General features: G+C 41.5%; 1 protein-coding gene across 1 annotated transcript; it reads right to left on the bottom strand.

The window, feature by feature from the left end:
• Nucleotides 1-44,260: 44,260 nt before the first annotated feature.
• REPS2 (RALBP1 associated Eps domain containing 2) lies at nucleotides 44,261-139,660 on the bottom strand. The gene is made up of 18 exons (XM_054271712.1): nucleotides 139,448-139,660; nucleotides 105,879-106,002; nucleotides 103,454-103,602; nucleotides 101,831-101,954; nucleotides 98,939-99,036; nucleotides 97,126-97,264; nucleotides 95,579-95,642; nucleotides 93,149-93,291; nucleotides 89,995-90,089; nucleotides 86,732-86,801; nucleotides 84,787-84,852; nucleotides 80,441-80,483; nucleotides 77,378-77,514; nucleotides 66,297-66,361; nucleotides 54,846-54,929; nucleotides 52,166-52,311; nucleotides 49,958-50,063; nucleotides 44,261-49,366 (listed from the first exon to the last, which is right to left on the bottom strand). Exons 1-18 carry the CDS (start codon nucleotides 139,658-139,660, stop codon nucleotides 49,298-49,300), a joined length of 1,935 nt encoding a protein of 644 aa, XP_054127687.1. The 3' UTR covers nucleotides 44,261-49,297.
• Nucleotides 139,661-144,179: the final 4,519 nt, after the last annotated feature.

Here is a 144,179-nt window from a genome sequence, read left to right as displayed (position 1 = left end):
CTAATCATGCAAATGTTCTGCTGTGGGACAGGATTTTAAGTGTTGCTTCTTAGACGTTGGAAAGGCTTGCCAAGCCCTATGAAAACTTAGGTATTGAACTTTAAAGGTGACCTTTAAAGGTGCCTTCCAAACAAATTGTTCTGTGAAAATCTTGAGAGCCTACCCCAGTTATGATATGTTAATTAATGGCCATAAAGCAGCTTGCACCAGACTGTCAGACAGGTATGTCCAAGAGCATCCTGGGGCAGCCTGTTCTTTACCACACTACCATGATCACCTCCTTGTACTCCTCTTTCCCATGGGTGGCTCAGTCAAGAAAATTGGCTGACAAGGGTTACTTTGCTCTCTCTCATGCAATCAAACCCATAAGTCCCCTTCTCCTTTGGCAACTTTGGCCATAAATGTTAAAGTGCCTGTACCATGTCAGGGACAGAGTGAATAATCAATGATAGAAATGGAAAAAAGCTTACAGAATGCACTAGACTTTCATTTTGCTATTTTCCTAATTACAAAATTATTTACATTATTTGATATATTCTTTCATGGTTGTATCTTGCATCCATTTTAGAAGTTTTGAATGAGTGAGAGTTGTAGTAGCTGATTCATGATAACCACTGATATATAACAACATTAGTGCCAGAAAAGATGACACTTTAATTGCAAAGTTACCAGTTCTCCACAGAAAATGAAGTCTTTTTTCTAAAGTGGATTTGTAAATTCAATGCATGGTTACATTTCATTCTCTGCCTTTGAGCACAGTAGTTAGTCATAAAAGCAGATCAGAAGGTGGGGAATAGAAAACATGGCTTTGCAACAGCTCAACTCCTTTTTCCCTTTCTTCTTGTTTTTCAGCAAAAGGGATAGATATTTTTCACAAGCAGAAAGCTGTTGTGGCTTTTTTTTTAACAGAAAGGCCTTCTTGCTTCTCTCAGCAAAACTGGAGCATTCTTGTCTGTAAAAATGTCACATCTTCACCTGCGGCAAGTTCATGGAAATTTACAAAGATTTACAACAAGAAGCAAAGTTTTAATTTTCATGAATATGCCCCAGGTGAAAATGTGACATTTTTACAGAGAGGAATGTACCATTCTCCTCAGCAAAAGAGTATTTTCCTAAAGAAATAGCAGTTCAATTTTAAAAGCTGCCTTTCATTACATTTTTTTAGACCTACAGAGGAGAGTTTAATGCACTCATAAACTCCTCTCCTTTTCCCATTTTGCTGCAAACTGGATCTTCTCAGTTAGAGAGACAGTATTATTTTTATTGTCATTATATTTGGGATTGTTAATCATGGCTCAAGATGCTGTCATGCCAGGCACTGTGCAAAGAGAGAACATAAGGCTGGTTCTTGCTCCAGAGAGCCGAGCCCCCGTGGCAAGAGGCAGCAGCGCGGGGGAGCCGATGGAAACGAGGAACGGATTATTGGGAGAAAAGCTTTAAAAGTTGGTGTTGCACAGCCACTTTGCCTCGTGCTGGGAGAACAGAGTCACCACCTATCCAATCACAAGAGCTTTGAATTGGAGCTGAGGATTAAGGACAGACTTTGAAGGATCTTGCTCGTCTTCAGCAGTCAGAAAAAGGTGAGGAGCAATGCCACCAATGGGAAACTCCCCATTTGTCCTGCTGTCACTCGGATAACAAGTTGTTTATATATGAGGACAGGACTTATATAAAACACCAGAACAGAGCACCAAAAAGCAGAGAAGGATTTAGGGGTAATTGTACCATGAGAAAGCAACAATGTTCTGCTGCTGCAGAAGCTGAAAGCATTGTACTGGGGTACACCACTTATGAACTATCTGACATACCTCGTGGCAATTTAGTGCTGCCAAGGCCCCGCCTAGGGTATTTCATTCAGTTCTAAGCACATCTTAATTTTTTCTTAAGAGCATGAAAAAGAAATACATCCCAAGTACAGTTCTTCAAAGTAGCAAAATCACTCAGAGATCTAGAAAATACAATTTATGAAGTAAGACTGAAGGAAATTATGTTGTTTAGTCTAGAAAAGACAAGACTCAAGGGAGATACTAAGCATCTTTAAATACATCCAAGTTATCAGCAAATATGGGTGAATAATTTTGATGAGAGGATGGGAAATAATGGACACTGATAATTGCAAAAAATATTCAGGATGAACATAAAAAAATTTCCAATAATAAGGATGATTAAGCACTAGATAGATTGGCTGGGGAAACTGTAACATGTCTATCATTTTTTGTTTGTTTTTGAATAAGAGCTTAGGCAAACATCTGTTGTGAACAGCTTAGGTACAAGCTGATCCTGCTGTTGGGCAGAGAAGGAATCAGATCTGTGGTAAGCCATCAAGGAGCTCTGAACCACACCAATGCCCAGCTGGAACTGCATTTGCCTGAGGGGTACAAAAACCCCCAACCAGACTGAGTGCAGACACATGTGAGAAACTCTGAAATGTGCTGGGCAGGACCATCTCTCACAACCCTTTCAAAATTAGTTAGAAAATTTATGGCATGTGGAGTGTAATATTTCCTGTGGCATGTCTTAGAGATAGGGGTCTCCGATGTGCGTGTGTGCTTGAGTACTCTGAAGTTTTATGCAGCTTTTTGAGAAGGTGATGGACACTGGCCCTCTGGAAGCCAAAGAAAAAGCTCTCAGTCTTTTCAAAAGCTTGCTCCTCAGTCATTCTGTCCTCCACTAATTCAAGGGCACCTCTGCTCCACAGTCTTTTCCAGACCAATTTGGGCAAGACTTAATCAGCATTCATAAAAAGAGATGATTGCTCTTAGAGAGTGTAGAGAAACGGGAAGCAGGAAACGTGGTTACATTGATGAGAAGTACAACGAGTGAGGCTTGAGTACAGCACTGAATCAAACCACAAAAGTGCACCAAAAAAAGCTTCTGGAGACATGCAGAAAAGCCAGCAACTTGTGCTCTCCCAAAATTCGTTCTGTGGTTTGGAGACCACACACATCAGAGGGAGTTGCAATGACAGGGGTGGGAAGCAGAGAGACTCACACTACAGCAAATGAAACCCTAGAAGGGATTCATAGGAAATGCCTCAGTCCTACCCACCTAAAATCCCTTTCAAGTGGAGCAGGAGGGAGAGACTATGGCAGCCACAGCATCCTGCTGCTCCCGCAGTGGTAGGTGCTGCTGCACAGCTTTGAAACAGCCATGTTGGGTTCTGAAGGCATGAGCATGTGAAAAAGATTACACAGCCACTCTGCAGCTCTATTCTGTGATATGTAGCTTGTCCTGAAAACAGGGAAGCTGTTCCATTGTTATTGGGGTAGAAGCAAACACGTGAACAAGTACAGGATGAAAAACATATCATATGATGTAGTCATTAAACTTTCTGACAACTCTTCTGCTCCTTACTGTATGGTGGAATATTTAGGAATACTTGGGTCTACAGTGTTTGCTTGTTTCTCTTTGAACATTATCACTTGATACATGAAGACTTTACTCCTTGTGATCCACCACAGGGAAGGGATGGTAGGACACAGGTTGTTGCACAGAAACCACTTTGGTTCTTGCCCTTCCATCCTGCTGCTATCTGCAGCTGCAGCTTTGTAGTCAGTTAAAAGGAATAGTTCATTGACATCACAATTGTGCAGGAACATGTACTCACCCATCCTGGCATCACAGATGCATGTGTGCCTTCCCACCTCTGCTGCTAATACCATGGGATTTACCCAAGACCAGCCATGGAGAGTGAAAACAATGATCTCCCATTGCCTCCATGAGGAAGTAAAACATCTGGAGATCTTGCATTCAGTACCTCAGCCCCCCATCTGCAATGCAACTCCTTACCAAGTGTTTCTGCCCAAAGAAACAAATCATAAGGGTGAGTGATACAGACAAAAACCACAGTAATAAAAACTCCTAACCCATCTCAGACCTGTCCCACATCAGGGAGATGCTGCATGTGGAAGCTTTCCCTGAAGTGTTGTCTTTCTGCCTAGCACCAGTGCAGCTCTGATGACAGACAGGGCAACCACAGAAACATTAGGAGAGTTTCAGAAAGTGCACCCACACAGGGACCAAGTTTGCAGCAAACAAGGTGGGTGGTGGGGGTGTGAAGCTGCACTGGGTATGCTGCCAAGTGTATTAGAATCAGGTGGAAGATTTATCTCTACCTACATCTGAAACTGTCGGAGTTTTCTTCAGAAATTTACAAGGAAAATGTAGCTCTCTACTGCTGAGGAAAATTAATAATTTCTACAAGATGTGTGCTTTGTGCTTGAGTTTCCTCCTTTCACATAAAGGACAATAGTTTTGTCCTTTTATAGAAAATAGTCTCTGATTTTCCTTTTTTTTTTATTTGTTTGTTTGTTTGTTTGTTTCTAGGGGGGTGGTGAAGCCATGCAAACCAGAAGTGACCAGAAAGGTGTTTGCCCAGTGGAAAGGAGAGGTCCCTATAGGAAATATTTTTCCTGCCAGGTGGTCTCCTGCTTCTCAGCTTTGTGAAATGGCTGAGAGACCTGGGTGGATCTACCAAAGGTACACATATGCACATGGGAGAGGGGGGTGAGTGGAAAGGAGACAACAGATAACAAATTACTTTGGAGATTAATTTTGACAGGAAAATGCTCTGGAAGTCAGGTCGCCTGTGGAAACGGATTCATTTCATCTTGAAGCACAAATGTGGTTGCTAGCCTAATCCCCACAAAGCCACAGAGAATTTCCACTAAAGAGTTCATTAGACTTTGACAAACTATATGCACTGAGCTGTGTGTGCTTGCTGGGCTTTCCTGAGACAGTGCAAAGTGTTTAATACACTGCCAAACATTTTAGAAGGGGAGGTATATTTTCTCATGTATTTCCATGTAAAACCTTTTTGAAATATTTACTCAATTCAACTCTGAAGCTGCCATGTAGCTCCCAGGAACAGCTCTGACCCTGGTAACAGATGGGAAATCAAGCAGCTCAGCTCTGAAGTCTTCCAAAGCTGCTCTCAAGTTTGGTGTTGATGTTTTATGCAGGAATTTCCCAGTTCAGTGCCTATGTGGAGGGGAAAAAGAGGAAAAAAAAAAAAAAAGGATGTTTCTATTCACCAGCTCAGCCCTCACAAAGTACCATTGTGTTTCCTTCCCAGGGAAGTGCCTAGGGAATTAAGACATTATTTCCTTAAGGACTACCTGCTTCAGTTGTTTCCAGTGATCAATTTTCCTGTCCTTTTAGGCAGTCTAATTCACTTTATGCAGTCAATGGTAAAAAACAGCAATCAAATTAGATCATATTATCAGCATAAGATAAAATAGTAGTGGTTTTATTTTTTAAAGCATTTTTATCTCAATAGCACAATTTGGAGCAAGTCCAAACACTCAGAAATTCTGTAGTTTTGCTTTTAAGAGCCCAGCAGGGGGTTTTCACAGAAAACCCTCCAGTATATGAAAGAATTTTTGAATAGCCAAGCCCATTTACTACAAGATTTAATGTGGGTTTTTTGCAGTGTGATTTGAAGTCTGTGTTTCTGGTTGCTACTTCCTATCTGGTTGCTACTTCCATTATGTTTTCATTTCAAAATGCAGGAAAGTTTTCCTTTTAAAAAAAGTTATTACACTAAATTGCAAAACAAGCAAGCCCTTAATAGGATTATTACTCTGGCTGTAATGTCTTGAAGTTTGTGGGAAGAGAAACATCTTTTGTTAGAGCTACTGACAGGCCTTGGAAAAACAGACAAGTCATTTTTTCATGCCTGAAGCTGCTATAGTCCAACCCGATTCTGTTTGTCCTCAGAGAGAATTATAAACTCTTATTTTGATGGAAAATTTATTGTCACAAGCACAGCCGTGAACTCCTGTGCACTTCCATTAGTGAGCTGTGCTCTTAAAAGCTAATGAATCTTCCATTTTTAGGCTCTGATACAGCCCAGCAGGCTTGTTTCAGTTGGTGAGGTATCCTCAGCCACTGACATGTCAACCTGAAGCTGAAGGAGGACCATGGTGATGAGGAGAAGGAGCTTTTGCAGTGATTGAGCACCAGGAAAAAGCCATGTTGGCCCACACCATGCAGGACCATGCTCCTCCCTTGGTTTCCCTCAACTTCTGAGCGTGCTATGAGGGTTGGATCCAGCCCAGAGACACGGACATCTCAGAAATGCAGTCCTGCTCAAGTCATAAAACCAGACATTCAGGTGATGGAGATATCGTGACAACACCCCACTGAAGACAAGGCTTTGCAATCTCTGCCCAGAACAACCACAGATGACAGATTCCCATCCATGAAGTGGTCCAGCTCCACAAGGCATGAAAGGATTCCCAGCTTGGATGTGTAGGAAAGGATCCTTCACAGGCCCTGCTGCTCTCAGGAGCACAGTGCCCTCCTAGGCCTATCCCATGGGACTCTAATTGGAAGTGAGTCCAGTACAGACTGCTATCTGCAATGTAAAACAGTTCTCAGGTCTCAGACCTGCTGCTCACACCAAGCACCAAGGCCCTTTACATTGGCCCTGCCACTGCACCCCGCAGGAGAGCACTGCTCAGGATGTGGCCCCAGCAGTCTTCAGGTGATTTTGGCTGGTTCATCCCTGTTGTTGAGATATGTAGGGATGGTGTAGTCTGCCTTAGAGACAATGGGAATTAATGCCTTTTGATAATCTTCAGGCATTGCAGAAGGATGGCAACAACCATCACAGGCTTGCCTCAGCCTCTAGAATTAACTCTCTCCAGCTGTCCCCAGGAAGGGCCTGGAAGGATATAATCATTCAAAACCTTTTTTTTACTCTGAAAAATATTGATGAGTATTTGTGTTTTCAGCTAACAAAACTAAATTAATCTACTCAATAGCTTACCTTGAACTCCTTAGCCACAGAGATAAAAAAAAAATTAGCTAATAATTTCTTTTGCCTTCATGAGGCTCTAGCTGTGTATTTTTTCCCTGTCTTTGCACACAGCTGAGAAAGAGCTGGGCTACCCACTCACTTTCATGGCTGAGAAAATTGCCAAAGAGGTAACTTACCCTGCAGTAGTTTGTAAGAAAAAGAAAATTGCCCCCAGCTTCATCCCTTGTTGCTGTACAAGGAGCATCCTTCAGAAGCCATCCAGCACTCATGACCTAGTCTGCAGCCCCCCAAACATTGTGCTGAGAGTGCATGGGTTATTTGGGTCAAGAGGGAAAGGGAGAGGTCTCACCCAACTCTCCCAGCCAGGGAGCTGTTGGGTTCCTCCCACCACTTCCTGGCATGGGCTTGTTTTGCATCTTGTGAGAGTTTAGGAGGCAGCTGAGGAGTTTTCAGCACCATTTCCTGCAGTGCCAATGGCCCAAGAGCAGCATAGCTGACAAGGGCAATAGCCAGATCTGCCATGCCAGGGGCCAGCTTGGCCATTTGTCAGGATAATAATCAAAGCAGCTAATTTGCATATAAATTACTTAGGATTTTAATCAGAGATTAATAAAGAAAGTTATGGTAATTACCTATATCCTTATATCCATATTATCACAGCAGTAGTTCTTCACACAGCACAGTGGCCAGCATCACTTGCTCTTGGGGCTTCAGAGAAATATGGCTGGAAAAGAAAAACCCACTGCTGCACTGTGGAATGAATGAATGAGCCCCACACAGGGCTCTTGCTCCAGCAGTGACTGGACCCCACTAGAGCTTGGGCTCCTCCTTTCCCAGGGGACAGGGAGCTCTGCAGCTGGCATCTCTGCCGTGTCCCTGGCAGACAGGAAGCCACTGCTGCCTGGCAGCAGGGCTCAGGCCTGAATCCTCACCTCCTCCTCCTCTTCCCCCTTATTCTCCTCACCAGCAGCCACCCTGCTTCAGCACAGCTCCAGCAGCCTTGGGCCGTCCAGACTCCCTGAATTGCCACACATGGACCCTGCAGCACAAGGTGACCTTGCCAAAAAGCCACGCATCAAGAAAAAACCCCAATGCATCAGTCTTCACTGGCAGAGGATCACCTGCCTCCAGCATGCCTGTGACAGCTGGAAAGACACTGGCACAGGGTGTGCACAGACCAGTGCCCACCAGGGAGGGTGAAAGAGGGGAAAATATCTCTCTCCCATAAACACTGCACACCAAAATAACACAAAAGCTCAGGAAGATTTTTACTCCTCCATATTAGCCCTAAATCACAGATTTGTCTGTTAGTTGGCCCTGTTGATTCCCCTCTTACACACTCTGAGCTTTTGTCTTCATGCATGCATAGGCTGCAGTTCAGTTAAAAAAAATGGAGATTGGATTTCAAGTTCTCACAATAATCTCAACCATTTAGCTTTATAAATGATTAGCTGCTATAGTTAGTCATATAAAAATAGAGGATTTTAAGTCAAAACTGCCTAGAAACTGCTGTTGCTTGCAAGAGAAAGGAAGAGTGATCTCTCTCATTAAAGAAATGCAGGACCAAAATTATTCCCTGAGCACAGGTCTGTTCAGCACAGCCACATCTGTAGCCCAGCAGAGTAAGGTCAAAGAGAACCTGTAATACAATAAAATAGTTGCTCACTTGTCCTTATTTAAGGATTCACATCCTAGACACTGCTAAATAAATAACTTCTCTTGCAGGAAGGTACTGGAACACATCATCAATGTGAAGGACTTGGGTGATTTTCCAAGAAACATGAAATGATCTGGGCTTTAAGTTTCATTTTCCTCAGCAATGCTAGGCAAGAGCAGGCACAGCAAGACTATTTTAGCTTACTTTTTGTTAGTGGTTTGCAAACGGAAACTCAACAGCTTAACAGTTTAACACAGCTGGGGATATTCAGCTTCAATGACTAAATATGCCTGAAATATGTTGTAGCTGACTTGGAGGATTTTATATTTATTCTGCCCAAAGACTTGCTGTAACACTATTTGGCACTGCAGGTAATTGGCTCTGCTCAGTCTCTGCATTCAACAAAGGAAGGCTCCAGATTTTCCTGTCCATGGGTGAAGGAGACAGTGTTTTTAGTGGTTTTTCAGTCCATCCTGGTGGCAGCTTTCAAGATTTCTTTTCTAAGGAGTTATCCAGAAAGGACTGATTGCCACTCGGAGATGGGCTGGGCACAAGCCAATGGGTGGTGAGCAGCTGGTGCATCAGGGTTTAATTTCTCTCTTTTTTCTTTATTTTTTCCCATTAGTATCTTTTATTATTATTTTCTTTCCATCCCACTGGGAATGAAAAGAAAAAGAAGTCAAATAAGTCTATAGCAACTTCTGGGAAGGCCTTCTATCCAGGTACAGATTCACAGGGATGAGCAGAGTTTTGGACAGAAAAGGAGAAAAGAGATTTGCAATTTCTGTCTCCTATTAGTAGGTCCTATGCCTCTCTGGCTACACAATTTTTCTCCCCTCCTCACTTCTCCTGATCTGCTGAAATTGGACCTGTCCTCATTAGAAAACACCTGTCACCAGCATGGCCTTTTACTTCTGAGATGTTTTTGTATAAGCATACACCTCCCCACCTCCTCCCAACCTCCTCATCCTCCTGGGGCACTGGAGGGCTGATGCCCCTTCCCCATCAGCACCCGTTGGCCCAAACTGAGCAGGTGGTGGGTCCTGGCTCCAGTGCAGGTGAGGATCATTCCTAGTTCATGTTAATCTACTGAGGGAAAATCTCATTTTTCTTTCTCATTTCAATGTGCTCAAGGTACTGTACAAGGAACTTCCCAAAACCTTCCTCCAGATTATACTTATCGTCCTAGTGGCGTGCTTGGTGAAGAGGGTGGAAATACATGGATGAGATGAGTGAAAAGGAGCAAGCAGGACCTCTGGAGGAGCTGACAGAGAAGCTGCTGCCTGGTACTGTTGTGCATAAGGACCCAAACTTGTGTCTCTTTCTCACCACTGAAGACACAATTCAGTGAAAACACCCCTACTCTCTGCTTTGTGAAGAACCTTCAAGGTTATAAAATGCCCCCAAAAACCAGTGTGGAGGGGGCTTTAGGAGGTCCCGTGCTCAGAGCAACTCCTGTTAGAAGAAGTTTCTCGGGGTTATGCCCAGCTCAGTTTTGAGTGTATCCCAGAATGGAGAAACCACAATGCCTCTGGGCAGTCTGTTCCAGGGTGGTGGTCTAGTCCAGCAGAAGCAGGTGTCACCATTTCCCAGAAGATTCAATATGTGCCCACCCTGGGCCTGACACCAGTGGAAGGCCTGAGAGAAGGAAAGACTCCAGCTCCCCTGGGACTCTTTTACATGCCCTGGAATCAAGAGTTGTTACTTTATGATTTTTTTTTAACAGGGGAATGGGGCTATTAGGATCCTTGTGTCCAGAGAGGGGAGAGAGCAGCCCCTGCTTTCTCAAGCAATGAAAACACCATGGGCACTGTGAGCTTTAACCTCTAGTCATTCCTCTCCATGACTGCCATCCAGGGATGCCATCTGGTGTGATGAGAGTGCTCTGTACACACACCATGGTCTGTCTCATCCTCAGCTCCAGGATGAGCCATGCAAGCTCCTCTTTGGTTATTGGGAGGAACATGACTCTCTTGAGAGTGGGTCCTGAGGAAGGGGCAGCAGAACAGTCTGCAGCAAGCTCCTGGGCTGTCCCTCTGAACACAGCATGGCCCCCAATGGCATCTTGTGTGGCCTACAGTTCTCTTGTCCATGTCCATCGTGGAGAGGAGGGACACACCAGAAAATTTCCTGCATCCTGACTGTAAAAATAGAGTCAAAGTAGGACATTTCCTCTGCTACTTCAGGGCTCATTCTTTGTTACTGAAGCACATCATGTAACAGTTTGCAATTAAAACCATCAACAGCATGGAGGGCCATACCACAATAGCTTTGTAGTCAATTATTTGATTTATAATTAAACATGCTGAATTTCAGCTTACTGACTAGAAAGTAGGACAAGTACTTTGTGTTTGCCTGGTTCTAAAAAAATAAAAAGCCAGGAATCCAGGCTGCAGTTTCAGTAGTATGGATAATTTCTCTCCTCCAGTGTGGGCTGTCTAGACGATTGAGTAGGTAGGGACAAAATGAGTTTTGGAATGCAAATTTTAGGTATTACCATAACAACAATTAGAAGCCCCAAGATAAACAAACAGCTAGAGGCTATGAAAGCCCATTAGCCATGTGGGAAAGCAGGCTGGGTAAGACAGAGGGCCCCTGGGCCAGGTTGGGTGCTCCCTCCTTGGGGTCTGGTCCCCCTGGGTTTGGCAGTGCTGCTGTCAGCTGCCACAGTCACCAGTTTTGAGTCAGCACTCCAAATCAACCCCAAGCACAGCAATTTGCAGCTGCTTTTTCACTCACACACCCACAACATGACATCCATCCCTTCATTCCCTCTATACGTCTCCCTCAGATGGCAGGGAAGATTTGGAGGTGGTTTTCATGTCAGGGTCCTGCAAAGGACACGGAGGAGTCTTTTGTGTTAGTCAGCTCTAAATTAAAAGACAGAATAAAGAAAAGGCCAGAAATGTGACTGTTCTCAGTCTGACTGATGCACTGAACTTTGTTAAAACATCCAAATCCTTGCACTTCTGAGGCCAATCAAACACATATTGGGCTGGACCATCTCTGCTAGGCAAATCAGAACCTGACACCTGTGGCCAAGTTTTGCAGTTCTTCATCTGGCTTCCATTTTTTATGCACACAGAGTGATTTCTGGTCTGTTCCATGGGCATCCTGTACACAATATGCAGTGTGCTTGGGCTAATACCAGGGTTTACTCAGCTGAAGGACAGAGCACTGCACTGGATTTAGCCAATTCAAACTCATTTCTCTCTGAGAAGTGGTAAGCATATCTTAAAGGCTGTTACGCTTTTCTAATCACTTCATACAATTAGTCTTGAGGACCATTTTTAGAAAATTTTCGCAAAATGTGCCCTCTCCACTAGTCTCTTGTATGCATTTGATTTTGTTTTTCTCTTCCACAGCTTTGTAAGAGGCCACTAGAAACTTGCAGGCTCTTTGCCTCCACTGGACATGCCACAAAGCTTACAACAACTGCCAGCTCCCTGCTCCTCTGGGATTTCATGCTCATGTAATGAGAATGAATGCTGAGCCACAGCTCATTGTTCAAGATCTCAAACATCTGTTTGTGGGATAGAGATTCTGTGTATCCATACAAATTATTCTAAAAATGACTTTCATATGAGCATATTGTGACTTTTGCCCAAGACTTGGATGCTTTTCCCACCCGCTGCATCATTGGAGTAGCAGAAAGACTTCAAACTGTGAGTGGTCAAATGTTCATTTATCTGATATGTTTTCATTCCTGGAGAGAAGACCTAGCTTCCTGTGCAGAAAAAACTATCATTACCTTTCCCATACTCTGACTTTTGAACATCTTTATTACCTATCCTGGAAAAATATTTACTTTTAGGATCATGACGTGGCAGTGAAGTAAGGCCTGAATAGTGGATATCTGCCTGTTCCACCTCTTGACAGTGGAAAAGGGGCTTTACTTGCTGATGTGTACATTGGGACATTTGTATGTCTACTTGCTAGACTGCTTTTCTACAGTGATGGTGAACTGTTCTCTGTAAACAAGACAATCAAGCCATCAGAAGAACTACTTGCATGTGACATTTTAGGAAAGTGGAGCAGTAATGTTTTCCTGTTTCAGGGATTCTTTCAGGAGTGATTTTTTCGGCTTGATCAGTAACAAGTATGCCTTAGTGCAGAAGTGGTTCCTCTCATAAGCCTAGCCTAAGCACAGTTTCCAAACTTGGGTTGTGCTGGTATCACAGTGATTGCACATGCAGCAGAGGCAGATTCCTGTCCTGAGAAGGTTGCAGTAACTGGCCTGGTGCCTTGCAAGAGTTCAGAGGAGCTCAGAGGTGTTCAGCTGATGGGCCAGGTTGCAAGACTGGAAAACCAGTGACATTTAATAAATGCCAAACATGTAATATTCTTTTTGTGTGTCAGGTGCAATTAGCACAACACTAAAAATACTCAGCAACATTCCAATTGTCACATAGAGAAGCAATGATGCAGAGTAGAAGTTACTGGATTTCAATGCAAAAAAAAAAAAAAAGAAATTTCCACTTATAAAAACACATATTTTGCTTGATGCATTCCTCTTGCTCAAGTGCCATTCCTGAGCAGACAGTCAGCAGTGTATTTTTTCCCCTATTTTCATCTTCAGTAGACAGGAACACATGTTTTGTAACCACGAAGATCAAATGGTAGAGTACTAAATAAGGGTTATGTCCAGTATTACTTCAACAGTGACAATTGTTAAAAATAAAATTAAGACTGTTGTACCATATTTTCCTTGCTTTGTCATCCAGCCATTTTTCCCAAATTAACTTTTCAACTGCAGAGGGCAGGGGTTTAAGTATGAAGGAACCAACTGGGATTTTTGTATGACTAAATGTTATCCCCTGGAGTCTGGGAAAGTTTGCATCAGCTGCTGCCAAGTCCTGCCTGCCTCCCAGTGAGCACAAGGCCATGGCCTCTTGCTGGGGAGGGGGAGCTGTTCCTCTGAGCCCACTAAATGGGGCATGAGGTGACTCAGAGTGACATGGAAAAATCTTCTTCCTTTCAAATCATGGCTCAGGCATAACGCTGTACCAAGTGTAGTTATTTACCTCTCCACAGTGTAGAACAGGAGCATCCTTTTTCTTTCAGCCAAATATCCAGAACACCAGCAGAGAACAGGAGCCCCTGGCTGGGTTTCAGCCTCTGGAAGGAGCCTGTTGGCACACCTGAGCTCCTGGGAAGGTTGGCATGCTCAGACTGGCATTTCAACCAGGCAGTTAAACTTCTGCCTGCCGCCACAGTGTCACACCAGGGACAGCATGGTGGGGACCATCCATCCAAGCAGCAGCCATGTGGATCTTACAGATTAACATCTAATATGACAAAAAAGTCAAAATGAGCTTGGGGTTCAGCTCCCAGCAGCACAATCCTTCCACAGTGCATCCTCCAGTGCTTCATCCAGCCAAGATTAAACTTTATGATCAGTGGTGTGGGACCCTGTTGGCGCAACAGAGCAGGGGTGCCCACAGGTGCTGACTGTGGCCAGTGGTTCTGGATGCCTCTGGCCACCACCTTTGTGCTGTTCTTTACCTTCCCCACAAAGCACTGTGCTTCTCTCTCACTGGCTTTAGGCTGTTTTCTTTGATAAAAGTATTTTCTGCTCCTCTTCCTCTTTAACGTCCCAGCCCTCCAGTGAAACACTTACTCTCATCACACTTGCCATTTCACCAGCTGTAACCTGCACCTGTGACTGCTGGCAAATACGGAATGTTCTGGATTTGCCCATTCACTTCCCTGTGGTCTGTAATTTCTCATGCAGGGACTCCAGTTGCCACCTTCATGGCCTCCCACAAATATCTCTGTAGAAGAGGTGATTATAGACAACCTCTGTCTGGGACACTCCAAGAAGGCAGCAAGTGGTAGTTGATTCCTACCCAAAGCTAGCTGTGTATTTTATTTTGTAATTGTGTCTAGCATACATGAATCCCTTCCCATAGCCAGGTGTCTGAGTCTTACTCAGCATGACCTGGCTCTCTCCCAAAAAGCCAGTGTTCTAATTTCAAATCTGAGGAGTGATTTGTTTTTGAAAGGGTGCAAAAAGCCCAAGAAGTTCTCAGCAGTAATTGGCGCTGAAAGATTACTGTCTTTTTTCCATGAGGTTTGCTTGATCTCATTACTGGAACTTCATTTCTAGTAGCAATGCTGCCAAACATTGATTAGAACACTAAGAGGTATTAGAAAAATGCAGCAAGTGTCAAAATCCAGACTGTGTCTCCAAGCCTCACACCTTGCTTTTTCATTATGTTCATTCACTTGCAAAATCCATTTGCTTATTTTTGGAGAGTGAGAGAGTCATTAGGGAGAATTAAAGAGGATCTGCTCAAACTGAGGAGGAAAAGCTCAAACATCTGCACAGGAGGGAGGGGCACTTCTGCAGGTTGGCTTAAGGCTGCATGATTAGGACTGTACATACTCCTGGGAGAACAGAAATTGTCTGGAATACAGGTCTGCAGTCCAGAACCACCTTCATCCTGGAAACGCTGGTTCCTGCCATGAGCTGGGGTAATTACACCCACAGACTCATGAGCACAGCAAAAGTGGGGAAGAATTTGTGGAAAGGAGAAAGCTGCTTATATTTCGTTATCACTCAGTGGAGGTAGTGAGGGATTTAGCCTGATTACACGAGCTGCACCTAATCTTTCATTCCCCAGCACCTGCCTCTTGCAGGGACTCTCATCAGATAATGAGGAGTGACACACGGTGTGAAGTGCCAGCCCTATCTAATCGACGCTGTCATCGCCACTGTCACAAGGAAGCACTACGGGAGATAAATTTAAGCCCGACTGCTGTTTAGAATTTGGATGTTGTTTGTTGCTATTTTAATGCAACCACTCTTCAACTCAGTTCTCTAACAGAGGCAGAAGGAGAACTGCTGAGTTACTGATCATGAGAAACAATTCCAGCTAATTAGTGTTTCTGACCCATATTGCAAAAACATGGTTGTTTTTTCCCCCCTGGGTGATTCTAAAATGCAACTACAGACTTGAGTCTGATGTACAGGACTCACTGTAATTGCTGGATTTAGAATCTCAGTATCTGCTTTAGGGGTACACTTTGGGAAAACATTTTAAGTATTTTATATGCAGTTTCCCCAAACCACTTTTGACTTCTCAAAGGTCAGATGTAAACTTCATTTTGTGGCACTGTCTTAAGCCCACATCAACAACTATACATAACAAACAAAATGCATGAGTTGGCAATTTTTTCCTGTGAGGACTGACGCTTTGGTTTGATTCTTCCAAGAGATTATCATAAATGACTGTGGGAAAATGATGAAAAAATGTAGAGTCCTTTTATAATTCTTGCACTGAGAAATACAATAAAAGAAAAATAATTCCTCTTTTGTCTCTATTTTATTGAATAATCCTTGATGTTAGAGCTGTGATTGTATCTCTAAGCCCTTTTCTTAACAATTGCTAATTATAACATGCCAGCAACATTTCTTAGATAGTAATTTCTGACCTGGTCATGCAGAAATTTTCACTCATGTTTAAAATCCTGTACTGTGAACAGCCTCTTGGCTTCTGAACTGTTTCCTGTTCAGAAAAGTAGAGCCTGTGTTTGAAGTTCTACGGGAGGACTGGAAGCTGTGCCCTCTCAAATGGTCTCATTCAGCTCACTAGCTGTGCAGAAACCTCCTCACTGCCTGACATTTGCAGAGGTCCACCCACACAAAAACAAATGCCAAAATTTTTGCCTCAGTCTTGGCAATTTAAGATAAAAAGTTCAAAAATATTTTCACATTTATTTTTCCTGAGCCAATGAAAGGAGCGTTTGACCGTCTCCAGTGCTAACATCCATTTCCATTTTGGAGCATGCAGTGTTTGCTTGGCTGGCAGTGAGAGCAATCATTGTCTGAAGGACTGAGAAATGAAATCCTGGTTAGCAGAACTCCGTGGGCTCTCTCCAGACCCCAGTATCCTCCCACACACAGGACACAGTGTCACAGTGGCTGTCCAGAAGCCTCTGGTGTGTGTGTTGCAGTGGGATTAATCTGTGAGCCATGTGGCTACCCATGGGGTGCCCACAACTGGAGGGATGTTATATACATTTCTACCCTCTTTGGAATATTCTGACTTGCAAGGAAAGGCACCTTCCTTGGTAGGTGGTGCAAGGTAAGTGAGGTTCTTACCCTGTGATAATTGTTACACCAAAGAGTAGCAAAAAAGTGCCACAGGCTTTCCCATGGGATCCTCTCAAGGTTCCTGGTAGACCCCAAATCTGAATTTTAGCTTTTCTTGTCAGCAAATGAAGCACAAGCTGACCACAGGGGCTGTGGACCAAATGGGCTGGTCTGCTCCAAGACCAACAACCACGTGGCTTCTGCAGCTGCAAGTCTGAAAATCCAAAGGCATTTGGACTTCTGGAGTATTGAACTCTGTTGGCTGACTACAGAGGGGTTAAATACATTTTTGCTATCCCCACTCTCACCAGCAGCCACTGGACTATGATTCTGCATGGTGAAACCCTGTTGCTGAGCAGCAAGTTTAACTGAGGAAATATTTCAAGAGTTATTATCATATTTTGTTTCAGAAGAGGAAAACACAGAATGATTTGTGTTTTCTGGTTGTGTGTTTTCTGTTACTGCATAATATTTTTAAAGAAATATTCGTATATAGTAATTTTGTGTATATCTATTGCTACAGAAATTTTGCATGAAAATCATCAAGCTCTGCTCCCACTCACCCCAATCAGTGGCTTCACTGACTGAAGACTAAATACTGATCACTAGGTTCACTGATCTTGATCTAGGTCAAGATCAAGATGTGGATTTTGGTGTATTTCTTCAAAGAAATCAATTAAAATCACATTTAAATGAACAGACCCTCTAAGGCCCAGAAAAAACCAAGTTGTCAGCAGACTTAAATTCCCCATGCAAGGATCCCTGCCCCCATAGGAAAATCCTAAAGGTTCCAGAATCCAAAAATACTTCTGAAAATCCAGCTTTATAAGGTAGGCTTGCTCTTCTCCCTTGTGGCTGTGGTATGCTGTTAATTACTCAGAAACAATTATAATGTCATAAAGGATCCTTCTGCATGCAGCAGAGAGGTGGATGACACCACATACACTGGCACTGCTCTTCTCCCACCATCTGGGAGTGATGGTTCACCATCATCTGGTGAACCTTATGCAAATGATCCCAGTGACAAATGAGGGAGGAGAGAAAAATAATAGATCCAGATTAATATTAAATTAAATAAACCCATTTCCAAAGTTCAGCACAATTTAGCTCTTGGTCTCTCAGTCAACTTTATTCAAGACCTTCTTAAAGTCCCAGAACCTTCTTTGGTACTTGTTTCATATATTTTTACTGCAAGAGAACCTGAACTATAGCCATAGATAGGATTACTGAACTACAACATGACTGAATATCCTGTCATATCCTGTATATCCTGACATACTCTTAAGGTTTAGAAAATCCAGGTTTCTCTGCATTCCCTGGCTTCAGACTTACCTACACTGTTTTTGTCCTTCTTAGCTGTTTTCCAGAATGACTTGACAAATCATGAATATCTGGGTTTTTTTTTATTTCAGCCAAGAAGTTCCAGTTGATCTCCATTTGTTGATTAGCAGGAAATTAATGCTAGTTTAACAAAGGTGATGATATGAAAATGTCCATGAAAAATCACTCTGTACTTTTCTGAATATATCCTCCAAATCTGACTTGGCAATTAGGTCCACACAAAGAAATGTATTTGTGATGCTGTGTGAATTGTGAGCTATGCGTTGATCCATGTTTTTGTCTCTTTGCATTTGGGAAAAAGGTGGTCTTTAGTAAATCATTTACTCCTCACAGAGGAAGAAAAGTCATTTCAGGTGGAACTCATGTTTCTTTGTAAATGCAAAGCTCACCAGCTGAGGAAGACAGCCTGGCTAGGTCTAGGACAGGGACTTATCAAGAACTCTCCTCAAATACCCACAGAGCAAAGAGATCCTCCCAGCTGGCACTGGTTAGGAACCCACAAGCTGAACTCTGTGTGCAAGATCCCTTCACAAGGCTTCTTAGCAGCAGCAGCAGCAGCAGTGCTGGTTACAGCTGGTCTTCCTCCACTCAGAGCCCATCCTCCTTTTTTTTTGTTTCCTGTTTTTCCAAACAAGAGAGTTGAGTGGGCAAAGAATATGAGCACTTGCTTTGGAAAGGAGGAGATGTCTGGGGTTGCCTTCTAGCTATGGGGTGGAAAGAGTAACTTTTTTGAAAATCACCCCAAAAATACTGGATCTGCATTCATTTAATCCTCAGACAGCATGAGGGAATCAAATTCATCCCTGCCTTGAAATGGACCATGCAAGGGAGAATAGCTTCTTCTCATCACAGAGAATTTGACATTTATTTGGTGAGAAGAAAGAGGATCCAGGCACCACTTCAAAAAAATTATCTGTAAATTTCATAAAAAATCTCCATGGTGAGGGGGTTATTTTTACCTCTCTTCCTTGCCTAATTAATATTTACTGATTACATGTGAAGTGGGACAGCTTCAAGCTCGAGAGATCTTTTCTTGGAAGTACTTTCTCACTGAGTGATTGACTGAAGCCTACGTCTCTGAGAGAGGCAGGGACAAGACCTCCATCAGTTTTCCCGGTAGCAACAGGGAATCTGAGACTGGAAACCAAAGGGATGGGTGTCAGTCAGTCTCAACTCCCTAGAGAAGATCTCTGTGTGCTGAGCCTGCTCTGCTGTGTCTCTGCAGTGCTGTGGGTCAAGGAGCTCCTGCTGGTGCACCTCACTGCTAAGTCACAGCTTTGGGCAGTGCTGTTGCCTTCTCACACAGCCTGGCAATGGGATTTGGACTTTAAAAGATGAAGGCATCCCTCTCAATGCTCAGAGGTACTCCCTGAGCTGAGCTGAGCTGCACAGCTCTGTCAGTGTCACTCATCCCATCAGCTGTCCCTTGGCCACTGGCGCAGGATGTACACCAGCTTGGCCAATGGCCTCTCCAGTGCCCAGCTTTGCTTCACTTGAATGTTCACCACAGGATCAGCAGGATGGCTCTGCAGGCCACATCCACATCACCTTGATGTCTGCAGGCTGAAGCTGCCATGGGAAGTAGGGAGGTTGCTTAAACCTCCAGCTCCTGTTTTAAAAATGCACTTGTGGAGATAGACTGCTGGCCAGGAGCCAGGCAAGCTTCTAGGAAATTGCTCTCTTCTCAGTGAAGAAGGAAAAAAGACACAGAAGCTTTGCAGTCCCAAGATGCAATGTCCCACCACGGGTCTCATTTTATTTTGAAGGCTTTGGTCTTCCTTAAATAAATGTCCCCACAGTGTAAATGGGCTCACAGCCTAAATTGTTCTAGATGTGGAAAAAGGATCCCAAGGAAAATGTAGATAAATGCACAAGGTACCAACCAGTGCAAATGCTGTTTTGCATATTTACTAATTCAATAGTAACAACTGGACCAACTACATGCTGTCAGATTATTCAGCAATACTGTAATTTTAAAACCCTTGTCTAATCTTGTTTAGCATAGTGGCTTTTGAGATGTGCATCTGAGGTGCTGGCCCTCCTTACAGATGTGGCAGAAAATGCTACAGCAAGCACTTCAAAATCCAAAAAAAGGATATTCATGTAAGTCAGTGGGATCCACTGTGACCTCCTGCAATGGTTTGGCTGCACACATTCTCCTCAGTGCTTTGGCACTTGGTTTGTGTGCAGGGATGACAGTTTGCCAGGGATGGCCTGTGCCCACTAAGTACCTGTTTCCTGCATTAACTGGAGCCAAGTGATCCTCTCACACTGCTGGCTTCAGTCTTTATTCATCTTTAAGCAGATTAATTACATCTGTGCAATCTCATTTGGATATCCAGCCACTAAGCTCTGCACATACAACAATGAAGCCACCATGAAGTCACTTTGAGTCCAGCTGGAGTAACCATGTATGCTAAACTGGACATGTGAAGAAATTCTTGCAGGGTTGAGGAGCTAAAGAAATGTGGCCTGATTTGCCAAGGAGTCAGCTGAGTGCTCAGATCTCCTGATGAATTCAAAGGCTCTGTAGGTTCTCAGCACTTCAGAAAATCAGTTTGCACCAGATTTTTATAACAGAATGATGCCATGCTGCACTTAAAAATAAACATTTCCCCCTCCTGCCCCCTCTCTGTGTCCCATTTTGACTTACTTTTTTTCATTTGACTTTCTCCATAACTTTCTCAGTATGAGTACAGGAAAAAAAAAGCTAATTTTTAATTAGAAATTTAATCTTTCAACCTATAATGTAAGCAAGGCTTTAAAACCAAGGAAAAAAAATTGTTGCATAGCCTGTTATCCTTAGTTAGAAAATAAATATGCAAACTATATCACCATATTCTTCATAAATATCTTTCAGCTGTTCTTTTTAGTAAAGAAAAAGATGACTTCTCATGTATTACTCTGAGTTTAAAGTAGCTCAAATGTTTGGTCTACCAACTTTGACAATGTCCCTTTAAGTTTTCTGATTTTTGTGGAAGATCTAGCCCTGGGGTTTTTTGGCTTAGACACAGTACTTGTCAAAACCCTTCAGACTCTCTTACTGAAGTGGCTGATGCTGTTCTGGAGGGTTTTTTCTTAATATTATTCCTTTTTTTTCCCCTCAGTATGACCTTATTTCCAGTTCCAATTTCATGAGAAAATATGATTGTGTCAGAATTTTCCTTTGGAGAGAATTTTCATTTTATGGATCTGACAGATTTTCAATTTCATGCTTTGATTTGAGGTTTCTGTGATTCTTTTCCTCTTTAATTTTAATCTGACAGTCTGTGAGGCTAGGGGGATCTATTCTCAAATGGTTAAAGCAAAAGGTTTTGCATCAAGAGATCTGGATTCTATTTCTGGTCTAATCTCCAAACTTGCTATGTAATTTCAGCAACATGAATATATGAGTTTGTACTTTTGTGTGTCTGTGTGTATTTTGCTGGGTCCTGTCCTATAAATACATAAATAGGCATTTAAATAGACATCAATGGGCATAAAAGGCAGTAATGGCTACCCACCCTCTTTCAATTAATGCCTTTGAGTATTTTAAGCTTCTTGGCTGTGAAAGGAAAAAAGGAATAATGCATGTGAGCATTATGGTATCAGTTAGGGTGCTCTTCAGCAGTTGAATTTTGACATTGATTTGACAAAACTTTTCATGTCTGTGCATTCATACAATATCTTAAACACCATTTTATTTCAGCAAACAGGTAGGGGAGGCTGCAGGCTGCAGAGCTGAGGTGGTTGCTAGAACAAGTTTAGGCTTCCTGGTCAGTGACTGAGAGGCTCCAGCCACTGACAAATAGGTGCCTTGAGAGAGACAAATATTGCCAGAGTTTCCTATTCATCTGATGGAGAGAAATTCAGGTGCTTCTGTTCCACAGAGCATACCTCCCTGGGAGACCTTCAAAGGCATCTACTTGTCAATAGGGAAATTAGGTGGTTACTTTAAAAAGACTATTTCATTAGGTGCCAAAAATGTAGATGCAAATTATGTGCTTATGTTGGCTAGATCCCTGTCACAGAGATGTGAATATTTGGCTTCAAGAGTCCTTCATCTGTTTCTCATCTGATGGTCATTAATACTTTTATATTTCTGTACTCATAGGTGAGGAATTCCTCATTTATAGAGGTTATCTCAACATTAAAAAAGAAAAAAAGAGGCCAGTCCAAAATGGACAAAAGATCAAACTGTTGAGCACTGAAAATGCTGCTCCATGAAAATTGACAGTATTCCCATCCAGGCTTAGAAACTCTGTGCCGTTCTTGCAGGCTGTGTCTTGTGTTTGTAATCAAGACCAATGCTTTCCTCTTCTAGCTGTCAAACACAACTGGGAAGGGAATGTGGAAACCCACAACTTTGCTTCCACAGTTCAACTATTTTTTCGTTCATGAATTAGATGGCAACTATGGAACTGTTTACAATTTGGTTATTACATGAAATGTGATCTGTGTAATTTGTCATAGAATTCATATCTATTCTCTCTCAGACTAAAAACTATTTCCAAGACCATAAAAGAGGTTTCAGTCTTTCAGTCTCACTGGTAAGGCCACCAGCCTTGCCAGTGAGAGTCTGCAGGTGATGACAATCAGATGAGTTTTCACATTATTTTCATTTTACAGGGTTTTTCTGGCAAAAAAACCAAACCAAACCAAACCAAACCAAACCAAACCAAACCAAAAGAAAACAAAAAAACCCCACAAAAACAAAACCAAAAGGAAACAAACAAAAAACCCCACAACAAACAAACATAAATATAAAAACATAAAAAAATTAATCTGCTTGAATATTGGTGGAAAGCACAAAAAGATCCGATACTATAAAAGAGAACTGATATTGTCTTCAAATATCAGTATTTTATCAACTACTGCTCATTCAGATGTGATCTGTGTCACACAGAGCTTATCAGAGCTGATGAATGATCTGATTCCTTTTCATTCATATTATTTTCAAGGGGAATAATAAGCATGTAAGAAGAAAGGTGTCTCTTCTATCTCTGGCTATATACCCACAAGTTTGGGCCATGGAAGAGACTGGTTCAAATGCTGTCAGGACCTGAAATCCTGAAAGGATTTCATTCTTCATCATGTGGAGGGAGTGTAAGTTCTTTTTGACACGTTTACACAGTGTCTGCTACAAGTAGCTGGAGCATAAATGCACAGGGTGCACCATGAGAGTAATATTCTTCAGTGAAAGGCACTGCATCTAGGAAGCAATATAAGCTGAGGGGGAAATACACTTCAGAGGAAATATAAATTCACAGAAAAATGCTATGTTTTAACTAAGATCACATGCATTATTTCAATAATAGTATATTTTTTAAAGCAGATATTAAAAATGGCTGTGACACTGATAACCTGTTGCTAATATTGGTGTCTCTGTCTCCTGGGGAGGGAGCAGATCCAGCAGCACCCTCAGCTCTTGGCAGACCCACAGGGTTATGGCAGAAGGAGCACAGTGGCATTAGCATGGCCCTAGGGGGGACTTTCTTAATCCTCCATTAAGGTGAGGAAGTTTACCTTCAGCTGGGAGGGGTTTGCTCTCTTGCTTTTGCTGAATTTGGTGAAGGATAAGGGTACAAATACAGGTAGTCATTGAGAGCACATGTATCTCATGTTTTTACAGTAACTTACTGCACTGTAATTTCCTGAATAGTATGCTGTGTATGGTAACCTACTTAATTATGCTACTTTATTTTTCTTGAAATATAATCTCTTTTTGGTTTTGGTTGGTTTAGCAGAAGTGCGGGGAGGTAGTGAGCAGGGATGGGTTTACAGTGGGAGAGAGTTATATATGTCCAGCATTTTTAGGAGTTTATTTCATATTGAAAGCTTTTTCTCAGCCAGCTATTCTCACTTCTCACTGAACTGTGTTCAAAAGACCAGGTAAGTTGTGTTTCAAGGAACCCCCTCAGAAACACTGATGCTGCCCAGCCTTGACATGCCCCAGGTGTTTGAAGGCCTGGCTGCTCAGTGTTGGAGCAGCACAGCTTCCTGCAAGGGACACCCTTCCCCTCCCACAGGCACAACCTATTTATTCCCATCTGGTACAGGAAACACGTAGAGAGCCTTCTTTCCTCCTGGCAATACAATTGCAATTTATTGGTCTCTAGTAAAACCATCACACAGTAAAATCCATCAGCTTTTCAATTAGAGGAATTGCAGATCAACCAGCCCTCTTTTCATGCCTCTCCAGTTCACACCCTGTGTTTACTCATCAGCATTTTAGCCTTGATGCCATTGCTTGTGGAAGGAGTTTATTTGGTTGGCTTCATAAAAAACGCACCTCTTCCAGGAAGGTCTGAAATCCCAGCCACACTGATTCCTCCTGAGCAGGAACTTCCATGGATGAGGTATGGGGTTTTTGTGGTACCAAGGACAGACACCTTCTAGGTGCTATTAATTTCAGAGACAGTTATTTAAAACACCACAGGAATGCTTCTCTAATAAAGGCATTGCAATGCTGGAATGGCTGCCCATTGACAACTCCTAACCCTTTTGGGTAGGAGTGGTTCTGTTCACCATAAGCAGGCAGGGTGTTTGCTCTGAGGGAGCCATGTGCCCTCTCTCTGTGGTCTCTGTGGAAAGATGGTCATGTGAAAGGACAAGATCCTCTTTTTGCTCCACAGAGGGATGAGCATCAGAGTCACAGCAGCTTTTTGGGATGGGGTGCTAAGGCTTCTGTGAGCCTGGAATATGTACAGGGATATGAGAGAGTATTAGGTCTGTCACAACAGTGCTGGGGGACAGCCCCTGAAGGTGTGGGGCAAACTGTCCTCCTAGCAGGGGCCAGCTTTCCTCTTGAAACTTATTTTAGATGGTGTCTGGGGTGGGTCTCAGCATTAATTACTAAGTTGGCAGTGTGGGGGACTGATTTGAAAGCACAAATGCACCTCAAGTTGTTGGGATGAATCATCCTGTGGAGGTGTTTGTGGCTCCAGGACCAATACAGAGAGCTGAGGCAGCCTGGCAGAGCTCTGCACCCTGCTTTCAAACAGCTTGGTCTGGAAGAGAGGAGCTCCACTGGTGTCTCAACCCTTTCCAGCCTCCACAGGTTTGATTTCTCCCCTGTTTTACTGTGTCTGCCGGGACACAAGCCAAAGCCACACGGAGCTGGATCTGCTCCTGATGTTCTTCATGTTCCCACTGTTCATCTCTAAGGCTTTGGGTTGGCCCTTCAGAGAAGCTGAGGCCAGCAGGGAAATTTGGAGCTTGATCAGCTTCCTGAAGGGAGGGAGTTTAGATTCAGTGGGTTGTTTCAATCATATCCACCAATATTTGCTAGAATAATAAAAACTCATTTCTTTCCATTAGCTCAACTTGGATTTGCTGTGTTGGTGGTCTCTATTCCTCTATTTTCTTTAAGTGTTTCTGTATAAACTTAATCAAAACAAGTTTCCTAGATTTGCTGAGTGATTCAATGACATTTCCTGATCACTGTCTTTCATGTCTGCTTTGCCTCTTCCTCCCTGTCCTGCAAGGGTCTTTAACACAACCCTCTGAACCCACACAGCCCCAGCCCTTCAGTCTTCCCTTCATGATGCCCTGAAACAGGCTGAAGTAGGCTTGATTATTTGACAGAGTAAAGCTAAAGGGTTTCTCTCTGCTGCTCCAAGGGAAAGATCCCTTTCCCTGACACTCAGCTCTGATTTACAGCTCATGTTCTACGTGACCATCAGCTCCCTGTCACCTTTCCCCTCTTGTTAGCTGGCTGTTTTCCAGACAGTGGCTCATGATGTCTGTCCTGAGGTACCTCACAAACTAGGAAACTCATTGTGTCATGCTGATGGGTGGTGTTGGAGGTGGGAAATGGCTTCCTCCTGCCCACAGCCTGGGTGGAGGCATGCCTGCTGTTCAGAGGTCAGGGTGCAGTTCCGTCCAGAACCCAGGACTTGCTCCCCAGAAAGGTCCATGCAACCTCTTCTCCCACCCTGGATAACTGTGACCTACCTTTCTGCTTCCTTTTACTGCACTCTGATGGAATGAATGCCCTTTCTTAACCTTGCAGGAATGTGAGTGGCTACTGTCTACAGGGGATGTATAAAACATGTCAGCCTGCACATAATACCCTGTGAAGGTGCTTACCTGGAGACACTGGGGCATGAAGACTACAGTGTGCTGCTGGGGACCAGGAATATTTTTTGGTAGCTTTAGGCCTGACAACCTTTTCTGGCTGTCAGAGTGGCAGGGAACAGAGGCAGAGACAGATTTGTGTTTCACCCCCACTTTAACTACCAGGAATTTATTGTTCAATCATTAACAACTTAGAACCTCCTTCCTCCAAAAGCTGCAGTTATTAGAAGGGAAGGAAAGCCCTTTCTGCTCTTTCCTTGTTTCCTCTAAAAAAACCTAAAAAGCCCAAGCTACATATCCTGTGGTGTGTTTGTTTTGTTTTATTTTAAAAGTCTTTGTAACAAGATGGAAAAAAGTGTCAGAAAAAAAGGCAGTGTTTGCTTTTTGGTTTTCCTTGTTTCATTGTGTTCCCGCTGACCAGCTGCAAACTTTTTTCATGCTTTCATTGTTGTTTTTACTGTCAGTGGTTTTATTGCTTGATTTCTAATCGGACATTTCTTGCAGGTGTACCTCCAGTGGTAAATCAAGGCTGCCCTTGGTTCTTTGATCTGGGTCTTCAAATAACGAAACCGAGCACTTATCTGTCCCTTTTATGCAGTGCCTGTGTACTTTGCCAGTGCTAATGAGTCCAGTCTCACAGCACCCACAGACAAGCTGCAGGTAGCTATTGTCCCCATTTAAACAGAGGTACAGAAGGCTCTCCCAGCACAGCAGTGGTGCAGCCAGAGCAGCACACCCAGCTCCTCTCTCTAAACTGACTCCCCCTGCTTTGACAGTGACACAGGGAGAGCAATAGCAAGCCCTGGCAGGTGCCATTGCTCCTTTGTAGGTAGAAAGACTGTAATAATAATAATGAGAACACATGATGAAGAAGCATGCTTCATCTTTAAAGCGCTTTACAAAAGTAGTTCTGTAACTTCCCAGGTACACACTTTGCCCTGTGATCCCTGCTCAGCTTACTGAAACTGCTTATCTGCTGTGCTCTTAATAATTACTGCCAGAGCTCAGGACATTTTCCTCCTGGGAACTAAGGGTTTGCATGAGACAATGGAGCCAGTCAAAAAAGAGAAAGAACTACAACATCTCCCTCTTAAAAATTAGCCACCTCTGTTGTTCCCAGCCTGCTGTAGAGCCTATGGACCATCCTGGTGCACACCAGGTAACAGCTTCACAGCTGGAGACACAGAGGCTCTAAAAGGGATGACCCATCCAAAGCTGCAGGGCAAACCAACAGGAGAAGCAGCTGTGTTACTGACAGGAGTGGGTAATTTTGGTGTAGCTGCCCAAGCTTGCCCACTGAAATGCCACCTTATGAGAAGTGACACAAAAGTTGGCTTTTAGTGGTCGTATAGTCTAGTAACCATTTCATATCCGCTGCTGACATGTTTTTCCATTCCATACCCTCCAGAACTTATGATTCAAATTTTAAGAAATGAAAGGTTGTATACTCCTTGTTATGGTGCAGACTGTGTCCAGATACAGCTCAATGTGCAGACGTGATTTTAGCTGGAGGGTGTGGTTTCACAAGGCACCTCAAGGTGAATGACTAACTCACAGGTCTGCTGTTTTACTGCTCCAAATTGGCTTATCTTACAATGAGTGCCAGAGCTGGTGCAAAGGGAGTCAGGGAGGTGGGGAGTGGATAGTGCAGGCTGGAGTCTGGAGAAGGGCATAGAGGGGATCCAGGATGGAGGAGAACAGGCTCTCCCCTCCTGTAGCAGCAGGTAGCTTCGGGTTCAGCTCATCCATCACCAAGCCCTTACTGATCACAGCAGAGATCTCATCACAGCAGTGTCTGGACAACTGAGTCACCTCTACAGCTGTAGGGGGAAAGCTTCTGAAGGATCTCATGGCAAGCTCATGCTCCAGGCTACCATGGTGAGGACTCAAAGAGAACTGCAAGAGAGGTGTCAGCTTGGGAGAAAACAAAGGCACCTCTGCTACCAAGATCAAGATCCTGCAACAGCAATTAGTATTATAGGTTGGTTTTGTACTCCCACAACAAAGAATGCAAGTTTTAATGAATACACTATAAAAATTAGGAAGAATAAGGGAAAGAAAATATGCATTCATGAGCCATGCTGGTTCAATAAAGTAATAAATACTTAATGGATAATGATTCCAACACAAAACCAAACCAAACAGGATTGCAGAAAGGTGGGAGAAAATGCAAGCACAACTGAAATGAACTGGGAGACTGTGAAATTCTTAATGAGGTCTGAAGAGAGGAGTTGGTCAGAAATTTCTGCAGACTCTCCCCTCTAAAATATCTCATAAAACTCCACATAGCTCAAATTATTTTACTCCAAGACACACATTGTAAAGACAAACCTATTATTAATGGGAATTTTTCCTGATATGAAAGGCAATATGAATTTGATCTTGTTCTTGCCATGTTTTCTGAAATGACAGCTAAAGATGGATGAATTGCCTCCAAGTGCTAGACAGTGGTTACTGACTAAGGAGCTTTTTTTGTTGAGAAAATTATTATATTCCTTTCTATGATAATAAAATTCTTCATAACCCTCATTAAAAATGCTAAGACTTCCCAGGTATCTGCTGTGCCCTGCCAGGAACATCATGCTATCCTGCAGCTCAGGCAAACCCAAGTAATGTATGGAGCTGTCTGTGTATTTTCAACATCTTTGCAATCCTCCTTTAAGAACTTGTGATTTGAATAAGCCCAGGAGTGTCCTGATGCTTCTGAGCTGATTCTTGTGCTGCTAATCTTTGCTCCACTATTTTTAGATAATTTTCCAATCTGCTTGCTTTTCAGTTACCGACTCGCTCAAAGTGACGGCTTATTTATGTGGTCCGGGAGCGTTTGCTGTTTGCCTCAGTATGTCACTCTGAGCTCTGCAAATGCTTCCTGACAGAAGTAAGCTCCAGTTCCCCTCATCCTTGGCTCCCTGCTGTAGGAGAGGTCTCCATGGGGCACCTGACTGTGGGGTGCTGGAGGAGGAGGGAAGAACCCCTGTCTCACTCCCACTATGTGCCCCTGCTGCCTGCTGATAAAAGATAATCAATAAATAGTATTCTTCATGGTTTCAAATCTTCAGAAAGAGTGAATGATCCAATGGGAGTGTGAATGCGTGGTCAGGATGCAGCAGTGCCCCCAGCCATGGCTGCAGGAGAGCCCTGTGGCACATGGCAGAGGCCAGGAAAGGTGCCCTGGAACATTTACAAGCTTGGTTTTGCTATGTGTCACCCAAAGATGGGCACACAAGTGAGGCAAGAGGGCCTTTGTGGGCCCAGATCCCCTCAAGCCCATATTTGCGCAGATGTGTAGTGAGCCACAGCAAGGAATGGGGTAAAAAATTATAACTTGTTTTCAAATTGATTTTACTCCTGTCTGCCTTTAAATAGCTGCAGATCAAAGGCTGATTGTTGGAACTTGGTGGGTGCAAGGAGCCAGGCTGCTGCATCCTGGCCACCTGGACCCATGGATGCTTTGGTGCCTGCATGGAACATACTTCTGCTTCCAGATGAAATAAAAACCTCTTCAAGAGAAGCGAGACGCCCTGCTGCTACAGCCTTAAGGGACAAGAAAGGGGGCTGAAGCCATGAGGGGATGTCTGCATGTCTGTTGCCCTTTTCACCATCTGAAGTGCTCCGAGATCAAGAGATGAAGCTTTATTACATTCAAAGCTTTATTACAATAAATAATTGGATAGATTCAGAGCTGCCTTCTGTGTCTGAAGAATGGGCTCCTTGGGCTGCAGCCGCTCAGTGTGAGCTGCCAGTGGTGACTGACATCTGTGTTGGCACTGCAAAGCAAGACTGCCATTTTGCTGTAAAAAAGCAACAATTCTTTATGCAGGCAGGCAAGTTTCACCTTGACTTAAACTAGGACAACTCATGCAATGTTTGCTGTAGGAAATCAGTGAAAACAAGGCAGAAGGATGGGCTGGATGGTTTTTGCCTTCATCTCTGAGTTTATAAAAGTGAGGAAATCTCACTTAGGGTCATATCTGAGCATCTCTGTGGATATTCACAAATCTGTCAGGTTTTGCTCAAAAAACAGCCCTGAGCTGTTCAGACGAGACAGTTCAAAGCCACCCTCCCTCTCTGCTGAAGGAGCTGAGAAGCAGTGGAGGGTCAGGGGAGCGTGTTTCAGCTACAGTGCAGCAGTCTGTGTTTCACACTCCCATGCAAACTATGTGGGTTTGCACTTTTAGGAAATGGGGCTGCCCTCGAGGAGGAAAGAGAGGTTTATGTGAGCTGACGCTGTGAACAGCACTTTGCTGCTATAGCTGCCACTTTTACTCAAGGCCAGCATGAGCTCACGTGCTTTACACAACTGCAGATGCTGTGGATGTTGCAAAAAATCAACAATTGCTGACAATATATCTACAGATGAACCCAAACCAAAGCAACTTCTTGAATTTTCAACACTGAACTTCACTGGAATGCCAACTGCTATTTACGGAGGGTAAAGGCAAAATCTTAAATCACAAGATTCTTACAGATAAAGTCTGGCTTAAAAATAGATCCAAAGTAGCCAGCTCAAACTCCTCAGTAATTTATTTTGGGTTCCTTTCCTTCACATTTGTGACTCAATAGCCTGGCAGCAAAAGGCCTCAGTTATTCTCATTATACAGGGCAGTGTGTTTAAAGAAATCGGACCCAATTATGTCGCTTGTGTTTATCTTGCCAAACTATTTCTTCCAGCAAGGAATTATGTAGCCAATATAGTTTCTAAGCGATAAATATCTCAAATTTCCTTTCAAACAAGTGCTTTTTGTCCAAAGAAGACTGGCCAGAGCAGCAGGTAGGGGAGGCCACCTCCATCCTCTGTGCCAGCAGCCACCCCTGTCCCTTGGCACACTGCCCTGGGCACCTGGATCCATCGAGGGTGCCCAGCCACCTCTCGCCTGGGGTCCCTGGTGCTGAGAGAGTTGTGCAGCAAGGGCTAACCACCCACTGGGACAGGACCTGCACTTGGCTGCTGCAGCCTCTGGGAGCCCCAGTGTCACAGCTGGTGAGGCAGAGGGGACAGAACTTGGCTCACCTTCAGGACTGCTGTGTACTACAGCGACAGAAGTCCCAGAGTAGATCATGTGATGAGAAGAATTTGTCTGTCTGTGGCATTATCACTTGTCTGTGCTGTATACAGGTATGCTCTGACTGAGAACAGGAGCCACCAAGGACATTGAAAACCTCAGTGTGGTCAAAGTAAAAGCCAGGGCTAAATTAACCATACCAGGTTATGGCAGTGCATCAAATCCCTTCAACCAAACACAACAGGCTGAATGGCTAAACAACTAATTCTTGGTGCATCCTCAATGTTTTCATGTGCTTATATCAGGGCTTAACCTTCACACAAAGTTGCTCACTGGAGAACACAGACTTGCAAGAAAGTTTAGTGCAGACCCTCTTTGTTCCCATATCTCCCCTGTTCAGACCTTAAAAACTCCTTGCTCTATCCCTGGTAGCCGCTGTGCCACCTCAGCGGTCTGCTCAAGACCTGCTGCTGTCTGCCCCCACCTCCATGGCACAGAGTCTGCCTTAGGGCTTCATTCCAGCAGCAATGCTTCTGGAAAAGTGTGGTTGATCTGGGAAGTGCACATGTAAATATCCTCCAGAGAGCAGAGACTTTTTATTTCAAACCAGGAACTTGGGTTTAGAGAAACTGGGTGACCCCTGGTAAGATGGAAATTTGTAGAAATGGGTATGTGTTTTTAAAGACCATAGAAGCTGTTGGCATTGTTATTTCCATACCCCTATTTTCAGGTTAATTCCTCTCTTTAGGAAGGGAGTCCTACTGAAAAAGAAAATTAGAAGGGATCAGCTTAGCTTTGCTCCCCAAGCACCCAAAATACCCAACCAGTTTCCAGGAGGTGATGGTAATGTTGGGAAGGGTAGTCTTTGATGGGAAGAAAAAGTAAGGACCATGAGAATTGATGCCATCAAACAGGGTTGTCAAAGAGTCAAAGAAAAACCCAGGAATGTAGAGAACTGCAGAGAACCACTGCTGTCAGAGGTCCTTCCTTTCCCTTCTTTCTAAGTTTTCAATTAAAATGAGTTCTATGGCAAAAAGTGAACTCTCCCTATGGATTTATTACTCTAATAAGGAAAAATTATGGAATGCCTTGAGTCAGCAAACTTTGCCCTGTGTACACACAACCCACACAGGTAACTACTGACAGTTCACCAGGATCAGCAGGAACTGGGCAGGGGAACTGGGAGGTGGCAGTGTCCCATTTAATTGTGCAAGGTGAAAAAAAGGGAAAACCGTGTCAGAGAGGACCATCAAGAATAAGAGGAAAACAAAACTTGAGCATCCTTTCAATAGGCAAAAAAGAGCTTTTAAAAATCTCTAGTGACCTTCAGAGATATCCAAATCAAAAGCACCAAGGGGCTAGGGGCAGGTAGTGGGGCAATATAGGGATGTGATGACAGACTGAAGGAAAATAAGTAGCCATGAGCTTGCTGAAGCTCATAAAGCCCTTGCTTCACCCTCCATATTTGTCATGCAGGCAAGACAAAAGCCTTCAATTTTAAAGCCTCTCACATTCAAGTCCCTTTAAGGCACCTCATACTAAACAGGCAAAAATGTAAAGAGCTAAGGTTACAGACTATCCTGGGAATGACCTAATATAGTTACTTGTAGAAAAATTTATTTTGAAATTATAACTAGTTTTATTTATTGAGGATTTTCAATGTTTTAAATTAGTCATGATTTGCATGTTTTGGAAGAAACTGCATCAATTGTCTTTTATTTAAATGTGAAAACAAAATGGAGCTTTCCTGGTCCTCCAGTCAGCACTAAATCAAGGAGGATTAACCAGCATGCAGCATATTTCTCATTCAAGCTCATTTGGCCTCTTTTTCTTTTTTTTCCCCTAGGGAGTTTTGGCCTCTTCAGCTGACATTACACAACAATCACACCATCAGTGCTGAAAGCCAGGCTAACAGCTACTTCTCAACCAAATCCCCATGTTTACCTTGAGAAATGCCCATCATTCTCCAGTCCCAGGACCCAGACCTTGCAGTATTGGTTGACGGCAGTATTTACCAACTGCAGCAAAAGCCTCATCTGAGCAACCTTTACCTGGAGAGGCAACTGGAACAGCTTTCCCATGGAGCACCTTTCCTTATGGGAGCCAGGACACCCAGAAGCTCAGCATTAGGAGATGTTGTATTCATATTGCTGTTATTATATTTCTAGAGTCCCATACCTTCTGAGTGGTTTTCTCACAAGCAGCTCTTCACAGTAGTGTTGGTCCTGCTTCTTCATCAGGGCTCCTCCAAGGCTCTCCCTGACCAGCTGCCCCACCCCCTTTTATCCCAGTTATCTTCATTAGCCACAGCTGCCACCCCATTAAGGACATCACAGCTGCAGCCCATTTAGAACAACTGGGACCTACCAGGGCAAGGCCTCTATACAGATATTCAAGTACTATATTTCCCCTTTTACAATACAGATATTTTACTAGGACTCAAAGGCCACCTCTACTATAGGGAGGTGGAACTATTTTAGGTCAGAAGACACCTGACCCTTTGGAGCCTCACTCAAAAGGTGAAGTTAGTGGAGGTGATAACTATTTGAATGAAGTTCCTGCTGAAGTCTCCTGTCATCTAGAGCTCATCACTGAAATGGGATTTAGCCTAGCCCTCTACCTCAAGAAGTTTGTAAGCTCAAACTAATTTTCCAACAAATCCCCTAATTTCGGCAAAGATCAAGTGTAAGAGCTGGGGAATTTGTCAGCTAGCTCACTGAAGTGAAGAAAAAAAAAGTGGAGGAAAAAAAGAAGGGCTTTTAATAAATAAAATGCAACTAGAGTAATAAAATAAGCACGGCAGATTCAGTACTATTTGTTTTTATACTAATTTTATGCTGCCCCCACAAACTCAGTATACCACAGCTTTGTATATTAAGAAAATATGTGCAATATGGAAAGAATTAAGGACGTGTTGCAGAGGTTGCTTTAGGGGAGGGTCGTTACTTTTGGCTGTCTGAGGAGCTGTCTGGAGTCGAGGAATGTGTGTGTCAGCTGATTAAAGACCACAGAAGTGATTAGTGAGGGAACCCTTAACAATGCTGCATGTCAATGCACATCTTGAGGTTAAGGAGTTAATTGCCTCTCTCAAAACTGTGGTTTCAAGACTTCTGTGGACCTGGGAAACAAACCCAATGGCAGTTTGAACTTGATCCACAGTTTTCAAAATTAATTTCACAAATACAAAGGCTAGATATGTCTCCTTTTAATTCCTGCAGAGCATTTCAATGCTGTGTTAAACAGCTAATTCTGTGAAGAATGAGGCAGCCATGAACCACACAAGTGTTTACCCACCACCTCCCCTGTTTGCTTCAACCTTCTATTTTCAGGAAAGCTTTTCCTTGATTTATGAAGCACACTTCTCCAAGAGTTCAAGTGTGTGTACCTTCCACAAAAGCGCTGATGTACAGCACGTCCTTCAAAATGCCCTTCCTGTCCCTGGGAACAAGCACTGGCTATTCTTCCCATCAAACTGTCCTCTTCCCACCCATATAAGCCTGAAGGAATAAATATTGTCCAAAAACTAACAGATAAAGATTTCATAGACTGAAGGAACAGAAAGACCTCTTGATGAAAATGCTTTGGTGTCTTTATTGCATATACATGAGAGCTGGAGCACTTCCACATGGCAGCTCTGCCTGTACCCACCCTGGTGGGCACTGGATATCCTCCAGCCTGGCAGATGCTGCCTGGAGAGCTGTCCTGGGGGTGCTGGGTGCCCCTGCAGCCTGATCTCTCACCTGGACCCCAGACTGCTCACACTGCTCACACCCAGGCTGCTGCTTTTCAGCTGAAACACTGAAATGTCAGCATTGAGAAAATTAGGTGGTCTTCCACCAGAGGAGTCTGAGGCCATTTCCAGCTTCTAGAACTGCCCCCAGACAGACCATGGAAACCAGGGATAAGACACAGATATTTTTCACACAAGCTGTACCCAAGGCAGTGCTGCTTCTGTCCCCCACTGCCACTGCTGGGAGCACTGCACTGTGCTAGCCCAGTCTCAGGGTATGCAGGTATTGCTCTCTGTACTGCAGTCTGTGAGCAAATTAAACCCAGAAAAAGCCCCGACTGAACAGAGGAAAAATAAACATTTTTTCAGGTCAGCTGCTCTAATCTGATCATATTTTGCTCAGCTCCCCAAGCAAGTCAGAGAGATACATGATAGACATAATCTATAATCAAGTGGATCTTTTCTTACCACTAACATGCAGGCATCATCAATTCTACCTTGGCTGAGGCCAGCTGGCTACAGGTGAAGCTCTGCCCTCAGCCAGCCTTGAGTAAATGACATTTCCCTGTAGCTTGGGGCCTGCAAACTCTGATCCCCGTCCCTGCACTGGCTGGCAGGCTGGGAAGGTACAGGGCAAGCTAACAGGATCAGGCAGTGCCTGCAGAGAATCCATCCATCCATCCATCCATCCATCCATCCAAACAGTACATGTCTGGAGTGATGGCTGGGGCTGTGGACACTTTGTGTCCCTGCCAATAGCTGCTTAACACAACCATGAGTTTATGCACCAGCAGCTTTAAACAATAGGAGAGCTCCTTCATGACCTCAGCTAAATCTTTAACCTGAAAAGGGGAGAGCAGCTTTAATTTGCACAAGCACCTGCAGATTCAGATGTTTCTTCAGTTGTTTTGGTTTTTTTTTTTTTTAAAGCTGGACTTTTCTTCTCTAGATATGAGTTTTTCTTGAGACATTCTGCATTTAATTATCAGCTGGGACAGGAGGCTTGCAAGCACAGCTGTTATTGCTGTATTTCAGTGCTTTGACTTTCAGGCCCAGTTGGAGTGAGCTGTGCAAAAATGAGGAATGAAGAGTAAAGCAAACTTTCTCAAACTTTCAAAGCAACTGGATGTGAGACAGGGCCTGGGATGGATTAGGAGCACACAGGGCCCAGCTGGGCCGATGAGTCACGGCGCCACCCTGAGGGGACACTGTGCTGGGGACACTCTGAGGGGACACCGCGCTGGGGACGCCCTGAGGGGACACCATGCTGACCATGCTGGGGACACCCTGAGGGCAGCGCTGGTGCCACCCTGAGGGGACACCGCGCTGGGGATACCCTGAGGGGACACCGTACTGGGGATGCCCTGAGGGGACATGGTGCTGGTGCCACCCGGAGGGGACACGGCGCAGGCGCCACCCTGAGGGGACACCGTGCTGTGGCTCCCTGAGTGCCCAGAGGAACGGCTTCTCCTCACCCGGCTGCTCTGGATGTCCCTGCAGCTCTGGGAAAGTGTCACTGTCATATTGTCTGAAAAATCCCTTCGCCAGGATTTCTTCTCCTGGAAAGCTGAGAAGCCTCAGAGAAAAAGGAAAAGAATATTATCTCGTTTGCTTCTCCCTGTTTTGCTGCTTTGGAATGTTTGGAGATTGTTTATCCAACATGTGAATTGTTTTTACTTAATGAGCAATCACAGCCAGCTGTGTCGAGACTCTGAGGGGAGGTCATGAGTTTTTTAATTAGTATCTTGTTAAGCCTTCAGTAAGTATCCTTTCCCTATTCTTTAGTATAGTTTTAGTATAGCATTCTTTATATAATATACTATCATAAAATAATGAATTGGCCTTCTAAGAACATGGAATCAGATTTCTCAATTCCTCCTTCATCCAGGGCACCCTGAAAGCACCACAGGTAAGGACTTGGCTCTGCCCTTACTTCCTCAAATAGCCTTAATTCTTTTCCAGGAGCCCATCACAGATAATGGCCTTGTTTGCAGGGGAAGGTACGTGGCTACTGAGTGTAGACATGGGGACAGCATGGGCTCCTTGGCTTGGCTGCTGATCCTCTCCTCAGCCCCGGCTGCACCAATGGCCTTGTTGCAAGTCAAAGGAAGGAATTAGTTTGGGGTAATGCATTTTTTGCCAGGTTGGTGTTAGCTCATTTTTTTTCCCTAGCTGGGGTGGCAGCAGGGCTCACGGGGCATTGCCATGGCAGGAAGGAGCAGCTGCAGGGCTAGGAAGGCAGGAGAGCAGGGCTGCTGCAAGGTGGTTTAAGACACAAGGGTGACAGGCCATGGTGAGGTACTGGCTGCCCTCTTAGTGCACAGGGAGCCCAGACAACTGGTCACCTGAGCTTTAATTCCTAACCAGGTGGAACCAAGGAAGGTTAAGTCCATCTCTGATGGTTACCACAGGAAAGATCTGAATCCAGATTTACATGGCTTATGCCCTAATGCCTGCACTATCTTTCCTTTCTGGCATCTCAGACTCTCATCTGCAGTGTCAGTGGCAAATAATCAAACACCATGACAGCAAAGACAGCCTCAAACACTTTTTCCTCTCATAATTAAACCAATTATTTCCTTATTTTATGACTAAAACTGTAACCCACCCCATTAATACCTACATTTACTAGCAGCTTCCTGTCAGGGCCCCCTGCTGCCTGTCCCCCAGTGTGGGACATTGGCTGGCAATGCTCAGCACCTGCCCCTAGTCAGTCCCACCAGTTTAGGTTTCCCAGTTGTCTTCATGCTAATGCTGAATAAAGTCCAGGTCTCTATTTCCTTGTCAGCTGGTTACAGATAAGGGGAAATGCATTCTGACTCTCTTTGAGGGCCAAAGAATCCAGTCCACAAGCTTAAAGGAGTGGATTTCTAGGAAGGCAGGATTTCAGACAGCTTTGTGGAGCTCTCCCTATTGCCTGTGCAAGAAAATAATCTCTTTGGCTGGCTCATCCCATATTAGCTTCCCGATTCATCCCCCTACTCCTGAGCCACGGCCATCCATACTTCATTAGTTCACTGAGCCCTGTTGCACCTGCCACATATATGTTATTAGGTCACTGCTGATTAAATAATTCAGTCTCTCTGAAAAATTACAGTCCTCAAAAAAGTGGGTTATGTGCTGAGACCAATCCTGTTTGCCTCAAGGAAGATCACTGCTCTGCTGCCTCTCCAGAGCACAGAAACAAGAACTCTGTTTCATTAAATATCACTAGAAAAACACTCAGCTCAATAATTATGATCAGGTGCTGCCTAAACATGAGATACATGCAGGCTACAAATCATAAGTAAAATACAGCAAGGAATGTCTTCTAATTTATTTTATAGAGCTGGGTGTGGTGGTGAATGCAGATGGGATGTTCCCATTTCTAATGGCACAATATTATTTTATCAGAGAATCACACACTGGTTGAGCTTGGAAGGGCTCTTAGGAAATCCCCTCAAGCAGGGCCACCTAGACCTGGCTGTCCAGACCCATGTACAAATGGCTTTTGAATATTTTCAAGAAGGGAATCTCTACAAACCTTTCTGGGCAACCTGTGCTACCCTCATAGTGAAAAAGTGTGTCCGGATGTTCAGAGGGAACCTCCTGTGCTTCAGTTTGTGCCCATTGCCTCTGGTCCTGCCACTGGGCACCTAACAGCCCCAAACATTCTGGCAGTCTCCTCTGAGAAGGTAAACCTTGAAGAAAGTACAGGACACACAGGTTTAGTCCTTTGCAAAGGGTTCTTGGAAGTCACAGTTGCTGAGCCCTTCACTAGTAGAAGGACCTTTAGGCCATTACTCACACACTGAACACAATGATTTAGGATGGGAAAATGCTGTTGCATGAGTAGTGACAGCTGAACAACACTGCTGCCTATTTGTTCTCTCCCAGTATTGACTGCATTTCTTAAAGCTCCAGCTGTTGGAAGCAAGGGATTTAAAAAAGAGTAAGCTTAGCTTAATTCAGAAAAATCTGAGGTCAAGAATTAAAAAGGGGCCCTGAGTAAAAATTCAGGGGCCAAAGTCACATGAAGCAAACTTCCCATTTAATTTTTAGAAGTCACTGTTTTTAAGCTCATCTCATGGTTTTGAAATCTGCATTCATAAATATCATTCACTGAGGCTGTCACACCTTGGCCAACATGACACAGGGAAAGTGAAAATCAAACCTCTTTTAGATAATTTTTTTCCTACTAATTTCTTACACTCCTGAAGAACTTCTAGAATTTAATCTATTTTTGCCACTTCGTGATGTGTATCAACTTCACAATTTATTCCACCCAGACAAGGAAAAAGACCAGTCTCTCTGAGTAGTGTGGCTACCCTTGACCTGCACAGTTACTGCTTTAAACCTAAAGTACTTGCCTACAGCAGACTTATACATACAGCAAACAAGTTCACATCTCCCCTGTGTCACCCACTTACCATTGCAGTAAAAGATGCATAATAAAACTACTGTCAGAAAGCAACATCTCCAAACACATACATTTAGGTTGAGGATTAACATAAATAACTTGTGCCCTTCTAACAGATGAGGGGATTATATGGTATCCTGTTGTGTAGGCAGTGCATATATCAACCTCATTTCTTTTAGACAAAAGCTAAATTTGAGGCCTGAATTATTACTTCTTCCCTAATGATAAAAGACAGCTGCATAAGGCAAAATGTGCAGTGATGTCTGAGCACAAAAATGAATGCAACTCTCAAAAGGCTTTGCAAAATTCAAAGAGGAGCAATAAATACTCCTGTTTAAGGGAAGTAAAGATTGAGACATCCATTACTTTTATTAGAACTGATTTTGTTATCTCACTCTTCTCCTGCCTTTGATCTCACTTCTTCTTCGTGAGACTAAAAAAATGAGTCTGCTAATGAGACACCTCAGGATGTAAAATTACCTGCAAGATGGTCCTTCTCCTTGGGAGCTTCCCAAGTCCATGCTCAGAGTCACCATTATCAAAAATTCCAGAGCAACTCGTGAGCTTGGGATTCACCTTCTCAGGAGATGCACACAGGAATGCTGTCACCCGAGGGAACGGAAATCAAAGAGCACAAGGTCAGAGGAGAGTTTTTATCCTTCTGAAGAGACACTTTTTATTAGCACTGCTTTTCAGGAAGACACAGGCATTCAGTCAGCCTGGGCCTGCCGCTCCAGCTCTCACAGAAATTTTCAATGCAGTTACAGAATGTATGTGCTATGGGGCAGGGGGACTCACACATGCATCTGCTGGTTTACAAAAATATTATTGCTTTAAAATGATGCTTCAGGTTTGATGCAAACCCTGCAAAAAGAGTGAGAGACAGAGATTCACACTGTCTCTTCCAACCTTGTATAGTGTTATTTACAAATTCTCAATTCATTAGTATGATCCCACCATTCCAGGATGCCAGTTGATGTTTGCAGGGCTGCCAGATAATGGGGAAAAAAGAAAATAAGGACTATAAACTCCTGGGTGTCATGATGCTGTATTTTACAGAGTCATTGCTTTAGAAATGAGATGACAACAAACTGGCTTCAATTTGGCTACCTTACTACTACTACCACTACAAAAAAGGAGAGAAGCAACAAAACCAACTAGAGACGAATATCTGGAAGAAAACAGGCTGAACAGATGGGAATTCCTCTGTCTATTCTGGAGAAAAATAACACAGGAGAAGCTTTAAAAAAATATGTACCAAATAATGAACTGCAAAAGGAAGAGTAAAGCAGAAACTTCTGTAAATACGTCTGTATAGATCTTATACTGCTGAGTGTGCATTACAGGTATTTCAGCTTAAGGCAGAGAGAAATAACCGTGGTCAGAAGTGAAGCAGAAGCTGGCCTAGAGCACATGCTTCAGGTTCCAGGGATGCCAGAAGAAACACCAACGTGTCAGCCAAGGCAGTGGTCACCCAAACTCTATTTACTGAATTGGTTTTGACAACTTTAGGCCTCTTCCTTTTTCCTCTAACACTTTTTAGCACTGCATAATGTCAGAGTGACATCTTGAATGAGATTGGCCAACCTGGAGCTACAGCCCTGTGTGTCCTGTGCTAGTGTTGCTATTAATCTCAAATACCATTATTTCTGTAAGTTTTCCCAAATTGTGTCATGCACTGTAAGGTTCCTGTGCTCAGTTGGAGCTGAGTGCAGGTTTCCACTGACCATTTCAATATTCAGCTTGCAGAGCTGCAAGTCTACAATAAGACTATATCCATCCAGATGATGTGTCATACACACCCTTTGCTTCATCACCTGCAGCCAAAGCCCCTTCCAGAGTCAACTCAATCAGAGCAAAGCCATAAACCCAACCATACATTTGTACAGGAGAACAAAAGCAAGATGAGTCCCCCAGGCCATGGGCTGAAAGCAGGACCAGCCAGTAAGCAGCTGTGCTTTGCTCAGCCTTCCCAGTTTGTGCTAAACCAAGCAAGTGCCAAATCTAGAAAACAAGGCAGTGAATCAAACTAGAGAAAAGAGTAATGAAGTCCAGCTGAGGACCCAACTCATTAAAATATGAATTAGGTTAAGTTAGATTTGTAACTATGGTGGGGGAAATTAAACTGCATTTTTCTTCCTCAAATTAGACCTACTTATGGTGATAAAATTCAGAACAGGAGAAAGATGCTGCTGGCTTGCCTCCACCTCAGCCCCTGCAGTCCAGCACTCGCCCTGGAGTCTGCCACACTTGACCCAAACACCCATAACTTGTTTATTCTCACTCTGACGTTGCTCCAAGTGCACTTCATGGCCAGCTCTAACAGGAGCATGGCATACCTGCAGCAGCAGTTCCAAAGGCTGTATGAATAAATACATGCATGTTACTATTTTCTCTAATATAAGTGACTGAGTGAATGATAGGAGTAAATAGTTTGTAGTGAAATGGGAAGGTCAGTTCCAAATCAGAGCCCCTAAAAGTCTGGGATATCAAAAGTCCTGAGATGCTTGGATCAAATTTCCTGTGGATTTTTGCAGCAACAAATTCAAAAAGTGCAGCCCTGAACAGGCAGCTTCTGAGTAATACAACCAGATATTTGGAGAGCAATCAAAGCAACAATTTTTTTTTCCCTATGTGGTATGGTACTACATGCTGGAAACACACCTTTCCCAAGGAGGGTTTTTTTATTCCCAGGAGACATTTTGACTGATAGCTTCAGGTGACTGATCATTCTGGCAGCACTGGCTTCTTTAGCATCCAAACTGAGACACCCAAAAAGGAGTGCTTTTTCTGTTGGTGGAGAATGGTGCCCCCAGTATGACCCACTGGGAGGGCCAATTGCTTTTGGAAGTGCGCACCTCCTTCACCCAAGGTGATTACTCTGAAGGGAAATTGCTGTAAGAATTCATTAATGAAACAGGAAGCCATTATTTCTGCCCAAGTATACAGTGTCCTTTACAAACAGCACGAGGCTGGAAAACAAATCCAGGTGAGATCATGTGCTGGCCTTTTCCACTCAGATAAGAGTGTGAAAACTGCAGTAAACAATGCGTGCTCTGTATCGGTCTGCTCAACACCCGTATCACTGCCTTAACACAACCCAAACCTGTGACAGACAGCACAAACTACTGAATTCCTGAAGTGACCTTGGAAGGGAATAACTCATGTATCAAGTGGCAGCCCGACTCCAAGCGTCCTGGCAGTGAGTAGTCCAGCAGGGCATTTTTAAGTATGTTCTTCTTTCCTGTGGGCATGGAGTGAAGTGGCAGAGGCACACTGACTTCCCTGCCACCTTAGGAGCATGATTACTTCTCCAGAGTCACGTTTTTTCTCCATCATGGTCCTGCCAGAGCTGACATACGGGCTCCTTCTCCTTCCTCCTCATCATGGTCCTGCCAGAGCTGACATACGGCCTCCTTCTCCTTCCTCCTCACTGGGCTCTGGATGCTGTTGGCTGTCACAGAGCTACCCTGCTCTGCTCCTGCTCGTCTCTGGAGGGTAATGAGGTCCTGCTGGAGGGCCTGTGGCAGTGAGGCATTACCTGCACATCTGCCAGCTGTAAAACCCATGTTTTATTGAAAACCACAGCGCATCCATGAGCTCCCTACCTGAACCAAGGATGGCATGTAAAAAGATAACATTTCTTGTGGGACCAGCCTAGGCTAAGGAAGCAATCTCCCCCTCTCCCTCACATCCTCTCTCCCTCCCACAAAAACCAGACTAGATGTAATACATAGCCTTAGTCTTGTCTAGCTCATCACATTTCTGATACATAAAGCATCTTCCAAATGTCCTCAGATAAGATAATTTTCCTGTCTCATGCAATTTAAGCTAACACTCAATAAACATAAACCAATCCAGGATTTAACTGGAAATACTGATTTAGCATGTAGTAGGGGGACTACTGGGCTGACAAATCTGGAACACAGCTAATGCCACTCCTTCCGGATGCGTGCCCAAAACGGTGAGTACTGGGGCAATATTGAGGATAAGAGAGTCTGCTGCAAGTGGAGCTCACATCCCCAAGGCCTCCTGCTCCAAGATGCATTTGAGAGCACTGTAAAACAGGAGGAGCAATGAGACCGTGGAGTGAAGGAACTCTGATTTGGCTATGGGCTACAGATACCTAGGGATTCCATTTCTTTGTTAATTTTCCTTTATTCTGCTTTACTGCAAAATCCAAGTAAACATCCCACTGAAGCAGGCACACTTGTAAAGCAGCACTACCTTAAAAAACAGATTAAAAAGGGCTTTTGAAGCTTCTCCTTTTCTTTCCCACTTCAACTAAGAACTTTTCTCTGGAGCAGGAAGATGCATTTTTAATTTTTAAGAAAGATTATTGGAACCATGAATTTAAATACATAGAGCCAATCTAGATTTGCATGAAGGCACCCCAGAGTACCATCTAATTGTAAAAACTAAGCATGGAGGAGCCATCTAAATCCATCCCACTGCTGATGGAGAATAGCTCCCCACAGGATATTTACAAGTTTTTAACGCCTTGGCCTTGTGCCTCACATGCACCAGAGACATACTTTAAGGCCAATAAAACATCCCTTGTCATGGCTTAATGCTGGAAGAATTAATTTATCACTCATTATTTCCTCTTTTAAAGCTCTGCTCTTTGGATAGCTGTGACATAATTCTTAAAAATCACACTAGTTAAAGAGCAGAATATGCTGTACCTTCTGGCTCCCTGCCCACAAAGGCCAGCTATTCAAATGGTTTCCTTTTCCCAGTTTAAATTCAGCTCTTACAGCTGACAAGGGGCCAAACCCACTGATCACAGGGATTCTGGGTGTGGAACACCTGGAGTCCTCTTGCAGGTCTGCCTGGCCACCCTCTGAGTAAGGGTCTCTTGGAGGCTGGGAATGGTTTTTCCTTCACAGCGGTGAAAGAGTGTCCCTCTTTGGGCTAAATCAGGGAGTTATGTCTGAATTCTGACAAAGCAAGGCCTGACAAAGAAAAGATGAAGTTTTGACTTAACTGGAGCCTAAGGAAATATGATTTCACTTTGAATAAGTCTCTCTCTGTCTCCATTGTGTACATACAATTCCAGTGTAAGTGATTTCATCTTTCAAAGCTGAAGGTCAGCCATTTCAACATGGTGTTTTTTCCACTGGGTGTCACAGTTTCTGGTCTCCTGGCAGATCTGTACCATCAACATCCTAAATAAACCACAAAAGCAAGGCAATTTGAACTCACTGGACGCTTTTATTTTAACATAGCACCCAGCTTCATATCACATACATTTTCCAAAATTAGATGGGCATAGTATAGAACACTATACATTTTGCAGCTTACCATGGGGACAGTCTGCAGCTGTGAAAACAAATTACTTAAATCTGGCTATCTAATTTATAAGTTAAAATTCAAATATATAATAGCCTTGGGGCATTTTTTTAGATTAACAACCACAATGCTTGCAATACAACTCTTTTGTATCAAAAAATCTGTAACAGAGTAAAACATAATGCATATATTCATAGCACATATCAAGATAGCTGAAAAAAGCTTCAAAATACATAATCTCTTTTCAAAGATACTAAATCACTAAGATTTACTTCTTTTCCTGAAAAAAAATATTTTACTCTTTAGTCAATAAAAGATGTGGCTTCATGAACCCATGTGTTTTCTTGTCAAAGGCTGTGTATGCTGGAGACTGAAAGGCTGATGGTACTGGAAAATGGACATCCCTCATTTCCCAGCTAGCAACTTTTGCAGATCTCTGCCTCCTGATTTGGAAGCTCAGCTGAGAGGAAAGCAACCTATGCACCCCCAACAGGCAATTTTCACATTATGCCCATCCTAAATGCTTCCCATGAAGGTTTCTAAATCCCAGCCATCCCTTTGTGGTCATTTTACCATGCACAGCCTTATCACCCTATGCTGGCTAGCCTTGGCAGTGTTGTAGAAGCAGAGACTGGTTTGGATTGGAAGTGACCATGAAGATCACCTAGTTCCAACCCCCCTGCTATGGACAGGGGCTCCTTCCACTGCTCAGGTTGCTCAAAGCCCCATCCAACCTGGCCCTGAACACTTCAAGGGATGGGCAGCCATAATTTCTCTGGCAACCTCTTGCAGTGTCTCACCACCTTCACAGTAAAGAGTTTCTTCATTATATCTAATCCAAACCTGCCTTCTTTCAGTCTGAAGCCATTCCCCCTTGTCCTATCACTACATGCTCCTACGGAAAGTCCCTCTCCAGCTCTCTTGCAGCACCTTTAGGTACTGAAAGGTGCTTTAAGGTCTCCTCAGAGGCTTCTCTTTTCCAGGCTGAACAAGCTGAACTCAGCCTATCTTCACAAGAGAGATGCTCCAGCCCTCTGATCATCAGTCAGGCTGGAACTGTCTGGCTGATAGCCAAACAAATTCCTCTCCCTGATGTAGATACAGAATTTCCAACAGGAAAACTACTGCCATGCAGTCTGAAGATAATATTTTGACTTTAACAGGACATCCAACAATTTACCAGTAACAAGGCTGCCTTTACTAAACATACTTTTGTTCCATCACCAAAACTCTCTGGAAGGGGGAACTGGGAACTTTCTGGAAAGAGTTGGTAATGTTTCCACTGCATCCTAGTATAATATTATTAATAACTAGGAGAAGGACATTGATCCTTAAGGATTAATGTGTGTTCACAGGTAGTTTGTTTAATAAAGGAATGCCTCAGGAATGGAAACTGTTTGCCTTGCTTAATTACCAGGTCATTATTTATTTTGAAAGGCTCAAATAAAAATGGCTTATCTACAAAGGCAATCAGTCACTACACTTAGCTGGGCATTTTTCTTTTTTCACCACAGAATTACCATAGATTGAAACAAATATAGGTATCAGGTGATAACAGATCCATAAAGAAATGCATGAACAAATGGAGTACACCTGAATGCACACTTACAGACACACTGAGGAAGATCCTTATCTGCTCTGCCTAGCCCTGTTCTGTAGACAAAAATATTTATTTGCCCACTGAAGACTTTAGAAGGGGCACCAGGCTCATGGTCAGCACATCCACTCAAAAGCAAGGATGTGCTCCTGTTCCCACTTATCCTCTCCTGCTGGGCATGTTGTGCTCTGCCCAAGTACCTACAGAAAGCAAAAGACAGTGAGAACTCATGCATGGGAATGTGATCCCATTCCTTCAGCAGCCTGACAGCTGGGGCAGACAAACCTCAGTTGCTGCTCTGGGTCAGGGATGTCAGGGGCTTAACACTGATCACTCACCTGTAGCTCAAGAAAGCACCCTGGACATCAAGCCTGTGAGGTCTCACTTTCTGACCAAATGGTTTTGGATGTTGGAGCACCTCCCATCCAAAGTCTGAGAATGTAAAGGTTTCTGCAAGAAATTATGATTTTGCTCCACCCACATTTTTCTAAAGAAAAAGTAATTTTGAAGAAAGTCTGTAATACTGGATTTAGATGTGAATTTGGACCAGCCAGGGCCTGCTAACAGTAGCCATAAGCATGGCTGCATGGAGCAATGGACAGAAGCACTGTTACAGCTCCATAAAGCCTTCTCCTCTCCTCAAAATGCTAACAGCTTCCCAAGAAAACACACATTTTTTTCATTTTGTGTGGGCTGCCATAAATGCTTAACCATTGAGACAAACAGAAGAGCAACCTCCTGCTTCATATGTATAACACATCAACACCTCTCCTTGAATATTTCACTTTACTGATGTGTGAAGTGGAGTATCATCATCATGGCTGATATTTCACCAAAAAGAATACAAATCAACTCACATTCTAGTCATTGAAGCTGAGTGGAGGATTTGATTGCAACACTAAAAATGCAAGGATTGTTAAATACTTTTATTTATTAATTCAGTGGTAAAGTAACAGCCAAGCAAGTATTTCATTGTTGGCTAAGCAAGTATCATAATTTCCAGTGAATAAAAAAAAAAATCCTGGATTTCAGAAGGGAGACATTTGAAAAAGACAGTATAAAGGAGACTCTTCAACTCTTCCCTTGAAGAGTGTCTATTCCATGAATAACTCAGGTGAAATAAATGGGAAATAAATAAAGGTGAAATAAATGTTTTTCAAACATGAAGAAGTCCTCTACTGCCTTAAAAATGCAATGTACACACTTCTTTGCAATAATTTAAAAGCCTTCCTTAAAAATTACCCATAAAACAAAAGACAAGTGTGCCATATGATTTTTTCCTATGAAACAGTAAGGTCTTATTAACCAAATTACAATGTATGAACTAAAAAGCAAACAGGGCAAGCACTTAACCTCATTAAATCTCAGGAATGACTCAGTAGTATTATGAACAAATGAAATAAATGATGATAAATTCTCAGCAATACCACTATTAGCAAGAGGGCAGTGGCTCTTTTGCAGATTCCCAGAAAAGCCTGCATTCCTCACATTTTGTCACTGACCAAGAATGACCATCTGACCCCAGCTATGCAACAGCCACATGAGAGAAGTCCCAAATCCAGAAGAACAGTTGTTGCTTGTTGACATAGTGATCTTTAGTTGAATCAAAACTAGTGCATTACAAAAACAGACTTTCAGTAACAATTCTGCCAATGCTTATTTTCACCTGAAGACTTCTGGATTCCCGTCCCCCTTCCACATTCCTTTCAGCAAAGCAGACTGTTTCCTTACCACTTCAAACACTCCTAGTGATGCCTTTCTTATCTCTCAACAAAACTTTTGGCTGCTCCGGTGCCCTCTGCTATGCCACGGCAGCCATTCCATGACACACCCCGAGGAGAGTTACCCAGCTTCTTCAAACCTTCCTCTCAGCCCCAGGCCATCCTACAGCTACAGGGAGCAAGCAATACACCCACAAGGGTAACAAAATTGCTGCAAGGTTTCTGCAAGGCAACCACATACACTTAAATCAGGTCAGTGAGACGTGTGCAGGGTCATGTTTAAGGTGGACAAGAGGTAGGTGACATCCCCTTGCAGTAAAGCATACCATACCCATGGTGGGAGCAGGGCTGACATTATTATGTCTGAAGTCACCCAATCCAAGAGTATTGCCCCAAGAAATACTGCAACATTCACAGCCAGCTTCCATGTAAGAACTGAGCCCAAAGCCACCACTGCATCCAGGGAAGACTCCCTACAGGGTTCAGCTGGCCCTGGATCAAATGCAGGTTAAAGATTAATCTTTGCTTCTTCCTTTAGAAAACAGATGGGCATTAGCAGCTTTCTCCTATCAGCAGCATCTCCACTGATGTGCAAAGGAACCTTAACAAAAGCCTGCTGTAAAAGGCAATTACTTCCATCTCACATTTTATAGCCTCATACATAGCACTTCTGCTATCTTCCCTCTTCTGGAAATACAGTTCTTGTACACATCCTTAAAACAAATCAGCAGCTATTAAGACAACAAAGCAGACTAATACAAAAGTACATAGAATGGCTTTTATAAAAATGCCCTGAATGCATTTTTAACCTCTTGTTAGAAATACACTGTTGGTTAAAGGAAAAAAAGAAAAGAAAAAAGCTATACACCAGCCATCTCAAACATGCTAAAAGAATGCAGAGACACTGGTACTTGCAAGCAAGTGCTCAAATACTGGTGATTAGAAACAGCTGTAGCTCAAAAAGATTTTTTCCTAATTTCCAAAATAATTATATTTTAGTATTTTTTACTGTTCTCTTATACGACTTGAACTAATAAAATACAAGTTCTCTAACATTAAAATACATCTGTGATTGCATAATAAACAGTACTAAGAAAATAATTATTTGACATGTGATTGAGGATAAAGATTCTGTACATCTTGCAAGTTCTATTCCTGTGGCATGTTAAATCCTCAGGTACTCTACAATGATACAATCCTACAGGAATCAGTAACATCCAGAAGCCCATCTCAGAGGATGAGTTTTCAATTTAAGCAAGAACTCAGGAATGCTGTACCTCTTAACGATCAGGGCAGCAGGTGCTGCCAAACGCATATAAATCAGGAATTCTTTACATAAATAAAATACTCTCAGGTTATTTATTTCTGTGATAAACTGCATTTACACATTAGGCTTGGAGGGGGGAGGAAAGAAGGCAAAGCATCCCCCACTCAGAAACATCCCATAGTCAGGTATTTGTTTTCTGTACCTTCCTCACCTGCAAAGGCAAAAAGTGTGTAATGGGGCAAAGAGAGAGCCAGCAAGGCCAGTGCTCCCCCCTGCCTTGGCAGAGACCCTGCTCAGCTGCACAGAACTCCTCTCCTTGCAAGGCTGCTGGACACTGCTCTGCTCCTGCTCGTGCACGGCCATGCAGGCAGTCACAGGACGGTGACAGGACGAAGCTGCTCCAGCTGCGTTTCCAAGGCAATGCGCTCCTTGTGAACCTCCTGCAGGAGAAGAGGTGTGTTAGGACTCTGGGGATGCTCACGTGCAGCACCCTGCTCCAGGAAAGGGCAGCCAGGCAGGCTCTTGCTGGCCTCCCATGAAAGGGCTCCCTGCCAGTGTGGAGCTGGGCTGGACTGCAACTCCTCCAGGGTCTGCTTCCCCATCTGGGCAGGCTCAGAGCCCAGAGTGGGAGTGCACTTGAACCCCCCTGAGCCTCAGTGCAAAATGTGCCTGAGGAGTACCCATCAAGCCTTCTGGTCTGCATTTAAACAGCAGAGCTCTGCTCTATCAGAAAGCTTCCAGTCAGCAATACAACTTGAATTACAAGTTCAGTTTCCTTCTCTTTAGTGAATTTAGACAAATTTCCCTGTCTTTTCCTGCTGCAAAACACAGGTAACAGCACTGGCCTGCTGAAGATGGAAGCAAGTAACACCTGACCCAAGGAAGGATGGCAATGTGTTCCCATTAAAAGCTTTCATCTCTGTGCTTATTTCAACTACTGTCCTATTTTTTGCTCTGATTTCAATACTGCTGGAGGTGACACAGAACTGATTGCAGGGAGCTTTGTCCCTGTTTTTCAATGCATTCCTTACCTTCAGCTGCTGCTGGAGCTCACTGTTCAACCTGGCGAGCACAGCATTGGCTTCTTTGTTTTTTCGTATAGCGGTCTGAATAGCCCTTTTCTGCTTGGAAGACTGTCTGCCAGACAGATAAATACAAGACATTTCAATTAAGAGTCTCAGCACTGGCTGATGCCAGAAGAGCAGCCACCCATTCTGCATAGCTCCCTGCACCCTGGACTACGTGTCAAAGACAAGGTACAAACTACAGATTTAAGAGAAGAAAAATGTAGCACTGAAATAAGATGCCTGAATCGGATGGAATATTTGAAACTTGTTAACCTGAATGACAGAAATATTTTAGGCTGTCTCAATTATTTCAAGATCACTGCATTCTCATTGAGCTCAAGAATGATCCCTGCATAGCTGTGCTTATTGCAGTTTCTTTGCATTAGCTGTCTTCAGAGACTTGTAGAATTTAAAGAGTCAGGAGTGGTTAACAGAAAATACAAAAATCATTCTATACAGAAAGAAAGGACATTGGCATGAAAATTCGGTCTCAGAGTTTTTCTGATTCTGATGTTTCTTTACTTCAAAAATTAATACTTTTATTCAAAGCAGTCATTTCCACCAAAACCATCTGACATCATAAACGGGAAGATGACTGATGGACTTCCCTCAGCTCTTTTGCTGTTAAAATAAAGGATGTACCTTTTTTATTTTCAGAACTTATTTAATTAATTAAGGATTTTTATTGCTTCATAGCCTGTGGTAACTGATCTGGAAGAAATAACAGCTATGCAGACAGGTATAAAAACAGACAGCTGTAGATAAGGATCTACCTATTCAAAGCAAGAGAGATAACAACAGCAAAAAAGAAAGAAAATACACAAAATACTGACTGAATATCCAAGCACCTTTCCAAATAAATAATTTTAAAGATTTATGTGAGGAAACAAGAGCTCTTTAATGCCAGATTAGCTCTAAAACAGATGCCCTATTTAAATATGGTCCAGTGGCACACAGTCCCCATTAGCTCTTCTCTCTTAACAGAGCTGATGACACTGATTTTTGCAATAGACTCTCTCTCAGCATGGTGACAGGACTTTATGCTGTTATCTTCCAGTGAACTGTCAGTTTTCTGCTTCACTATTTTCCTGCAAACTACTCTCCATGGGCTAGAAAGTAATAAATGTTAGGAAAAAAATAAAAGCAGAGCAATATATGTCTGTGGCCATTTTAACATTTTAGGAAAGATACAGACAAGTCAGGATTGAGATGTTAACAAATGCTGTTATCTTTGAACCACTATGGAATATGTACTCCCAAAGCACAAAATAGTACTTTAAGAGCATCCTAGGAGTCATTACTTATTCTAATCTCCAATTATGCAGCACAGATTCAGTCTACTGATAAACAGTCTGCCAAGAAACGCTCAATTGATTTGGGCAGCTTGACTTTGTTTCAGACTGAATCAGATGTCTTTTGCAAGGCCTGGGTGATGGTAGGGTATAATGTTTGCACAGTGCTTCAGCTGAAGGAGATGCACAGACCTAACAGGGTCTCAAGTGCCTTTGCTTACCACTTGTACAACCCCTTCTCCATCACTATTAAATACATATAGAGTGAAATCCCTGTAAGTCAGCTGACAGCTTTGACAGCTGTATTTACAAGAGCAAACAACACATGTTGGGTTTGACCATTATCAGACCATTGGTCTCTGGCTCATCTCACACCAGTGACAAGCCCCGTTTCCAACATGCCTCACAATGAAAAAATATCACAAGGATATGACCAACACCAAGCATTTCATGACTCAGCTTCCCAGGCATTTTTTGGTCATATTTGTCCACATGAAGGAACAAAATTCCAGAAGACACATGCAAGGCAGAAACACAGACCCTCACATATAAAACAGCTTGTGTTAGAGATGGTTGAATCGCTAGGCTTGCTCCTCAGCCATGTCTAGCAGGTACAAAAGTAGGACACCTTTGAAGAGGTTATCTACCTATCAAATACCACTGACAGTCACTACAGGCTTAGTCTGCTTTGGAGAAGACTGAGGTAGATTTCAGAATCTACAGAAGATGTAGATTTCAGAATGCAGATGTAGATTTCAGAATCTATATCTCGTGAAGCATTCTCAGAAACAGAACTATTACGCGCAAAATTATACAAAGAGCAAGCCCTGCTGCGTCAGATCTCCCGCTGCACTTTGGCATGCTTGGTACAGGTTTTTACTTTTGGACTGGGAGGTGAGGCTTGACTGCTGGCAGGGAAGAAGTCACATTTATGGTGGGAGAAAGCTCAGGGGTCTCCAGCCCTTGTGCCTCTGTCCGGAGCTTCCTGCGCGTGGGTTTGGAGGGTGGCTGAGCAAGAACAACCTCCTGAAACGAAAAAGCACAGCAACATTAAGTCAGGCCATATGTGTCCCATCATTAGGCTAGAAAAATACTCGTGTCACATAAATTGCTGACAGCTGGTTAAGATTTCATAATTTAAAGACGTACAGAGCTTAATTCCAATTTGGTAATAGCCTCTCAGGTTTCTGACTTTGAAAAAGGAACAGTAACTCCTGCAATCCCTTCATGAATGAAAGGGTGTTTTACCTTCATCTGGATGACAGGCTCTTCACAACTGGGCTGTACAGCTTAGTGTGCATTGGGTGAAGGTGGAGGGAGGGGTATAAACACTTGTACTAGCCCCCAGTTAACCCAAAAGCATTAAAAACAGAGCAAGATTTATTTTTGACTATGCTCAGTTTGAAAGAATCAATAATTAATCACTTGCATCCCAACTTACTGCCTCACACGTCTGGCACAGAGCCTCTCCCTTCTCCCCTCCATTCTTACATGAAGGAACACTGAATAGTTTTGAAATACAAATACATTACATTATCCATGCAAAATTAACATGTTGAAGTATAAAGGCCAGCTATTTCTCTTGATAAGTTACATCAGAGAAAAAAAACTTGATAAGTTACATCTGTTTTCTAGGTAAAGCAGAGTCTTGCATTTTTATGACTTCAGTGGTAAGAAGTGTTTTCATTACTATAAATTAAGACATCCTTTCTTTTGCAATGAGAAGTAGTTTTATCACCTTATAGCTGATTTAAATTATAAACATAAATGTATCCTCTTCAGTGTATTTTATTATTAGATACATTTCACAAGGGATATAGCTATTACTGCCTCATTTCATGAATGAGAAAGCTAGGACTCAAAAAGTTGAATTGACTTGAGACAGGGTTTTTCAGCATCAAAGACAAAACCAATGACCAAATTTCACTATCACACATTTTACTGTGCTAGATTACCATCACTACTGTGCTTTCACCAGATGCTAATAAAATAAGAAAAAAATTAATGGGGAAACATTTAATGACAAAGCAATTACAAGGAAAAAAATAACACTGTAGTAAGCAGCCTGACTCACAAGAAGAAACTTCTATAAGTGATACAAAATGTAACCAATATAAGACCATCAATCATTCATATTAGAAGGGTTAAAATTCTTAAAATAATTTTAATTATAAGGAAAAAGGTTTAAACATTAAAAAACAGTTTTGCAATTACTGAAAAACATCTAAAAATATTATCAGATGTTCTGATCAGGATGTCAGCACATCATGACTGCACAGATCTCTGGTAATGCCATGCTCTGAAATCCTCTGCACAGGCACAGCTCCCTGCAAGGGTGGAACACACCCCACACAGCAAGGGGGGAACTTGCATATGCCTTCCACAAATGTAATGCCCAACACACAATGGCAGTCTACCTCAAACCCTACCAAATCCACAGGGTAACTCCCTCTTCCCTTTCAAACACAACAGGGCAAGCAATGGTCCAAGCAGATCCCTTGGCAGGGGCTCTTTGGCAGGTTTCTGCTGCTGCTTTGGAAGGTGGCTGAGCAGTGCAACACCCACCTGCCTCCCACACCCCACAGCCTGGGGCATCACTGCATTTTAGGGAACCAGGCGGGATGAGAGTGAGCATGGGGTGGGATGAGAAAGAGCAGGGCCAGGCTGGAAGTAGCACATGATGAGCACAAGCAGAGCAAGGACACTGCCCAGAAAGCACTGTCACATGCAAAAAATGATGACACTGGATGTTTGCCAGTGCTCCGTGTTACACTAAGAAGTTGTGATGGTGCTCCCTGGGCAAGGTACATCCAGCACCTGCCAAAAGTTCTTGGTTGGGCTGAGTAAATGTCTTGCAAGAGGTGCTCTCTGGCTACAGGAGGGGCCAGAATGGGGAGGATCTGTATTTGCCCCCTATCCAAACCTGTTCTGGCTGGGGCTGGTGGAAGGAGGTGATCAGAGCATGATCAGGAGAGAGGAAATGCTCACAGCCACTGCTAAGGCCACTCCATCCCCAAGCAAGGCCCTCTGAAGAGTTACATTTTAATTTTAGTGCTTACGTTTTACAACTGATAGGTCCATACAAAAACATATTAGAAACTGCACATCTTGAGCAAATCTCTCCCATTCTATGTACATTTAGTGGCAGATCCTGACCTCTACCAAACAGGTGTTTACATCAAAATCAAATCCTCAAAAACTGAAACCAAGAAGCACATCACAATTTGGAGGAACTACAGTGAGACAGGGCTGGAGTACAATCAAACTCTTTTTTGTTTTCCCTAAGGCTGCACAAGCCCCTATTGATTTGAAATAAATGGCAAACTGTCACTCTCAAAGCACGTGCATCAATGTGTACACACTAAGAGGTTTCTTAATGATTTATGTGAGTTGATGTCACATATGATCACAGCTCTCCTCCAGTGTCTTGACCTCCAGAGAAGGTAAACATGTGAAAACATAACCCTAGCCCTCTGTTTAATTGCTTTTAAACTTAAAACAACCACGTTTTTTGGTTAAGGAAAATCACTCCATAATGATACAATGTGTGCAGATCTCACCTTTTTTGCTGAACTGTTTTCTTCTGCCTGTGATGGGGGTCTGTTCATCTGAGGATGTAATTCAACCTCAGATGGCTGCTCTGTCTGCAACAACAAATCAGTCATTGCTACACCCAGAAAATGACTAGCAGTCACATACAATAAAGCCAATGAAAGGAAATGTTACACACAAAAGAAAAGTTACTGTAAAAATTCAACAGTAGGGAAAATGGAGATCTAGGGTGACAGCTGAATGGATGACATATGTCTTTTGCAGATTTTTAATGAAACCATATTCTTGCATTTTATTGTGCTGGGAAAATGGGAGAAAAGTTTTTTAGTGAAGCATTAGGAACCATGTCTCTGAACGAAAACAATCTAGAATTACCATTATGGCCTAAATACTGTGAGAAAAAATAAGAGAATAGAAAAAAGCTAGAAAGACCTTGGATATGCCCTGTCACCTTATTATCACCCGAAACCAATGAAGATTCACAGGAGTAAGCCTCTGTCTTTGAAACTTGTGAGGCTGAAGTGACAAAGCCAGTATCATACCAAAAATTCCAGCAAAGGTACTGAAAGCACAAGTCATAAAAAAGCAGACAAGTCTTCCCTCCTCCCTTCTCACATTTCAAACAGAAACCCAGCTGAAAACTCACCACCCAGATCTACACATCTGCAAAACAAAACACCTGACTTCCCAAAATACCTGACTGAGAAGCAAATTAAAGCAGAGGATTAATCACTTGCTTTGCCTCTCATGAAAGTTTTTTGCACCTTTTGATTTCCTCCACCACGACAGGGCCCGGCACCAGTGAGGGTGGCAGGATTTAGAGCTGCCTGTCCCCAGGTGCACAGCAGCAAACATGGCATTGTAAACATGGTGGGGCTGTTTTCTGTCCAGAACATATGGGCTGGCTCTCCAGGATGGGGAAGGCAGGCAGGAGGCTGAGGCACTTGGCACTGACAGACAGTCAGACAGACAGACAGACAGCCTCTTCTCCTCTTTCCCAGCTTCTGCCAAGGTGGAGCCAGGCTGGCAATGGCCCCAGGCAGCAGGGGCAACCTGCAATCCTGCTCCCTCCTCAAATGAGGCTCATTTCTACACAGGTGAGAGCCTGTGTTTAAAACCAAGTTCACAAATCTCAAACTTTTAAGGGGCCAGGATTTTAGCCATAATAACAATTTGTTGCACACCAAAGAACCTAAATCACTGTTGCAAAGAGGTTTCTGCACAGGCCCACCAAGCTCTGCAGCAGTCACAAGTTTTCAAGTGCCTAACTGTAAGTTAAATAAAAACAACAGAAAGCACTGGATTTGGTATATTTAAAAAGGAGGAACTTTTCCATAGCATTTTTATTTCTTCCATAACAGACACAATAAGAGCTGTACAGAAAGGTGCAGGGGCAATGTGGTTCTGTGGTACTGCTCTTCTGCAACCATACAGTATCAAACATGTGCACAGAGGAGGAAGTTTTGAAACCAATATCTTTAAAACACATGTGAAATTCCTCAGGAGAGAGGGAAGTGAGGGACTAACAAGATTTCTCTCCCACCCTTTTTTAAGTGTGTTACATCTGCAGTGTTACCTGATGGTTAAAAAAAACCCAAAGAGCCCCTCACACTGTAATATTTCCAGTATTTGAATATGAATATCTTAATTTTTAAAAATTTTAATAACTACTGCATGCTAACTTTTGAATTTTGAAAAGGTTTTTATATATTGAAAGTCTTCCTCTGTAAATGTAGATTTCTGGTCAAATAGAGTGAAATGGAAAAAAGCAATTTTTTGTGCATCTATAAAAATCAAAGACCTTTAAAAGTCCATTGAATGTAACAGAATATTTCTTTATCAGCAAGCTGAATAGGCCATAACCTCACTGATTTCTACAATAGCTTTTTATATATTCGAAAGAAATGAAGGCTCTGAGCACTGGCAAAGTCCACAAGGGTTTCATGAATGATCTGGGGATGGTAAAGCTCAAATAATGAACAGAACCACACAGTAAGTCTGGACCACATAAATTTGACAACCAATTCAGTCATTTAGGGACAGCAAGAGTAAATCCAGCCCTTCAGAGGGATATGTAATACACATACTATAAAGTCCTCGTGGTGTAGCTTTGTTGCATAACACATAAAAGTGCCAGGGTACAGGAAAGAGAGCTTTTAATGACCCTTTAGTGACAGGGAGCACTAAATACCTGCCTTAACCTGGCCAGGCAGCCAGTTTCTGTTGCTCACAGTCTTGTTGGAGTCTACAGCAAACCTTACATCAAAAGCAAGAATATATTCACTTATTCCACAGAATGGAGAGGAAAAAAAAAACTGTGACCAACTCCATGTTATTTATGTATAGATAAAAAAAGGCTGCTTTTGAAGAACCAGTTTGTTCCAACAGTGTAAAAGTAACTGAACAGATTAGTATTCTACAGTGTCAGTTTCAAATCATCAGAAAAATTGAAATCATGGTGAGATAAGGGGCCTAGAAAGAAAATTTAAAAAAAAAAACCAGAACCCAAACTTTTGCAGAACCACCGTCTCTTTTTTCCTTTTTATCTTTTTTTATGGTGTCATTGCAGGAGAGTACTGTGTTAAACCAAAGGGAACTGGAAAGGAAAAGAAAGGGTAAACCTTGTGTTCTAGTGAAGGCAAATATAAATCACAGTGAAAATGTCAAAAAGGGTAAGATTTCAAAATCTGTGAGAGCAGGCCATTTTTTGTGAGCTGGGTGCTGTGATGTGTCTGTCAGGGCCAGCCTGCAGCCCATGCTCAGGGCTGTGGCACCTGCTGGCTGTGGCTGGGTCACTGGGCTGGCCACATCTCCCTGCTGCCAGGACAGGAGGATTGCAAAGTTCAGCAGCCAGCAGTGCAGGGGCAGGTGAAAATAAAGAAATAGCTACATCTGACTGGAAAAAAACCCAAAAAAACACCCAAAAAAACCCCACCAATAAAAAAAAACAAAAAAGAAACAAACAAACAAAAAAAACCCAAAAAACCAAAACATACAAAAAAAACCCAAGCCAAGACAAAAAAAAAAAACAACCAAAACAAAACAGAAAAAAACCCCCCAAGCCCCCAAAACAAACAAACAAACAAAAAACAAAACAAAAAAACCCCCAAAATCCCCTAGTTCTGGTGATGCAGCTCCTACATAATGAATAAAACCAAGTGACTGCCATGTCCCTAAAGTGCCACCTAGCGGCCCGTGGGACGGGCCACTTCTGAGCGCCTGGCATCGCTGCAAAGAAGGTTTGCTGGTGCAGCCGACCCAACAAAGCCCTCTCTGAAAAGCTTTGTGAATACATCTGCAAGCTGATGTGTCCCCACACAGATTTTAAAGGAGAAATAACTCTTGCTTTTTCCTTTGGCAGAGGGATTCTTCACAGATTTCCTTCACTGATTTGGATGTGGGATGTTTGTAGCCTGCTGGGCAGAGAAAGCCTGACTCAGCAGTACTCTGGTCCTCTAGTGGGGTACAGGACAAGGATGTCCTTCAGGAGCAGCTGAGGTGAATTGCCTTCAGTTCTTCATGATTTTAATGCCATGCTTAGCATAGTGTGCCCACAACTCGTTCAGAAACATGGCAATAAATTACCTCCCTCCAATCACAGAAACACCTTAAAATTTTCACACAATTATTTTCGGGTTTAAATTCTTCACCATTGGTTTATAAATTATAAATTATGCAATATGGTCTGCCAAGAGAACCTCCATTTATGGCAGTGTAGAAGGGCTTTGATGAAGGTGTCTCACATCCTCAGAGTGGAGTAAACTACTGACACTGGGAACGCTGCTGGGCTATCTGGTATAGCTGGGAGCACATACAGGGTTATAGGAAATGGGCAAAGAATGTTCTGGTCTTCTGCACTGCCTATAGTGCACTGCAGAGTCTGCAGATGAGGCCTGTGGGTATCTTGATTTTGGGAAGCAGGGTAAGACACCACAGAAAAGAGCAAGAGAGTGTTCTTATTCCAAATCTCCTAAAGAGATTCTTTTTGCAGAGACCAGTCCAGTTATACTAGCAGACAGTATCTCCTGTTTCCTTAGCACAGTCTTGACTTTTCTAGGAACAGCCATACCCTTCCCATTCTTCCAGGCAGAAGGTAGAACTGGCCAACAAAGTTTCTGTGCAATGGCCACAGATAGAGTCCAACCTGCGGCCTATGGCCAACACTGAGCATTAGAACAAATAATTCCTCATTATTAAGAAGAGTATTAAGAGTTGCAAATGTTCATTATTTCATGGCATGATCCCTGTGCAGCCATTGATAATCTCCTCACTGCTCCACGTGACAATACTTAACAGTTCCTTTCTACAAGAATATGTAATGCTCACTCAAGCATTGAGTGCTTTGAGAGCCTCATATGAAAGATCTTCATGACTGTAAGAGAACACAGTATTTTAACAACTGGTTCTTCACTTACATTTCCAGTTCTTTTGCTTCGCAATGTTGGATTATATGTAGATTACACACCCACTTTTCAAGACAATCCGTAACTGATCTTCCAGAACAGAAGATCTACACCAAGCCTTCATAATTCCTGTCATCTGATAGGAATTCCTACCTTTTTTCAAGAGGTCAAGTCTATATATTCAATCATTGCCACAATTCAATTTCGCCCACACTTGTGCTCCAGGCTAACTTTACACATGGAAATAGTCCCATTGTAGTCACTGGCACTACTCACAGAAATGAAATTCTCTTTGTGCATTCATTGGAGTAGCCCATAATCGTTACCTATATAGTGCCACTGCTTAGCTTTGCAAAAAAAGTATTGAGAACAGCTTATCTGTAAGGAAAAGTAGGCTACTAAATATGCTTAACACCCTGCATGTGCCCATTGCAATCTTCTATCATCTCTGCATAAGTTCATTTAAGAGGTACTTTGCTCCTTTCTAAACACTCGTATTTTTGTGCTTAAAGCCAATTTCTGGGAAGTCGAGACATCTCAATTCCAGTTTCTGTGAGTCTCCTGCATCCCACACTGAATCATCAATTCTTTTTATTGCTTATTACAAAAACTGAAAATGGTAAGACAGAAAAAAAAAAACCCACAGGGATGCAAATGCAACAAGCTGCCAGGGTCTTAGTGTGCTGCCTGCTTTCTCAGCACTGTGCAGTCCTGAAGTTTTGATAAGCTTTTTCTTTCCCTGAGCTATCTGAGGGCTGGTGATAAGGTTGAGGAGAAAGGCAGTAAATACAAACAAATTGCTGCAATGTTCAGCTCATTCACAAGGAAAGAATAGGACCCAGATGGAAGCATTAACAATCTGTTTTAATACTTCAACTTCCACAAAACCAGATTAACGTAAGCTAGAAAGGCATATGTGCATTCCACTAGAGATACAGGCATTGGGTTCTTAGCTTCTTTCTTTGTTGTTATGATAAATGTGAAGCCAAATTAAAAAATTGTTACAACATATTTTAATTAAGATGCTTGCCTTCTTCCACTCTTCCAGAAACCTCTTTAGAAAGGATTTTAGAGCATCCATCAACTACTCCTCAAATTCAATTTTAACTGTGCTACTTTCCACCACTTCTTAAATCGCAATTTATTTTGTCTGGCTGTCTTAGATTTAATATATAATTTTCATGAGAGGAAGATAATCCATTTGTATTATATTAAAGTGGCAGATGGCAAAATCTTTCATGTTATAGAAGACTTTCAGTTTCATTACTGTTACATGCCTCTTCAGTACCTACTGCACAGCTTATACAACATATGTTATTGTGCAGCCAAAGCCATGGAGATAATAAAAAAAAACCCAACTTTTCCTTGCACAATGGTTGTAAATGCAAGCTAAAAAGTATTCCTTTCATTAAATATAAAATAGTTATTTGGGAGAGTATAAAATTGTATAAAATTGCATGGTGCCAAAAGCAAAATATTCACTTTTTTGTGGGGGCAATTTTTATTTATGTAACAGAAAAGTTCCTTCCTGAAAAATTCAAGGTGTCCTGCTAGCACTTGAAATTCTTCATGTAATTTTGCAGAATAAAGGAATTCCTGGGTATCTTCTCCAAACAACCTTGTAAGCAAGTCCAAACTCACCCTCCACGAATCTCTGCTGTAGCCAAAGACACTGGTGTAGGGGGACACCTGGACACCTCCGAGCACGGAGCCTGCACGTGGCCATCCTGCTCTGGAGGCCCAGGGGTCTCAGCAGGATGGATGGGAGTCCTTCCCCACCTCCTGGCCTCAGCATGGGCATGTGTAATTGATGGTTAAGAATCCAGCCTGAGCCACATTCTGTGGATTCAGCAGGATGTGGAGGCATGTTAGTAGAGACAACTTCTTGAAATGGGTCCCAGTTTTCACTTGCAATTCTGGATGATGAATGGCCAAAAAGCTTCAAGGAGCTATGAAGTATCAAGTAACATTTGGAAAGCAGAACATTTCATATGTTAAAAAGAGCACTATCTTTGCTTTCCAACACCACCAGGGGCTGTGACTGGGCAGGGTGACTCACCCATCACCCCTCACAGTGCTTCATTTCCAGGGTTTCACCAAATCAATAACATCTAAAGGTTATGATGGCCACTAAACTGACAGCTGAATTCTGAGCTCATGTAACACAGTGAGATTTTAATCTTCAGAGCTCCACTGGATTCAGGGTACTTCAGTTTGATAATGTTAACAGCTGCCTACCTACTCTACTCCACTTGAATGCTTCGCCTTCACCCATAATTTTTTCAGCGCCTGCCAAAACTGCCAGCATGGAATCAGTGGGAAAAACACATCCCAAGGTCTCCAGAAATAAAAGTGCAGCACAAACCACTGTGAATTTACAAAATCAACAGGCTTAAAATTGTGACTCTGGGAAAAGAGACCAGGAACATCAGTTTTTTCAGCCAAGATACACAGAGTTTTCTTCCAGTCCCACTGTTTTCAAATTCCCTTATACAGCACAAGCAGGATTGAAGATACGCCTTCATTGTTGGACAGGAAGGTACTGAAATACAGTAATTTAAATACAGGAACACTGATCTAATTGGGCAACATTGCAGATAGTTAGCTGATGTTGGCTAAACTCCTAAAGTTATATTTGCTTTTCGGTGTTCATCCATAATTCCTATTAACATAAATATGTTACGAAATCTCCCAGAGAAAGCAGCTGTGGTAAGTGACTTCTGTAGGCTTAAAAGCCAACAGTAATAAAATATTATTTTGTTTTCCATTAAAAAAATAACAACAAGGGCTTATATGAAATGTGCATACATGTTTGGCTCCAGTTATTAATGAGCACCCAAAGTTACTTTCTACCTGAAATCTGTGTCACTGCAAATCAGCTGTATAGTTATTGCCTTCCTACCGTGATTCCTGCACCTCCATGTTGCACAAATTTTCTCTGCACAGCCCTGGATCTGCACAACAGTTTTGGGGCCACCTTTATGCCATTTCTCCTTGATTACTTAAGTTTACCATCAAGTTAGGAACAGAGGATGAGGAAAACTTACCCAAGCTGCTGAACCCCATTCTCTGCAAGCCCAGAAAAAAACCACAGTTGTTGTCTCCAAAAGCTGCAAGTTATTTGTTCTATATACTACAACATGGCATGGGAAATAAGCATGCCAGTATCCTAAGTCTACAACAGTTTGTAGGATATGAAATATTTATGGCAAATTAAGTTGGGAAACCGATATGGATAAAATTATCCTCAAATCCAAGAAGCTACTGCAGACTTGCTAAATGTGAGATGTGCTACTAGAGATCACAGAAGGTGCCAGTGAAGTTACACACAGCCTTAAGCATAAAAGGAAAATACTTCAAAACAACATATCCAAAAAAAACCTCTCATCTATGTGTAAGTGCTTTTCCACACATAATCTTTCCAAGAACTTTTTACAAAATTGAGGCAAAATTTGAATGACTTTTAATGGGAAAGCAATATGAATTGATGACACTAATAAAAGAGTTCATTCTTTTATTAGATTCATGCAATTCACAATGTCTTACTGTAAACATCAATTCAGAATGGCTTGGGGTGCAGAATTGGGTTGGAATTTGGGTTAAAAGATTGTGAACTGAAGATAATGAGATCCTAAGAAGGAACTACCATAGCCTTTTAGAGGCCATCAAGCAAAAAGAAACACAGAGTTAAATCCACCAGCTCGAACAGCTGTCATAGAAGTAAAAAGAGATGCAGCCACCACCTGTAAAGGTGTCTGCCCAGCAGAGGTGTGGAACAGCATGAGCTGGCAGCAGCAAGCTGAGATCTCTCTGCCAGTCCTGCTGCTATTTGCCATAAACTGGCCAGATCCTCACAGCATCCCAAGACTCAAGCCTGCCACAATAATCCTGTACATCCCCTGAGCTGTGAAGTCAAGGCCACAAGAGCATCAGCTGTATCACCTTGTGCTCTGCTCACCCAGTGACACAATCCTTGTCCCTTGTAATACAGCTGGACTATGGAAGCAGAGTTGGATGTGGACATAATGTAGGAAGTTTGTGATATGAGTAGAGATGTTTGGCACACTCTGAATAACCAGTGATTCAGTAACTCACCAAGGTTGATTATCTTGGAGGCTCTGACAGGAAAAATAATGTTTTCCTAAAGGTTGAAATAAATTCTACTAAAAAGCACTGCAACATAGGAGCAAAGTCAAGGTGCCATTTCTATATTCTGGACTTGTGATCCACTGAAATGTAACACCTGTCCCTGGGTACCTCTCTTTTATGCACTTTGGTCTTTACATCCCATGAGCCCTTTAATCTCACTCTGAAAAGCCAACTGGTTCAATCTGCTTCTCAGTCATCCATAGAAAACCATAGACCTCAGAAAGAAATTATTTCCCTCTCCTCCTCCATCAACTGATTTCCAAAGCTGAGCCAAAATAATCATATCATGAGCATACTTTAAGGTGCACAGCCACCTGAAATATGCAGGGTTTGCTTCACTTCCAAGCTACATTTGTCATTAACAGTGCGTAACTGCAAGAGTACAGCAAAATGACACTAAAGTATGATTTTCAATAACACTGTTGAAAAATAAGTTAAAACAGAAATTTAAGGAGAGTATGGTAAATCTTGAAATAAGAAAAAGCTGAATATGCAGTTTCAGCCTCAAGACTTTTCTTCAGGTCTTGATCCTGTCTCAGCTTTGAAAGCAGATCCCTTCCTCCAGCTTCTCTGTGCTCTTTAATTCAAGGGCCCCACTGGACTATGGTAATCCATATGCTCACTATTGCTTACATGCTATTTGCAAAGGTCAGCTCAGCTGAATTATGATCCCATCACACATATTTCCCTGTTACCTTTTCTCTGTTACCTTTATCACATAAAGGCATCCTTGGGGAAAAAAGAAACAATGTGATGAGCATGAAGTGTATTCATGTTTTCAAGAATTAGTTTTAGATACACTTTTGAGAGACATGAGTACAACATGTACTCATTGATGTTTGATCCAATATCTTTAAATATCATCAGAAATAAATTAAGTAAATGTAAGTGATGCATGTTAGCAAAGCATCAGCTGCATATTCATTACTGAGCAGACAGAGAAACCACTCTTTTTTTTCCTTTTAGAAATCAGACCTCTGTAATGGAGAGGACTGGATCAAAATTCCACATGACAATCTTCTTATGTTTATCATTTTAAGAAGGTCGTGTATTCTGCATGTCCCAGTCTAGGATGAGCACTTGGTTCAGTATTTGGTTAGAAAGATGCTGGACATGCATACACAAATTAAGTTGTCACTCCCCTGCTAAGGAAACACAACCTGATCACAAGACAAGAGAATGGACAATTAACAGAACCTTGCCTGGAATGAAGGGTTTTGTTCTCTGAGAACAGGATTTGTTGTCTTTAATGCTTTTCCCAATGGCAGCAAGAGGGCTTGCACTGCACTATGGGAAGCTGCAGCAGTGGCAGGAGGGCTGGCATAGGTTGCAGCAGCAATTGCTGCAGGCACACGACTGGGAGGGAGGGAGCTTGCTGTGGATCTGGGAGGTAGGGAGCTGTGCTGTGGGATCTGGGATTGGGAGGTGGGAGCTGTGCTGATCTGGGATTGGGAGGTGGGAGCTGTGCTGTGGATCTGGGATTGGGAGGTGGGAGCTGTGCTGATCTGGGATTGGGAGGTGGGAGCTGTGCTGTGGATCTGGGATTGGGAGGTGGGAGCTGTGTTGTGGATCTGGGATTGGGAGGTGGGAGCTGTGCTGTGGATCTGGGATTGGGAGGTGGGAGCTGTGCTGATCTGGGATTGGGAGGTGGGAGCTGTGCTGTGGGATCTGGGATTGGGAGGTGGGAGCTGTGCTGTGGATCTGGGATTGGGAGGTGGGAGCTGTGCTGTGGATCTGGGATTGGGAGGTGGGAGCTGTGCTGATCTGGGATTGGGAGGTGGGAGCTGTGCTGTGGGATCTGGAGAAGCCAGAGGGGAAGACTGCTCTGCTCTCTCTCTGTGTCAGACAAATCAGGAATGTGATGGGAGCACCAAGGGGTGGCAGCAGCATGGCTAATGCCATCCTGACTGGGGAAACATGCAAGCTCAAACCAGAGTGTTCTACAGTCCTCAAGGCAGGAACTGCACTCAGTGCTAGCAAGGGATGGGCAGAAGGAGAGCACAACAAGCTGCTGATGGAGCTATGTGTGGCAACAAGCCTCTAATCATTTCCATCATAAGCACTGTGCAGTAAGAGGTGCTCAACAGCACACTCTTAAGGGTAAGCTCAAGTGATGACCATCATGGCCTATGGAAGGTATCTCACCAGCTTTCAGTATGTAAGGGCTGTCAGCTCCCCTGTGGATTTGTTTCCTATCATACACTTCATCTAAAGGAGTAATACATGAAGCATATTGTGCCTAAGACTTAACACAGCCAATACCACAGAAAAATATTGTGATACTCCATGATCTCCTGAAAGGCAAAGAATTACCTTGATGCAGACATGCATGATTTTGTCAATTTGTGTTGTGCTGTAGTTTTGTCATGCTCTAAAAAAAACAAACCCCCAAAAACTCACCGAAAATGCAAAATAAAAGCACACACCACTAATGGTTTGAAACTTAACAACATAGCTGACATGGCATTCACTTCCTTTCAGCATTATTTTTTTAAGCCCATGGGTGCAACACACACTTCCATGCCACGGTTCCCTTAGCAGATGCCCTCAGCTTTGAAGCTCAAGAAGCAAATAGCAACAGCAGGTATCAAGCCCATGCCTTCAAGCATGAAACTCCTTTTAGTAGACTAACTTTGCTAGCCTTTCATTTACAGTTGGGTAAGTAAAGGTTAGTGGGTGCATGTAAGCTCCACTGCAAAGAGGTTTAATTAATTAGTCTGTAATTTGACACTGCATCACACTGGCCAGACAGACACAGGAAGGAGGACATGGAACTGCAAACTGCAGATTCTCATTGACTTGGAAGCAGGATCAACTGCTGTGTCCAAGCCAACCAGTGCTAACCACTGCAATAGTATCATAAATAAACAAGTAACACACAGCAAAGAACTGAAACTTTGTCCATACCTGAGATACAGAAGGTCGAGGGGGTAGTGCAGGTGGTGGTGGGGGCAGCCAGCCAGACCTCACAGCTGAACAGTGGGAAAAGAAGAAGATGATGATAAAAAACCCCATCCAAACCAAACTACTGAAATTTAATTCCAAATAAACCCAGAATTAATTCCCAGGATAAGTGGAAATTCCTCCTAGTGAAAAGGCAGTATACAAGATTTGATAACAAAGCCCAAACTTGATCTTTATTGAGCAAAAGCTTGTTTGAAATAACCTCATGAGTGGTGATTTAGTTGCTGTAAACCCCCAAATGTAATGAAACAGAAACCCAGAAACAGGGTCCACTTGTTCTTTGGACTTTGCTCTTTGTCATTAAAAATACCGCCCTTCTTAAAAGTGACACTTTAGCACCCAATGTAGACACTATCACTCACTCTGGATAAAACACACTCCCTGACAGAGTACAGCCTTAAAAAGAAAACATCTGTCATGGAATTAATAGCACAAAAGCCTAAATTAACCAAAAAGAAATCCATTTCTTTGCTTTTATATTTAGTATTTGCATGCTAGCACTCCACAGAGGTATTTCAAAGGGAGGAGGAAGGCAAATCCTAACCGTTTTATCAAGCCTCAATAAGACAATGTAACGTCAGCTTTGAGTTTGAGCCAGCAAAAGAGAGGGTAAAAATCATGAAGTGCATGCTGTAATTTTTAGTTTCCTTAAAATACCTAAAACCCATTTGGGACAAAACTAGAGGATAGATGACAGCTTCCCAAAGGCAACTGTGAGGAGGCAGAGAGAGGACTAGGCTGGCACAGAGACATCAACCAGGACTAACTGGGTTACCCTCCCCAAGCTCCTCTTGCACTGAATGCTCAGCACTCGCTCTGGCAAAGACACCAGACAGTCCATCTTGCATTGGTGTATTTTTGTGTAACAAAAAAAACCCCAACAGTATTCAGCTTAGAAATGCTCTTTACCACAATAATGCTAAGCAATCAATTACATTTATACACTTTCTGTTTCCATACATATTTTAAAAAGACCACAAAGACCATTAAGAGCTGTCTTATGGCTTAGCCATTTACATATTTTATACACCAAATCTAAAAATGTCTACATGGCTGAAAATAATAAGAAAAAAGATACTAACCATTACAGATAATTGTGACATGAGAGTAAAACTGTGTGTGAAAACATTGAGAAAAATCATATTGATTATTTACAGCTCCAGAGACTTATAATACACTGGTGGGATTTTCCATTTTCTCCTTAATCATCTCCTGTATTTTACAAAATGAAGCCTAATATGGCACACAATACCAAAGAGAGAGTTAAAACAGAACTGAAGTTATGCCAGGGAACCACTAACACACCTACAGGTGTAAGAGAGATTTGAAAAAACAGTCATCAGGATCTTTCTCTTGCATTTGATTAGTTCTGTTTATAGGACCATTGCAGTAACAGCATGATGTAGTAACTACACATTCCATCTCTCCCATGCAACTGATCTTTAGAAAGGAAGAAACATTCCTTTCCTTTAATCTGAACTTCAGGTTGTTACTTCATTTATCTGGGCACTGGCAGTGGCTTTGGCTTGTGACAATATTTGAAAACAACACCCAGCTCAGACACCACATGCTGGAAAAGAATCTCCTGAAGTCATTGGACATACTGCGAAACTCCACGAGTCTCTTGGGATTTGGCCTACAAAATTCCAAAGGGAAAAGTATTTGTTCCATAAAATAATCCAGTGAAAAAAACCACACCACCACACAAAACCTCCTTCTTCAGCTTTCAAAATGCAACATATATGAATCTAGCATTAAAGAACTTAGATGCTTACAACATGTGCATTTGACCCAGTTTCCTCTTTTTAATCCTAAAAATTCTAGCTTAAGCTACTCATGAAATATTCATAGAATTCCTGCTGTTGCAGAAGATCTTTGGCCTGTTGTTAGAGGGAAATCATGCTTATGTGAGCACAATTACTAGCAAAAGTTAGCTGACTTTGGAGGACTCGTAACAACTTACAAAAAAAGCCCCAGGCTTCAGCCTTCTCTGGTGCTACTATCCTAAAAGAGGGCAGTGTGAACAGACACTCGTGGGTGTTCGTGTGCTTTGGCAGGTGATTTGTACTCTCCAGCTATTCCAGAATAGCCTGGAACAGAGCTCTTCTCTCCTTCCTGGGACAGTGCCCAGCACAGACCGGCTCTTGCTGTCAGAGGTGGCAGCACCCCTTACCTCAGAGCAAACACAAATACAAGGAAAATTCTGTTTCCAAAACAAAAGCAAGTACCCTGGGGCCGAGCAGCAAACAGACAAACAGACAAATGTGCTTCCAGGTGCACACCTCAGAGCTTGGAGAAGCTGATGTCCCTGATCTTCTCACCCTGTGCAGAAGCCCAGGGAGCTGTATGGGCCTTGCACAGCTCCTCTTGCTATTGAGCAACGTGCTGGCATTCAAACCAGGCTGAGGCACAGAATCATGGAACAGTCTGGGCTGGAAGGGACCTTAGAGTCAATCAAACCCCCCTGTCATGAGCAGGGACATTTCCCCCTATACCAGACTGCTCAAAGCCCCATCATAAAAGGCAAATCCTACAGAGAGCACTGTGGAAAGCCCATGCAGGTACCAGTAAAATAGATTTAAGTATCCATGTCACATGTATTCTGACAGCATTTTCATGCAGTAGTCACTCCCACAAAGACAGAGTTTTCAGTTCAAAAATCATGGCTCTCTACTCAGCACGTTTACATTTTTATCAGTGTGGAAACCTTCAAAGACCATTCTTCTGCCCTATTTTGGACACCACAAAGGTCTAATAGTACTAACATGACACCACACCAGATTAAAAAACAGGTTTTCCAATCTGAAGGTAGATTAATATTTTAAAACAAACAGCAGGCTGCAATTGTATACCCTGAGAACTGGTCATGCCATCTTATCTGACCACTCTGCCTCCAGCCTCCCTAGCAGACAACACTCAGCACTTAGTCATTATTTGTGGCAGTGAAAAATTACAATCCTAGCAACTACTCAGATAAGTCCTTTACTTATTTGGTGTAGGAAGAGAATATGAAGGAACAATAGAAGTTGTAACAGCCCACACAAACCTATGGAAGTAGGTCTTTAATTCACCAGATACAGCAGCAGTGGTGAATCCCAAACTAGGATGAACAAGTCTGGGCCCATGGGATCCTTTAGAGCAATGTAAGAGCAAAATGCTGTACTTCTCTTACCCAACGACAGTCACTTAAACTCTTGGTTTTCAGTATTGAAGAAAAAACTGCCACAATACACTGAGCTTCTGGATGCCTGCTATTTTTGAAAATTAATATTGAAACAGCAGCATATAAAACTACATTTCCTGAAATATTTCCATGTCAGATATTTAATATTAATTCCCTACATGAGGATGACATCTTGGTTTTAAATGTCTATCACCTTAGCTTGAGTATCACCTCAGACAAGTACACCCTCATTCCCATCTGAACTGGACACATATGTAAGCAGTCTCCTGAAAGAAGGGAAGGGTGCTTTTCCAGGGTTAAGGGCCATTTTGTACCTTGCAGACCAAACTGAACAAAGGTCCTGCCTAGGATCGAGACTGACCTCATCTCAAGTCAAAGGAGAGTCTGGCTGACGTATTTGGCATTTTTCAAGAGGATGCTATAGCACTGCTGGATCAAAGGAGAGCCTGGTTGCATGGTAGATTTCCATCAGTTTATGCTGCTTCGGAGTCCTGAGCTCCCAGAGCAGGTTTAATGAAACACCAGCCAATTAATTTAATCAGCAAGCAAAGAGAGTAAGATACTGCAATCAACTCAAAAAGATAAGCTAACAGAATGAATTATTCTTCTGCTACTATTCTATTCCCAACTACCTAAGGCTTTGGCTCCTCAGGAAAGCCAGCAATTTCAGCCTTCCACTGTTGTGGAGAGGTTTTTGAGATACTTTTCCTGCTTCTGTTGCCAAAGGCAGAGCACAGAGAAGTTCTGTGTCTAAGTTGGTTTCTGTTTACCTCCTTCTTCCTGAACTTCTATTCTTGTTCAGTGAAATTAGTACTTGGTTATCCCCTAACACTAACACCATTCTTTGCACAAATTCATTTATTTACATTCCTGACAGCAGCATTAGCAAGTGATTGTGAAATAACCATTTCTCAAGAGATCTGATTTATTAATTCTCACTGGTATGTGTAAAAAAAAAAACATACCAAAAAACCCAAACCAAAAAAACTGCAAAGCTGTAGCCAGGAATATAAATCTAATAAATGATTATAGTAAGGTGGTTGTGAAATACCACTGATCCCAGGATCTGTTTCAATAATTCTTGCTAATGTCTCTTTGGAAGGTAATATCATTGTGGGAAAAAACCCCCCTGTTTTAGACTCCTGACACTAACTTTGTTACCAGGTTTGTAGAAATGCTGTAGAAAGCATTGCCAGTGGCAGAATGACCTCTCTTCTCACAGTTTGGGGAACCTGCTCAGCAGGCAGTTTATTGTGTCACAGCAAATGATGCACACACCTGATGTTAGAGACACACACACTCTTGTGACAAGTCTGTTTCATGTGCTCACCATACAGAATGTTATTTGTACCTTAAGTGAGTGGAAAATGATCCAAGTACTTTCCAAGTAATTAGGAAGAGATATATCCAGGCCTTAAGTAATTAATGTTTTTGCACTATGAACTCACACGTGTGACCATTTAGGACATTGTGTGCTAACGTATCTAATGGATCACTTCCAAATCAAACAAGCAAAATATCACTAGAGGATTTTTTTATGATGTCTGGTTTTAATGTCCCTTCCATGAATTTCAGCATGTGTTAAGAAATTCTGTAAAACAGATTTTTTTTAAACATCTATTTTCTGGTTTACGTCATATATCCACAACATCTGCATTTTTACCTCCCTGTCCCTCATTTTCCTTAAACCATTTAATTTTCTACTTACTGTTTTCTCTACCCTTTCCTTTTCTGCGTGTTTCTATCTGGGGATTGTTTCTCCCTCCTGCCTTTGCCCTTAAACAAAACTATCCAAGATTTTGTTCTCACTTCACGTTTAGCTTCATTCTCCACCCACAGGGAGGCACAGTCCCTCCACCTTCCTCCTACAGATCCATGTTGCTGGAGCTTGTTCTCCCTGGAGACCTGGGGGGCAGAGCTGGAGGTTCCAGCACTGGCCATCTGTGGCCACTTCCAACGTGGACACTCAGAACAAGCACATGGGAGCCAGGAGGAGCAGGGGGCTGCCAGGCATCACCCCTCGGGTCCCTCCTGGGGCTCACACACTTCCTGGGGACACCTCCAGGGTCCTCCCCACAAGGGAGGCACCCTGACTCTGTTCCACACGAGACACAGCAGATCCCATCTTGTTGAACCTATAAAGCTGTTACACCATGGATGAGCATTTTTTCACAGAACAGGAGTTACTGTGAAAAATCCCCATGGGATCATGAAAAAGGTCAGTGGGGCTGGTAGGGCTAGTCAAGAAAATTTCAACCTTCACAATTTTCTGCAGAAGAGTCTTTGGATTAAAATTTAATTTTTAACAACCTGCAACAGGATGAAAATAGACTGCAAATCATTCTTCAATCCCTGAAAGAGCTAAGCTTAGATAAATGGGAAAATATAATTTTTTAAAAGTTCAATTCATTCACATAAATTGCAAAAAAAGCAGCTACACTTGAAAGGCTGGTAAGAACCACCCCAGTAAAGTGCTGTCCAGACTCAGCCCTTAGAGATATACGTAAAAATCTAAAAATGCAAAAATATGTTACCCCATCAGAATCCTGTCATGTAATAACTATTCATCCATTTATATCCCCACTATTTTCTCCATCTTATTTAACCTTACTTATGTTCTTGTCCAATTGGGCAAAGAAGTTACACAGTTGTAAACATATAAGTCCTTCATAAAAAAATTCTAAAAGGCTGACAGGCACAAAATTCTTCCATTCAAATCAGAAGGAAGATATTAATATTTTATTCAGAATAAGCTCAGTTCAGTAATCAAATATATTCTGAAAGGGAACAGGACTAGAAAAAAACAACAGCTCCAGTACCAGATCAGGGGCTGAGTCCCAAAAAAAAATTATTTTCTGACTCAAGAAAGTATTTTTGCAGCACTTGTTTTTAAAATGTATTTCATAGAGATAAATACAAATAGCAGCTCAATTTTGTGTTCTCTGTGCTCTATGTAGAAGACATTTTTAATTTAAATTTGTCACAACTCTTACAAGCAGTCACTCACGTGACTCTACAACTTCTCACTCGATTAAGCTTGCAATATTAGAGTCCTTGTGCACTATGCAAACAATAATTTGTGAAATGTCATATTTGGTGAGGGTATTTGCCATTATCTTTTCTCTAAAATAAAAGTCCTTCAAAAGTAAATTTTCATCTTCCTAATTTAATGTTTAATGGTCTGACTAATAAGCACAACACAGTAACATGCAAGACAGTACAGTATTACAGCACAAACAAAATCCCAAGAAAATAGCTGGTTTTTACTAAATCAAGACTAATGTAAGAGCAACGAGAGGAGGGAGTCCTGAAAAATAATTACTTAATTAAATTTAGCCTTAAAAAAGAACATTACTTTTCTAAGTTCCCCCTTGTCACTTTGGCTTTCAAACAAAATTTTTAAGAAATCTGTAATTTTGGTAATACAAAAACATAACTGCACCAACTGTTAATAGCTTGTCTTTAGCAACTAAATCTTTCAGACAGCTAACATCACTGGGCACAGACATTTCCTAGCAAAAACAATTAAGCATAAAAGAATACAGAAGGTAATACAGTAATCATGCTTATCTAGGTTAATTTTTGTAGGTTTTTTTGTATTCAGTTTCACATACACAAAAGGCAAACTCACTTGCATTTGGCTCACTAAGCTAAAAAGACAATCTAGCTGAAAAGATATTCCTGAAAACTGGGGCAACAGTATCATGGTAACTGTTTGGGCTTGTTTGTATCAAAACTTCTATGACACCACAGCAACAATAATTTTAATTCTCAAAATACTCTTTCCTACACAGTTATGAACTGTTTCATTTTACATGTAGACTTAAAACCATTCAGAAATACAAAGAATTCAACTAAGGCAAATATAAAAAAGCTAAGATATCTCAATACACATTTAACTATTCACAAATCTCACACCTGGCAAACAAAACCCACCAAGTCTGTAAGCTCAAGGAAAGAATAGGCTAATTGAATGAAAGTCTGATGAAGTAAAGAAGTAATGAAAAGTCTTCTTCAAAGGTATGAAAAAGAGGGTAAAATGTGACGCTGAACAGTCTTCCTTTAGCACTAATGAAAATGAGAGGGTGCAGGAAGGCAATTGTACTGAGAGAGTCTGAAAGTACCACTTCAAACTGCTTGGGAAACAGCCATGTGAAGGAATACAGGAGTGATGTGGGGACACACTTATGTCACTGATGGGAATGCTGATGCACACCAATAAATTCTATTCCCTTGTTCCTTTCCTATAAACACCAAATTAGAACAAACAGGACATTTTATTGTCTGGCAGCCATCACTAGCCCAGCAATGCTAAGTACAGTTTACAGATCTGACTGCAGTCAGGAAAACATCATTTGTGACAGAAAGTACTGTCCTTGCAATAAAATGCTTGCTGATAAAGTGTGGAACTTAAGGCCTCACATTTTAAAAGGGAGAAAACCCGCCAAAATACTAGCCCCTTGTTGCGGGCTAGAACCAGCACCCCAGAAGCAGAGAATCCAAGCTACAGTGAGTGTTTCCTTGGAATCCTATGTAAAAAATGGTGCCTGCAATCCATGTGTTCTTCACCACAGGGACAGCCACAGCAGGAGGTGAGTTTCCAAAGCAAATGAGTGCTGAAAACCTCCAGTCAAAAATTCATTTGTAAATAGATATATGGCTGTTTTGTTCAATCTGCTTCCAGATAACACAAAACTACACTGTTTATGACAAGCTTGTTGTTTCATCAAAGCAAATTCTCTTTTCCTAACAAGTATCCTTTGTTCAACAGAACTGTTAATTAAAAGTAGTTATGCGACTCAGAAATGAAACTAAATGGGAAATAAAATGTATTTCAGAGGGAACTGTATGAATCTAACAAGACTCAGACTGTTGTCACTGCCCAGAAGTAAATTCTTTATTGGCTGTCATGGGCAGCAAACAGAACTGAACAAAACATCAGAAGAAAATGGATGCATTTTCAGGTTTTAATGCTCAAACTGAGACTTGCCCCAGCCCTGGAGCCCCCCCAAGGCAGACTCCAGCTTACTGCTGCTGTTGAGGCTAGAAGGTGGCTGGGGCTCTGCTGCAGGATCTCTGAGCTGCCCCAGTTTGGGCCCCCTCAATACCCAGGTCTTACTCTGGGAGCTCTTGGCTTGTATCTGACTGGAGACTGGGCTAGGGGAGAAATGAAGAAGTAAACTAGGTCATGTATGCATTTAAAATGACATTTTTGTTTCTACTTAAAACCTGGTGTTGTCCTTCCAGGAATGCATGAACTAGCCAAGTATTTTCTTAACATGAACACAGGCCAAATGCCATAGATTACACATTCAACTAAAGAAATACATTGAGAATGTAGCAGCACAGGATTTTTCTCAGATGCTAATATAAAGACTACATGAATAAAAACATGTAGAAGAAAACAAGAGAGATTTCTGTCTCCTAACAGAAATTCATTTGGATATTTCAGAAAGGTGTGCTTTTCAATAAGTTCTCATGCTTTTTTATGTCTGTCCTGGGTAACACTCGTTGCAGCAATCCAGAGAAGTGCAGCTATGAAGTATGAATGGAGGTCTCTTCTCCCAGTCCAGTTACCCCATAATGCAATAATTTTAAAGCATATTTTTATGACTAATCCATTGCTGGACATCCCAGCCATCACAGATAAATATTCTGTGTGGATACAGGCCAGGAGAAAGGCATAAGACGATTACAAGCATTATATAGCAGGAGTAAATGAAGAACAAAAAACAAACAAACAAAAAAATCCAGTGTCCACAACAGGGATTCACCACAGTCTTTAACTGAATTTACTTGAAATATTTTTCTTTTTCTGACCTTTAAAATGGAAATAAACAAAACAAATTCTTCAGACACAGATGGTTTACAATTAAAGAAATGATACCTATAGATCAACATGACCTATGTGGAACTGAAAACAAAACTCAGTACTAATGAGCATTCCTTTGTGGGTCTGGAAGCAGATTATCCACCAATCTACCTAACTACAATTATTTCTGAACTAGAATTAGTAGGACAAAAACTAATGCACTAAAACAGGATTATTCTAGTCATGCTGGATATACACAGCAGCACAGAATATCCTAAGCTGGAAAAGACCCACCAGGACAATCAAATCCAACTCCTATCCCTGCACAGGACACTCCAACAGTCACACCATGTGCCTGAGAGCATTGTCCCTATACTTCTCAAACTCAGGCTTGGAGCTGTTACCTCTTCCCTGGGGAGTTGTTCCAGTGCCCAACCATGCTCTGAATGAAGAACCTTTTCCTGATATCCAACCTAACCCTCCCCTGACACAACTTCAGGCCATTCCCTTGTGTCCTGTCACTGTCACCATGGAGAGAAGATCAGCGCCTGCCCCTCCACTTCCCCTCACAAGGAAGTTGCAGAGTGCAATGAGGCCTCCCCTCAGTCTCCTTTTCTCCAGCCTGGACAGACCAAGGCACCCCAGCTGCTCCCCATACGGCTTCACCTCCAGACCCTTCATCATCCTTGCAGCCCTCCTCTGAACACTCTCTAATGGCTTAATGTCTTTTTTATATTGTGGTACTCAAAACTGCACACAGTTAACTTCCCCAAAAGAAATCGCTCTGTGACTTTCAAAGTTAACTATTTAATTAACATCAAAAACAAGATTTTATTTTCATTCACAGAACGACTTCTTCTTCAAGAATTTACATTCTTCTTTCATTTGTGTTCCAAGTGAAATTTAAACCCAAGTTTATTTCCTTCCAGTTATACTTGTTATCTGGATTCCAAGATGATTTGCTGCAGTAGAAAATGTGAACTTGTCTCTGTTTGTGGTTTTATTTTGATGGATAACAAAATCAAAATTAGAGGCACCAGATTCCTCAACAGGAACAAAGAAAATAAAGAATTACTGCTCTGTGTAAGGCAAAAAAAAAAAGTTTACTCCTACTGAGTTTCAGGGATCAGCACACATAGCAGGACTCTTGAATTCCCTCTAGTGTTTGCACAAAAAGTCCCATATAGCAAGAGGTAAAACTCTTTTCTACTCCAAGAACCACATTAGAGAGCCCAGTTAAACATTCCTTGACACAGTCAAACCTTGCCTTTCTTCTGAAGCATAAGCATGACTGTGTTTAAGCTGGTCCTTGAGTCAGATGATTGGTGTGCAGCACACAAACCTCTAGTGTGCTTCAAGGACACTGCTGAAGCACAGCCACGCTGGGTGACTGCTGCCCTGAACAAACAGCTCCCCTTCTACTTCAAGGCAAGAGGCACACTCAAAGGGTAACGTGCTGAAAAGCCATTTTCTTTCAGCTCACCCCAGCTACTAGTCTACATTTTCTTTCTCTCCCCTCAACATGCACTCATGTCAAAAGAAATTACCCTTTTTTTTTTTAAACTCAGAGTGGCTTCTGATTGTTCTCACGCATATGTCAGACTTTAACATCAAAAATGCTTGCTTTCTTTCTCCCAGTTTAAACATTAAGGGTTTTCTTCCTGCTTCTGAACTACAAAAAATAAATAGTAATAAAAATCAATTATACTCAAGTTACTGATGAGAGTTGTCTAAACAGCCAGACTAGTTATAAACAGTCAGTGATGATAGACTACCATATGTTAAGCTTCCCATTACTGTGCCAGAAATCATTATAATCACCTTAATTATAGAAACAGTGACTTTTCCCCTCAGTGGCGATGTAACACAAGCAAGTGCACAAGCAGAACTCCTGTTCTGCAGTGCATTACTGTCTGCAGCAAGGCCAGCATATGCACACATTGCCAAGCATTTCTGCAAACACATCAAGTTGCCAAGCACGCAGCTAACCTGAATGGTCTCAGAAGGAGCAAAGAAAGCCAACTTTACCTTGTGTGTTTTGCTGAAATATTTTGTTCAGATCCAAAGAGGAAGCTCTGGAATGCGATTTTTGTGGCCTTGGAGGTGGAGTAGGGGGCTCTTCTCCCTTTTTCATGGCATCTTCTATTGATGTGCTAGAATAAGACCTAAGGAAAAACATGGGGAAAAGGAGAAAATATTTTATTTCAAATATTATTTTAAACAACTGTAGTGAATAGTACCTAAAATTACACTGACCAGGAGTCAGGTTCATGGTGGAAATTCCTTGCCCTAATGACTAAGAGCTCCCTCTTATAACACAGATTTATTTGGCAACAGAGGGATGTAAGCATGTGGAGAAAGGAATGAGTCACGCTTACAGGGCTAGTATTTTTTAAGGCTTTTTGTAACACAGCTTGAGGCCTTCTTATGTAACTTTGCCAGCAGGATAATTGTAGCAACTATTCTGAATAAACCAAAGTAAAATTCCCCACATACACCCCTTGGAGTTTCTGTTGCCTTCCCCAACTGCTAGGGTAGTGTTTATACAGGTATAGATTCAACCCATCTCTTGCAAGTTTGCATTTTGTAATTTGTGACATTCTCACTAGTAGAATAAATTTTTAACTATTGGAATAAATTTTCCATAGGAAACAGTCACCAAATTGCACAAAATTCAGAAAAATGAATGGCTTCTAAGTGACTACAACTGGTCAAATACATGGTCAGTACCTCTTTCCAGGCCCTCCCACAGCACATTAATCCAAATGTGGTGTGATGGATTTGCTGAGAATTTTGATTTTGCCAAATACTGTTCAATTTTTCAGCTGTTGTAGTTATGAGTTTAGAAAAACCAAGACCAAGCAAGACCAAGACTCCATTTAAAATGAGCACTGGTAACATGAGATGTTAGACTTACTGTCATACTGCATGTCAGGGCAAGACCAAAAGCACATTTGGGTAAAACAGAAATAACTCCCACTAATGACAAATGGACCATTCTTTTTTTTGCCAGACAGGTTCCTAATATCCAATGCCAGCTGTCCGATTAAGAGCATATTGAGCAACATCCTATTACCCTCACTGTCCAGGTCCAAGTTTGTCCATTTATGAGCCACTTTACACAACTAATCATAAAAACCTAATGGAGATTCTCTGTCTCCCTGCTTTACCTCATACAACTTTGCAAGACTCCTAGGTTTTTCCACTCCATTATGAATTCCATATAAAATCAACACTTTTACTCCTTTTAATCCAACATCTTCATTCAAATCACAACAAGATCTTCTTTAGGGAGAGGTTTATCAGGATTTGACATTCCTGCTCCCCCAGTTTTCTGATCTAGCTCCACAACTTTTCTCCTACTCAGTCCTTCTTTTGCTTTTTCTAGAACTACTCTTTTTTTTCTTCATAAATAAACAAATTTCTAACCAAAATTATGTATCTCCCCAGCTGGGGTCATGTGTCATCATCACAGATTTAATAATACTATGCATATCATTTGGACTGTTACAATGAGATGCAACATCCTGTTTCCAAGTCAATAACTCACAGTTAGTAAACAGCACATGCACATAGATGGCTTTCCCAGCAGTCCCACAATTCTTCTTAAAGGAGCCTGAATCACTGATTTACTCCACCCTCTTGTTCTGGTTCTGCTAGAGACAAGACTTCCTGATTTACTTCTTTCTCCAATAGGACTGTCAGAGTTCTCCTCACCCTCTGAATCAGAATTTTTAGGACCCACCAGAGGAGTCACCAAGAATTTTACTTGTTCATTATCACCACCAAGTTTACCAGATTTACTTTCCACAGGACAAATTCTTTCACTGTTTTTATTTGTATTCTCAGTTACTGAATATATTCCAATCTGGTTTTGAAGTCCATTAATACATATTTTTTCCTAACATCTCAATCATTCTTTAAAGAGAAAAATAAATCTCTCTATGGTATTTCATCCCAACAAGCACAGCAGGTCTGAACTCCAGGATGTGCTCAAGCACCTTTAGTCTCAACTTCTGCACTGAAGCAGTGACATACAGTTAGATGTGAGACAGCCACATGTGACAGAGCAGTCACATTCAAGTGACTTTTTCTGAGCTTGTTTAAGCATTCAGTGTTCTATGTTTTGTGCACAGTTTTTGCATATTTGCAATTTATTAACACAGCAAGAAAATTTAAAACTCTGCAGAAACTAAAAAGCTTTGGCTAGCGGCAGAAAAACAGCACACAAGGCAGTTCAGCCTTCCTGAATATAGGTCCTAAGAACAGAGGATTTCAGTCCTCAATCACCATGCTTATAGCTGATCCCCTCTTACTAGCAGACTTTGACAAGACTGTAAGCAGACAGCTTGTGATTATACTTCATTATCCAAGCAAAAAAATCCCAAGCAGAGCCCTCTAACTAGCACCAAAAATAAAAAGTTGGATGTGAATTAACAATATGGCTACACACCAGTAGGTGACAACCGACCCAAGATGTAATCCATTGATACGCAGTGTTTTCTGGCACAGGTTTCCCTTTTCTTTCAAACACCCAAATTCAGCAGGTGTCACTTCTAGCACACAAAAGTCCTGAAGTCCTTGCATCACACACCAACCAACCAGAGCCAAGCACATGGATGCCAATAAAAGAATTCACTCACCCACAGCCGAGAGCTGAGCTACCACTGCTGTTTCTGCAGTGCCTCCCTCCATGTGAATGTGCAGTGCCCCCCTCCATCTGAAATCACTGTGCAGGTTGCAAGAGCATGGAACTGCTGAGGATGTTCCCTGCAATGGGGTGGTCCCAGCTCTCCTGCCACGACACCCCTGGGGCTGGGCTGGAGGCAGTCACCGCCCTGACAGGGCAGCAGGGCTGGGCAGATAGGCAGAACTTCCAGCACCTTATGACCAGAGATCATGGGGCCCTAGTGCAGTATTCATGTAGGGTCTACAGCTTACAGATTCCTTCTGGTAAATCTGTCTGATCTGAGCTGTACTTCCAGCACAACACCAATTTAGAAAAAAAAAAATCCAATACGAGTTCTGATGCCTGATATCTAACACCAGAGGAACATATGTGTTTTCCTGAAACAGCAGTGAAAGCAGTACCTGGATCGTGGTCTGGCTCTGTGTGCATTAGGTTCTTGAGCAGCTGGAACAGAAAAGAAAAAAGAACTGCTAAAACATCATACTTTAAATAAATGTCTTTAGCTTCAGAATCAGTGTCCAATAAACATGTGAGAGTATACTCACATTGCAAATGTGGATGTGAGAGTATACTCATCTCACATGAGCAATGGGGATTGATTCTCACTTCTTCTTCCCCTTTGTTTTTGTAGTGTGTGAATGTCCTAAGAATTCAAAAGCCAACATGTAGTGAGAGCTTCACCTTTTCAATTTGGTTACCAGAATACAGGAAGAGGAATAGGTCTGGTAGCTCTGACCTGTAGTCATGGATGTAGTTGTGATACAGCAAGGTAAGGAACAACATAAACTTGTAATAGAAAACATCTTGTTCTTAGTCCAGAACTCTTGATCTATTACTTCGTCTGCTTCCAAAAGCACAAAGGTTTATGTCCTTCCTAAATACTTCAATTAATTAGTATAAATGTACATCACCCATTACAAAATACTAACATGTCATGCTGAGACTGTTTTGACCTTGGGAACAAAAGGTATATGAATGAAAGAAAGCTTTTAAGTCTAAATGTTGATCAAACATATTTCCATTAATGTAAAAATGGGTTTCTGTTATTTGGATGAATTCCAAGTATCCTACCACATACAGGTTTTTATGTGATAGGAAAACAACAGTGCTGAATTATCATCTCTAGGTAATTCCTTGAGGCTGTTCCTTGCTTTACATTGTCTTTTCTGTTACTCTCCTTACTAGAATCAGATAATTTTGAGAAAACATATCTGCACGATTGCTTTCAAATTCATCCCACTGAGATATCCTTAAGGTATTACAGCAGCATCTATTATCCCAGTGCACATACAAAGTGAATCCTTGTATATTTCTCAGTCTACTAATCAAGGTACAACACTCAAGAGAAAATAAAAAAAATAATTGTCAGAATTTCTAGCTCCCTTCAGATTTATGCCTACTTTCAAGTCAGACATTTATCACCAGCTGCTACAGAGCATTTATCAGCAGCTATTACAGAGCACTACCTGAGAATACAATGGATCCTCCAAACCACGGAGCAGGAGGTGCCTGTGGCAGCAGCTGGCAAATACTGAGCTTTTAATGGCTTGCACTGTACTGCTGCACAGACCATCCATAGGAGGCTTTAGGCTCACAGAAGACAAGTAGCAGCATATGGCACATGTACAGCCACACAACAGCCCTTCACAAAAGAAACTGCTTTTAGGATCATGCAGAGCTAGTTGGTGTTTTGGACAGAATAAACCCACTGCAGCTGGCAGTGACCACTTAAAAACCAAGTTCCAGTAGACTGTCATCACCAAACTAGTTCACAGTCATTCCAGATTTATCTGCAACAAACTCTTCCTAGCAACTAAAGGGAGAGGGAATTAATATTAAAATATGCAGTGGTGATAATCCTCCTCCCTCTTCTCTGTGTCAAACTCCCAGAGAATACAACTTCAGACACTGCTTCCCTACAGCCATATGACCCAATTTTGCAATGCTGAAATTGCTGATTATTAAATTACATGCACAATTATTAAATATGCCACTTAGAAATAGGAAGTATAAATCCTTTCCAAGCTAAACCATGTTTAAGACTCTTCAAATTTTCCTTTTCTTATGGAGACTGTAATTCTATTCTAGAAAGCCTTTCAAATAAAAAACCTGTAGGTAAAATTGACATTCAAACTCTCCAAGGACATCCTGTTGAGGTAAACAGGAAAGCACATAAGGAAGAGAGAATTCCAGAATGACTACTAATAAAAAATGATAGCAATAGAATGCCATTGCCAAGGATTTTCTTTTTAAGCTTTTGAAAAAGTAGGAAATTCAAGGCTACAATTACAGAATACCCAGACTTAGCTTTGCTTTCAAAAGAAGTAGCATAATACGAAAAATACTATGAAGCAGGTAGTTCATTATTAGGACATACAAATAATTGTGGCAGGTTTTCCAAGAAACATGCAGCTATTTTGGTACATCCAGTGTGTGCACACTCATGTCTGGGGTGCAGATTTATACACATACATGACAAAATCATTCAAGATGATACAGAACTATTTCCAGTTAATTAAATTATTTCCAGTTCATGAGTATCCCATATTTTTACTGCTATGGTTACAAAAGCCTAATTTCCTGAAATGGATAAGTTAAACCTGTTGAGTAAATTATTTACATTGATTATTAAAAAGTTTATACAATTCCTGGAGTAGCAGAGCCTGACAGAATAAACAGCTTGGTCTGCAGTAATTGAAGAGGGTGTGAAGTTCCTAGTTTGGGTGTTGAGCTGCTCCTGCAGCCCTCTTGCAAGACAATTTTATTTTCAACACTTTGAAGGATGCTGATTTGGTAACTTTTAACTGTAGCCTAACATCTTACACTCAACAGCTACCTCCTTGTTTTACAGACTTAAGATCAAGTGGAAAAATTGTGTTGAAAAAGGTGAAAAGCTAAAGAAAAAACCAAAACATTCCCCATTGGTCAACATCAACGATTTATCTCTTATTGGCCATCTAGGGAGAAATGTACGATTTAAATGCTTGGAAATTTAGCCCTCAATCCTTTAAAAGGCTAAGGTCAACAATGATCCTGCACTTAGGAGTCTAAATAAACTGTCCAGATATTCAGAATGCTGAGCATATAAAGTTCTTACTGATTTCAAATTTCCAGACCTTCTGATGGAGAAGAAAACTTTCACAGACTATCATCTTTCCTGAGTTTACATAAATAGCCTAAATGAATAACCAGAGAAGCATGTAGAATTTCTCCCACTTCATCCCAAATGAGTTTTCATGCTGGAGGTTAATGATTACAATGACCTTTCAGAATGGTGACTGATTCTGAAACAAGCACTCAATTACTGTGCTGCATCTAACTCGACTGGACAGATAAACATTTTTACTTTTCACACCAGTTGTAGCATACAACCTGAGAATGTGCTGGCTCAAATCCTCAATGAGCAGCACAGCAAGAGTGGAACCCTGCAGGGACAGGAGCCACGATGATGGAGTGAAATTCTGCCACTGTGTCCCTTGGTACACAAACACAGCAACACTGTTGGAGAGCACAGCAGCATGGGGAAGACTCCCTGACCAGGAGATGAAAGACCCAGGGGAAGGAGATGTGCAGGTGACAGTAAGTTTTTTTTCCTACCTGTACTCAAGACAGAATTGCTGAACTGAAAGTAAAACTCCCCTGCGCTCCTGGGCAAAACCAGGGGAAGGAGAACAGAATGGAAAGTCATGCAACCACCTTCTCCTTTCCCTGAGAGGGATGTGCAAGAGTGTGTATGAGTGTAAAGGAGAAGCAGCAATCTTTTGAGAATAGAAGCTGAAGACAGCAAATCTGGCAGCTTCCAAGTGTTTGGGAAGAAGCCAGGAAAAAAAGATTTGGGAAATGAGGCATGCAGCTGTTGAGCAGCCATGAATAAATTCAGCTATAAGACAAAACTGCTGTGACAGACATGTGGGGTCCATTTTCTTAATCAAGGATATCTTCATGAGAAAAAACATTCATGCAAAAGGAAGAGAAAGCAAGATTTTTAGCTTGACTGGGACCAGGGAGGGCTTACAAACATTCTTACCACTGTAGAAAGAGATTAACAAAGAGGAAGGCAAGTGAGGTCTGATGAACTGAACTGAATGCAGGGGAAGTTTCTGGAGCAAATAAGTAATTTTGAAATATGCTGTTCCAAAAACAACATTTTCCAGAATGACAGGAACAAGGAGTGTACTTTGGAGCTAGAGAGAGAAAAATCAGGAGTGGTTTCAACAAAGAAACAAGCCCTGAATCAAAAGCTTGTGGCAGTGTCTTAAGCGCCTCAAGGTCTGTGTTTCCAAAGGCTCTCTGTCCTGTAACTCATTGACACAAAATAGGAAAGCTGAGCTTTCACAAAGAAACAGGCAATTTCAGAATAGTTACCAAAACATTACATAGTTACTCTATACTTAAATGTATTTTCACCAAGAGGTACAATATTCATGCTCTTGCATCTTGTTTGTAGCACAGAGGAACTTCAGAATCTTTAAAACAGCTGAAAACATTTTCCACACAGAAAGAACCCATACACTAACAATGAGGGAAAGAAAGCAAGAAAACCTTTTGACAACCTGAAAAGGTAATTAATATTTATCTTACAAATAGCAGTCATTATGAGATAAAAGCTAGTATCAGTAAGAAAGTAGTACAAGAGCAAAAAGTTCTTTCAAAAATTAATCAAGTTACACTAATTTAGGCTTACTGTGATGTAGAAATACTGGATCAAAATTCTCATGCAAGTAACACATGACAATTTTTTCCTTACCTGCTTTCACAGTCAAGTGCTGAAATTCCTTTGGTATAGTTTTGAGAGTAGTGCTTACTTTAACAGCTTAAGAAAAAAAAAAAAAAAGAAAAGATAATTACTTTAAGTATGTGTGGGTAAAACCTAGAAGTATCAGGTCTGAGAAAAAACACCTAAACTGGTATTAGACATCTTATAATGCCAAACATACTTGAAAAGTAGCCAAATACCCTCAGAAAACTGAAGTACTCAAACAAGTAACAATTTCCAAGAGCACAAAAGTCAAGACCAGAAAGAAAGACCTATTCTCAAGTTCCCAAATAATCTCAAATTTTGAGAATTTGTGGAGTTGAGTGCTTATTCCCCTTCCACATTCCCCTTCACATCCTTTCTAATGGAGTTTTCAATGCACCATAGTGTGTTTTGATGAACTGTGACACTCAGTGTTAAATGACCACTTGGAATGAAATCTCTCCTGCTCTAGGATGAGCCTGCTTTAGCAAGGAGGTTGAACCAGATGTCCCTTCCAACCTGACCTGCTCTATGATCTGCCTTTATCTACCAAATATGGGAAAAGTTTTGGGTCTTGTAAACCAGTTCAGTTTACATTATCTTCCAAATTTAACTACATTATAACCAAAGTGCACTTAATTTACGTGGATACTTTTGAAAATGCAGGAAAATTTGCTTCTATTGCCCTGAACTGCAGGTTCTTCACTTCTGGGGGGATCCCCTCAGTTAGGAGAGTGATCTGTTTTCATGTTCGTCAGAATAGTAATAAAAGGTAGAACAAAAGTATTTGTTCTTTGGCTGAAAAGGTAGCAATCTGTGTCATAAATACAGCATATCTTCAGCCCTGAAGGAGGACTGCATGTCTCAAAACAGATTCCCATGTGATTTAACATGTCAGCTACAAAAATCAAAGCACAACTTCATCGTCTGAACAGGGAAAAAATATTCCCTTAGTAAGAAGTAAATCTTCCCCAGACAATTCACAGCAATAACCTTCAAGGTTCATGTCCTTCTCTGGTTCATTATACATTTTGCAACAAAACAAACCTTGTCAACAAAACACTGATTTCTTGAAATATGCTGACATGTCAAAATCTTTTACAAACACACACCAACCCTTGACAAACTTTCTTTGAAAAGGGGCACTGGGAATCTGTCAAACTCTGTCACACCTGAGTGTGGCACATGAATCACGAATGTGGACTACCTGGTCTCACAGCTCTGCTGCAACCTTAACATGTGGACATCTGGGAGGCCAAGATATTTTTTATTTTAATTCATACATAATCTGCAGCTCTGAGAATCAGGCAACAGAATACCCACAACTGTTCTGTTTCTACAACAGAGGGACAGCAAGTAAGAACTGGGAAAAGGGAATATAAAAGAGAATGAATGGCTGTGTGATGATCCAGTGCCAATTCTGGAAGCCATAAAAGCTACTGCAGTAAAAAAGAGAAAGATCACTCCAATTTCACATGACTTGCTGCTGATGGATGTCTATTGAAATGAATGAATTGATGAATTTTTTCAGTCCAATTTGACTAAAACTTTCGTTTTGCAAGAAAATACAGGGATTATTTTTTTCAAATAGGAGTAAAAACTGATTTTGAAGTGTTGGTGTTTCTTGCAAAAAACAAAATTGAAAATTTGGCACAGTGCAATCTTTACTCTTAAAAAATTCCTGATAACAATTAAAATTTGTTTAAGTAAGAAGCACAACATTAATTGCCTTAGGGCTAGACATATTTTAGAAGGTGTATGATAGAACTTTGATAGAATTTTGAAGCAAACCCCTCCATTTATTTGTCTTCATCTCATTTGCTGTGAGCTGTCTCTTTAAATCTTTAGAAACACACAGCCAGCTTAGAAATTAAACACATCCAGCAAACATAGGGGTTTACTAAAAACACATATCATTTAATCCCTAATGGAAAAAAGTTATTTATTTGAATACCTTGTTTGTCATCTTTCTTTCCATCCTGTAATAGGGCAGAGTTATCAGGTACCTCTTCAGCTGATGACTTCTAAAGATAGAAGATTTGTTAATTACACTGACTGTACAGCTCGTACCTTTCCACAGCCAAATATTTAAGAATTCAGATCAACACAAATAATGGTGACATTTGAGACAATATAACTCTACTTTTCAAGGCACAGCAGTTCCACACCAGAAATGAGTTAAAGGAGCACTTCAGCAGTGAACAACTGAAGGAGGTAAGGACTGTATGTAAGGAGAGGCTTCTCCCAGCAGAGCCATATTAACTCCTGTGTAAGGGTAGATGAAAGCTTCCCCAGTCTCCATGAGAAAAATCTCTCTAACCAGAACTCCAGCTGTACTGCAGAGCCTGATGGTTATGCTTTAAAGCTCCTGGCTGGTGTGGCTGATCCTTGAACTACTCTTTTCTTTCAACTTGCAGTCACAGAGATGGGAAAAACAAATTTCATTAGCAAGTCTGTTGGAGGCCCATTCAAGCCTCTAATAGGAGAACAGGGAATTTCTCCCCAGTCTTATTCCTTGATTTTCTGTTATTTCAGCAGCAACTTATAAGCATTTATTGTTCTTGGAGCTTCTGCTGGAACAAATCCTACCTCTATTATCTGTAAGAACAAGAATACCCTCTGTAACCAAATATTCAAGTAAACATCAGAAACTCTAAACTTCTCTAAATATTAAGTGATGCTGGTTTTTGCCCAGGGAGTATGGAAGAGGTTTGACCTGAAAATGTCCTGAAATGAAATAAATTTGGCCTAAACAAATGAATTGAGAAACCTAGATTTCATAGACATTTTTAAAAGACCACAAAAATCTCAACTTGGTTCAGAAAGGAAAACTCCACAGTAAAAGTGAGATTTCTTTTATAAGAATTTTATAAATTTCTGAGGAATGGAATACCCTAGTACTTCTGAGTGAGCAACACAGCAAAAATATGGCTTGAGGACTCTGAAAATGTATGAACAAAACATTTTCCCATAGCTAGCCCTGACACTCAAATGAAGAACATGAGACCACAGACCTAAATAAATGCACGCTTTAATTAATGAAATGACTTTCAGAAATTTCAATGAACTGCGAGCATGGCATTTCTGAGGGAGCCCAGAGGAACCCCAGCCAGTCATTTAATGCATGTTTTAACTTTAGGATTTTGGCAGTGAGAAAACTTGTAGAAAAGAACCAAAGGAGAGTGGGAGACAAAAAAACTTGAGACAAAAAACAACAGTGAAGACAAAACTTCCTTGGTAAACAGAAATCAGTCACCCATGGCACTCCCAAGCATAATATCAGCAGCCTTGGTGTGTTTTTCAAGTTTAACAGAGCCTAGCATGCAGGTGACGTGTCTCCTGCCATTATTTTCTTTATGAATGCATTCAGGAACTGCTTCTATTTTATTGCAGTACTGTAATTCAGCAGTCACAGTAAAAACAGGCATCTGAAATGAAATTAAATAGCCTGAATGGATGATAAGTGGAAATTTAAAAAGACATGGAGGTAATGCATAACAGATTGCATTGATAATGTAATATTTTAATGTAGTGATCAAGTATCTAAAGTATAATTCCTCCACTTGCCAAGATAAAAAAGGAAATTGCAACAGTGAATTGCTGCACTTCCCACTAAGGGAGATGAATGGAAGATGAATTACTGACCTTCCAAATGATATTAATTCAGTGTATTAATTCTGAATGTAAAAACGTAAGTTGAACAAAAAAAAAATCAAGTCAAAATTATTCTCAAATCACTTTTGAGGAGATGTTAAAGTCCATTAATCTTGGACAACATAAACTGAAGCTTTTAAATTATGTGTATGAAAGATACATAATCACATCTTTGCTTGCATTTCATATATAATTTAATTCTATATTATATCTGTATCTTCTTTTATATTTTAGGTTTCAAGGCACCCAAAACAGGGTCACAAACAAGGGATGAGGTGATTCTGGTAAAGGACCTGCCCATGCTGCCAACATACCAGCACCCTGCACTAGCAGATCTGCAGTGATGCTTTCAAAGCCCAGCGTGGCTGCTGTGCTTTGGGCAAGCTGCTGTAGGATGAGTCACACCTCCCAGGGATACAACAAGTATTTTATCAGCTCCACAAGATACACTGGGTGCTCAACCTGCTGGCTGCAGCACTGCCCAAAGTGAACACTGTACTCCAGAGAAGCTTGGGAGATTCTGTTTGGTGGTACCACTAGCAAGATGGATTTGATGAGGGAGCAGCTGGGTTCTGACCCAGGGACTCCCTGGGGCCAGGCACTGGGAGGAAATAGCTGGAGAACAGCCTTGCTGAGCTGCCATGACACACCATTATTTTTAAACTTGGAAGAGTGTCAGAAGGGCTGGTTCCTGCAGTCAGTCTGCCACTTGATTTACTTCCTTAACACTAAACCTTTAAATCCCACAGCACATACATTGAGAGTTGCAATATTCAGTCACAACTCACTAGCCATGATTAGTTCAGCCCTATAAGGTCTTTAAAAGTTTGGGATTTAACCTCAGTGTTAAACTCTTCTCCTTAATTCAGTTTTGCTTGCAGAAGACTCCACGGCATCATACAATGGCTGGGTTTGGAAGGGAGCTCTGGACATCTAGTCCAAAGCCCCTGTTCCATCCAAACAAACCTACTGTGTACAGCTGTGGGCCCCTCACTGCAAGAAAGGACATTAGCATGTGTTCAAAGAAGGGCAGTGGAGCTGGTGGAGGGTCCAGAGCACAGGAGTGCCTGAGGGAGCTGGGGTTGTTTACCCTGGAGAAAAGGATGCTCAGGGATGACTTTATTGCTCTGTACAACCATTTGTAAGAAGGCAGTGCTGGGCTAACAGTTCGAATTGAAGATCTTGGAAGTGTTTTCCAAACTACATGATTTTATGATTCTAGGTCTGTCCTGAAGCCTCATATTTTCAACCAATTCAGACTGAGCACATATTTCACCTGAACATGGCCCATGTGCCCCACTGCCCCTCGTACAGCAGCCCTGCAGGACACCAGCAGGCAGAGCCTATTTCTCTGAAGATTCCAGCGTCTCACAAGTCCCTCAGCGACTACTGTGAACTCTGCTATGTGGGAATACTTATTGAAAAGCCTGTCAGCCCTTTCCATACACAGAAAAAATGGCTGAGCTGGGGGTTTGAGATGGCTTAATAAGAGGTTTAGAGATCATAAAGTCCTCTCAGAGACTCAGAGTCTGCAAGGTAAGGACCCAGCTTACAGCCTCTCACCTCTGTCCGACTGAAGTCCCGAGTCTGCTGACTGCTTGGCAAGGGCTCAGAGTAAGAGTCAAACAGTGCACAGTCACGCACGGGCTTCAAACAAGCTGCAGGGAAAAGAAAAAGAAAAGAGAAAAGTGAAAAAACCCCAAACCAACAAAAAAACAACCCAAAGCCAAACACAGACACACCAAGTCTTTGGATAATACATACTTCTTAGAAACCTGATCTAGCATAATTTTGCTCTTCATTTCTACATCTCAGACCTAATCCATAAGACATGGTTGACAAACACCATGAAGAAACTCTATCTTGCATCTTAAGTAAGTCAGTGTCATGAAAGGGATAGATTGTATAATTTCTGTTGTAGAAATAATAGTGAAATTTGGAAGAAATGTTTTCTTCTCCCAATCTAGTATCAACTATCTTATAGTTTATATATTATTCTCTTAGCAGTGTTAAAGGTACTTACGTTACCTTCAGCTGAAATTTTGACTTTTTGAGTATTGAAAAGTATAGTAGAATCTACATTATACTCTAAAATTGAAGGCCAGAAGAAAGCAAAGCACTAAACACTGTATATGCTGTAGTATATGCCACCTTCAACTAAACAACACTGAGAGCAGGGGGGAAAAAAAAGGAAAAAAATCACATCTAACTTCTCAAAGAAATATTCACAACAAGCTAATTTCTATCCCACAAGCTCAGGTCCTTCTGCTGGTATCACTCTGGGATTAGCTCCTCCAAGATAAATCTGTCTTATGAACTGGAAAACATCTTTTTTTAAAAATCAATATATTAAAAGGCAGAACAACCACATTTCTAGTTTTTGGCAAGCATTTATTTTATCTCAATAAATTAAGCTCTTGGAAACCTGTCTTAATTTGCAGTACAGTGGGTTACACACAGGGCAAATAGCTTTTGAGATTTTGCAAATTAGTTTTAATAAAAAGTTTCCAAAAAAAGGTGGTGGGTCAAATTGTCAATGGAGCTGTGCCAGGAGAGCATTTGGACCAGTTGTGCTTGTAGTTTATGGTACAAGCCATAAAACTAGCAAGATTAATGCATTCTTAAATGCTTTTTTGCTACAAGTCATTTTATTTGAAGCTTTAACAGCACTCTTATCAGATGCAAATACTTAAATTGAACCAAATTACGCCTCCATCTGAAACTAATGCAGCAACATAATGAAAAACTGTGTTCTTCTTTGGAGTCCTAAGAAGCCAAAAAAATTTGAAAAGAAGCCTAAATTTTACAGAAATCAAATTATGAAAACATGAATACACAGGATTTCTCTTGAAATTTGCTTTTGATATTTTAGGTAACTGTATGAGTAACCTACATTTTTGTCAATGGTTTTATTTCAGAAGTAATACAACCAGGGCTCTACGCTTTTCTCTTATTCACAGTTTCACAGTGTGTTGAGATGTTCTGCTTTTCATTAATGTAAGTCTTTCAAAAGACAGATTTATGAATCCTGACCAGATAGAAGAATGAGCACGAGATATTTTCAGACCCTCAGATTAACCAGAATTAGTTCATTAGCTGGGGAATTTAAAGGACCCACAAGAAATAATTAGTCCTTTCACCTCTTCCATGTAGATTTGCTTGAAATGCTTGGTCTCATGCAATAGCAAGAAACAATAATCTAAGAAAATAGTAGAACTAAGTGCTGAAAGGAACAAAGAGGGAAAAAGAAAACTCCCAGGGAACAACTGCAGCTTGCCATGCTATTTCTCCCACTGACATAATGATTCCCTGCTACTAGAGATAGTTATTTCCAAAAAGGTTCAATGTGAAGACACACCAAAAAGAATCTGCATGGATGAGTTTACAAGCCAATTCATCATGAGACCAGGCATGAAAGTAGTGGTGAAAAAAGTGGTTGTCCTGGAGGGAAAAGGGTAGTTGTAATTATGACAGGGGAATGTAATCAGAGAGACTAAAAGTGATGAAGATTTGGAAGGGCATGTTTTCCAGGAGCTCATTGCTTTGGATATGAATATAGTGGATTACAGGGAACATGACTCCACCAGAAATTATTTCACAAATCTGATATGGGGTCAACATTTAATTTTCCTAACTGCAGCTTGATTTGTTCTTTTCCTGCCTTTTAATATATTCAGTGTCATCAAATTTAATGGAGATTTTATTAGGTCTTAAATATTATCCCTTAGCACTGTAATTATCATCTGTGATTAATCCTCCTTGCCCTCAAGAGTCATGCACATTTTTAGATGTAACAGTATATATTCCAACATTCATTTATAATTAAAAGAGACATAACTGAAGAGAACAAATGAAAGGGCAGGTCTTTCACCGCACATTTTTACTGAAGTATGTTGTATTTTGGATTAATTCATCTTTGTGCTACACAAATTGTTGTAATCCTGTCATTAATGCAAACAACCCACAGAAGAACCTGTGGATTACATTAAATAAATTACAAAAAAATTCAACCTTTGATATAACCAATATCTCCATCTAAAAAAATACACTAACATACTAAGTTCTAATGCAATCCAGTATAATTTTTAACAAATCTTCAAGACATAGATACTTTAAGGAAAAATTATCAAAATAATTAAAAGCTATATCACAGATTCACAGAATTTTTTTAATTGGGAGAGATTTCAAAGATTACTTAGTTCCAACCTCCCTTACCATGGACAGGGACACCTTCCACCAGACCAGGTAGCTCTAGGCCTTATCCAACATGGCCTTGAACACTTTCAGGGGTGGAGCATCTACAGCTGCTCTGGGCTACCTGTTCCAGTGACTCACTGCCCTCACAGTAAACAATCTCTTCCTAAAATATAACATAAACCTATCCTATTTCAATTTAAAGCCACTGCTGGATTCCCTTTGCTTTACAGGCATTCAACTGCCTCTTCATCTCTCCTGACACCTGAAGCACAACAGAGCAAAGGGGCAGATATTAAGAGGCAAGTAACTGCTCCACTTTGCATCCCTATCTCTCTGCTTTGATCTAGGACTTCTACAGTAACCACCTTATAAGCACAATTAAAAACACAGGCCTTAAATGCAGCTGGAGAATCACTAGAGAGCACAGAAGCCCATTCCAGGATGGAAACTGAACCTGTCTCACACACACACTGGATTTCTGAGATGGCTGCAGGGACATGGCTTGCCCCAGGAGCTTTACCTGCTTGGAGGTACTCAGGCAGCAGTGTCTCTGGCAGTGTCTCAGGCAGCTGGTAGCCATTCTTCCTCGCAACCACAAGGTGGAAAGCGGCACAGAACTCCGGGAGTGTCAGTGCCCCATCGCAATCCACATCACTCAGCTCCCTGTGGGTAAAACAGGCACACGTTTTCCAAGGTGTTACCTCAGGGAAACACATGTGTGCCCTCACGTGGGAGACAAAAATGCAGCTCTGAGAAGACATATTTTAACACAAGACAAGTATTTCTGCCATGGTCATTTGATCCTGACTTGCACTTTTGTCTTGGGGAAGATGAAGCAAGCTGATTTTCTAAAACTGACTTGCCACTTTTTTCTTTTTCAGTAAAGTACATTTCTTTAATACAGCACACCATTGAATATGATGGTATGTGTATATTAGAATGTGAAATACATAATCTATATTTATAGAATCATAGGGGGGGCTGGGTTAGAAGAGACCTCAAAGATTCCAGCTAATTCCATTAGATCATTCCAGATCTAATTCCAACTCCCATGCCATGGGCAGGGAACCTTTCTCTAGACCAGGCTACACAAAGCCCCATCCAGCCTGGCCAGGAACACTTGCAGGGATGGGAAGTCCACAACCTCTCTAGGCAATCTGTTCTAAGGCCTCATGACCCTTATAGTAAAGTCCTTCCTAATATCTAATCTAGGAAGGTTACAGCCCTTTAGGTTACAGCCCTTTCCCTTTGTCCTATCACTACAGGCCCTTGTGAAAAGTCCCTCTCCAGCTCTCCTGTGGACCCTGCTAGGCACTGGACAGGTGCTAGAAGATCTCCCAGAACCGTTTCTTCAGGCTGGACAGCCCCAAGTCTCTCAGCCTGTTTTCATAGGAGAGGTGCTCCAGTTCTGTGATCAGCTTAGTGGACCTTCTCTAGACTTGTTCCAACAGCTCCATGCTTTTCTCATGGTGGAGAGCCCAGAGCTGGATGCAGCACTCCAGATGGGGTCCCTGCTGGTCACACCTCTTTTGATGCAGCCCAGGATGTAGTTGGCCATCTGAGCAGCAATTAATTGCACATTGTTCCAAGGGTGGAATTAACCTTCCAATATTAGGAAGCACTTTGGCTAATCCATGCAGGATCTTAAAACAGTTCAAGCAGAAAAAGTTAACTATGGACTTTAGCAATGGTTACTTAGCACCACTGACTAACCTTTAAAAAGGGGGAAAATTAATGCTCTTGACAAGTTTAAATATTGTTGTTAACTTCCAGCTAAGTGGTTCTCTCTTAATCTAGCACACTTCACAAACACTAAAATTAAACTTCAGAAATTCAAGAATTCAATTTTATAAATTAACTCTTTGCAAATATTGAGTAATATTTTATCATGGGCACATGGTCTAAAATAAACGTATAATTCCTTACTCTTGGAAAGTAACAAGCATTTCTCAGACTAATGAGGTTACAGTGACAAGGACTGAAACATCCCATGTGTTTAAGACAGCAACACAACCTGATAAATCACATTGCCACAAAATTACAAGCATCTACTAGAAAGGCATACTTTTCTTGAAATTCCGCACAGAGAACAACTTGTGTCAGCAATAGAAATAAAATCTGATTTGCTAACATATTAGGTTAATCCATTCTTTTTAAGTAATCTTAAATTTAAATTCCAATATTCACTTCCCCCAGCACTATGTTTCTTCAGTTGGATTTTTTTTATTTTCACAACTGACAATCCGCTTTGAAAAGATTCCAGACATATCCTTTGACCCTGACAGATGTTTAGGCTCTTGCAAGCTTTTCTTCTCATCTCTCTTCATAAAAGCATATATAAAAACAAAATCACTATCAGCATTTCTGATCCATGTTTAAAACTCTTTGTTCCTCCTGTCAGACATGCAATGATGACAACAAATTACAAAGCACCATGTTGTTGATGAAAATATAATAGAATCCTTGTCAAATTTTATCACGTACAGTTCCATCCACAATTGTTTCGCAATAAGCTCATTAAAAGTAAGAGCACTGGTTCATTAGAAAAGCACTAATGAATTACGTAGTTGTTTAATTAGGCCTCCTCTGACAGAACAGAGACAGAAACATAAAACCAACAACACATCTAAAACATTCCAGAGGTGCTTCTCCTCTGTGTCATTTCATGAAAAATGCCAGTTCTCTGATGCTGCATACAATACACTTAAGAACAGCTCTCAGCTAGTTGGGGTTCAAACCTTCCCAGTCCTGCTGAGTAGGTGAACATCTCTCAGAAAACAAGTGTGTCAGGAAGACCAGTGACCACCCTGCTGCTTGGGCCTCAAAGTGATTCTGGAGATAAGAGCAATAATTATAATTGAAGACACTTTTAAAATTTAACAAGAACTCTTGAATTAAGCATCTTTTTAAAAAGGCTGATAGGCATCCCCAACAATATTACAGTACTCACCAGATGTGAGAAAGTTCCAGGATGGGCAGCTTTGATTTTGTGAAGAAATTCTTTGCTACAGAACCTGTTGGGAAAGCATGCCTCATCAAACACTGGGAATTAATTCTCCAAATTCTTCCCTTTTACCAGATCTGCCATGCCAGAAGCAGACAGTTAATTTATGTTCAAGAGATGCTCAGATTAATCGGATGCTCCTATAGATGCTGGACCATTTGTCTCCTGAGTAAATGACAGAGAAAGCCAGACAGAGCTGTTGACCTCATTTCTCCATTCCCTCCATATGGGAAAAATAAATCAAGGGAAACCTACTTTATTACTAGTAACTCTAATCTGCATAACAAGTACGTCACCAATGATGAAATAACAGACACAAATGGCCCTGGTTCACCCAGAAGTCATGTGCACAGCAGTACAGTGCTTTGACATCTGCACTGCTCTCCCAGTGTGCTGCTTCAACCATGACTTTTTCCTGCAGTGAAAATTTTACAGAGGGGGAAAAAAATAAAATAAAAAAGAAACTGCCGAAGATTCAGCTAGCACACAGCTCCTGTCCTGCTGCAGGCATCCTCACTCACCCTGCCACAGCAGCCCTTCTCATACTTCTAGTTAACAAACACACTTCTTCACCATCTCATATGCACAGGCTGTCAGGGGTACCCTGGAAGCCCTTCCTGGGTACAGGCTACAAATCATAAGGAAACAAAGCACAGACTTCAGGGACAAAAATCCTCTTCCCCTTGGGCAACCACTGGGGAAAGAACCAACACTGAACAATCATTTTTTCTTTGAAACAAACCGCATGAAGGAGACTTAACTGAGGTGAAGAACTGCTGAAGCAATAATTTCAGTTAGCAGCAGGTCACTCTTTAAACTTTTGGCTGGATCAAGGCCTCCTGAACCCCAGTGACACAGCAGGGCTCATTACAACTGCCTCAGTTTAAAACCTGTGACATATTCCTTGCCAGGCCAACTGTCTGTACGTGGCCAAGTCTCCTTTCACAAGCAGCCTGGACCCTCTATTCAGGATGGAAATCTGAGTATGATCAGAGTCATCTCAGTATGCTCTTAACAATACTTCTACCATGTGTGTGCTCTCCAGGATTGTTTCCTAATTACCTAGAGGTCAAAATCTCAGTCCCTCCAGAACCATAAACCCTCAGGCTTGACTGCCCAGGGCATGCTTCACTGTCATCACATGGACATTGCCACAGTTCTGCTGGATAAGTCAGCACAACCCTCAGGGATTTTTCAACTCAATATACACTGCAGGTGTGATCCACAAATCCAGCACATGAAATGTAAAGAGCTCATTTTAATTTTTACCAAATTCCCAACACTTCTCCCTGAGATGTAATTACTTTTCTAAAATCAGGATATTTAGGAGAAAATGTAAGGGCCACAATATTGATTCGAATAGTCCGCCTTTAAAAAGAAAACCTAATCAACTCTTACAAATGCACTGACAAAAAAGAATTTATTTACTTAACACTTTTCACCTCCCAGCCTGGTTCCCCTCTTCAGTGTGCACAGTGTTTGGTAAAAATCACCTGAAATGAAGGCGTTGAGGTCGGGCTGCAGGGACCTGAACTGGTTGATGTAGTAATCTCGCTGCTCCTCCGTTATCCTCCAAGGGTCATCTGAGTACTGAGTGCTGCTGTCCTGCTGCTCCCGCTCCACTGAAAGAGACTGAAGGGAGGGACACTGGCACCAGCCACAGGGAGGGCACCACAAGGGCACTGGAACCTCAAGAAACCAGAGTTACACTTTTCTAGGTAGCACAGACAAATTTTCAGAACACAAGAAGCAGAAATGGCCACACTGATGACCATCCCACTACTTACCTGGGAAAACTGAGGCTATTATTAGGTATCTTTACCCCTGCAATTAAAGGAAGCTTTACATGACCAGGGGTCAAAGGAAATCTGGCTACTGCTGACCACTAAAAGTCCAAGTCATACTTTATTACCTCTAGATTCATTTTGAGGGTACTTTGTTTTCCGCAATGCATTACAGCCCTGAACTGCACACTGAACACCTCAAATGGATGGAACCAGTAAAGGCCCTAAAGCTGCATTTATGCAGCTTTGTGCATGAAAATTTATGTTTGTTATGAAGATACATATTTAATCTAGGAATGGTGCTGTAACAATGGAAATATTCCACTTCTGGACCCTCTGCTCACCCCAGTAACTCAGCACTCATTATGCTAAGTCAGGGAGACACACAAGCCCCTAGAGACCCCCTCAAACTTCTACCACTTCCAAAGGTTTAAGCAAAAATCTGCCTTTGGGTAAAGGAATATTCTGGAGAAGAAGGGTATTCAACCCAATTATTTCTTTGCTCTGTCTTTGCTCTCTGATTAACTTTTTTAAGGGGGGCCTGTACCTTTTGCAGGTTGGATGGAGGCATCTACAAGAGGGCTGCCAGTACAGCTGGTGTTTTTGTTAAAATGGAATAAATAAGTATTCAATATTTAAGCCTGCATAATAACAGCTTTAAAAAGGGAGGGCAAGAATGAACAACAATCAGCTGTGAAACCCTTTCTCTGACACACCTGTCTATTTTCCAAGAATCAAATACAAAACACCAGTTCTGAAATACATCAAAAGATCCCTGAAACAGGCAACATCATAAAGCTGTAAATTAATTTTCATTTCAAAGTGCTACACAAATGCACCCAATTTAATTTCAAGTTAGCACAAATTATGTGACACTACCTGTAGATCTCTTTTGGAGGCTCAGGTGACATTTTATTGTGGGTGTGAGGTGCTAAGCACTCAGGAAAAGGTAGAGTCTCTGAGTCTTTCTTATTTAGGAAAATCTCTCGCTTAAGGGAGCTTTGCCCTTCCTTAGGGCAAACTAATTGTTTGCATAATAAATGCACAGCAGGCATACTGGAACACAGGAAAGATCTGCTTTTACAACCAGCAGGAAAATATAAGACCCATTTTCATAAAAACAAACAAATGCCCAGAAATTAATATGTTCAGTTTAAGGTACAATTTAACCAACTGGGGTGAAAAACCAAAATATGCAGAATGTTAGCCATAAATACTGTGCATATGTTACAGATAGCAATCTAAATCAAAAAGCAATCTCTGTGAAATCTCATGTACTTTCAATGAAAATGTTTTACTTCAATTTACCTACAGTGATTTAATAAATTTCTTTGTTTATTGTAATTTCTCCATCCCATCAGCTTTTTTCCTCATATACCAAAAAAAGCACAATTCAGTCTCAAGTCTAAAAACACCACAGAGAACACTTTTCACTTTCAAAGTGAGAATTTTCTGCCTTTTTAAAAAATTTCTCTATTGTTTTGTTAGTAGTACTACTAAAGAAAAATATGCAATTCATTACCCGGTTAGGAGTTGAACAGGTGAGTGCAGATTTGGTTCCATAATTCCCTGAAGATGGTCCATCTTGCTGGTGAGTAGAGTGTCTGACTTCATAAGGAGCTACAACAGACATTTAAAATTAAATATATAAATGTCAGGATAATAAAAAAATGCTGCTAAGTGAAAGAAAATAATTAAATACCACAAGATCAAGAATGTATAAATGTGAACATTTTATCTGAGCATCAAAGTCCATTTGGTCAAGCACCTACTAAGTGAACCCACTATCACAGTATCAAAGTCCCTTTTGTCTTATGCAACAAAATTCCAGCCACATACTTGTTTTTCCCATTGCACCATTCTTCTTCAGACATTACTGAGACACTGTCACTTATATACTGCTAGACCACAGAAATCACTGTTCATCATGTTTAAATATACACTTATACAGCCTGTCCATGCATTTATACATTTTATATACTTATAGCCACATTTAGCACAAGAATTATTTTAAGTAAGAAGAAATAATTCATTTGGTCTATAAAAAATATGCTTTGACAATGCTATCAAATAGCTAACCATTACTTCTCAATATAGTCTTCCTCTCCCTTCCCTAATTTCTGTTGAAAACCAAAATACACGACTCACCACTTTGTGCTATTTGGAGAAAAGTTTGTAAAGAAAAGTAACAATTTCTTCTTCTTTTGCTAAAATAAGTCACTTAGGCTCCACTGCAGCAAATATAGTAAGCAGTGACACAACAACATATTTAGGAACAATGTTTAAAAATAGGGCAAGCATGCAAACAAAAAGGCAAGTCACTTGCAAACCCTTACACAGCTGAGAACTGCTGCCAGACTATTTAAAATTTACCATTACAAAGTTTACATTAGATAGTCAGAACCTTAGAGACTCATGATGAAAAAGGAGTCCAAGAAATCTTAAAACTTTTGATCTTAGGAAAAGCTTAAAAATCATGCCCCTAAACCCCTTTGTTTTCCTAAGGGGTCTTATCCTGTGTTGTTATCTATTTCTATTCCTGTACAAGTCACTGCTAATTTCAGATTAAATTAAAAAAAGGAAGGAAGGTGAAAGGTGAGAAACATTTAGATGCCCTCAGAGGGGAGATTTAAGCATGAAGCCTCATGTCTACATGCTTGCTAGCATGAGAAACTTTCACAACTATAAAATGCCCACAGTCATGGCTGCAGTGCAAAGGGCTGTCCCTGAAGACACCCTGTCCAGTTTCAGGGTCAGATGTGCAGCCCAGTCCAGCCCAGCCAGCCCAGCGCAGGGGCACAAGCACCTCCTCCACATGCACTACACACAGCTGCCCTTTGGAGTGCTCCTCAGGAAACTGGACGGGTTTTAATCTCCTAGGCCAGGAAGAACCAGCAGGGCTTGCATTAGGCCTGGCTTGCATTGGTACAGCATGGGTCACAAAACGTTAACTGCTCACTGCCATTGAGAATACATTTGGATGAAGTATCCCCAGTGGGATTAAAATAGGACTGATTCCTTTTCTGGATTTCCTATTTCTGGAAAATAGGAAAAATTGCTTTCTGAAAAACAGTCATTGTTCTGCACCTCTAAGATTTTATTACCTTAGAAATTCAAGCAGTTAAATAATTAATTTTGGAAGATGTTGACAGCTGGACTGGATGCTGCTGTCCCTGGTCACTTTGTGTAGCTGCTGAGTCCACGAGAAATTTCACAGAAGATAAATTTGCAACCAAATTCAGAAGGAAAAAAAAAACCCCAACACCCAAAATACTCCCTCATAGCACTGACAGATCTGGGACAGAGTGCCAGAAAAGAGCAGAGCACCCAGCAGGTACACAGACAGACACTCCCTGCCCAGCTCTCCACAGCATGGGCTCTCTCCCACTCTTCTTCACTGGGGCAGAACATGCATTGTACCAGAAAGCAACTGCACTAGTGTGCTTCTTTCAGAATTAAACCCACTCTGAACAAGCCGTAGTTTACCTACACAGCAGGGGAATGCCTGTGACTCAGTACTAGTACAATTTTCAGGTGGAGGCCACTTTATAGTGTCAAACACATTCTTATCACAGCTGTACTGAGTTTCAACATGTCGAATAGCTCTTTTGTCACTCATTTGTAAATAAGGACAAAAGGTGAAGGACTAGGATGCTTCAATCTTCACCCACTGCAAACACACTAATGTAAAGCAGGAGAGATGATGGTATACACCAATGCCTCCTCTTGCCATTAACTTGGTCACCACATGTTGCAATTACAAGAGCACAGGTACTTCACTATAAGAGGAACCTGTAAAGCCACAGTTAAACTGGCTTCTGCCCCATTAGCCTCTTATTAAAGTCTGAATGTTTTCCCACCTACTGTAATGGCACCAAAATGAGAGACAGAATAACCTATGCAGTGTCTAGTTTTTGTCTGAATTGCTGAAGTTACACTGTGGGACTGCCTCTACACTCTCATCCTATTATTATTTCTGTTACAAAACCAGAGATGATATGATCCATTCCTGCAAAGGATGGTTCACTTCCAATCTGAAAATTAATATACATCTACTGAAATCAGGAGCAGGCTTTTCTTGCCCTCTAATGAAACCAAAACCATCATGCACTCTGACAATCCTTGCAGGCTCTCTGCCACTGGGGGTATATTGCAGAGCTTTGTCAGAGATTAGGTATTAGCATCTGTGAGCAGTCAGACATAAATCTAATTTAATAGAAAGTGAATAGGAAGACAGGATTGAACAGTCAAAATATATTGATCAAATAATTTTTCAAAACATGAGTCTAATTGAATTTTAAAATAATTAGGCTGATTGTCACTAGCATTTAGAATTTGGATACTTCTGATAAGGGAAAAAAATAAAAAGGAAAAAAGTATTTGAATTCAATGTGCATTGCCATTTTTATCATACCTCCATGCTGCTGTTCCAGCCCACTTCTTGCTTTACCATATCCATAACTTTGGGCTATTCTCTGGTAGGTAGATGGAGAAGCAGGAGGTGAGCAAATTGGAGACATTGGAGGAGACTTGGGTTCCTATTTCAAAAACACACCAACACAAAATACAATCCTGAGACAAAAATTGTAAGAAACAACCAAGTAATGCTGCTAAGTGGTCCAAGTGCATACAATTGATGGACAAACAAGAAAAATCACTGCAGAATCCTCAGGCCCTTTATTTCCAAGAAAAGGCTTAAAATGGACAAGACAGGATTTGGTACTGAGCCTTTAGGGATAAAGCATGGCAGTGCTGCAACAAAGCTTTACAATGGTCAGCTCAATATTGTATTTTACTTCCAAAGATGCCTGAAGTAGTATATGTAGAAGGCTCAATGTGAGTGGATAGCTTTGAATTTACATAGTGTGAGTGTGTTCTTTGTGGGAGATCATTTTCATAATAAAAAAAATTACAAAAAATTAAAATACATCTCTGGGTCAGTATTTTAAACACTGTGGATTTGTAAGTATCACTGGGTAACTATCCTAAAGCTTCCTTTTTCCTTTGATTTACTGAGATTGCTTGAGAAAAGGATGTAAGTTTGAAAGGTTTTACTGAATAAAGAGGAAAATATAACACAACACAGATAATGCAGATGGAGCCAGGGGTTTGAGGGCAGTGTTCTGCTTGGGTGTCAGTACACAGAGCAGAGGCATAGATGCTCTTCTTCCTGATCCTGTTATTCCACCTGTGTATCTTGTCATCAGCTCCCTCCTGCTGCCTGACCTCGGGCTGGGAACGCCGTTACCGACGCCAGCGCAGCCCGTGATAAACGCGGGCACATGTTCTGGGAAGATAAAAGTGCTTCCACCAGGCACTTACAGCATGACCTGATACAGTACCACAGGAGAAGGTGTCAAGCCTGGGGAAAATTATGCAAATCAGTTTTTATGAAAATTAGGCAGCATTGTGAAGCTTCTTGTATCTGAACAATTGCTCTCTACTCTCCTAAATACAGGTAACAGGAATGTCCCTTGGATGCTTCACTAAACTGGCATGTTTCACTCAGGAAAAAGAAAAGCAGATGTCTTCTGGACTATTTCTTGAGGAGATGAAAATGCAAGAAAACTTGGGGGCCTTACCCCACCCAAAAATAGCGGCTCATGATTGAATACCTTCTCTCCAACTGAGTATTTCTAGAGTGACTGAGGACCATTACTCCACTACCACACTGGCCATGGGAAATCACTCACTTTCCTGTTCTCTTTCACAGATTTCTATTTGCTGCTTTTTCCTCTTCCTCTCTGAGAAACAGTGCTGGTTTAAGTAGGAGGAAAACACTGAAAGAACTTAGACAGAATATTACAGGGCTGACAGCTTTATACAAGCTCATATAGAGAATTTTCTTCAGGGAAGCAACTGGGATGCATGAAAACCAGAAGACAGGCACGATGGGGATTACTTGCACATCAGGAGTTCATCTCCAGTCTAGTGTTGGAAAATTGAGTAAGCCCCTGTGAGTGTAATCATTTACAGGACTGGACCTAAAAGGAGAATGCATAATGACATGCTGGCCTGAAGGAGACAAGGCTGTTACCTGTTTTTCCCCTTCATCTGCTCTTTTGTAGGAATTTTTTTCCAAAGTTGCATGTGGAACCTGAAACTTAACTCCATGGAATTCTGCTGGAGTCCCATAACGTACTTCAGTGTCATTTTTCAGTGCCATAAATCGTGGTAGAGGCAATTCTGTATTAAAAGAGAGAAAATTCAATTGAGACTACAGAACATAAGCACTTTAAGCAGTATCATCTTGTAAAACCAATGAAAAGTTTATCTATAAAAGACTGCTAGTTATATTTTGTAACATTTTTAAGTGTGGGACTACTTTGATTATTTTGTGTCTTAATAAAAATGTGAATGTTACACAAAGCTACATTCACTAGCTTAATATACAATCTCTCCATGCAAAGAGAAAGAAATAAGCCTTGTGCATGTTATTAAAGCAAACTGCAAACTCATTTCCTGCCTTCAAAACCTTGCCTGTAATGAAAATAATAGTTTCCCACAGAAACTGTGGGACAGATAAATTTATCAGTGAGGATCACAGTATCCTCAATGCTGCCATCATAAAAGGAACAGATCAAAAATGGCAGGGTTCAGAGATCACACCAAGGCCTAGAGAGACAGCTGTGTTAAAAAGTCCCATGCTGCATCGGCTGTGCTGAGCAAGAGACTGACACTTTGTCACTCCTTAAGACAATTCCCAATTATTTTGCAGAAACACCATTTATTTTTGTGCACAGTCACCCTAAAAGATCAATATAATTAAAATTAACAGAATGCTCAACACCAAGCAAAGTCATTCATCCATCACCTCTGTAATCTTTTACAGGTACAGTTACAACCATGAGAAAAATAAATTACTTGAAATTTCATACATGTTACTCACTTCTAAAGGCGCTCATATATATTTTCTAGAGAAAATTTAATTAGCACTGGAGTAAGTTTTATTGAAATTTTACTGAAACAGTAAGTGAGCAGGATATCAACACAAGGACTGCAAGTACCTGTTTTCACTCAAATTTGTGGATTATTTACATATGCTGGACTGGTAAAACATACTGAGTAAACCTCAGTCCAGTTTTTAATTTAGTTTGTTGGGAGGTTTTTGGGTTTTTGGGGGTTTCTTTTGTTTTGTTGTGCTTTTTGGGTTTTTTTCTTTTTAATTAACATCTTGTAAAAGGACATCAGTGCAAGAGAGTGCACAAGCTGTTTGTAAGCAAAACTGACAGGCAAATCCAGGCCACTCCTCTTCACTCTTGGTTCAAACTCCTGCTCCAGCAAGGCACTGAACCAAACTGTGCCAGCTGCACCTGACCCCCTGCACTTGGCCAGGAGCTCTGCACCACGGGAGCTCAGCTCACACAGGTCATCATGTGCTTGCCTTACCTTCCTTGGGATGCGGCAGACCTGGGAACCCCCTCTCTGTGCTCTGTGCCCTGCAATGCACATGAATTTGACATTTCTTTGCCCTTATCAGGGAGAGCAGAGCAGAGCAGAGCTAGTTGGGAGCAGTGACCTGATTGCAGAGTTGTGGGCAGATGCTGCCCTTCCAGCTCTCTCTCTGATCTTGCAGCTGGTTGCATTGCTCCTCCAGTGGGATGATGCAAGCACAGCCTCAGGGCATGGCCTGAATGCCCACCCAGGATATGGGAGCTAAGGGCTCCATCCTGTTCCAGCTCCAGCAAAAAGCCCTGTGCTTTGAAGCCCAAGCCCTGTGCTTTGAAGCCCAAGCCCTGTGCTTTGAAGCCCAAGCCCTGCTGAGGCAGTGTGCATCACTGAAGCAAGAACACTGAGTTCCTTCCAAGTTGCTATCAAGGTTTCACAGCTGAAAGGGACCTGCTTTCTCTCTTTATTGCTTGAGTTAGATAAGATTTTTTCAAGAAGCTTTCTTCTCCACCAAAAATGGTACATTTAGTATTACTGTCAATTCATTGGAAAGAATAAAGTTTTAAAATACATCTAATATACATTTCCACACCTATTCACAGTAAATACTATGATTTTATCTTCACTAGCCATTTATTTTGGCAGGATTATTTGTGAAAGCAGATGAGTGTTACAATGTGCCCCGCACAGAGGGACTCCTGACCTGCCCACATCCCCCACAATGTGCCTCCACCCAAAGCAGCTATCAGCTCTCACTCTGGACAGCTGTCAAAATTAGAGGCTGAAGGTGAGGGAGAAATGCATCTCCCACACTGATCATCTGTCATTCCTGCTGCTCCTTTGCAGTGCCTTTTCCAGAGGGAGATGTCATCTCAGATCTCCCATATCCGTAATTCCCTGCAATTTTCCGCCACTCACCTGAAGCATGTAACATCACCTCCCACTCTTTCTCTGCTCCTTAAAATTGCTCAGAGAAACATAAGAAGAAAGAGTTTACCACCATGGAGAGCTGACAAGAATTAAAGAAAGGGAGAAACAAGTGCATAGCACTGCAAGCAAAATTTGCTACTCACCATTCTTAATGCTCTCAATCCGTACTGGGAACCCTGACTGTGCTGCTGCAATTAACTTCAAAGCGATATAAAATTGGGCAGGACCAAAATAACCCACACGCTTGGCTCCACAAACTTCTGTAATCTGAGAGAGAAGACACACATTAAATGAATTAATGTCAGTTAAATGAATTTCACTCTTCCAGATGTCAACATCTCCACATAAACACAGAAAAAACTTTAAAAACACAAAATGCTTGTTGTTTTTGAAGTTTTCTACTACATGTATTTGTTTCAACTCAGAACATTAGTACACCAGAGACAGGTTGGCAGCTGTTACACTTTTCAGAAGCACTGCTGGTTAACACTTCCATCCTATAACAAGTTATGGATTTTCATACTATGTAAGATTTTAACAGCAGGGGAAATTAGAAGTTCTTAAGTATCCTGTCCAGTAAAACATTTCCACCATGAAAATTATACTTACTATTAGCCCCAACAGCAACAATTCAGATAATCACCGTAACTGGAACATAAACACAACAAAAGACCCCAGCACATCACTTCAGCAAATGATTTTTTGTGTGAAAAATGACCATGGTCTTAGCACTGAAGTTTAAATTCTATGTATATTTCATTATTTGCTTCACTCTGCCACTTTCATGAAGCAAAGAGCACCATGTTCACACACTCAGACAATGCCTAAACAAACAGCAGGTATTAGCAGGTTTTAAGCATAGGTGCCAATTCTCCCATGCCTGGAGCTCCCAGATGTTCACAAACCAACCTCAGACAAGCACTGGGGTTAGAACAAAACTCCATTTGCCCCAGACATAATAGGAAATCTCAAATTGTTTTCATGAAAATACACCTAGATTAGCAATGTCTACTGGCTGGCAAGGTGCAGCCTCTGTGACAGCCCTCCAGGGGCAATTGTTACTTCTGGAAAGTCATGTCTATGGATTAGCTCCCAAGCTACAACAGCATGACAGAAAGTATTAAGTTGCATGTAAGCAAACAGCACAAATGAATTGTCTATTTTTTCTGATTCATTTTTATATGTATATATACACATACATACATAGTGGAAAAATGACAGGCCAAAAAATTAATGAAAAAAATCAAATCTTTTGGAATGGTAATTCTTACTAATCAAAGACAACTGTTTCCAAACAAACCCCTTCTTCTCTGGATTTGAGAGTTTCTCTCAAAACTGCTTTGACCAAATGAGCTCCGGCTACTTGCTCTTCCTGCAAGTATCAGACTTGGTCACAAGACACATCAAATAGGTTTTTTTCCTCCTACTGCTTGATGGAAAAGGGAGAATGACAAATGCTTCTGGTTAATTTAAACTGTCCTTATACAGAGACTCATTCTCTTTCCTCTACTTTCTTCTCTGTTACTGTGTCCTTTTTATTCTGCCCTTCCCTCTATCACTGGCCTTGCTTCTTTTATTTTCCTGTGGGAAAGCAAAGCACTTGGGATGTTCCTGAGATGCATGGCTGGGCACACCCTTGGTACCCTTTCTGAGCTCCACAGCAGGGTTCTCCCCTTGGTCCTGGATGCTCCCAATTCACTCAGTCCCACTGCCCACACCACCCACTCCTGCACAGTCCTTCCCCAGCCAGCAGCCCTGGTGCAGTGCTGTGTGCCTGGACTGGACTGTGGAGCAGGAATGTGCACAGCAGCTCACTACAGACTGCTCCTCATGGGCAAAACCTCCAGGCACGCCAGGATCTGGCAACTCTGGGGACAATGCTGTGGTGGCACGTATGTGAGAAGCCATCAGCTTATCCAATAGCCTGGGGAGATGCAGATGGAGAAGGGGCACAACCAAGCTGAAATTCCATCTGGGTTCACAGCTCTGGTGTGTTATGGGAGATGTTTGTATAAAACATGCCAGTGCTGAACGGGGCAGCTGGCAAAAGCTGGGCACCCACCAGCAGCCAGGCCCTCCCTTGGAGGCTGTGGGTGCTCAGCTGTGACCCACGGGCAGTGCCTGGCCCAGCTCCAGCTGGGGGGCAGAAATGGCACACACAGAGTCCCTGGCTGTGCCTATAGAGTATACCCTGTAGGGATACAGGGATATAGGCCTTTTCTCCTCTTGGGCTCTTTTCCTGCCATGGCTACACTGCCTGCCCTGCCTATGCTTGCTGACATGGAACAGTGTCACCATGATGTGTTTCCTCTCAGTGGCTGCTGGAAAAAGGCAATACTGAGCAGCTGGGACTTTCACAGAGATGCTACTACCTTCCTGAGTTCATTTTCCATAAATTTTCTATACTTTGAAAAATTAAGGTTGCTGAATGCTGCAAATGCTCTACTTGCTTCTCATATGAAAACATGAATATTTTATTGTGAACAAGCAGACTACAAACTTTTATCAAGGACATCTCACCCCTCAAAAACACAATGATGTTTATCATGTACACACTTATAGCCAACCAACCAGAAACTGCCTCTCTGTAATTTTGCGTTTTGATAACAACAGAAATAAATTTCATAGACACAAGCTTCTGTTATTTGTGCAACCAGACTCTGAATTTTTGTTAATGGTCCAGAGCAGAAGATGGAAGCTGACAGAACAGTTAAATTTATTACACAATTAATTGTGGGTATTTATACAGATTAATTGCAGGTACAGGCATTTACTCACATCAGGTTCCTTGTCCAGTTAAAGGAGAGAGTCTTGGCTTCCTTCCAGCCAGCATTTCACACTACCTGCATCAGAGCCCTGCTCAGAGGTGCCAACAGAGCAGCCCCTCTCTCCAGCAACCACAGAAGTTGGTAGCAGATTAGCCTTTATCCAAAAGTAAATCCTCAAAACATGCTGCCTGCTCAAATTTCCACAGCAGCTTAAACTGAACACTGCATTATTTTTTGTTTCCTGGTTTTACCGTTCACAGGGTCGGTGCACATAGCTTTTGATGGGCAGATTACACTTATATGCAATTCTGAAATTAAACTATTTTGTTTGATATGCTATTAAGAGTCTCCCAAGGTCCATCCAAGTTAAAGGCACTGCATATGAATGTGATATGGTAATTTTTCATTTAAATCCTTGAATCTGTTGTCAGTTTGGGCTGCATGCTTTTTAGCAAGCCAGCAAGAAGAGAACTGGTATTTTCTGCTTGTGCATTGCTAAACAGATACATGTATAAATGAAAACAACTTGCATGCCTTGATACTTCAAAGGATTTTTATGCAAAACTATTGACTGTCCATTCATATTACAATTTTTCCTTTAATTCTCCAGCAGAAAACTCTAATCCTGCAGTGATAGCAAAATATTGAAGAGAAGTGTAAGGAAGAATGTATGGGAAATAATTTTCATGGTGGTGGGTTACAGATGTTACTTGCCAAATCTAACCTCGAGATGATAAACAGAGTTAGTCCAAAATCACACGGAATCACAGAATGGCTGGGGTTGGAAGTGACCTCTGGAGATCTGTGAGTCCAATCTCCTTGCTCAGAATATCAGGATCACCTAGAGCTGGTTATACAGGATTGCACACAGGAAGGTTCCAAAAATGCCCAGAGAAGGAGAATGTGCCATTCTTACATTCTTCCTCATATTCAGAAGGCACTTCCTGTGTTTTACTTTGTGCCTGTTGCCCCTTGTTCTGTTGCTAGTCACCACCAAGAAGCCCAACTCCATCCTCTTGACACCTCCCTTCAGATACTTACAGAACATTGATAAAATCCCCTCTCCATCTTCCTCAGGCTAAACAGGTCCTGGCCCCTCAGTCCCCTCCTAAGAGATGCTCCAGTCCCCTGGTCATCTTTGGAGCAGTGATGCTTGAATTTAACCACTTGGATCCATCCATACCTTCTAGACCCCTAACCCATGGGATTCCTCCAAGCAGAACCTTGAAGAGGCCAAAATTAGCTTTCCTGAAATCCAGGGCTGGGACCCTACTTTTTGCCCTGTATCCTGCACACAGGTTCTTGAACTCCACCATGTCATGGTCACTGCAGCCAAGGCTGCCCCAACCTTCATATCCCAAACCAGTCCTTCTGTCTTCATTAGCACAAGGTGCAGCACCACACCTCTCCATGCTGGCTCCTCCACTACCTGTATCAAAAACTGATCACCAGTGCTCTGCAGGACTCTCCTGGACTGCGTGCCCAGCTGTGTTGTCTTTCCAGAAGATACCAGAGTGGTTGAAGGAGGTGGTGAAGGCTTGTGATCATGCGAATACTTCCAACTGTCTTTAGAGGGCTTCATCAACTCCTTCTCCTAATCAGGTGGCCTGCAGCAATATTCCAGTCATGGGAAATTGCCCTGTTCAATGGTTTGTGAGGCAAGAACACTGCTGAGTAAACAATGGGTATTCAGCAGGTAGCCTTAACACACTTGCTCTGTAGAGGAATCATACCACATTCTCTACCAAACACCATAAGAAGGGGGGAAAGAGCAAGATCTATAAGCCTGCACACCTACTGACAAGTAAGAAGTTTTTCTAGGGTTGCAAAAATAAATACTTTTTAGTAGTATTAAAAAAAAAAATCTCCAATTCATAAACATTAAAATTTGAAATGAGCTATGAGCTCTTCAGAAGAGTTCCTGTTTGGAACCACTGTGCTCCATGCAAACTTCTAATAGAAAAGCTCTACATCTTCAGGTACTGGAACACATAGAAGATTTTTGTATTTTTTATCGACTCACTGCTCTGCACTACTAGCTGACAGCAAGTGTTATTTTTATAATTGCTCCTTGAAGACATCCCATACGAAGTAGCTTTTCCCAGCCCAATCTGACATTTTTCCAGCTCTCCCCAGTTCTCTCCAAACAAGTTTCCACTGCAGTCTCCAAGAGCACTGACCTCACAAACACACTGGGCAGGTCTAATTTAGATTGCAAGAACTACAGAAACTGAATATGAGCCAAGAGCTGAAGTTTGTTTTTAGTAAGTAGAAAAAGGAGTATAATCAGAAATAATTGTACCCTAATCCTATGGACAGGCTGAAATGGTCCTCCTGGAGCCTCAAGGCAAAGATAGAGCTGGCACTTTTGCTTTTTCATTTAGCGGCTGTGGCACCCTCTGTATCAGGCTGGCACACAATTTTTGTCTGTTCTCTGTCACCCTACTGATACCTGCCACATAGATGGCCACTGCTTGTCATTTGTGGGCACATCCAGCTCAAAGGCTCTCACAACTCTTTGTGGGCTGTGGTATCCTGTGAGAGCACGTGTGAGCTGAACAAGTCACCTCACCAGGAGAGAAAAACAAGGTGACCATCACTGGCTCCTATGTTGAAGGAAATTTTCTCACTACAACTTCCATCTCAGCACAACCCCAGAATGCACATCTCTTTTACTTGTCCTTGATCAATCTATAATGAGGCAGAAATATTTTCCAGTTTATCAACTGCCTCTGAATTTTAGGGAAGGTGTTGAAAAGCTTTTGCCATGACTCAATGCACACCTCACCCAGTGCTCTCCTGAGGACAACCAACTGTGATGCCACAGCTCAGACCTGAACTACAGAGTGACCTCAGGCTCCCTTCTGGGTCAGCCAGCTGCTTATAATAGTTTCAAAGACAAATATTTGCAGCAGTGGCTTATCAACAGCTTATCTTGAAATTGTGTCATGCATCTGACCCACTTTACCCTTTCTTTTTTTTTGTTTTTTTTTTTAAATTGTGTTTACAGACTCTTTGATCTGCTTATTACAGACAAGTTTTGCTACATTCTTAAACAGGTATTTCTCTCTCAATGGATCATTGTTCAGACATTTGTAATACTACTTGGAGCTCAGGAATACATATCTATTTCTTCAATATTTAAAGCAGAGTAAGAAACAACACATCAAGGATTACTGACTGGGAAGGCATTAGGAATATGCTGGGGCATTACATTCCCAGATGTACACAGGAAGAGGCTCTGCCATGGATTGGTTCTTTACCTCTGCCCCACAGTATCAGTGGTATTTCTGTAACTATTTATTTTATCCTGTCATTTTGGCTTTTAAAAACAGATGTTTTATCTGAGACTTTTTTAAACATCACCTGAAATGCTTACTAAAAATCAAGTTATATTAAACAAGCAGGGTTCCAATGTTTAAAACAAAATTTAAAACAGCCTAGTTTATGGCACAAGATAACACATGCATAGTATATTTTTAAAGAGCTAAGTATAATACATTCTCATGGTTTAAGCTCTGCATGATCATCACTTTACATTTAAGAACACCATAATTTTAAATTGCAAGGCAAGCAATAGATAAACTGCAAAAGCTTCACAACTTCACATAACAAACACTGTGCTAAAAGCAGCAGAGAGCAACCCTCTGAGTTAGGCAAAAACCTGCTGACAGCACCATCAGGTTTCCCTAAACTCCCTCCTCCTGGCATGACCCAGAACCATCCACATCTGCCTGCACTAGAGCTCCATCACACCTTTGCATATCTGGGGGGAAAGCACTTCACTCTGGGAACAGGGAAACACTTTTCCATCAGCTCCAAGCCGAACATTTTACACCAACACTGAGAACCACAAGAGTCACGATTCAGCGCCCGTTGTCTGCAACACCGCTGACAGAACTGCATGAAACAAACACAAAACCAGGTTCAAACAACTCCAAGTCTGACAATGAAGCTTAACAGCAGAACCATTTTATGAACTGGAGAATGTTGATTCCTTAGCAGAGGTTAAAAATAACCCCAACCTGTAACACAACTGGTTTCAATCTTTAAAGAGCCTGTGGGCAAGAGCAGGGCAGGAGCAGGGCAGTGACATTTGCTCACTGAAAGGCTCTGTCCAGTACTCTCTCTTGTGTAACAGTGAGCTCTGGATGCCTAAGGAAACCCAAGCATGTGAATCATGCAGTACTTCTCTTCAAGTGGGAAGACTGGTAATGCCAGCATACCACAAGTCACAAAATATTGATTTGAATTATACAGCTATGAGGACATGTGAGTCAGCACTGATAAGCAAAAGATTTCAATTATTAAGGAGTGTTGACAAGAAAAAGTCTGCCAGAGAATAAAGGCTGCTGAGGCAGGCTAATACTTATAACCTCTGAAATATACCTGAAATGCCATCTCCCATGCTCAACCTTTGTTCTTAAATACACAAAGGCTACCCAACCATTTACCTGCATGTAATGTGGAAAAGCTGGACACTTTCATCTCATGTCAGTCTCACAGGGGAGTTTAAGAAGCCCCATTCCTGAGAAATATCTGACAATCATCACACCAAGTAAATTATTTTTGTGATAACAGTGCCTACAGCCTTAGGTCAGAGGTTGTTACACACATTTGCTGATACCTCATTCTGTCTTTGATAAGAAAACCTAGCACCACCTTCAAACACATACCTTTAGGAGTATGTGAAAAGCCTACAGAGGTGAAAGAGATGAAGCAAATTATTTTGAAAACCTCCTTGTCTTTTTTTCCTCACTATTTGGAAAATGAATACTACAAGAACAGCATTCATGCATCTAAAGTTATTCTGTGTTTCATATTCCCTGTCTGTATCAAATTTGTATTAACAATCTCGATAAATACAGCATATGTCAATAAACACGTGTAGGAGTACAAGTAAAATTTTAATAATGCTTGGAACACAAAAATAAATTCTGAGAACAGGTTACTCCAGAACTTGGCACAAAGATGCCAACAATCAGTACAGATTTTTTTATTTAAATCCATTTATTCACCGAACTGCTTCACATTCTTTGCAGATAATCAGTTTGCATCTAGATATGGCAACACAGATACTCAGCAGGTCACTCTCTGAAATGCTGAATGCACAGTCTTGCCAAAAATCACTGTTAAAATCTGAAAACCCACAGAAATCTGCAAAATAAACCAAATTGAGTTATAGATGCTTTATCTGCTTTTCAAATCTTGACTGTGGAAGCAAGGGAGTAAGAGCAAGTAAAATGGCAAGCACGGAGCTGTCACACTGCCTCATCCAAACAAGTAAATTGCAGAAAATTTCCACAAGGGTTATCCAAATTTCTTCTGATGCAAGTCCCTGCCAAGAGCATTTAATTCTCTTGGACATGAGTTTCATAAAGATCATCCTACAGATGGTTCACACTATATATTTTATACACTGCAAATATGGTAAAGGCACTAGTCATCCCAGGATTTCTGTTCATTTTCCTGCTCACCTCCTCTCTTTCAAGAGCATATCTAGCACATAACACAGAGAAGGTAACACATAACACAGAATAGAACCCAGCCTCTCCAATTCTTGTCCACTCAGCAATGACATTATCCTGAACTCCCCTTACCCACAAGCAACTGACACTGCAAGAGCTTGAGGGAGGCAGGATGTAACTATCCACACTGAAATTTGGCCAGGGCTGGAACCAGGCCAACCAAAACATCCATCTGTTCCTAAAACTTTCATTTTCTGAAGGTTGAACGAAAATAGTATCTAAATCTTAGCGAGAGTGAATGGGGAGCTGCTTTTTAGCTCAAGTGGAAATGCCATGTTTTGCACAGGAGCTGCACCCATATCCTTTGGGAATGGAAATACAGGATGATGATGGGAAAATTGAAGAACAACACTACTTTTGCCACGCAAAATCCTTGTGGTTTGGGCATTTTAGACTACTTCAGCAACAAAGCTGCTTATTATTTCAAGTAATACTTTACACAAGCAGCATATCCATTAGCATATTTTGATCTTCAGAGTACATTTTTACTGACTTAAAAATACAGCACTCATAAGCTTGAGTTCACTATGAATCCAATATATTTCAAAATGCATGTTTTTTAAAATCTACTCAAACTGCTGTGTGTCTATACACATGCAAAATTGAAATTAAATATAACTGGAAATTCAGCCTAAAAAATCAAACCTTTGAAGGCAAGGTTTCTGCAATCTGTCCAAGCCTTTTTTTACAAAAGGAAAAATTGTTTCTTCATTGCTGCAGTTCAGATATGGACTAAAACACCTATCATCAGGGATTTTTTAAAAAAACCCTGAAAACACTCACATTTTATAATAGAACTTGAAACCCTTTAAAATGCTGGACTCTCCAAGTATGCACAAAAGCATATAAATGAATCTTTTAGTTCATCATTCATAAAGAGAATCCTTATCCTACCTTTGTTAAATTTCAGTCTCTTAACAGCATTCCACACACTGAGAAATAACAGATTTTTTTGAAGAAAAAAATAAATCCTCATTGGTTGGGTTGATGCCTTATTTCTTGTTGGAGTACAAATTCAGCTGGGGTATTACTCATACAAAACAAATGTGTATTACAGAAAATTCCATAAGGTGCTGCTTGACAGGATTTAATTTACCCTCTGAAAAAGCAAACATCAACTCTTTGTTGCAACTTACTCTTCAATAAATGAGTAACATATGAAGCTCTGCAATACAACTCCATTTTGTTCTTATGTTAAAACTTCATCATAAAAAGTTTGAGTATAAGTAACAGTCTGTGAAATCATTGCCCCGCCACCCATAAAGAAGCTTGCCAAGCTCACCTAAGGTGCAAAGAGTATTTTGAAAAAGGCTGGAAAATCTTAGCATTAAGGAGATAACATCTCCTGTGGACACACCACAATGTGTTAGGAACAATCAAAACATCATCTCAAATTCAGAGACCCTTCCAGCACCTAAGGAAAAACAATGGAGACTACTGCTAGATAAATGCTGAAGTCAAGAATAGTGAGGAAAATGGGCAGAAAGGCTTGTAATCTTTTTTGTGAAAGTATAAAAAATTAACTGTTATCAGAAATTTCTTTCAACAGTTCTACTGTGAAACTCAAGCCAAGGCTACCCAAAATACGTGCCTTTACAGTCAAATTTTTCTTTTCCTAATCTGTCCAAGTAACTGCGTTGCTGCAAGTGAACCCCAGAAAACAAAGTTGTTTTAGGTCACCACCGAGAGGTCTAGAGGACTGCCTACAGACAGTACTGCAGCGTGCTCCTGCTGCCTCTACAACAGCTGCCTTATTATTTCCACATTTCTTTGTAACTACAAGGAAATACTTCAGGAGTTTCACTCTCAGATGCTATGCCAGGATAACTTTACAAGCTGTTCCATTTGTAGGCGTTCTCACAGCTGAAAGCATACCAAGAGCGACCAACAGCAAACCTCATGACATTGCCCTTATCTTCTCATATCCAGGCAAAAACATTTCTCTACTTATCTTGGAAGGTGGGCAGCCTTTTCTTCTAAGCAATCATTTTCCTACTTGTTGATGGGACACAACTCCTCCAGCCACCACTGCAGTCTTGATGCACCCAGTCATAAACTGGATCTAAATAAATTCTTCATCTCTGATCGTACTTAAACAAGGCATCTCACTCAATTCCCCTCTGCACAGGGACAAAACACCTGGATGCTGAGCCACGTGCGCCATGGTTTAATCGTGTGGGACAAACTTTTGTGTGGGTTGCAGATGTTTGTAGATGACAAAAGATCAAACACAGAGGACGCCTAATGTTGTTTAGAAAGATTACAAGAAAGATTTAGAAAAATATCCAGTGTTTAGCTTCTTTACATTTTAGTGACAACTCGCATCATTGCAGTACAAGTCCTGTGAAGAAATACAAAATTTTTTGAAGTTTCAGGATAAACATTCCTTTTCTGCTGTTTGAGTTCAAATACACAGATTATTACCCAAATAATGAGGTATTTTGAAAAACTAAACAGCCACAGGCAGAGGTCATTGGCAGAGGCAGTAATCAAACTCCCCTTTCAGCAGTCATCATCGCTTAACTCACTTTGCCAAGCTCTTTTGGCCTCAAGCAGCAGTAGCACCGCTGACTACAAGTGCATTGATCTGTTCTTCAGGTTTCCTTCCACAAACCCTTACAAAATCCTAGTCCAAAGCTCAGGGGATTTCCACTTCTCCTTCCCACACCGCCAGCACTGTGTGCCTTCCAGAATGCCCCAGCAGCTCAGGGCACAGGCAGCCAGGCTGCACCCAAAAGTGCCCAGCTGCAGATCTTCACTTCCATGAGCTCATATCCCTGAGTGAGGGCCTTCAGAGGAGTCTGGAAAACCCCTCCCTTGGGAGATGTGCTGACAAAGGCTTAGAGCAGGCTCATTTTGCTCTAAAAAATTGGCAATTGAGTCAGGTTTCCCATGACTTTTGCGACAAATCCTTCAAAATGCAGGAGGAGTAACCAGCTTCCGTAATTATTGAAAGAAGTGAAAGCAGAGGTAATGTCCCTAAACTGAGCTGAGACTCAGACTGTGCTGACCTGTGGATGAGCTGCATGACTGTCATGTCTCTGGCTGCCCATGGGACCCACAGGCTGCCTGCCAAAAGCCCACTGGAACAGTGGGTTCTCAGGGCCACGCTGGGGGACAGGCAGGCTCCCAGAGCACCTGCTAGTACTTCCATGCAGGAGACCTTCAAAGGATATGCATCTCAGACATATTCTCCCACCAAAATATACTGACCCAAACCCAACCTGTGATGCACAGCAGAGCTGGCCAAAACAATACAGCAGTGAAGTTATCAGCTCCAGGTTTCTGGACTGAACTTTTGAAAGCCTGGCAGATGGATCAAAGCTGGATGGCCTCTCCCACACAAGACTCTTCAACAGCAAGATTTTTCTGCAAGACAAAACTCTAGTTGACCCCTCTGGATCTATCTGTTTTCAATGGGCCTTGGTTCTAATGAAGAAATGGAATAAAGCTTTTCTTATACATTTTTCTCTAACATGATTTATAACATCAGATTTTTTCACTCCAGCCAGTGCAATACAGATAAGTGTTTAAACATTCAGTTCAGCAACACCTTTATGCCTGTTTTCATTACATTTCCTCCCTGCTCTTTAATGGCCTAAAACAACTCTAAGACCCAAACAACACAATATGCAAAAATAAATATTACACCACTTAAGAACACCGTCTTGCAAAATCTTCCATAGCACTACAGAAAGAGATAATTGTCCAAAATTAAACTTAAGCAACATGGTTTTAAAGATTCAGAAACTATTTTTAAAAACTACTCTTTTTTTAAATCAATGTGGTTACAAAAATTAAATTAAATTAAATTTAAAATTAAATTTGTGGTTACAAAAATTAAATTCTGTACATTAGAAAAGGAGACCAAAAGTCTTACAGTGTTTTAAATTATGCCTTTTCCAAAACCCCAGAGGGAGCAAGTGATGAAGCTTGTTTTCCAAGTCTTCATGGCAGACTGAAGATTTCTGCAGTTTAAAATTAATTGACATGTTATTAGGAGCATTGCACTCAATTGAAATGGGCATAATACACTGACAAAGAAGTAAGTCAGGAGTGAAATTCTGTCAAAGAGTTTTCTAACCACCAGGTCAATGGCAATTTGTGTGGAACAGCTCAGGCTGGCTCACTTTGGAAAGGCAAAAGTCACTCAATGGTGCAGCCTATCTCTCAGCTATCAGAGATGCCACGTGATCCATCACTGCTGCAGCCATTCCTGCTCAACTTCTCTCTCCTGTTCTATAAAGATAATGATAGCCTAACTTACACTTGCAAAACACTGTCAAATACTGCTTTGGACTTCTAAGACATCAATAATTCTCCACACAGGTTAATCTGTGCACCAAACCAAGGAACTCACACTTGCACAGCTGAGGGGAGCAACCCAATGGCAGAGGTTTGTGATAGGTATGCAAATCCCTGTTTCATTTCTCCATTCTTGGCACAACTTTCAACAAAAATTTATGGCTCAAAATAGCAAATTAATAAGGGAGAAATTAAAACATTGTGCAAAGAAATGACTGCTGACTTATTCGATTTTGAAGAGATGGGTAAAATGGAGAGAAATCTGTGACCAGTGTTGCATGCTGATTTCAGCTCTCCAAAGGCACTAATGATCACTGCAGGAAATGTACTACAATCTGCAAAGCAAAAAACAAAGGTCCAGTCAAATCTCAGTGATTTAATGAGGATATGAGTACAGTTCTTTGTGATCCAGGTCTCATTTGACACAGAATTAAAAAAACGCTGTGAATTCTGTATCAAATTAAATCTGAATCACAAAGAGCTGTACTGAAATCTATTTGTGATTGACACAAAGTACATCAGCTAGCACTTCTTTAACCCTGCAAGAAATCCTTCTACAATCAAATGGGACAATTCACAAATGGAGCATAACCCAAAAACCGGACAATAAGTCTGCATTTGCCATCAGAAGGCAGTTCTGTGCTTGTCTTCTGTTGTGCTGCATGTTCAATATGTACAATCTGCTCTAAATAACTATTCTATAAAACAATTACTTTGCATTGGCCCATCATTCAAGAAAAAGAAGCTCAGCAGAGATGCACTGGGAAAGAGCAACCGTGCACCAGTTCCACTCACGGCTGTTGCTGGAACACCTTCCCCAGCTCCCAGCACAGTTGCATGTGCAAGAGGAGCTCACAAGGTATTTGAAATGCAAAATTATTCAGTTTCTCATTTCTTTGGTCTTAATGCAACAATTAACATTATGCTTATTTTAATGCACCTCTATTATTGAGGAGAAAACACAGCAGGCAAAGCATTTAAGAATATTAGCTGTAAGGCTTTTATGACTTTTACAGGACTTTCTGGCATTAATCTAGAAAAACAAAAGGACATCTGTACACATTACTACATATCAGAATAAAAAGTTATTTGCAAAAGCTTGCCACATGCAGCTTTTCTAAATATCTGTTCATTTTTAGCATTACATTGCTTCAGTATTGAAAATTAAGCCTATGCACCAGGACAGTGAATGAACTAGTTAGCAATCATTTTTCCTTTCAAATGCTTTATTTTCTTTCTTGTTCTTTAATACTGGGAAGTTTTATATTTAGGCAGAAGTCTCCAGGCAAATTATTGCTTAAAGTAAATGAAAACTAAATACCAGAACCCAAGCCTGTGTTGCACAACAATTCTTAAAGGCAGCAGCCTATCTTCCCTCTCCTAGCCCTCTGCCCTATACTTTGCACAATTTCTGCACTAAATGCAAGAGGAGTCTTGCAGCACAAATAGTTTATCGTGCAATTAAACCCCACAACATATTCACAAAAGGAGCCAAAGTACAGCAGCTCAAAAGAAAAAAAACAAACTGCAGACGATTTTAATGAAATTATACTTTACTAAGCACATAGTCTTTGAATAACTGAGCTAGAAATTCTTTTCTTCTAAATTTCTCTCTCAAATTCACATTAAAACAACCCCATAGAAATTCACTAGGAAAGCTGAAGGGTTGAAAACTCCTGTGTTTCTTAACTGCTAAGTCAGTTTGAAGCCTAACTGAGAACAAGCAGAAGTACTTAACAAATATATACTCTTTCCCCTATTTTCCTTGACTAAACCATTTAAACTCCTCAGAGTGCAGGAACCGCTTGAGCTTTTAATTCCCTTAGTGCCTTTGCACAGGGATCTGTTGGCTTAGTAGACTTACAACAACCACTTTGTTAGGCATGAGAAGCAAGATAACAAGGAAAGTCCTATTCCCAACACCGCCCTTCACCCTGGTCCCACCTAACAAATACTGCTCTACCTCCCCAGCTGCTGCCCAGCACGACTGGCACGGAAAGTGCTGCCAGTTTGGGATATCTCAAGTTTTATTTTACACTGGGAAATTAAATTTTAGGTGTTCCTATTACTGACAACTTACTGAAAGTAAGTTTAAATGGAAGAGGAAAATATTTGAATACAACAGTAAACACGTTATTGTCACATTTCTTCACTTGTCGTTTTTCAACTATGGTTTAGTTTTATTTTGCTGATGAAACCAGGTCTAACAGTCAGAAATCAGGAGTGGTTTTTCCCTGTGTAAATACTAAAAATAGATATAGATTACATTTCATCCTTGGTTTTGAGGGTAGGCTGACAGGGAGAGAAGGGCTGATGCAAGATACTGGGAATTTTTGGGGGAAGAGGGAGGTGTTGTAAGTTGCTAGGGCTTGCACAGGGGCAGGGGGAAAATGCCAGTTTAACATCTACTCTCCTGGTGACCCATCCACCAAGAAAATAAAAAGCATCTCCACTGATGATCTCCTTCTTACCACAGTTGTGGGCTCACTGCTGACAAGCATGAACGGAAGTCTCTTCTTTCTTTAAGTCCTTAGCCATAATAACTTTCTAAGTTGCTCTACAGAATCTGTACTGAGGAGTTTCAACCTCTAAAAAAATTGTTTTAAGCAGAAAAAAAAATCAAACTATTTACCCACAAGCACTTTTTCTCTAGAAACAAATAAGTTTGCAATACTATCTGAAAGACTCTTTGGTTTTATATAAAAGTGAAACATCAAGATAAAATTACTTTTAAAGTAACTTATGGTACGACAGTATTTCTGAATGAAAACAACTTGCCTACTCTAACTAGCAACAAGAAATTAAAAGCAGCACTGTCCATTATGCATTTCAAAAAATGTAAACCTCCTAATTCTCAGAAAAATTTCTGGTAAGTAAAAATTCTTAAAATATTTGGGGGAAAAAAAAAAAGCCTTTTCTCAACATGTATGGCAGATACACTGCATTTACTCACTATGATTTCAAAACCCCATTTGGGATTGATGTCACAAATAATTCTGACTCTCAGCACTGTACTTACCTTACTGGCACAAAGAGGGTATTTATGCTGACACATAAAATAGAGCTTTGAGGCATTTTGTGCCTATAGATTCAGGTGATCTTGAGGTACATGCAAAACCAGGATGATTTTAACTCTGACAAAAAACAAACTGTGCTACTTTTTTCTCTCAAATAGACCCTTAGAACTACATAAATTGACTGATAATCAGTATGTTCCTATGCAAACAATTACAGAAAAACTGTGACAGTTGCAAATGTCACAATGCATTATGCAGGAAAAAGCATTCAAAATGCCACATAAATAATACAGTTAGTAACACCAATTAAAAAAATATTTTTCAGAAAGATAGCCTTATTCTTAAAATAGCCATGCCCTTTTAGAATTTTATTTGCTTACCTGTATGTTTCATCCTTCCAGATTCAGAAATACAGAAAACCTTTTATTCACAATGAACAAGTCATGCAAAAATGACTCAATTAAACTACAGTTTATAACAGAATTTATTTGTATTCTGTACCTTTCTTTTTAATGTCACAATATTTGGGCACCATACCCAGGCTCTCATTGTTTTAAATCCCTCAGAACTGCTTTCAGAATAATAATTCCCACAACACTGAAAATGTTTGGCACTATACTTGAATGTCAAAAGGAATTAATTCAAACTGAAAGAATACAAAACCTTTTGTCCTTTTAAACAAGAACTTTTAATGAGGTATATAATTGCACTTATTGCACATCAACAGTACAAATTTAATTCAGATTGCATAAGAATACCAGATTTATTTTTTTCCCTTCTTGCTAAAAAAGCTGGAGGTACTTCCACAGAGTATTAACTTTAAAAACCTTGACACTCCAAGAGGAAACTGATTTTCTACAACAACTTTGGGAAGGGTTCACCTTGGATTCCTGAGCAAGACATTTATAGTCCATTTGGGTCCCAACCTACAACACAGCCCACAGATGAGGGTGCAGCACGTGGAAACCCAACACACTGAACGAGTCCACATCGGATGAAACTTTGAGAATAGGCAGAACAAAATGGAAGGTAACAAAAAAACAGTTCTAGAGTTTAACATTTCTCCTAAGTCTCCTTATTAAGCATTTTGCAATGAAATTGTTTACATAGTAATTTAAATTGCTGATCTTCTCTAAGTCTTGACAGACATATGAGATGGCAACCATCCAACTTATTTTGCTCCCAAGAGCTTCATATATGACTTGTTTTTAAAGGAATTAATAAGAAACATTTCCAACGCAACAAGGAATTTACTGTGAATTCATTCCCTTCCTGAGGGATGACTTGCAGGGGGGGTGGGTTTGTGGGTTTTAAACCAAATTTTGGGGTTGTTTGCTCAGTTTGGTGCCAGTATTTCCAGCTGAGGGCCCTTTGAACACTGGGTGCTGTTATGAGGCTTTTTTTTTCTGGTCCACAACCAATGCTGGTTTCAGAAACAAGAAGTGTACATGATCACACAAGGAAGCCACTAACAGTAGTATGTTTTTAAAACTAGAACTTAAAGGTAAGAACACAGACACAGGTGAACGCACCACACAACACAATCCACCATTTCAGCACATGTGTAGAAACTCCAAGCTTGACTTGCTGGAAACTAATATGCCTTTATGAACTTCAAACTCTTCATGAACTCTTTATGGATTAGCCCACTGGGGCAAGGAGACAGTTTTGGGGCAGGCAATGACACAATTCAGTGATGGACAGTAAAATCCTACAGCTGGTTGATGCATTTTGACTGTCTTGAGGGCCGTGATCAGGCTTTATTCTGACATCTGATGTGACCATTTGCCCAGTTTTCTGTCTTAGTAGAAAACGCTATCTGAAGATTCTTGATGAAAAACTTTCTCTGCTTGCACTTTCCCAAGACATCCTGCAGGAACGTCCAAATGTAAATGTCAGTTTGCAGCACTAAACTAAAAAGAGGCATGGTAGCAGTAGGCTTGAAAAAGGAGAGGAATAATTGTTCTTTACACTGGATACAAACAACATCAAGGTTAAAAACCCCATAGAACCCAAAGATAAGGTAGCAGTAGAGTCCATTACCTATAAAAGCTGTAGAGTTAGCACCAAGGTTTAACAAATTGCTCAATACATGGCAATGGGATTTTGCTATGGGCATGAAAGGCTATTTAGGGATGGTCCAATGTCCCTTCCATGCTTGTGGATTATTCGGCCTCCTGTAAAGATGTGGCTGATGTCATCACACCATACAATACTCTCTACAACACTTTTCAGAACTCTTAAGTGTCAGACTTTGGTGTCCATTTGGTTTGAAAGAAGGGCAGAGGTGTCAAGAAAAGCATTTCCCAGACCATGATTTTCACAGGTCTTATCAGCACTGCTGATGCAGCTCAGCCCCTTCTCTGTGCTGACACAGCCATCAGGTGTCACAAGCTGTTTCTGAACCAGTTAATGTTTCTGCTACCACTGGCCCATGAAAAGTGCTATACTGTGCTCAGGCTGCCACTTGCCTTTCTCCTATGAAAAGGTTGTGTGAAAGGCCAGGAGAATGGATGGCAACCCAGGGGGAACTGAGGACATAAGTCCTAAGACCTGAAAGACAAGACAGCATCCACTGGTCCATACCTCAGCAGCCATTTCAAGAAAAAAGTACAGAAAGATCACTGATTTTCAGTGATACCTGACATCTACAAAAATCTCAGACATGCTTTTACTGATTATCCTTTGTTTTATTCCCTGTAATACTTTGAAAAGTGAAAACTACGAAGTCTGGTCTCACTGGGCAGCCTCTCTTACTAATGACCAAACCCTCTTCCTTTTGTACACTAAAGTGATCCTTGACCACTCCAGGTTCACTGGTCTTCCTCCCTACCAGCTTCTTGCCCCAAAAGCAGCAGAGTCAGTAATGAAGGGCAGAGGAATACCCAGACCCAGCAGAGCAGGGCTACAGGGATGAAGGTGTGCATTGCCCGTTGCCTGTATCCTGCTTCTCAGAGGAAGCTCAGCCCTGGCATTTTCAGAACATGCACAAACATCCCTCTAGACTGGGGAGGCTGGTTAAACACAAGCATACATCCTCTGAAATTATTTTGCATTCCAAATAGTCTTTCAAACAAACCACGTCACAAGCACTTTACACAGCTCAAGATCTAAAAACACATTTACAAAGTCAAAAGGTACATAGTCAAGGTAAGTTTGGCTCATAAATAGATAACCTTACATAATTTTTCCAGGATTTAGCATCAGCAAAAACACTTCTGCCATGAAATGAATGGTGGAGTTTGTTATTTTTAAATTCCACTAGGCATAGTTGTGCTGGTTTTATACAAAAAAGTACTTTCCTGCAATGTTTATACTTAAACATTTCTATAACAAAAATTTAAAAGTAAGACAAATGTTCCTTCCAAGTAAAGAAAAACTGACAGCACAGGAATAGTAAGAAATTAGGAAAGTCTATTACTCATTTTTACTCATAATAAAAAACCCTGGATTTTTTTAAAGATAAATAAATTTGTAAGTACTTGCAGAAGGTTCCAAAATCCTCCTAATTAAGGGTGAAATAGAGATGGAGATAATTAATGAGATAGATATATCACAAGAGAAATGTTTTGTAATAAGACATAATCTTGCTGCAAAGGAGACTTAAGCAAGCAGAAGAATTTCCTGCACACCAGCACAACTAGGGCAGTTCTCTCACCACAGGCACTGAAACCTGCAGCGAAATCAATGCTAAATGACCCAGACTTCTCAGACCTAACTGAAGAAATTAATGCCTCCTCACATAAATGAGTGAGGAATGAGCAAATGGCAATGATGTTGGGTATTTAATTTAGAAGTAACCATCAAATGCAATATGCTGAGCTGGCCCACTGTGTGTGAGGGGCTCATTTTCATTTCCTTGTTGTGCCAAGGATAATCTACCTGTTCATCTCAATCCCCAATATGAGACATCACTTGGGGTCAGTGGGAACCTGAGCCTAAATACAATTTAGAAAAAAAAAAAAAAGGGGTGGGGGGAAGTGGGGAAAGGAACAGATATTCTCTCCAGCTCCCAGGCAGATGGCAGTCACAAAGGCTGGAAACACTGGGAGAAAGAAATGGCACAAAAGGAACAAGAATAGTGCTGGGGCACACTGTCTTCAGCTTTATGGGGAGTTAGAGGGAATTTATAGGACAGAGAGCTCCCAAAGCCCTGCAGTGATCAAATGGGGGTGCAGGTGCAGGTCATTCTGCAAAGCACTCCATGGGCAAGGAGTGCCTGCAAACAGCACTCCTGGCAAGCCCTCAGGGGACAACATTAAACCTCTCAGTGACTGTGGCCTATTACATAACAGAATATATGAGAATCCATCTCCACCAATGTCCAAGCACTCGCATTTTTTTAATGCCAGAAAACTAAGGAAACCAAGGAAGTGATAGGATTCAGCTCTAGTTTCAAGTAAATCTTCTCAAGTAATGCCTTTTAGCCAGGCATACAGTTTAAAAAAAGCCCTATGTAAAGCTGACAAAAAGAACAAGAACGCATCCCTTCCGTTTCTCATCCCTCTATTTATTTATTTCCTGGCAGATGCAGAGAAGTGCTGAAGCAGCAGCTCTCTTGGCTGGTGGAAGTCGCCAGCTGGAAACTCGGGGAACAAAGAGCAGTGCAGGTGGAGCCTTGTGGGAAGAGACGGGGGAGCAGAGAGGGGCACAAAAACAGCGGCACAGAGCAGAGAGGGAGACACTCTCCTGTCCCTCTGCTCTTCCCCACTCACTACTACAGTGGGTTTTAAATGCTGTTTGACAGTAATTTTTAACCTCATGCCCACAACACTCTTTAGAATCACAGAATCATTTAGGTTGGAAAAGACTCTTAATTGAGTCCAGCTGTTAATCCAGCACTGCTCCAGAGACAGTGACTTGACTTCCCTGAGCAGCCAAAATCGGTCAAGGAGTTGTCTTCAAGCAGTAGAACCAATAACCCCAACTTTCTCTAGACCCTTATCTTAGGTGACATTCCTATAGGGATTGGGCTCATTTCCTTTTGGAATGTTCCTCTCAGCAGCATAAATAATAGGCTTTTCTTTCACCAGATGACTTAAGACTTCCACATAACTCTTAGGTACTCTTTGAAGTCTCTAAATTTTGCTGAAATTTTGCTGAAATTTTGCTGAAATAGTTAACACATTCAGAAGTTATTACAGGGCTGAATTAATAGCATCATTGCACAAGCCTCACCTCTTTCAAAAATCAGACCAAAGAAACCTCAGCCCGGGACATAGGAAATTGACAAATTTTAGATTACAGTAAGAAAGGTGAAGTAGAATAAGTAGCAATACCTTTTTTTTTTTTTTTTCTGAAAGCACACAGCTATGTAGGAAATGGCAAAACCTTTCAGAAATATAGGTTTGCGGTTAGTCATACAGTGATAACAAACAGACCATTAGTTGATAGGTCACTACTAGCAGGAGATAAAATCTTGAATTGAATAAAAACAGGGTGACATGTTAAGCCAGCCCCTAAGGTGAAACCAGATGAGGGATGCCTTTCCTGCAGCACACATTGCACATTCAGAAACTCAAAGGTGTCTTCAGTCATCTGACCATTTAATGGTTAATGAGACTGATGAATGTTCACACAAGGATATAAATAGCCTTCATATTCTCCTTGCAACCTTGGTAATAAATGAGCCACTGCTGTTACAGAGGGGTAAACTGAATATTCTATTGCAAATAAGTACTTCTAGCATTGAGCTTGCAGCAGTTCTAGATAGACCACAAGAAAAGGGGAACTCAACAGAGAGCAAGACTATCATTAAAAGCATTGACAGACAATTCTAACAGAATAGAAACATCAGTAGCAGAGCAAAAGAAACATTTTACATTACATAGTACTGAAAAGCCATTTGAAGTTAAACATTTTTTAGGTGTTAAGTTTGGGAAGAGGCCCACTATGGCAATGTGTATTACCTTATGATTCAAACACACCTTTCCTTGGAACTACACAACTCCATTATGCTCTTTCATTATAAAACTATGGCCCTGGCCACCTTAGAGCAATGGTGAAATGTTTTTGAAATAGCTTAATATTCTTCTACAAAGGAAAATTTCTGTACAATGTTTCCCCTAAAGTGTAATCAGGAAGCGAAGCAGAATTTCAGGTATTTAAAGTTGGCCCAAATAATTTCACTGCTCCAAAGGAAGTCTTTATCTGTAGAGTCCCATATGACCCAAGCCATTCAATGAGACAGTGCTGGGAAAACTGCAGAAATGCTTTTCTGGGCCAATGAAAATTTGACCATAGGATGATCCTGCAACTCTCAATTTAGGGCCCTAAATATTACCAGAATTCTCCATATGGATGGGAATCAGGAACACATAAAACTAGATAGCACTACTCATCCACTTTCTTAAATGTATTTCACATCTACAGCTCTTGACACATCACTCCTTCTTTTCATTAAAATGTGAAACACCAATGTTTTGAAACTTAACTCGACCAACTTACTAGAAGGACTATAAAAGTACTATGGTGCTCAACTACTAATTAGATGGTGACTGATATTTGCACTTACATATTGCCAAATAATTTAAACTATATAGTAAGGGTAAAAGAAAAAAAAAAAGAAAAAAGATTCACAAATGTCTCTTTTACTTTTGCCCTTCTGCAAGTTTCCCTCACTTAAGGTCCATCCTTCAGTACCTGAACAGAAGACCTTCATTCCATTTCCAGAGTAATCTCTTTTGTTGCAGGATTTAAATTCAGTAGTTACACTGAATACAGGGTGCCTTGCTAGGCTTAACTAAAGCTTTACCTCTTGCACACTTCCTCTGCAATCAAATATATGCATAGTAAGTAATGCAATCTAAAAACAGCTAATGAGTATTTCCTATGGAAAAATACTCCTTTGGAGAATATAGTCCTCAAGGACAGTCCTGATTTAGACTAAATCAAATAAAAGATATAATTACTATAATACAGCTGTGGGTGGAGGAGGGGGAGGAGAGAGGGAGAAAGAAAATAAGGGACTGATAACTTGATGTAAATAACACTAAGAATTATTTTCCTGCTGACATCAGTACTGCCCAATGCTGCTCTTTCTTTTTCTGCAACATTTGCTCTGGCCAGTGAACCTGGTACCTGTCAGGCTGTGAGGCAGCCAGTGCTGTAACATCATCAACCCCAGGCTCCCCATCCTGGTTCCTTCCTCTCACAACACCCAAAATATGTTTTGACAGACATGACTTCACAGATGTATTATTTTAGAGGTATACTGTATCTCCAGAATGATAATATAGTGCTGTTTTTAAAAAGAAGTCCATGGCTAAGCAAGGGTATTAGCAGGGTACAATACAACTGCAAAAAACCCCAAGCATAACTATTTGTTACAGGGGTACATCTCCATCATACACCAGGCACAGAAAACAGAAAGCTGAGGCTCTCTTCATTCCTAACCCTGGCAGCACCTCGTGAAAAACTCAACCTAAAAACTGGCTAAGATTTTGGCTCCATATCTGGGCTCTTTTGGGGGAATTTTGAGGGGTTGTTTATCTGTTTTGGGTTTGGTGCTTCTCTTGCTGTTGCCAGGCTTTCCAAGAGATTACCCAAAAACTCTGTAGGAAGCTTCAGATCTCAGCAAAGTTTTAAACCTTATGTTATCTCTCTTTAAAGGTCACTGGGTTCTAGCCTGTTTCATCTTCCTTCTGCAGCAGATATTTATATTTATAACCTGCCCATCACCATGATATCTAAAGCAGCTAATAAAAACCAGAAACAAGCAGCTTCCTGGACCCTGCCTTTTGTTACTCAACAACAGAGAGCAGCTGTTAACAAAATAATTGGGTTTTATTTCTTTTTGCCTCCTGATCTCCTCCCAAAGAGAAGTCCCAATAAAATCAGGATGACTCCTTCAGGCTCCCTCAATCTCTTTCACATCCATTGCTTGCAATGACATTCAGTGCTGTCCTGCTTCTACTCATCTCCCTCAGCCTCAGATGAGGTCTTTGTTTATACATTCTTAAAAGGGAAAACTTGTTTCAGCCTCTCTACTCTTTATGCTTCCAACCAGCACCATAAGGGATCTCCTTATGTGCACCAGAAGCACAAAAAGCTGCTGGGATGCATGAACTTCACAGGTACCAAACCCAGAAAGGAACCCAGCCAGTAACCCAGACATCAGCCCACCATGACCTGCAGAAATGTACTATCTGCTCTGGAATAGGCTTGCTTTTCCTTCTCATGCTTCTTTAAAAGGATATTACCATATATTAGGTCCAAAGGAAAATTTGTTTCCATTAATACTGAAGTCAGAGTTTACAGAAGAGACAGCCTGAACGTAGGGGACCACCTTCAGCAAGAATAGAGGATAAGCTCATTCTTCAGAGGTTTAAATATTTGTTTCTTGCTTATCAGAATGAGTTATGGACAATGCTGCATGGCAGATCTGACAGCTGGTGTCTCCCTCACCCTGAAAGCAATGGCAGAAAGCATTTAAAGTTGCAAAAACCACTGGGGTTGATATCCAGGAAGCAGCAAAACACTGCATGAAAAAGGTGAGAAATCCTCCCCAGCTAGATGGTAGCCACCAGATCCAGTCATCTTGAACCAGACTAAATGAAAATACTGCAACATCTTGAATCTTGTCCTGAAAAAAAAACCCAAACCAATTCCAATGAATTGGATTCCAATAAACTTTTCAAATTTCTATCACGAAATGAAATGGGTTCTTTTGAGGTCACCTTAACACAAAGGAACCATAGAGCCCCATGGAAGCTGTTGTTTTGATGTTTCACACCTTTGTGGTTCCTCAGCAGGTGACATCTCTGAGGCACCACAGTCTCCCCTCTGAACAGGCTCTGCCTGGCCACCACCACTTTACCTGTAAGGGCAGAATTAGTGTAAGGAACAGAAAGGAACTAGAGATGATGCACAAGAACAACCTCTTTCCCAAAATTCATGTGTTTAAGGTGTCACAATGCTTCAACATCCAAGCAGTTCAAAACAAAGTGTTTTGATTTAATTCAACAAGTTACAAGTTTTTAAACATTTCCAAAGCAACTTCTCTTGCAAACATCATTAAATTTTCCCTAGAAGACAGGAACAAATTCTGGAATTTCCCATAAAAATGCAGTTCTGGGTTTTGTTCTGCTCTCAGACAAAATGAGACTCAACTAATACAGAAGTAAACAGAAATTCTGTGACACATGATGCCTTTTTGCCACAAACAGATTTCTTACAGACATATCTCCCACTCCATCACATTTTTTTTTTTTCAAATGAGCTTCTTTCTTCCACAGTTACTGTTATGTGACTTTTGGACTGGCTACCCCAATAAAACCTTGATGTTTCCTGTACCCCTCCTGTTTTATCATATTTGGCATGTTTCCTGAGTTCACTTCCCTACTGCTTACAACTACAGCAGGTCCTTTTAAAGACAATGCAGAAACACACAAAACATTAACTTCTACAGTTGTGCAGTTACCTTAATCAATAATATGTACTAAAACCCTTCTTTAGTTGACAGTTATGGACTACTTTTATAAGACTGAAGAGTTGTCACAAGTTTTCTTAAGTGAGGGTGTGCCCTTGTTGCTAACTCCATTGCACATGGTGTATGCTGAAGACACTTCCTGCCCTTCCTTGATCTTATATCCCATTTACCTCTGGCTGGAATCAACACATCTTTTGGAAAAGCAGGCTAAATTTTCTCTCTTCCACACCACTAAACAAAACACTAAAATTATCACTATTCCACCCAACATGCTTGCACCTTATGTGCAGAAATGCATCCTTCTGTCAGTGAGAATCTACTTGTTTGTGTCCAAACCAAGGGTTTGTCCTTGATTCAGCAAAAGAGCACAGGATTTCAAAACAGCAACACTGTCAAACACTACACTGTCTCCAGTGCCTGTACACAGTATGCCAGCATTTATGGCACATTTTCTACCACAATTTGTATTTGCAATCCTATCTGTACACAGTAAAGGAAAAGCAGCCTATGGCTATTAAAATACACAGATGTTCTTATTAAAAAAATAAATACATACAGAATCACAGAATTGAGTTTTGGCCTTCCTCTCCTTTTATTCTTATTTTTGGCATTTGGGATCTCAAAGTACTTCACCTTTTACTGTTTCACTGCTGTTACTGTTCACAACAAAGTAATTCTGACTCTCTCTGTTAGCCCACAGCAGTCACCCTGTTTTGCAAATGATTAGACACATTGTTTTGTTCCCAATACCATCATCTTGGCTTCCATAGGACATCATTGTGTAAATTATGCCAGAAGTAAATAATGCATGAAATGTGAAATGTTGCCTATGCCAAAGCTGATCTAATGTTTCTCAATGTGGAAAGAGACTTTAAGAAAAAGAAAGGATTAAGAAAAAAAGGTACATTCAATTGAAAGGCTCACGCCAAAAAACCACTTGAAATTCATAATCATAATAATAAAGTAATGCTACAGACATTTGCTATCAGAAGTAGAATTCAGCTTCATGACTCATATCAGAGTGAGCAAGCAGACACCATGGGCCATGTTCAGACAGTTTGAATTCAAGCTCAGCCAAGTGTTTCCCACTAGCCAACACTAAACCTTCAGTACCACCAAGGCAGTGGGAATGACGAGGCCCAAATCCAGCACTTTATTATGGCTTGGCCCAAAGGAGCATCTCCCCACCACTTCCTGACAGTGAAGGGGACCAACCCAGTCCTGCACTTTCAGACTGGGGGACTACACAGGTGCAGGGCTAAAATACTAGAACCAGTATTTGCAGCTTTTTTGGATGGGGGAAAGACTGCAGGGCAGAAAAAATCCTACAGACATAAAAATAAAGCAGAAGAAAGCACTGAAGATGTGCTCTGGTAGTCAAGCTATCAAAAGCTACTCAGATCCCCCATTTTTTGCAGTGCTGAACACGGGGCACTGCTGTAACTCTGCTCAGCAATGTGTGCTCCTTGTAAAGGCCTGCATGGCCCAAACAGGCACAAGAGATAATTGGAACCACACTGTGTAACCTCAGAGTGGTTCTCAGCAGCCTGCTCCAGACCAGAGAGTGCCAGGGTACAGAGGAGCACCTTCAACACCCCTCTGCAAATGTCCCATCCACTCTGAAACAACTGGCAGCACCAGGTGTCTGAACTGCAGTGTTTGCAAGGCAGGTTTATGGGAAAAATAAGCTACTTAAAGCATTATTTAAGTCCAAAGAGGTAACACCCTCTAATTTCATAATTATCTAGATGAAGACCTGACCTGTTAGTTGGTCATCATTAAAACAAGACTCTTATGTTTACAAAAAAAAATTACTGTAACATTTTGACTCTTACCACAAAGTAATAATTTAAAATATATTTGCACAACCACATCACCTAATAAACATCTAAAGGCTTATTTTACAATAAGAATTCATTTAATTATTTAATTAATTATTTTATTATAAGAATTAATTTAATTCTTAATTATAATACGAAATTTGCTTGATTATAATTGTTAATAAGAGACACACCTACTTGTGTGGGTATGTAAGACATATGCAAAGTTAAATTTAGCTGAAAACTGGAATTCGTTTAAAAATACAATGTCTTTGTCTGCTAAAAAACCAAAAGCTACACCTTTCTCATATATATAAAGATTTGGAACTTTATAAACACATTTTGCCTTTCAAACACGTTGATAAATGAAGTAAATATAATTTGCAGTTAATGATTTAGTTGGTGATTTCTGGTCACTATCTCCTACCAGGTCACAGAACTAATGGATCTCATCCCACCACAATTTTCCACCTCGTCATCCTATCTAAAAGGCAGGAATAAAAAATAAAAATGAAATTTAAAAAAATTATAAACAAAAATAAGTTATTCCCTACAGAGTTCTCAGTTTTATGTAGTGTCACCCAATAATGCTGCTGAATACAATGGATAAAGAAAATATTCCCTCTGTTCAGGAAGAGGGGATTTCTATATACCCACAGTTGATTTTCTACTCCAGCAACCTTTTCTAGTTAATTATCCACTAACTCAGCTGTTAAACTGCTTGACTGTCTCAAAAGTTGAACTAGCACATATGGCTCATTAAAGTTTTATTTTACCATACTGTTGGTATGTTTAGATGTTAATACATCAAAGAATCTTGCTTTACAAATATTGTATCAGATGTATTTCGCAAATCATAGTATTTTAAATTTAAATAGGTCATTTATCCTGATTCCTTGCTTAAGAAATGTTTGTTCCATCTTTGTTAATACATTTTTCAACTCAGCTAAATTCATATTTTCAGACTTTATACTAACCCTCTTTCACAGGGGGTGTTTGAGCCAGATTCAGCCACTGAAGTGAATTGTGTTCAACATCTCCTTTGCAAAACAGACTGTGGGAACATCATCAATCTGTGTATAAACATCACAGCACTGACAGCAGAGTGCTGTAGATATACACAAGACTAGAAGAGGTTATACTCAACTGTTTGGTGAACCCCACTGCACTTATGTAAGTACCATGACAAAACCACTTACTGAAACATAAAAATGAAAACCATTCTTCATTGTCCCCACCTCATACTGCAGCAACCTCTCATGAAGAAAGTTAACTCTTTTTCACCCCAGTGGATCTGCTTCCCTCATCCTTGTTGTATTATTTGAAATCACTGGACAGCAAAGCATTATTTTCTTGGCATATTCAATAACTAATTGACACTTGGCTGTTATGGGGGTTAATTACTGAAGGCTGCAGGCCCTGACCATCCCACTGGATGTCTGTGACAAGCAGGTCCAAGAGTCTGTTTTACAGTGTGATTTGAAACACACTTGGAAGAAATGGCTGCTACAAATCATCTACCGTGTATGTCAACACTGAGGCACTCAAAACTACTAATCTTGTGTAAGCAGCAACTATGAAGTGATAGTTTACATCATAAAAAATAGTTTCAAGATGTATTAAGATCACCATTTTATATTTTTTAATGGAACACATCAGCAAGATAGCTTCAGGTTAAGTTTTACCCTTTAGTTTGTTACTAGTTAGAAATTTCCTCAGTAACAATACTGCTGCAGCTTTTACATCTGGGTTTTTTACTTTCCTACTTACTTAAACACAAGTTTGCTTGTGATTCTAGAAAGGCAACGACAACTTAGGAGATTGTGGTCAGAAGCACTGACACTGAAATGTCAGTTTCCCTTTCCTCCTCTTGCTGCAGTGCTTACATGGTGATGTACCAGGCTTTTTCCTGACCCAAAGACGTCAGTAGGATGCAACTTCTCTCTAACACCACTTTTTTATGGATCAGCTGTTCACTCAGCAAAATCACACAGCCAGCACAAACATAATGCTGCAGCAGAGGGAACTTGATTTTTGTAAAGTAACACTGAGTCCAGACTTTCCTCACTCAAACAGCTCACATTGTAGCTGCCACAGCTCTTTCTCCTTTCTGCCTGTTCGAGGCAGACTGTTAGTTCCACCCCAACTATCATGCAGGTAATAATTTATACTTGGGGAATTAAGAAAAACAAATTTCAGAAAGCCAATCCTTCCTGGCATTTTTCCAAAGAAATGTCAACTTAACCATTTTTTTTTAGTCTATGTACACTTCTGCTTTTTGAACATAATACAGTTAAAGTGTAGAGTTGTAGCTATAGAGACAAGGCACAATAAACACAAGTTAACTCACGAAGTCTGTGGAAGACAAGCACGACCGTTTGTCTGTGTTCCCTATTCACAGTGCTGGAAGGAGAGTCCCAGCTAAAAAATGCAGTGCCTGTACAGCTCCAGCATCACACAATTAGTACTTGTCATCCTTGGAGCTCAAAATAACACAGTGTGTTCGTTTGCAGAGGAAAGAATGCGTTTTCTTAAGAAAATTGGATCTCTGTACTGATAGTGCCAAGTCCACCAATAAGATTAAGGTTTATAAAAGTGAGAATTAAAGATACTGCCAGACAACCAAGCGAGAATTAATAAATTGGAAACGAATGAAAAGCAATATGCATTTTAGTGTAAATATTGAGTCCAATTCTGCTCCTCAATTTCTTAAGACAAAATATTCAGAGACAATAGTAATGTCAACAGACGGCAAAACTAGCACAAGGGACCTTGCCTTTGCTGATCAGAGGGCAGTGACTCTGTAAAGCATTATTATATCTGAGATGCCCGCAGACATCAGCCCCCTGTTAGTTGGCAGCCACCCCAGGCACACTTGGGGTCCCAGACTCAAGCAGCAGAGACTGAATGTACTTGCTGGTGGCCAGCTTCAAAACAGGGTCACAAATGAGCTGCCCCAAATGAGACTGGGCAAACCAGACGCTGTCAGCACCTGGCACAGCTGTCAGTGTGGGGTACTGACATCCAGTGCACTCAGGGAGCATAATCCAACAGATCTAACAAGGAATAGACCCAAACCCCCAGAGAGTTTGCCCACATGGCCACACAAACCTGTCTTAGTCATCCACTGATGACCAACAGTGGTGCCTCCTGCCTCCCTCCCTCACCTCTGCCTGCTGCTTCCCCTCATTAGAAGGGTTACTGATACTGATCTATGTAACAAAGCATGATGCAGGATCATTGATTTTTTTGTGGGCCCAACGCATTCAAAACATTTACTTTTTTCAATTTTTTTTTCTTTGTACAAATTCAGTTCTTTTCTCCTTTGTTAGGAGCCTAAATCATAGGGAACACCATTTTCAACCTAATCAACACATTTGCATTCATATAAATCCAGCAGATGCTGTTGAATTTCTCATTCTGACAGTCTGCACAAGTGCCTGGTGCATGACCAGTCTGCTCCTTCTCCTTCAACATAAATATTGTAAAAAATAAAAACAACCCAGGACAGACCTTTCAGGCAAATAATTGCAAACATTTTGCAGAGTTACTTTAAATGTCCCTGGTAAAAGATCTGTCATAGGCTTTGTTCAAGTCTAAATACAATCTTAATAGCTCTGTCTTTAACCAAACAATATGTCTAGCCAAAGACTTTCAGTACACTGGAGAGGTATGATTATACAGTGCACAAAACCCATGCTGCTCTGTCCCTGTCATGCCCTTCTCTGTCCTATGAAGTGTCTGACATTTTTAATTTTAGTGCTAAGTGCAACCTTTTTTCCAGAACTGAAATAATTTGCTGAGTTCATTGTTCGATCCTGTCTGTAAGTAAAGCAAAATCAGTACAAGCTCAGCTGAACCCTACTGCCCAGCAGAATTGCTGCTTTTAATGAGCCTGGGTGTAATGAATCTGTGTTCAATCACTTCATTCTTAGCAAGACCCAGCGCTCTCGGGTGCACGCCATCTGCTCCGACTGACCCGGCTGCTCTTGGAGTTTTTCCATCTATTCCAGCATTTCCTCTTCCGCCACATGCCCTGGCATTCCCTACCTGCTCTCTGTTACCTAGCCTATTTCATCCATGTAACTTCTTGGATTAACCAACCAACCAACCTTTAAACCAAACCAGAGCCTTGTCTGTTTGCTGTCTGAGAGCACCCACCACTGCTTTTCCCCGAGGAACTGACATCCCAAAGAGCACCACTCCAGCCAGGATGCACCCACTGATTTTTGTCTTAACAGCAAACCCTGCCATTACAGGTAAGGAAGTGGAGGCAGATTTCCTGTGATGCTTGTGAGCATCATCCCGATGAGTAATAAATCTCAATCAAAGAGTATAAGGAAAAGCTCCTTCCTTCTCAAAGATTTATCCCACTTTTTACACAAGTACAACTGAAGACAACGGCACAGGTTTGAGACTGCCACAGCACTAAATGTCACTTCTGGAAGCATCCTGATTTGGAAAACCACTCCTCAATGAATGCTTTGAGAATAAAAAGCTGCAAATTGCACATTGCTTACAAAACCATCCATAACTGTCTCTTGCAATAGCCCATGCAAGGCCAGAGAATTGTGTTAAGTACCTTCTGGACTGTGCTGGCTCTGCTTAGTAGAAATCCAGAATTGGTTTCCAAACCAAATCTCCCAATTTCTGACATGAATAAACTCAGCATGACCATTTCTCAGTCGGTCAGTAGGGATGCTGCCTGTACACAAAGCAGTAGAAGTGACAGATGGGGATTTAAAAAAGCATTAAAAAAGCCCAAAAAATGTTCATACTCAAAAATTATTTCAAAGAAAGCATGTTATCTTAACCCAAATGAGCTGTCTTGGCCTAAAATAGGTGTTCCCTGTACTAGCAGAAAATGAATACCAGGAATCTCTGTGTATTGCTCCCCTAACTGATAGAACAGTAGGATTTTTTTAATGGGAAAATATTCAATTGCGTTTTTGGAATACAGTAAGATGAAACATCAGAAAAATATCTCAAATAACATTGTGGGATTCTCCCTATTAAAACATCTCCATTTGCAATTTATTCTTTTTAACTCATTCCATTAATTCATTTTTCCTGGAGTCTCAGTAAATGTAAGAATACCTGACAGGGGTGGGTTCTGAGGACAGGCACACCAGCAGTAGAGCAGAATGCCACTGTGATTAGTGCCCTATAAAAATGAGGGGGAGGGAAGGAAGGAAAAAGAAAAACAGACCCAGATCCCGCAGGACTTATTATCTGAATATTCCTGAAGCCAATTACAGGCTTCTTTGCCAGTAATGTTCTCCCCACAGCATAAATATACCTGGAAATAATAGTTTAAAAAAATTCTTGAATGTCAAAACCAACCAACCAACAAATCCAAAAACAAAATCCCCAAAACAAAACCAAAATCAATACCTCACCCTTTTCCAGACTTAAATCGCACATTAGTACCAAAGCAACCCTGAAAACAAACTATGACAATAACAAAATGATAAATTTCACTTAAATGATAGGGTAAGAAACTAAATAGCTAAAATATGAGGTTTTTTCCATACTTTGAAAAATTAAGTGGTATTTAGATAAGCCTTTTTATTTGAAATTAAATGTCCTGTTCTTCCTCTGCAAAAAGAGGAAAGAGGAAGAACACTCCTGGTGCTGGATCTATGCGAAATCTCTACTTTCACTACTCCCTTCACCTGCAAGACCAAGGTCACACTGTGGCTCAATACAAGGCAGTAATATAGTGCTTGGTAAGATTTTTTGTTTAACTGATCTGGTAAAGAGCACAAATAGGAAGAAAAATATCCTTGAAACACCACAATCTTCCTTCAGAATCCCCTGTGCAATACGAATTTATATAACCCATTGTGAGATGAGCTGCCAGCTACCAGGACAGCAGCAGAGCTCAGTACCTTTGGGCAGTGCCTAGGTACCTGATTTCCATTTCATTTTAACTTTTTCCTGCTTGATCAGTAAAAGCTACTGAAGAACTAAATTCCTGGAAATAAAAGTTAAATTAATAAATAAATAAACAATCAGGAATCTCCTATCTCTGTTCAGGAAGTATGAGGTAACTACAGTGTGTTAGTTAAATTACCAATCCGCAGGTGGAGAGGACCCAAGTCCGGTTCCTCCCTGTTCCGGGAAACTGGCTGGCACAAGCTTTCTGCCACCCCGGCCAAGCTTTCCCTCAAAAAGCAGGAGGGCTCTGTGTTGCGGTGGGAAGTCGGAGATAATTCCAATAGCTCTGCCCCACAGCCCCTGTTGGGGACACTTTGGGGCTCTGCTGCTCTTACCAGGGAGAGCCCCGCACTTCGCACCCTCTATTCGCGCTCAAGAACTGACAGAAAACACCGCAACATCATTTTACCCGCGGACTTTTTATCCGCTGAAACAACACTTAGAAAAAAACCCTCAGTGGTAAACCAGGAATTTAGCACATAGCACGTCCTTTCATACAACTGCTTTTATGACTTTCGGGGCCCTTTTGAGAAAGGCGACGGCACCACCGACCTGACAGGGAGAGCCCGCGGGAGCGCAGCCCGGCACAGGCGGCACCGAGGGGCACGGCCGGCCCTCAGAACCTCTCGAAACAGCGGAGCGCTGCCCCGGCACTGCCAGCGCCTGTCGGGAGGAGGCAAGCGGGCACGGAGCAGCCCCAGCACCGCCGCACGGACCGGACCGGACCGGCCCCGCTCCACTCTGCCCCGCCGCCGACAGGGCGCCCGCTGCCCCCAGCTTGCCAGCGGAGGCAGCGTCAGCCCCTCTCCCGAAGGGCGGCAGCAGCCGGTCCCGCCCCGCACCTTCCGAACCGCCCGCGCCCCGCAGCTCCGGGGGGAGCCGGACCGGAGAGCTCCGGACCCACCTGGTGCAGCGTGTCCGGGGGCAGCTGGGAGGCCCGGAACAGCTCGCCCACGCTGCTCCCCCCGGCGGCCGCCTCTGGGGGCGGGCAGCACCGCGAGAAGAGCTCGGAGTAGCGCTGCTGCTCCGTCTCGCTCAGGGGCAGCAGCAGACCCCCGGTGCCGGCGGCAGCGGCGGCTGCAGCGGGGCCGGAGCCCCCCGCCGGCCCCTGCTCCATGGCGGGGCGGCGCAGGCAGAGCCGCTCGGGCGGGCAGCGGGTGCCGCGCCGCCGGGGAGCGGGGGGACGGCCGGGGGGACGGGCGGCGGGGCGGGAGGTGTGGCGGGGCCGGGGGCGGTGCCGCGCTGCGGCGGCGAAGGTGCAGTCCCCGCCCGGTGAGCGCCGCGCCGGCTCCGCAGTGCCCCGGCCGGCCCCGCCTCTGCCCTCCCGCGGCCCCTCCGGCTGCCGCCTGCGCTCCGCGCCTCCCGCTCCTGCCCCGCTGCGGGTCGGCCCTCACGGCGCTCAGCAGCGCGCGGGCTTCTCCCCAGATCGCATAATCACGAAATGGCTTGGATTGGAAGGGACCTCGAAGAACGTCTCGTTCCCACCTCCCTGCCGTGGGCAGGGACACCTCCCGCTGGACCTCACGCAGCCCCATCCAGCGTGGCCTTGGGCACTGCCAGGGACGGGGCATCCCTCAGCAGGAGCGTTCTCAAAGTACCACCTGCTGCTGAACGTGCCTCGTGGGCAGCACAGAAAAGAAATGGCATCATTCGATACCCTGCAGTGAGTCCTAATCGATTAGCCACGACGGTTCGAGAGAGAAGCATCTCACTGTGTTCTCTCTCTAGTTTTTGCTTTAACGTGAAGGGCAAAGAAACCCTTGTTCATGGAGATGAGATTCCTCTTTATTACTCCTTTGTCAGCAGAGGCACTGTAAATGTTCCCTTTACAAGTCGAGCAACACCTCAAAAGTCAGGCAGGTCCCCAGCGAGGTGGGAGGGCTGGGGAGGTTGTTCCTCAGCCAGGAGGTTGGTTGTGTATCTCATACTGGTTTTTGCAGCCTTTCTTCCCAGCAACTCTTCAGGGAATTTCAAGGCATAAGCTAATCACAGATATTTACAAGGTGATCCTTATAAATATCTCTGACTGATCCTTGTAAATATCTGTGACCCACAGAGGAGTCAACAAATTCTCTTCACAGCAGCTGTGGTGCATAGACGTGGCCTGGTCTATGGAGAAATCAGACTACCTCTTGTTTGTTTCCATCCTGTACCATTAGCAATGTCAGGCCAACATTGTTACCTGTGTTCCTGAATGCAAAACATTTGGGAAGTCAATGTGGTTTAATTTTTATATGCTTCTTTACTATTAATTCAGAAAAAAAAATTAAATCCAAATGTAATTATCTTACATAACAATTTTACTAAAAAATAGTTCAATTTATGATCTGTAAAGTCAAAAATAAAATTACTAGCTCATCACTTCTGTTCTTGTAAACCAAACATTGTTACCTCTTTTTAAAATCTTTTCTAAGCTACTTTTGTCATCTTCACACCACATATCTGTGCCTCCTTCTCACTTGCACAAAAGATGCAAACTCTTAATTCCTCTAATCCAAATTGAAGATCTCTTCCTGCCTTCTCGATGTGTGGAAAGCTGAATGGGTTGTTAGATACAGCTATTAGCAGGTGAATAATTGATACATGTGTTTAATGATAGAGTTTTATGGAGAGATCTTTTTTCTTTTAGGGACAGAGATTGTCATGGTATTTTCTCATTTTAAAACATATTGTTATGCAGGAGGGCAAGATTATTTCAGCAACTGAATCTTGTAGCCCAACTTAAAGTAGCAAATATCTGTAGTAGCACAAAAAAAAAAAAAAAAAGCAAGTCCTCTTGAGAAGGCTCTGCAGAGCAGAGAGTGAATGACCCCCTGACTGCAAGAACCATCACCTGGAGAGTCCTGAGATGTCACTGGCCTTTTCCTGTATCTCCAGCCAGGTACAAGGTGCTGCTCTGAGGATGTAGGACCATACCTAACTATTGCCATATTTAACTGTATGACTCTCATGATAAAATATCTTTCAGCCCAGCTTATGGAAGAACAGCTGGCTTCTACATGAACTTGAACAGGAGAGATGTTATCTTGACAAGCAAAAGAAAACACCGTCAATAGTTTGTGCTAATTGTGCATTTTTCTGTGCCTGAAAATGCTCCTTTGTAACTGACCAGCTCAGTACTTGTGATGATCTCATCACAACGAGCACGCCCTTTGCCAACACTCCAGCAGACACCTTTTGATCTTGGTTGATGTATTAGCCAATTCTTCAAAGTTTTTCTAAGGTGGAACCTGGCAGGAGGATTTTGGAAATACACATGGTCCTGAACACAATAGTCTGTTTCACCAGCCACACCTCTTACTGCCAACACACACAGCTGCGTTTTTTTCTCCTTTGGACATTTTTCTCTTCTTCCTTGACCTTTAAAACTTGCATTCCTCTCTCCACACAGCCCACTCTCATCAGAAGTTACACAGTGGCTGTGTTCACAACCAGTCTGCCCCAGTGTTGTTATCTCCAACATGTTGTCTCCAGGACATGAAAGAGGTGAACCACCCTAAGCTGAGGGGGGAGGCAGGGAGCTCCATGCCTCTTGTGCCTGCAAGGTGTGTGTGAGCCCAGAGGTGCCCCTGGTGTGAGCTGGCCACCCCTGTTCTCCTTTGGGGAATACAGGGGGTGGATGTTTAGGTGTCTGCCTGCTCCCTGCAGGTGTCCTGCACTCAGCAGTGCCAACCACACCAATTTACTCACTGCACCCACTGCTTATGGGGAGTTCCATCCCACCCCATGTGCCAGAGACACTTTCTGTACAGTCCAGTGTGCCCTGTGCAATGACATTTGTGGCCTTTGTGTGCCTTAAAGTTCTTGTGAGGGTACGTTAGTTCAGACTAAGAGGCACTTAATGATAACAAAAGCCATACAAATATCATAGGAAGAGATACTCAGCCTTCCTATTTACATGGAAGTTTTGACATCACTACAGGTTACAAAGCTTCCCTACAACTAAGAAATGCTGCATGTCAGTGTCAGAATCTGAACAATCCAAGTATTTATTTTTTGCTGGAAAAAACAGTAATATAAACTGAATAAAAAGTTGAAATCTGACTTATCAAACTATGGCTTAGATCTGTGTGTGGTCCTCCTTCCCTTCCTCCCCACCCAACTAGTAAGGCAATTACTTACTCTGAAGTCAGCCAGCAGCAGTCCTGCAAACAATTCTGTGATCACATGTGGGAGGGAGACAGAGGTTGTAGTAAAAAAAAAAACCAACCTAAACAAATACTACTTCCAAGGATGTGCTAATGGAAATAACAGTAATATGGATGATAGGTACATTTTGGTTCAGGATATAAATTGGTATAAATTGCCATGACATAAAACATAACCTCCACTAAATAATTCTCTCAATATTTTAGTATTTAGGAGATCCTGGGAATTTTTATGTGAGCAGTATAACCAAACACTAGTCACTCAAATTAATGTGTTATTTCACAAGTCTTAGGATTGAGATCATGTCAGGCTTGTCCTGGCCCAAAAGGCAAGAGATCTGCATTCCAGCTGACAATGGAAACACTCCATATATTGCCAAGTAAAGCTTTGGAAACTCATGCAAGTGGTTGGCTGTAAAACTGTGATTTAGCTTTTCCCAAACCAGCTCAAGTGAATCTCACCCACTATTCCTCATAACAATTCTTTTCATTTACTTTATTTGCAAAATCAAAGAAGACTTTGATGGCAAGCAACTGGTGGGGTATGTTTCCTGGCCTTGGTATCAGACATGCTTGGAATACACTTGACAGGCCTGCTGTTTAGCGTATAGATTCAGCATTCAAATGCTCATATTCTTCTTTGCATTGTTGATTACATGAAGAGATCCTGTTTCTAAGAAAAACAGGATAAATGCTTAATGAACTGTTCAATTTGATTCCCTATTTTCCAGCTTGTTAACAACTTTAATGCATGAAAAAGACTAATAAATAGTAACTGTTTTCTACTCTGACCCATTCACTGTTTTGAAAAATTAGATGGTATCATAATTTTCACATTGTGGAAGATGCAATTCCTGGCAGATTGTTTGTTTTCTGTAAGCAACTGAGTACATTATGGAGAATTAGAGTTTGTGTCACAAAATATTATATAAATATCCATATATTACTTAGTTGGGAGGAGAGGAGGGAAGGAGGGGAAGAGGACCACACACAGATCTAAGCCATACTTTCATAAGTCAAATTTCAATCCAGTTTACATAACTGACATTGTTTTTTTCTAGCAAACAATAAATACTTGAATTGTTTTGATTTGCTGGTATGTAAAGTTTCTTGGTTCCAGGAAAGTTTTGTAACTTAAAATGATATTACAACTAGTTGTGTTTAGAGAGTCATTTTATAAAGTCCTTTTATGAAGATTAATCCATACAGTATGAGCTTTAGTTGCAGAAGGCAAAGCCCATGCACACATCTTTGTAAGAGCAAGGAAAAAAAAGTACAGTGCTTTTCAGGAAAGCAGAGCCACATTTCCATTGATTTCCACCATAGTTCCTCCAGTTTACTTCTTTTAAAATAATGGCTTCATGTGAAATTGAAAAACAATTAAGGTGCATGTTTGTTTTTAGTTTAGTTTAAGTTCTGAAATATCCACTTACTTTTGTATTCTGCAGAAGCAAAAGGTCACTCAACAAACCAAGCACTAAAACATGT

This window comes from Melozone crissalis, unplaced genomic scaffold (assembly GCF_028551555.1).
Source record: "Melozone crissalis strain CALT ecotype California unplaced genomic scaffold, PUWL_Pcris_2 ptg000013l_1, whole genome shotgun sequence".
Lineage (NCBI taxonomy): Eukaryota > Metazoa > Chordata > Aves > Passeriformes > Passerellidae > Melozone > Melozone crissalis.
The sequence above is the reverse complement of the archived record's forward strand: the minus strand, read 5'-3'. Positions and strand labels throughout refer to the sequence as shown.

Excerpts from the sequence above, each read along its gene's own strand:
- REPS2 (XM_054271712.1), bottom strand. The coding sequence starts at position 139,660 with ATGGAGCAGGGGCCGGCGGGGGGCTCCGGCCCCGCTGCAGCCGCCGCT. Across the intron at positions 80,484-84,786 it reads GCACTTGACTGTGAAAGCAG|CTGCTCAAGAACCTAATGCA; the intron begins GTAAGGAAAAAA and ends TTTCTGTTCCAG. Across the intron at positions 54,930-66,296 it reads CTCGACCTTCTGTATCTCAG|ACAGAGCAGCCATCTGAGGT; the intron begins GTATGGACAAAG and ends TTGTTGTTGCAG.